This window comes from Myotis nattereri (assembly GCF_964212035.1).
Source record: "Myotis nattereri genome assembly, chromosome: 3".
In the NCBI taxonomy this organism is placed as follows: domain Eukaryota; kingdom Metazoa; phylum Chordata; class Mammalia; order Chiroptera; family Vespertilionidae; genus Myotis; species Myotis nattereri.
In genome coordinates, this window is record NC_138077.1 from 105,932,790 (window position 1) to 106,076,968 (window position 144,179).

The 144,179-nt window shown below is 40.8% G+C and overlaps 2 protein-coding genes across 7 annotated transcripts in view; one reads left to right on the forward strand and one right to left on the reverse strand.

Moving 5' to 3' along the window:
* Positions 1 to 4,514: 4,514 nt before the first annotated feature.
* LOC308516482 (ceruloplasmin) lies at positions 4,515 to 92,080 on the forward strand. 2 transcript variants are annotated; one of them, XM_081087447.1, is made up of 19 exons: positions 4,515 to 4,954; positions 19,870 to 20,117; positions 22,314 to 22,526; positions 26,146 to 26,319; positions 27,905 to 28,159; positions 29,637 to 29,808; positions 33,576 to 33,715; positions 41,003 to 41,155; positions 42,877 to 43,091; positions 61,987 to 62,137; positions 63,976 to 64,188; positions 75,790 to 75,997; positions 77,302 to 77,444; positions 78,913 to 79,041; positions 83,078 to 83,184; positions 84,897 to 85,113; positions 85,490 to 85,629; positions 86,196 to 86,358; positions 91,608 to 92,080. In XM_081087447.1, the coding sequence occupies exons 1-19, from the start codon at positions 4,809 to 4,811 to the stop codon at positions 91,631 to 91,633; spliced, it is 3,213 nt and encodes a 1,070-aa protein (XP_080943573.1). In that variant the 5' UTR covers positions 4,515 to 4,808; the 3' UTR covers positions 91,634 to 92,080. The 2 variants fall into 2 exon arrangements, with proteins under 2 accessions (XP_080943573.1, XP_080943572.1); XM_081087446.1 differs by lacking the exon at positions 91,608 to 92,080 and having other exon boundaries at positions 86,196 to 86,622.
* A 967-nt stretch (positions 92,081 to 93,047) lies between these two features.
* HPS3 (HPS3 biogenesis of lysosomal organelles complex 2 subunit 1) overlaps positions 93,048 to 144,179 on the reverse strand; it is a 75,394-nt gene continuing 24,262 nt past the window's right edge. Inside the window, exons 2-18 of one of the 5 annotated variants that reach the window (XM_081087452.1) lie at positions 143,322 to 143,819; positions 142,616 to 142,787; positions 142,428 to 142,513; positions 140,712 to 140,904; positions 136,652 to 136,733; positions 133,274 to 133,428; positions 114,358 to 114,466; positions 112,388 to 112,569; positions 111,124 to 111,304; positions 109,331 to 109,564; positions 107,963 to 108,148; positions 107,446 to 107,634; positions 106,430 to 106,537; positions 101,943 to 102,149; positions 101,219 to 101,309; positions 94,575 to 94,614; positions 93,048 to 93,271 (exon numbers count right to left, since the gene is read on the reverse strand). In XM_081087452.1, coding sequence (XP_080943578.1) covers positions 93,109 to 93,271; positions 94,575 to 94,614; positions 101,219 to 101,309; positions 101,943 to 102,149; positions 106,430 to 106,537; positions 107,446 to 107,634; positions 107,963 to 108,148; positions 109,331 to 109,564; positions 111,124 to 111,304; positions 112,388 to 112,569; positions 114,358 to 114,466; positions 133,274 to 133,428; positions 136,652 to 136,733; positions 140,712 to 140,904; positions 142,428 to 142,513; positions 142,616 to 142,787; positions 143,322 to 143,819 — 2,876 coding nt within the window. In that variant the 3' untranslated portion in view covers positions 93,048 to 93,108. Of the gene's footprint in view, positions 93,272 to 94,574; positions 94,615 to 101,218; positions 101,314 to 101,942; positions 102,150 to 106,429; positions 106,538 to 107,445; positions 107,635 to 107,962; positions 108,149 to 109,330; positions 109,565 to 111,123; positions 111,305 to 112,387; positions 112,570 to 114,357; positions 114,467 to 133,273; positions 133,429 to 136,651; positions 136,734 to 140,711; positions 140,905 to 142,427; positions 142,514 to 142,615; positions 142,788 to 143,321; positions 143,820 to 144,179 lie in introns of all 5 variants that reach the window. The other 4 variants (XR_013995747.1, XR_013995748.1, XM_081087450.1 and 1 more) reach the window with 4 other exon arrangements.

A 144,179-nucleotide genomic window follows, 5' to 3' on the forward strand; every position in this document is an offset into this window, starting at 1 on the left:
ATGTATCTCCAGAAGAGGACTTTTAAAAATTAATATACTAATAATTCTATTAGCTATGTGACAAGCACTATGCTAAGTGCCTGGGATTCAATACAAAACAAGGCATAATCATTGGCCCTAAGGAGACCCAGACTAATTGAGGAGACAGTCACATAAACAGATAATACTGATATAAAATTATCAGTCATGTTTTTTATTTTTAATATTTTATGATGCTTTGGCGGGCCTTGCTATCTAGGGAGAGACTGCCCCTCCCAGACTAGTTAATTTCTAGAGATAGTTAACCATGTGTAGGTAAACCAGGCTTTCATATGCCAATCAACCAATCAAAAGTCCATACCCCCTGCCCTGGCTGAGTGGCTCGGTTGGTTGGAGCTTCATCCAGTACAACAAAAGTCTGCGGGTTTGATTCTGGTCAGGGCATATACCTAGGTTGCAGGTTCAGTCCTCAGCTGGGGTGCATACAGGAGGCAGCTGACTGACGTTTCTCTTTCACATCAATGTTTCTCTCTTCCTTCCTCTCTCTCTCAAATCAATGAAAACATATCATCGGGTGAGGATTTTTTTTAAAAAAGTCCATATCCCCAACTGCCTCCTTTATCTAACTCTCACACACCAAGCTACTATTTCCCCTACCCTAATCAACCAAAGCCAAATACCAGACAACTAGAGACAGTTCCTGTGCCCCCAAACCTGCTGGAATTATTATTATTATTATTATGTTGTTGTTGTTGTTGTTAATCCTCACCCAAGGATATTTTTTCCATTGATTTTTAGAGAGAGCGAAGGGAGGAGAAGGAAGAGAGGGGAAGAGACAGAGAGGGGGGGAAAGAGAGAGAGAGAGAGAGAGAGAGAGAGAGAGAGAGAGAGAGGGAGGGAGGGAGAGAGAGAGAGAAAGATGTGAGGAGACACATTGATTGCTTACCTCCCATACACGCCCTAACCAGGGCCAGAATTGAACCTGTGACCCTTTGGTGCATGGGCCAATGCTCTAACTATTGGGTAACACTGGCCAGAGCTGGAATTACTAAAACTAGCCAATCCTAACCGTGTTTACTCTTCCCTGCCTAGCCTTTCTTGCAGAAACCCCAATAAAATTTGTGGCCTTTGCATCCCACTGACATCTACTTCTGCCTCCTAAAAAAAAATCTGGTGCTTCCTCATGTGGCCCTGCATGACATGTGTGCCTCTTCTTTCTAGGAAAACTGCAAGTGACAACAATAGCTTTGGCCTCTTCATGTCATCACTCAGTCACCTTTTATAAATTAAGGCCTGGCACAAATCAAAGTGCTAAGTGCTATGCAGAGTGGACTACCCCAGAATAGTGGTATAGAAGCAAGAGGTGATGAGGTTAGGGATGACAAGGGAGGAAAGTCACACACTGAAGTTCTATGCAATCAAGCTTCAGGTATAAGTTAGTCTTTAATCTTTTGTAAAGATAATTCTAGTATTGTACTTCTTTTCCATTGTTAATACATCATATGCTTTGATTTCCACTTCATTCAAGATTGTGAGAGAACAAAATTGAAGAAGTAATTGGAATCCATATTCCATTTTTTAAAAATCCCCTTTCCCATAGAACTATAGATGTCAACACTAGCAGGCTGTCTTTGACTGAGTTAGAGTTTGAGCTTCCTCTCTTCCCCTGCTTGTGACCTCTCTGCATGCCAGGAAATGATGAGTAAGGCCTTGACCCATTCATGGGCAACCAAAGGGGTGGAGATAATGATGACATTATCTGTGTCATCATTCTCTAAGTAATCATGAACTGGACAGTCGCATTGTGCAAGGTCAATTCAGTGGATTCATTATCAAAGTTCTATACATGACCACACTCACCCGTAATTACAGTTACACAATTTTCTGTGAAAAAGGTAGCAATGTGGTGATCTGACTGGCCCTGGACAAAATGACCTGCTATTTCATACTAGTGTCTCCCTCTCACAAAGGGAAAGACAGTCCTTGCTAGTTTGTTCTTAATAATTCTGATGTTGTGGGGGAGGAATAATGGAGGTAATTTGCATCTTGCCCAACAGAAATAAAGCTGATATTCTGTAAGGACGACTGCTTCTTTGATTTTAACCATTATCAACCCCAGAATCTTGATTGCTAAATGCAGATAAATCTCGCCTATACCAGGAATCTTTAAGATGACAAGAAAAAAAATTGTGGACAATGATTAAAACATGTGCTATGTAACCCAGGTTACTAAACTGTTAACTTAAGCATATAGTAATTATTTATAACAAACCTGGGGCTCTGAGGTAAAGACCTGACAGACAGCTAAGAGGCTGGCTGTTGGTCTAATCTAGATTCCTCTCCTCTATTATTTCTTGCAATGCTATGAGTCCCTGAGCTGCTCCTGGTGGCTCCTGCCTTCTATGCTGGTTGTGAGCATTGTTTTGAACACAGAATTCTCAACAGCAACATCGTTCAAAGTTCACCTTTAGGTGCTAACTCTGGACTCACCATAAAGAGGTTTGTAATGTTAAAGGTGGCCTTTCCTTTAGGGCAGTGGTTGGCAAACTGCAGCTCGAGAGCCACATGCAGCTCTTTGGCCCCTTGAGTGTGGCCACGATGTTTCAATCACACTGTACGTGCGCGCCCGCATGTGGTATTTTGTGGAAGAGCCACACTCAAGGGGTAGCAGTTTGCCGACCACTGCTTTAGGGAAACTGACCTTTAGGCCACTTCACAATGGACATTCACTTGCTTACACCACATTCCACTTGCTAAGACCATTATCTCTCCCCTCCAGAGTTTCCCAGAATCCACACCTGCACAGAGAATTCTCCACCCAGAAAAAGCCCACCTACAGTCCTTTAAAAACCTCTGACTCCCCATCTTTGGGTGCAGGAGCCATTTTGGGACTCAGCCCATCTGGGTTTCCAGATGACCTAATAAATTCCTAATTCTTTACCCTTTTGGCTTCATGCATTCCTCCTTCAGAGACCCTAACAGTGAGGGAGTTGCACATGTACATCCTGAAGCCCTCTGGCACAATCTGAGCAGTCGTTAGGGCAGAATCTGATGGAAGGAGTGACTGCAGGGATTGTAGCTGTGCACTGATCACCATCCTTTCTACCCACAGTGTTGAGCTGGAGCATAGAGAATGTGAAAGGAGGTGCCCAGAAATCTGCTGGCTCAAATAAGTGGTTCCGTGCCAATTTGAAACAAGTACCCCCTTCCTCTGGACTGCTGGAAGATGCCTTGTCTGTGTGGACCAATTTTTAATTTTATTTTATTTTCGAATTCTTATTGATTTATTGAGGTGACATTGGTTAATAAAATTACATAGATTTCAAGTGTACAATTCTATATTTTTAAGAACAGCATCTTGCAAGGCACAGAGCTTGACCAGTGAAGTTTGGGCAAGATGTTGGCCCCACTCAGGTCCTTTCAGTGGGCAGGACATTCTGGGTGGTACTGTGACTCAGTTTTCTGTATCAGAACAATTAGTTAACATGATTACTAGCTGGTGAACAGAAATCCCCACTATGTACCTTAACAAGGCTCATTTCAATGGATTTACAAAAGGCCTCTGAGATTTTACAGATGAGGAAACTGAGGCTCTGATAAGTATCTTGCCCGAGGTCAAGTGGTTCCCATCAGATTTTTATCTTCATCCTGCTGTTTTCATTATTCTTCCCTGATTTACTTTTCTCCATAACCCTTGCCGCTAATTCTCGGTCTTTCACTCTTTATTTGTATTCTATCCATCTCTGTCAAGTGCAATGTAAGTTGAGAAGGGTAGAGGTTCACTGTTTTGTCCCCAGTGCTTAGCAATGGCCTGCACAGCAATGCTAATTGAATGAATTGTTTGAACACCAGGGTACTTTCTCTTATCCCAATCTCTTTACACAACTTTTGGCAAATACTCCCACTGCTGTATTCTAGAGGCAAAGGTTATATCAGCACAAAATGTGCACTGTTATGTTCAGGATTCTCTTCAGCTAAGAAAAAAAACCTACCTTATGTTTTTAGACAAATATGTCATGACAAAAGACAGGATATTTTTTTTAAAAGTATTTACCCCAAAATTCATGTCCATGTCAAAAACAGAAATCCCACATTAGTAAACTGGGCACTTTCTACTATTTACTAAGACCAACCTTCACTTTTGAAGACAGGTTGATTTATGTCTGATTTCTTTGATGATCAAACAGAATTATCAAGCCCATTATGCTCTGACACTGATTGTTGACAGCAATCCAGAGTAATCTGTAAACTTTCTATGTAGATATGTCCAGGGCCTACAAAATAGACAAATCCTTCAAAATAATTTTTTTAGTTTTGGCTACTTAAATTTGGCATGATAAAGATCATATTTCATATCATAAAGTTGCAAGTTCATATCATTAAGCATTGTTAGGCTTTTCAAAAGTAAAGAGCACATGTTTTGATCCACTTTGCATACTTTTCATCCTGGTTGATGAAAAGTGCAGAGTGTTCAGGGCATTGTACTGTGGTGCCTTGTGGAGGAACAAAAGTAGCATTTAGAGGTGATCTCTGCCCTCCTGGAATTTACACAGTGAGTGGAAGAGGCACAGACTTACGCACACTCTAGTCCCCCAGCAATAGCTGTTGACTTTTTATGTGTAATCAGAGAAGCTTGGCAATGGAAAACAATTTTTTTCTGGGTTTACGAGAACTGAACGAAAGTGGAAAATGTTATTTGCTTTAACGAAACACTTTACTCTTACGCAACATTAAATTGTGTCAATCAAGCAAATGAAGGGAGAAGCCTTACTTATAAAAGTGACTGCTCCTGATTTCACTTCACTACTTCGGGCTCCAAGAGAGAAAAAATGAAGACTTTGTTGCTGGGTATTTTTCTTTTTTTACATAGTACCACAGCCGGGGCAAAAGAAAAGCATTATTACATTGGAATTATTGAAACAACTTGGAATTATGCCTCTGACAATGGGGAAAAGAAACTTATTTCCGTTGACACGTAAGTCACTATTTTTATTGCTAATTATCCATTTAAAAATGAAGCCAATAAGATGAAATATTTATTTAATTTGTTATATACAGAAACTGAAAAATGTGGACTTAAAACCCAAGACACTTAATAAATGTCCTTGAAATTCTAGGGGTTGTTTGTTTGTTTTGTTTGTTTTGAGAGTCTGCCCTACTCACACCCCTTGGTCCTGGGAGCTGCAGGCTTCTTAGAACCGCCACAGGTTGTTATTGCATCTCCCATCAGGACTCAGTCCTCTTGTTTGTTTATGCAGACACTCGTGAATTTAAATAATGACTGTACAATGTTATGTTTATTATACACCATTTATTGATTATCAGTGGTAAGGATAAAATTTTTCATGCTTTAAAAACATCATTTATAGAAATAAAATACAAGTTTAACAAATACGACTGTGCCTAATATTTGTTGGATGACTGGACAGTTAACTGATCTCTCTCAGCTTTAGCATCCTAATCTGTAAGATGGAGAAAACAAGAAAACCTAAAAAGGTTGTTTGAAGAGTGGGTGCTTATAAAGTTCTCAATACTATAGTGCTTGGTACATGATACAGGTGCAAAAATATTGATTATGATATTTTTGCACATGTATCATGTGAAAAACTCTTATGTACTTAACTGTGTTTATGTTTCAGTTGAAAGCCCTCTTATTTCCAGCAATAGTTACCATACACAAAAACAAGAGTATAGTTCTCCTTGAAGTTTGTGTAATGGAAGTTTACTTGTGCTAAGGTCCTTGCTTTTTTTTTTTTTTTAATCCTCACCCAAGGATATGTTTTCTATTGATTCTAGAGAAAGAGGAAGGGAGAGAGAGAGAGAGAGAGAGAGAGAGAGAGAGAGAGAGAGAGAGAGAGAGAAATATCAATGTGAGAGAGAAGCATTGATCGGTTGCCTCCTGGGAATTGAACCTGAAACCTGGGTATGTTCCCTGACTGGAAATTGAACCCAAGACCCTTCAGTGCTCAAGAGGATGCTCTAGGCAACCAACTGAGCCTCACCAGCCAGGACTAAGGTCCTCACTTTTAATAATGCTAATAAACATTTGCCACCAAATTGAAATATTGCATTGAAAGGCAATGTTCAATACATTTTAAAAGGTATTTTAATGGTAATAAAGCACATGCTATTTCAATGATCATCAGATTGAGCTAGGATTGTATCTTTAAAAAATGCGATTTTGGCTCAGTGGATAGAGCGTCGGCCCTTGGACTGAAAGATCAGGGTTCAATTCCGGTCAAGGGCACATCCCTTGGTTGCAGGCTCAATCCCTGCAGGAGGCAACCAATGTGTCTCTCTCACATTGATGTTTCTCTCTCTCTCTGTCTTTCCCCACTCCCTTCCACTCTCTAGAAATCAATGGAAAAATATCATTGGGTGAGGATTAACAACAAAAGCTAACCAAGTATGTCAAATTTCATAATTGTTCCCTGTTGATGGGCATATACTATTCTTATTAATTTTATGTATGTTTGAAATTTTTCACAGTAAAAAATAAATGCACAGATGATACTATTAATTGTTATAATTAATTTAGTAATATACAGTAAGGATAGTTTCTGGCCTAAAAATAACTCATCCTATATAATAAAAGCCTAAGATGCAAATCAACTGAAAGGCAGAATGAGGGTGGAAAGACCATCACTATTATGTGCATTGACCACCAGGAGGCAGACGCTCAATGCACTAGCTGCCCCCAGCCTGCAGGCCCCAGCCCAGCCAAGGCGGGTGCCAGTGGGGGGGTGGGGGGGATCACCCCACCAGTTGCCCCACTGATCAGCCTTCATTGCCAACCAGGCCTAGGTGCCCTACCCATGTATGAATTTCATGTATCAGGCCTCTAGTTGTAAATAAAACTAAAACATCTTGCAATTATTTTTTTAAACCTGGTTTTGAGGTAGTTTCTCTTCTTAAGAGTATGACATATTTTCAAGGTTTCACCAAAACCATTGTTTTATATGGATTCAGTATTATTTCCCCTGATTAAATATAATGTAAATCATATGCATTTGGGGGGGAAACCAGGCACATAAAAAAATCAAATACATTTGTAAAAAAGGTACTTTCCTGCTCCATATTCCCAACCACCATCCTTTTCCCATTATCTATAATAATAAAAGGCCAAAAGCATGACGATAGGAACCACCGATGACCAGTCGCCCACTGGGCCAAGCCCTCCCCTCCCCCCGCTGGCAGTACAGCGGCGCCCGCGCCAGGCGGAGGCAGGAGAGTGCCTCCCGCACCCCACCGGCTTCTCAGACCCTGGCGTCCAGGCCATGGATGCCAGCGCTTTGTTAACGGCCACAACTCTGCAGGCCCGTTTTGCACGCCTCACCTACACGGCCGGGGCCAGTTTCTTCGCCTACTCTCGACCCCCGCTGCCCGCCGCTCAGACACCCAGACGCTCCTCCCGCCCCCGAGGGTCCAGCAGCCTCTGCAGCGCCTGAGCCCGTTACCCGCCCCTGGGAGGGAGGGTGGGGCCAGGGACCCACTGCCCCTCCCCCGCAATGTCCCACCCAGCGGTGGGGGCGGGGCAGCGTCCCTCCTCTCCAGGCCCCCAGCGCAAAGTCTGGGGGCGTCCCGGCCCCAATACCCTCCGAAACCCTGGGAAGAAGTGCTGCCCGCCTGGCCCGGACCGCGCCTCAGACTCCCCGCCCTCAGGAGCCCGCACCGCACCCGGCCTCGCCAGCGGCTGCCGCTCCCCTCAGCCACACGGCCGCCGGCCCAGGAGGAGGGGAGGGGAGGAGGGAAGCTGCTGCTGCGAGTCCGCTAGGTTCAGCCGGCGGGTCCAAAAGCTCTCCCTCCCCGTGTGCCTCCCGGCCCCGCCTCTGCCAAGGGGCCTCCGCCCCTGACGCACGGGCAGGGTTGCCACCCTCTAGGGAAGGTCTGCGCCCAGCTGACTGCCGAGGCCTCAGGCGGGAGACGCCCGCGGTCTCCATGACAAAGAGGTCATGGAGGGTCAAGACACCACCTCTGGTTGAAGCAGGTGCTGTGGGAGCGAAGGGACCAAAGAAATGGTTATGTCCAACAGCCATCTAACTCCACACGTGCTGTGCGCATTAGTCATTGTTCAAGCCGAATTTAGTACTGGTGTGCCCCATTTTAAGCAGACCCCCCAAATAGACTTACCACGTTGATAATTCACTTTACTACAGAAAGAATGCACAAACATTCTTGAAATAAGCAAAATACTTTGCACCTCATAGTACAAAACGTTTAAATATCACTTAAAATAATCTCAATGAGTAAAGGGAGTTGATATTAGCAAAATATAATATACCCAATTCAAAATGTCATTCAGAAATGCATCTACTATGTAAAATCAAAGTATGGGATCTAGGGTTTGGAAAAGGCAACTTGACTCACCTCTACCTGCTCATCCCTCCAGCCTTATGCTCTGCACAAAAGTCTCAATAAAGAGGTGGAGCAGAAGGAAAAGTAATGCCTCATGGCACTGAAATTTATCAGTTTCTTCAACAATATTTGTAAAAGTTGTATTAACTTTGTGCCTGTACTATAGAAACACAATACAGCTCTGTCCCTATGTTCAATCAAAGGGCTTAAGGCTCTGTGAGTTCCCGGTAAGGTAAACCCGTAAACAGTGAAAGAAGGAGCAGGTTCCAATACAATTCTTACTATAAAAATTACTGAGTAAAAAACTGTCCTCACTCTCCCTCTAGATCTAGAACAAGAATTAAAAGGAGCAAATAAATATAATGAATGAATCCGAGCTCCTTTGGGGACCCCAACCCTTAGTGACTAACACAGGTTTTGTGAGGCCTAAAGTTTACTGAACCTGAAGGACTAATTTTAGGCAGGGGTGGATTTCCTATATAATAAAAGACAAAAAGGGTAATTGACCGTACCTTCGCTATGCTTCCCATTGGCTAATGAGGTGATATGCAAATTAACTACCAACAAAGATGGCGGCCGGCAGCCACACAGCTGAAGCGAACAGGAGGCTTGCTTGCTCCAGTGATGGAGGAAGCCAAGGTTCCCTGCCTGCCGCGGCCCAGTTCTGAGCTCCGAAAGCAAAAAAGTTTCAATTATAGAAGCTAAACAAACCCCCGATACCTGCTTTCAGCAGACCATGGCCTCAGAGCTGGAGTGAGCAACAACCAGCTCTCAACTCCAGTGATGGCAACAAAGTTTCAATTATATAAGGTAAATAAATCCCAGAATTAAAAAGAAAAAAAGGAGAGGCTGGGAGCTTTAGTCGCCAGCCAGCCTGAAAACGCCTCTCAGCCCCTCACCCAGACTGGCCAGGAACCCCAATGGGGACCCCCACCCTGAAGGGGGTGTGACCAGCTGAAAACAGCCCTCGGCCCCTCATCCAGGCTGGCCAGGCACCCAAGCGGGACCCACACCCTGATCCGGGACACCCTTCAGGGCAAACCAGCCAGCCCCACCCATGCACGAGGCCTCTAGCCTATATAGTAAAAGGGTAATATGCAAACTGACGCTAACAGCAGAAAGACTGGGAATGACTGGTCACTATGACACACACTGACCACCAGGGGGCAGACGCTCAATGCAGGAGCTGCCCCCTGGTGGTCAGTGCGTTCCCACATGAGGGAGCTCTGCTCAGCCACAAGCCAGGCTGATGGCTGCCAGTACAGCGGTGGTGGTAGGAGCCTCTCCTGCCTCCTCAGCAGCGCTAAGGATGTCCGACTGCAGCTTAGGCCTGCTCCCCGCTGGCAAGTGGACATCCCCTGAGGGCTGCTGGGCTGCCAGAGGGATGTCTGACTGCCATCTTAGGCCCAATCCCCCAGGGAGCAGGCCTAAGCCAGCAGGTGGTCATCCCCTAAGGGGTCTCAGGTTCTCAGACTGCAAGAGGGCACAGGCCAGGCTGAGGGATCCCCTCCCCCTCGTGTGCACAAATTTTTGTGCACCAGGCCTGTAGTTTTTAATAAGGTTCAAAAATGACTTTATTTAGAATAAGAAAATAAATTATAAATAACTGTAGGCTTGTGGTATCTGTCCCTTTCTCTTTTAAATCATTTCAGGCAGGTTATCCAAAATGCTGCCGGTTGCAACTTGCTTGCTGTCTCCCCCAGAACAAATCCAGCCCTCACAGGGGCTCTGAAGCTTCCTTAGCTTTACCATAAAAATAAAAAATAAAAAAAATAAACATTTCAACAACACTACTTTCTGGACAAAATCCTTTCTTTTTAAATTTTTTAATTTTTTTTTTGTTTGTTTGTTTTTTTAAATATATTTTATTGATTTTTTACAGAGAGAGAGGGAGAGAGACAGAGAGTTAGAAACATCGATGAGAGAGAAACATCGATCAGCTGCCTCCTGCACATCTCCCACTGGGGATGTGCCCGCAACCCAGGTACATGCCCTTGACCGGAATCGAACCTGGGACCCTTCAGTCCGCAGGCCGACGCTCTATCCACTGAGCCAAACCGGTTTCGGCAAATTTTTTAATTTTATCAAAGTAGTAAGTACATAGTTCATAATGTATCTTTTTTTTTTTCCTAATAGGTGTGTAGCATAGTGGTATATCATTGTTGTTTTTATTCTATTGTTGATACTATTATAGATGTCTCCCATTTCTGCCCCTTTGCCCTCCTCCACCCAGCCCCCCCCCCCACCTCTGGCTATCACCACACTTTTGTCTATGTCCAACCCCCTCCCCTCTGACCTCTGTCAGTCCCTCCCAAACCTATATAATAAAAGGCTAATATGCAAATCAACCAAATGGTGGAATAACCAGTTACTATGACGCACACTGACCACTAGGGGGCAGACGCTCAATGCAGGAGCTGCCCACTTGTGGTCAGTGTGCTCCCACAGAAAGAGTGCCATTCAGCCAGAAGCCCTGAGCTGGGCTCACAGCTGGTGAGCACAGCAGTGGTGGTGGGAGCCTCTCCTGCCTCCGCAGCAGTGCTAAGGATGTCTGACTGCCGGCTTAGGCCCGCTCCCCAGTGCTCCCAAACTGCGAGAGGGCACAGGCCAGGCTGAGGGACCCCCACAAGTGCACAAATTTTGTGCACCAGTCCTCTAGTTCATGATTAAAAATCAACCAGTTTTATTGGGCATAAACTAAGCTCAAGACATTTCCCCAAGCATGCTTCAATAAAGAAGTCTCTAATTCCAGAGTTAGAGAATAGAAGAGACACAGAATTTGAATGTTTTCATGGGGATGAGGGTTAGTGGGCAAATAATTTCTTTGTTTTTATCCTGCCTGTGCTGGGAAGTTATGCAACATTAGTTTGATAATCTCCTGTGGCTTCAACACAGCCTAGGGTCATGCAAACTTTAGATGGCACTGTTTACTCTGCCTGCAGTTTTTTTTTTAAAGAGATCTGAATAGTAAATCTTGACTAGAGCTTTAGCAAATTTGCTCATATTATGCTAAACTCTTTGTATGAATGAGCTTAGCTAGCAACTTTTTGCTTTCTTCTTCATCTCTGATGACCAGCATATCCAGCTGACTTGGTTAAGGGTGCTATACAAAAGGTACCCGACGGGGTAGCTTATGAACAACAGAAATGTATTTCTCACAATTTTGGAGTCTGGGAAGTCCAAGATCAAGGCATCAGCGTGGTCATGTTCTAGTGAGAGGTCTCTTCCTGGGTCATAGCCTTTTCACTGTGTTCTCACATGGTGAAAGAGGCTCAGAATCTCTCTGGAGCTTCTTTTATAGGGTACTAAGAGGCCCGGTGCATGAAAATTCATGCACTGGAGTGGGGGTCCCTCAGCCCGGCCTGCCCTCTCTCACAGTCTGGGAGCCCTTAGGGGCAGGAGGTGACCCCCCATCACACCTCTGCTGCTGCCACTGCCAGCAGCGCAAGCCTCGGGCTGGCCTTGAGCAGCTGGGGGGTTGAGGGGACTGGAGGTCTCTGGAAGCAGGCATGCAGAGCGGCTGTGTGCCTGCCACCTTGAGGGCAGGGCAGTCAATTAGCATATTCCCTCCTTATTGGCTGTGGGTGCCACCATCTTTTCGACAGCATGAGGGTTGATTAGCATATTCCCTCTTTATTAGATAGGATTATCCATTCATGAGGGCTCCATTCTTATGACCTAACCACTTCCCAAAGGTGCCACTCCTGATACCATCATGTTAAAGGATAAGATTTCAACATCTGAATTTTGAGAAGGACATAAATATTCAGACCATAAAACCAACCCAGTCAGCAAAGGGTGGTGGGATATCACCAGATATAATTGGTGTGTGAAGACTAGAAAGGAGTGGAGATAAATAGGCTGAGAAACAAGGTTGAAAGAATGCAAGATGGGTGTCAGGCAAAGAATGAAGTTTGAGTTGATGTTGACCTTGAAGATTTGGGACAATGAAGAGGAAATGTGATGAAAGCAAATCTATCTGCTACATTTACTGCTTGGTCAGTAGTACCTAGAACAAAGGAGACACTAAATAAATATTTGTGAATAAATAAAAGTAAAAGAATAAAAGATATATAGGAAGCTAGAAGAAATTATAGGCTGTGTTGTAAAAATTTTCACTTGCTCCTAATGTGGACTGTTGCACACTATGGAATAAAACAAACTATAGAATGAAATATAAAAAGTCAGTTATAGGGTTAGTGAAACTGAAAATATAAGCAGATATTAAAATAACGAAATATATGGATTTTTAAAAAATATATTTTATTGATATTTGACAGAGAGAAAGGGAGAGGGATAGAGAGTTAGAAACATCGATGAGAGAGAAACATCAATCAGCTGCCTCCTGCACACTCCCCTACTAGGGATGTGCCTGCAACCAAGGTACATGCCCTTGACCAGAATCGAACCTGGGACCCTTCAGTCCGCAGGCCGACGCTCTATCCACTGAGTCAAACCGGTTAGGGCTGGATTTTTTTACTAGGAAAATGGTTTACCTCTCTTGTATTAATACCAATAATATTTATTTCTAATGGAATGAGATGGAAAGTAATTTTTTATATTTAGTACTGTCATTTCATAAGGTGAGTGACTTACCTGTCACTTTAACAAATTAATAAATGAAGATTCTATAAAATACATTTTTCTGCTCCTAAATTATTTATATTTTACAAAACAATACACATACAAAACAATTAGTAAGCATAACAGTGTGTGCTGGGCCTATGAAAAGGATTAATTAAATATTTGTTGTGTTTATTGTCTATATAATGCCAACAAATAATAATACTCCTGTTATCTCCAGGTTATCTTTTTTCCTGGTGATATATAGAAAGCTAGAAGTAAGTGAAAAATTCTTTAGCACAAGAACAGCCATTGCAAAACCCTTTTCCCTGGACATTGCAGGCTCTCGCTCAGGCTTGGCATCTCTTTCTTAACATACAATTCTTACAAACTCTGTTACTTAGTTTTCCAGCCTAGCGTAGGTTTGAGAAATAAACCAGAAATAGCATAGCGATGCCCGGCCGGCTTGGCTCAGTGGTTGAGTGTTGACCAATGAACCAGGAGGTCAGGGTTTGAATCCTGGTCAGGGCACATGCCAGGGTTGCCAGCTTGATCCCCAGCCGATCAATGATTCTCATCATTGATGTTTCCATCTCTCCCTCTCCCTTCCTCTCTGAAACCAATAAAATAAAAAAATTTTTTAAAAAAAGAAATAGCATAGTGAAGATATCATGATAAGCAGAACCAAAGACCAAGAAGAAATAGCAACTCAAATTCTGGCCAAAGAAATAGAGAATGAACTGAAAACATTTCATATTGTGGTATAATAATAAGTAGTATAGTTATGATGTTGAGTGACCAGAATACCAAAAGTAGTCAATAAATGTTAATATTTACTATTATTATCAGAAAAAAAATTGAATTTTTTTCAGTATCTACTGTTTAAGCAAACTGAAGGAATTCACTTTACCCCTTCAAAAATGATCTTAAATTTTTATATGATCAAAGAGATACAATTATTAGCTAAAATAATCTGGAAAAGTCAGTTATAGGCTGTGTTGTAAAAATGTAATTCATACTCCCAGGTTAATAAAAAAAATAGCAAGCAATAGCTAGTGAGATACAAACACTTCATACAGGATGTCCTGTGTGAAGGAGCTAATTGAGCAGCTATAACATTTACATTTCAAGCTCTGAGATTTATCATCACAGTTGCTATTTTCATGTTGTGCTAATGAAGCCAGGCTAGTTAGGACCTATCATCCGCTTGCGTGTGCTATGTACACCCAGGTTCAGTCTTTGCCTATCAGTTAATTAATTTTTAACTGTTTTCCTTGGGATTCCTATGTGTAATAGGCAGAAGTTCTTAAATGGCCCCTCAGTCTCCACAAAATCATGAAAGATCATTCCATTCAATGGCACAGCTGACTTTAAATAGGGAGATGATCTGAGTGGCCTAATCTAAAGCAGAGAGCTCCCAGGGGGAAGAAGAGGAAGTCAGAGAGAGTCAAAGAAGTCTGAGGATTCAAAAAACTGAAGGGTCACCTGAGGAGGAATACAGTCGCCTTAAGGACCTGAGAGAGGTGCTCAGCTGACAGCCAGCAAGGAAACAAGGATTTCAATCCTACAAACATAAGGAACTGAATTCTGCCAACAACAAGGATGAGCCTGGGAGTGGGTTTTTCCCACTGGCCAGATAAGCACTCAGCCCAGCCAGTGCCTTGTATAACCTGAGCAGAGAATCCAGCATGCCATACCAGACATCAGCCCTAAGAACTATAACTAATAAATGAATGTTGCTTTAAGCTGCTATGTGATAATTTGTTAGCACCAATGGAAAACTCATATACTTTGTCTCAATTAATGAAGCCAAGAATCCAGAAACTTTTCACACATATTACCTACATTTCAGTAGTCCTATATCATAAAAGGCTAATATGCAAATAGACCAAAGGGTGGAACAACCAAACAACCAAACAACTGGTCGCTATGACATGTGCTGACCACCAGGGGGCATGTGTGGAATTTGGCGGACATTGGCCATGGCAGGATGATGGAGCAGGTGAGTGGGGGCTCCAGACCAAGGCAGGGTGCTGGTAGCTGTCATCAGAGCGAGATTCTGGTGGTTACTGAAAATTCTTTGCTCCTGCACGCTGCTGTCTCACCGGGCTCTTACACCTGCTGCCAGTGCCAGCCCCACTCACACCCGCAGCTGGCACCCACTGCCAGTGCCCAGTGCTGGTCCCAATCACTCAGTGCCATCAGCAGGTGCAAGTGGCAGCTGCCAGCCTGATCTCCCCTCAGGGCTTCTCCACCTCCCCCTGCTCACACCCTCTTGCTGGCGCTGGCCCCAATTGCTCTGCACCATCAGCAGGTGCAAGTGGGGCCAGCACTGTCAGCACATGGGAGCAGTGGCAGTGGGAGCAGGGCTGCAGGCAGACAGGGGACCAGGGCCAGCATAGGAGGGGTCGGGTGGGGGCATGGAGGATGGGCCAGGACCCACCTCTGTGCCTACTGCAGCCTCTCGGCCCACAGTTCCTTTTAAGGTGCATGAATTCGTGCACTGGGCCCCTAGTAATGTATAAACAGAAACCGAGACCACTTGAGTATATCATGAATTTATGATCTTCCTAAGGAAGTATAAAATTTATTGAATGCCCCTACCATTAAAAACTCCCTTCTGGCTCTGACCCTACCAGAAATTAGAGAATTATTGAAACTGCGGGATGAAAAAGGAAGGATATGAATACTGAGAGAGGGACATCACTATTCTAATGAATAGAAGAGAACAGGTTACAATTGTCAACAGGAAGAACTACAATTAATGTGAATTATTTTTTTGGTTCAAAGAACAACTATAATAAATTCTCTTGATGGAGCATCTGACTGGCAAACTTCCTGCAAGCTTCCAGTCCACAAGCTGTGCTGTTGTAATTAAATAGACATTCCCTAATGACACTTTGATGTTCATGCAGAGACAGTACATAAGCAAATACACCTCCCCCAAAGTATCACATGGTTTAGAACATTTCTCAGTTTGGTTGACTTAATTTTGTCCCACCACACAAGATGAGATTTGAGACATATTTTACATATTGCTATGTGTGTAAAAGAAGTCCAAATTTAAAAACCTTGAATATATTATAACTTCAGAATAACTATTTGAAAAGTAATGTTCACCCCTCCCTACATCCCCCCAAAATCATTGTATACAAAAAAAATCCCAAAACTTAGGCAATGAGCCTCCTATTTTTCAGGAAATGATTAATATAGGAGAATTTCAATGCAATAAAAGCATTTTATCAAAGCCCACGCTATTGAAACAGGATGTAATTAAGTACTTTAGAGTTACCTTCAGAAAATATAAACACACACGGATTTAAATAAAGTCTTAAGAATTCGAGAGCTATGTTTAAACTTTGGCCTTGTGTAAGATGTGTATGAACAGGGCATAGTAGGACACAGATTAGAATACATCTATGTATTATCAGGACTGAACTCCTAGCAATAGGAGAAAATTTATCCTGGGGTTTGGATGGACCCTGTGAACCGTAGTGGTCCAGGTCCTCTGATGGGACCAGAGAGGACTTGCATCTCTGTTCTGTGAGCTTTGCAACTGCAACTGTGCACCTGAATGAACTGTACTCTCGCTGGGCTCCTGTCAGCAGCATGGGCTGGATAAACCTGCTTTTATCTCAGTGGTCTTCAGTGCTTCCAAATTTTGCTAAAACATCTATTTATTAAGACCATCCCTTTGTTAGCAATGCTGCATTTTGGGGGAAATCCACACCCCTGTACTACTGTTTTCCCATGCACTTTGATGTCCTTGAAGTTTTTTTGAGCCTTGCTGAATTGTGTTGTGTTTTTTTTCTGTTTTGTTCTAACAAAATGGAAACACACAAACAACTTGAAAATGTAATCAAATGGGAGAAATGAAGGCATAAACATGGATTTGCCACCCCCTACTGGATACTAAAGATGCCACTTCTTTATTTTTCTAACACTCTGCTTGACCCTCTTCTCACCAAGATGGGGGAAGGAGACCCCATCTCATTCATTTTTAAGCGAACAACTTGAGAATCCTGGGTTTTATATAATCCAGGAAAATTGGGGTGTTTGGTATATGGTAACAATTACAATATGCTCATTGTTGAAGCCGCGGGTCAACACAGAACAAGATGGCTCTGCTATTAACACTTGCTCCTGCTGCCTGAACTTAGCCACACTACCACTGCCAAGCAGCCATGCTCCCTGGCTCCAGCCTTAATCTGCTGCCCCCATGCACCACACCAGCAGAGGCCTGGCCACTACCCAATATGGTCTGGAAACAGACCATCATCATAATAATGTCATGTTTCTCTTGGGTGTGATTGTGTAAAGTGTGAATGTGATGGGATTACTGGGTGGACACATAATGAGAGGCAATGAGAGTTGGGACATCCTTCCCAGTGTCTGATTTCTTTCCAGCCAAATAGTCAGAATAAGAAAAATAAGTAGTGTGTACCTTTCTGTCTCACGATCTTAAAGAATTCCACTGCCACCTTTCTGTCTCATGATCTTAAGGAATTCCACTGCCGCTGCAACTGGGCAGCTAAGAGCTTTACCTTCACTGCAAGCCTCCCCCACTCAACTCAAGCTACTAAAAATGAGCCCAGAGCAGCATCAGAATACATGGAGTGGGGGTAGGGGGTCTTGGTAAATGCAGATGCCTGAGCCCCACCCAGATGCACAGAATCAGAATCAGAATCAATGGGCTTGGGGCTCAGGAACTTGCATTTTTATCAAGTCCCACCATAGATTCCTATACACATTAAACTTAAGAAAATTCAGGCTAGAGCCCTAGATTTTTAAAAGCTAGGTCTTTAAACTCTGCAGCAATGAAAGTACAGAGCTCCCAGACAAGCTGTGTTCTTGTCTTGAAGAAGGGAAGGAAAAATCTCTCTCACTCTTTCTGATGAGCTCACAGCTGAAAAAACAAGAGGATGTTTATCCTCACTCAGATTATTTGGACCTCACAGGGTTGAGTGGAAAATGGTTAGGCATCAAAGGTCCCTGAGAGAAAAGTATTCAATATACACACACACACCCCACAAACACCCCACAAACACAAACCCCAGATCATCAGCCTGAGTGTGAGCAGTTTTTATTCTCCTGGAGGAGACTTAGGTTGCTTGGTTGTGGATGGACTTGCCAAAGTCCAGTTTGAAGTGGGTCCTCCCAAATCATGAGATTGCAGTGCCCACAGCTCCCACCGAGCTATCAGTTCCAAAGTTTGAATACCAAACTCACTTTCTTTCTTTTCCTCTCTTGTGTTTTTGTTGTTGTTGCTGCTGCTATTGTTGCTTGTTTTGTTTTGTTTTTCTTGACTACTATTTACTTTGCTTATATTTTTAGGAAAGTTTTAAGCAACTGTTAATCAGCTACTAATCAGAATACAAACATTCAATGTTCAAGAATTCTCGGTAGCAAGGGATTAAAAAAACACACAAGGGTAGTTTTTTATTCTTTTAATTAAATTTATTGGGTTGACATTGGTTAACATGATCATGCAGGTTTTAGGTGTGGGTTTTTATGTTACAAGTTCTGTATATTGCAGTGTGTGTCCACCACCCAAGTCAAATTTCCCATCACCATATATTAGGACCCTCTTCTCCCCTACCCCACACTGCTGTTCATGTCCAGAGTTTTAATTTTATATCCCACATATGAGTGAAATCATATGGTTCTTAGCTTTTTCTGACTGACTTATTTCACTTAAGCATAATGTTCTCATGGTCCATCCATGTTGTTGCAAATAGCAGTATTTCATCTTTTCTTATGGCTGAGTAGTATTCCATTGTGTATATTTGGCATATTCTTTATCCAGTACTCTATCGCAAGACACTTTTGTTGTTTCCATGTTTTGGCCATGGTGAATAATGCTGCAATGAACATAGGGGTGCATATAACTTTGCGAATACGTGTTTTTGAGTTTTTTGGGTATATACCCAGGAGTGGATTGCTGGGTCATATGCTAGTTCTATTCTTAATTTTTTGAGGAATCACCAGACTGCTTTCCATAGTGGTTATACCAGTCTACATTCCCATTTCTCCACAACCTCAACACTTGTTATTACTTGTCTTGTTGATAATGTCCACCCTTACAGGTGGGAGGTGGTATCTCATTATAGTTTTGTTTTGCATTTCCATAATTGCTAGTGACATTGACCATCTATTGGCTGTTCGTAAGACTTCTTGGAAGAGGTGTCTGTTCAGGTCCTCTGCCCAATTATTTTATTGGGTTGTTTCTTTGGGGTTGAGTTTTATGAGTCCTTTATATATTTTGGAGATTAAACCTTTGTTAGAGCCACTGTTTGCAAATATCATCTCCCATCTAGTTGGCTGCCTCTTTGTTTTGTTGTCAGGTGGGGTTGTTGTTGTTGTTTTGTTTGTTTTTGTTATTTTTGCTGTGCAGGTTTTTAGTTTGATATAGTCCTATTCATTTATTTTTGCCAAAGGTAATTTAAAAACCTAAACACATTGAGCACATCATTCCAAACTTGATTAAGTGCTGCTAAAAGAAATAAAAAAATGATAGAATTAATTTATCATTAATTTTACTTTATTTAGGAAACAATATACATATATACAAATATCCAAATTGATTGCTCATACATTCAAATTTTTCCAGTAGGTGAAAGGCATACCATAAGTGAGAAATGTCTTAACTACTTTATCTTAATATTTCACTTTAATTTACATTCTATTCCATAATACCTCTGTGTTTTAGTATAAAAATCTTGCAGGAAACACTGGTACACTGCATCATATTTTTACGGCACCTTTACAGGTTGTTCTTGGCCACATACCTGGGACACTTCACATAATGAAAGTAACAAGGCTAAGTGCCAGCTCTCCTCTTCATTTTCTGGAGGCACCCCTCCAACAATAGGCAGACATTTAATGTGAAAAGTCAGTAATGCCTCTTAATTATAATGTTACTCCCAGAAAGTATGGCTTCTGATAGAGTGAGTGTCTTCTTTCCCTTTGCAGGGAACATTCAAACATCTATCTTCAGAATGGCACGGATAGAATTGGAAGCGTATACAAGAAGGCCCTTTATCTGCAGTACACAGATGGAACCTTTACGACAGCGATAGAAAAACCTGCATGGCTGGGATTTTTAGGCCCTATTATCAAAGCAGAAACTGGAGATACTGTTTATGTACACTTAAAAAACTTTGCCTCTAGGCCCTACACTTTTCATTCGCATGGGATAATTTACTATAAAGAACATGAGGGTAAGTTCAGCTCATACTCTATCTGGAATTTCATCTCACTTTTCTGTAGGAACACTTTTTAATTTCTAAGACTATGAACTCTACTTTTAGATAAGACCTGTAACTATGTTACTTTGCTCCAAACTATTTTATTGACTATTTTGGCTCATCATAATAATGTCATGTTTCTCTTAGGTGTGATTGTGTAAAGTGTGAATGTGATGGGATTACTGGGTGGACACATAGTGAGAGGCAGTCAGAGTTGGGACATCCCTCCTAGTGTCCAATTTCTTTCCAGCCAAATAGTCAGAATAAGAAAAATAAGTAGTGTGCATGAAGGTCTAGAAAAGGCAAAAGTCCAGAAGGAAGAAACAGGACTCAAGACAGGGAATGTCTTATCTTTGAAGACAGTAAACCCACTGTGGCCATTGTCACTTCCCACCCTAACTTTGGATAAACTGTGGCAGCTAAAGCAGCATGGGTACTCTCACAGGTCAGCCAAATAGTGCACTTGGATGCATGGCCCCAGAGTCACATCTGAGACACAATTAACCAAAAGGTCCTTTAAATATAGGACTTGCAAGCCTTAGGTTTGGTGACTGCCATCTCATCCTTAGTACTTGATGATGATAATGATGATGAAAAAAGCAAGGGCTTCAAAACTGATAGACCAAGGTTCGAGGGCAACCTTGTCTTTTACTGGCTTTGTGCAAGTTGTTTAAATTCTTTGTGCTTCAGTTTCCTCATGTATAAAATAGGGGCAATGATTAGTACATAGTGATAACTGGAACGGTGAGCTGAGAGTTTTCCTCAGGGTCATGTCTCACAACGCCAAAGAATGAGCTCCATGGACCAATAGATTTAAGCAAAAGTGTGGAAAATTTATTACAAGCAGATTCAGCCTCCCCACATGGGGAGGAGGGCCCAATAATGGGCTTCCCATGAGGCCTTGTAGTCCAGGGGTATATATTTGCTACAAGCCTGCTCTATGTCTACCTGTGTCACAACCTGATTGATTTCCTTGTTGTTCTTGCCCAGCAATGGACCTGAACTTTCCCTATTTCTATGTGTCAGTACACCTTAGCGCAGGCCCTCCCTTGGTTTCCCATGCCTCCCACTCTGTGTCCAAAAACATTCTATTATTTCAGCATGGTTGGTTTCTGTGATTAGGCTTGCTCAAACTGCCGTGTCTACCCCTGCCTATGTTCTACCTGCCTTTGTTTCCCACTGGACCCCTGCCCTGTTTCCCTGCATTTCAAGCTAATGTCTCTCAATAGTAATATCTCAATAAATATCATCTATGATCATAAGCAAAAATGCTGAGGCCATTATACAGTTCATTGAAATTATAAGAATCAAGTCAGAAAATTAAGATAAAATTAGATTTTTTAATTAATAGTATTTTTCTTAGTCTTGTTTTAGAAGGTGAATGTTTTAACCACATATTTTTGTTTCTTTTTCTGAACCCAACAATTATATTCATAGCATAGAAGCTGAATACTATCATTTCTTTTTTACAGTTTTATTCATCATTTTTAAGGTATTATAATTGTATTGTGGCTATGTTAAAAAAAAGAGTTCTTATGTTTTAGAGACACATACTTGAGTATTTATTAATGAAATGATATGATGTCCAGGACTTGCTTTAAAATAAATAGATGGTGATGGACATAAGAGTGGGTGGGATATAGATGAAACAAGACTGGCTTTGAGTTCATCATTGTTAAAGCTGGGTTGATGGGTGCATGGAGGTTCATCATATTATTCTCTCAACGTGCATGTGTTCAGAAATTTACAAAATTTAAAGTAAAACCCTTTTGTAAATCCCATGGTTACTTCACAGGCAAAAATCTGGTATCGTATAAAAAGTTCCAAATTATAAGAGAGCATAGCTATTTTGTTCATACTTCCCTACCATGACTCTAGAACAAGAGTGGTTCTTTAAATTATAAACTGTCACTATGCTCCTGACATATCCATTACAGCTCTCTGAAGACTCAGTCAAGTATGAAAAATGGTAAAATTTTCTGTGAAGCTTCAAGACACTCGAGACTCTCATTCCTCTATGATCAAATAGGACATCACTGCATCCCCAAGAGGACATACTAGTATGCAAGATGTTGAATAAATATTTGTTGAATAAATTTGTAAATATCTATTCTCTCATTCAAGTTCAAACACATTCAAGTTGCAATTTCATTGCATGTTGCTTCCTAGGAGCCATCTACCCTGATAACACCACAGATTTCCACAAAGCAGATGACAAAGTGCACCCCGGTGAGCAGTACACATACAGGCTTCATGCTACCCAAGAACAAAGTCCTGCTGAAGAAGACGGCAATTGTGTAACCAGAATCTATCACTCCCACATTGATGCCCCAAGAGATATTGCCTCAGGACTCATTGGACCTTTAATACTCTGCAAAAAAGGTACACTGTCTCACTTTTACTCAGAATGTATAACCCCAAAACAAGTGATAGGGAGGTGGTTTGTTTTTTAAGTAAAAGTCAAGTTGTGACTGAATAGGTAAAGTAGAGAGGCAGTAAATCTAGAAAAGGAGGGAAGAGCAGGGCAGGAGAAGGATAAGAAGTGGTAAATGGAATGGGCATTCAAATATATTGCTAAGCTACAGAAAGTTGCTCTCCTTGGGAACACGTTTGGTATATCTAATTTCATAATGGTGTTGAAGACATATGTGACTTCACCCAATGTGATTCCCTTAGTGGCTCTCCACGGTGATAGATCTGTGATTATCTGTTTTGTGTTGGTAAATCCTATATAATAAAAGAGAAACATGTAAATTGGCCAGCCCTTCACTACACTCACCAGCCAATCAGGGTGAATATGCAAATTAACCCAAGAAAGATGGTGGGTTAATTTGCATACACAGGCACTGGGCGGAGAGGAGAAGCGGGAGAGCCAGCAGCTTGGGGGGACATGGCTCCCTCGGTCACTCCCTTGGGAGGCCGTGGCTCCCTCGGTCGCTCCCAGAGCAGGGAGCACCAGGAATTCTGGGAATAGTAGTTCTGATGGCAGCCTTAGGACTGGAAGTGGAATCCCAGAGTGTAGGGAGCACCAGGAATGCTGGGAATTGTAGTTCTGGTGGCAGATGGATCTCCTAGACCAGGGGTGGGCAAACTTTTTGACTCGAGGGCCAGAATGGGTTCTTAAACTGGACCGGAGGGCCGGAACAAAAGCATGGATGGAGTGTTTGTGTGAACTAATATAAATTCAAAGTAAACATCATTACATAAAAGGGTATGGTCTTTTTTTTTTTTTTTTAGTTTTATTCATTTCAAATGGGCCGGATCCGGCTCGCGGGCCATAGTTTGCCCATGGCCCGCGGGCCTGATCCGGCCTGTTTGAAATGAATAAAACTAAAAAAAAAAAAAAAAGACCATACCCTTTTATGTAATGATGTTTACTTTGAATTTATATTAGTTCACACAAACACTCCATCCATGCTTTTGTTCCGGCCCTCCGGTCCAGTTTAAGAACCCATTCTGGCCCTCGAGTCAAAAAGTTTGCCCACCCCTGCTCTAGAGCAAAGTGAGCCTGGAGCAAGTTACTGTTGCAGTGGGGGATGGAAGGAAAGCAAAGATGAGAAACATAAGTAAAATCAGAGTGTCTAGGAAAAATTAAAGGGAAGATATCCTAAAACTTCCAAGAAATCTCCACCAATGAAGCAAAAAAAAAAAAAAAAAAATGCCTCTATTATTCAGTAAGCAACAAACCAAACTGGGTTGGGGGTCTCAGACAATTTGTTCATATGATTGCAAAGACAGACAGAAACTCCCGGATTGGAAAGGGCTCCCAGGAGGGCTCCCAGATTGGAGAGGGTGCAGGTTGGGCTGAAGGACCAACCCCACTCCCTCAACCTCCATGCATGAGTCTTCGTGCACCGGGCCACTAGTATAATATAATAGTCTCTATTTCTATCTTTTTTTACATTTTTTAAATTTATTTCAGAAAGGAAGGGAGAGGGAGAGAGAAATAGAAACATCAATGATGAGAGGGAATCATTTATTGGCAGCCTCCTGCACGCCCCACACTGGGGATCAAGCCCACAACCTGGGCTTGTGCCCTGACTGGGAATCGAACCATGACCTCCTGATTCATAGGTTGAAATTCAACCACTGAGCCATGCCGGCTGGGCATAGTATCTATTTATAATATCATGAAAAAGACAACATAAATCAACAGCTTGAAATATAATTCTTACTTGAACAATCATTAGTTACCTTTAAAGACTTGTCTCAGCTTGTGGCTATATGAACCACATATCTATTATGAAAATACTAGAGGCCCTGTGCACAAAAATTTGTGCACTCAGGGCGGGTCCCTCAGACCGGCCTGTGCCCTCTCGTAGTCTGGGACCCCTCGGGGGATGTCCACCTGCTGGCTTAGGCCCGCTACCCAGGGGATTGGGCCTAAGCTGCAGTCGGACATCCTTAGCACTGCTGAGGAGGTGGGAGAGGCTCCCACCACCACCACTGTACTGGCAGCCATCAGCCTGGCTTGTGGCTGAGCAGAGCTCCCCCTGTGGGAGAACACTGACCACCAGAAGGCAGCTCCTGCATTGACCACTGGCCCCTGGTGGTCAGTGTGTGTCATAGTGACCAGTCATTCCCAGTTGTTCTGCTGTTAGGGTCAATTTGCATATTACCTTTTATTATATAGGATAGAGGCCTGGTGCATGGGTGGGGGCTGGCTGGTTTGCCCTGAAGGGTGTCCCTCATCAGGGTGGAGGTCCCCACTGGGGTGCCTGGCCCGCCTGGGTGAGGGGCTGATGGCTGTTTTCAGCTGGTCACACCCCCTTCAGGGTGTGGGTCCCCACTGGGGTGCCTGGCCAGCCTGGGTGAGGGGCTGATGGGTGTTTGCAGACTGGTCAAGCCCCCCCGCAGTGGGGACCCTCACCCCATGGATGTTTGGCCAGCCTGGGTGAGGGACTGATGGCTGTTTTCAGGCTGGCCACACTCCCTTTCAGGTGGGGGGTCCCCACTGGGGTGCCTGGCCAGTCTGCGTGAGGGGCTGAGGGACCTTTTCAGGCTGGCCAAGCCGCCCCGGCGACGGAAGCTCCCAGCCTCTCCTTTTTTTCTTTCTTTTTTTTCTTCTGGGATTTATTTACCTTCTATAATTGAAACTTTGTAGCCTTGAGAGGAGCTCAGAGCCGGCCAGGGCAGGCAGGAGGGAAGCTTGGCTTCCTCCATTGCCAGGGGCAACACACGTCTCCTGCTCACTCCAGCTCCGTGGCCATGGCTGGCTGAAAGCAGATATCTGGGGTTTATTTACCTTCTATAATTGAAATTTTGTTTCTGTGAGTGGGGCTCAGGGTCACCACAGCAGGCGGGAAGCTTGGCTTCCTCCATCATTGGGGCAACCAAGCCTCCTGCTTGCTCCAGCTCCATGGCTGCCAGCTGCCATCTTGGTTGGGTTAATTTGCATATAGTTGCTCTGATTAGCTGGTGGGAGTGGCTTAAGGCATAGCAAAGGTATGGTCAATTTGCATGTTTGTCTTTTATAAGTGTAGATATATACAACTTTGAATTGACATTAGCCAAAGAGCATTTAATAGTTATGTGGTTAATGAACATCCAGATATATGAGTGCCTGCCAAGCCCAGAACACTAAATATTAAACTTCCTAAGTGTTTCCAATTATGTAAAACAGGAGTGACTAGTCCAGATTTGTGGATTAGTAGGAAAATAGATTATTTTAAAAATGTTAAACTATAAATTACATGTTAAAATACATTGCTAAAGCCCAGCCAGCATGGGTCAATGGTTGAGCATTAACCTATGAACCAGGAGGTTGAGTTCAATTCCCCACATGCCTATGTAGTGGCTCCATGCCCCGTGAGGGGCATGTGGGAGGCGGCCCAATCAATAATTCTCTCTCATCATTGATGTTTCTATCTCTCTCTCCTTCTCCCTTCTTCTCTGAAATCAATAAATATATATATATCTATTTAAAAAGAGTAAAATTTAAGAGCTTTAAAAACTACATGCTAAAGATTAAGTTATACTAAAATAGCAACTTTTACTTCAGATTCTCTGGATAAAGAAAAAGAAAAAAATATTGACCAAGAATTTGTAGTGATGTTTTCTGTGGTGGATGAAAATTTCAGCTGGTACCTAGATGACAACATTAAAACCTACTGCTCCAAACCAGAGAAAGTTGACAAAGACAACGAAGACTTCCAGGAGAGTAACAGAATGTATTGTAAGATTACCAAAGACATGTTAACTTTATCATATTGCTGTTGACCCATTAATTCTGCTATCTTTATTCCCTCATATGAATAAGTAGTTTCTAACCTGTGGTTCTGATAACAAAACATATTGGACACGCAACTTCATATTCAGCTAAACAAGTCAATTCACAACTATTGGACAGATAAAGCCAGATTCACCAAATTATTCCCAAACTGCTAGGGAAAAAACATCATCAATTATGGATTAATGCATATGAATGTCATATTTCTATATTTATTTATCTTCCAAACTCTAAAAATTATTTTAGGCAGCCTTAAATTATTAAACTAAATGCTTAAAATTATCCTTATATTGTAAAGCATTGAACTATACTTAGGAAAATAGTTCTAAAAAGTATTTCTTCTACATTTACATTGTCCCTCCTCACTTTGCATCATTTTTTCTATATTTCAGTTCATTTTATTTCTTCTAGAAATGTTTTCTTTACTGCCTAGGCTTCTCTTTAATTCTCAGAAACCAAATTATGAGCTCAGAAAGATTTTCTGTCATTCAATTAGAATTTACATAAGAAATCAAATCCCTTAACACCAACTAGACCAATAAGTTTTAAATTTTGTTTGCTTGTGTTTTGTTTCTTCAAAATAAACTTTACTAAGAAACTGAAAACACAAAAATAATTGTACTACCAAAACAGAAAACTTACTAAGAAAGTACAGATTTTGTTTCCAACATTTGCTTATTCTGGCTGGAAGATCCTCTTTCTGTATTTTAATCCTGCCTCTGTTATGTGTCAACACAAACAAATGTTAGAAAAAAATACTCAAAATTCTAGTCTGGAGAGGTCTGGAGAGGTACCTCAGTTGCAGCAGGTGCGTTCACGGTGTTTCCCAGTACCAATTTCCATTAATCTCTAGGACCACCCACTATGAACAGTGACCCTAAGTTTCTTCAAAGGGCCTCAGGCCATTCTGCTTCTAAACTTTTAGGTCTTTGTGACTCTGGTCACTGCTCCCTAACTTCCTTCCTCTGTATTTCTTTTTTTCTTCTCCACATCTCTTCTCATCTTGTCTGTTTCCTTTGGAATCAGAAACCAAAAGCTGATCAAACAAATTGCTTATTATAAAAGCAACTTATATGTATTGTAGAAAATTGTATCTGATAGTCAAAAAGAAATCATCCATACTACCACCAATAACACAATTAATGATCAATTACTAAATAACCATCAGTCTTTTTTTCTATTCACTGTCTGTGTGTATGTTTCACATATATGCACACATTTGTATTTAGAAAGAAGCACACATATATACCAAGGTGTATAGTCTATGACAAAAAAAGCAAATGGGTTTCACCTTCAGTGTTGGGTTCATCTGCTAATACTGTGTCAACAAGAATCCTGAGGCTGAATTCAGGTCCAAATTAAAGAGTGTTGTGATCAATTAGTAATGTCTGATGTGGGTATGAGAGAGAGAGGAATAGCAGCATATGTTCCAGGTCTTCTCTATTCCAAATTGATTTACTTCTGTAGAGGTAACTATCACTATCCCAGCGACCAGTGTCTATTAGTCTCAATCGCTACTCTTGACTTACAGCTGTGAATGGACATGCTTTTGGAAGTCTCCCAGGACTCTCCATGTGTGCAGAGGACAGAGTGAAATGGTATCTTTTTGGTATGGGTAATGAAGTTGATGTGCACGCAGCTTTCTTCCACGGCCAAACATTGACTAACAAGAACTACCGTGTTGATACAATCAATCTTTTTCCTGCCACCCTTGTTGATGCTTTTATGGTGGCCCAGAACCCTGGAGAATGGATGCTTAGCTGTCAAAATTTAAACCATCTGAAAGGTAGGATATCTTTACCTGAAATAAGCTGTCAGCTAAAAAAAGGAGTCATGTCTCAGTTACAGTACTTAAAATGAGGTAATCATTAGGAATCAGAAACCAAAAGCTGAATATCCTTGCAATGATAGGAACTTTGAACTGGTAACTTAATTTTATTCCTATGATGGTATACAACATCCTATATAATAAAAGCCTAATATGCTAAGTGTCCGGTCACCTGGTCATCCATTCAACCAATCAAAACATAATATGCTAATGATATGCTAAGGCTGCTCAACCACTCACTATGATGTGCACTAACCACCAGGGGGCAGATGCTCCGACTGGTAGGTTAGATTGCTGCTGGGGTCCAGCTGATCGGGACTGAGCGAGACTGGCTGGAGATGCCCTGGAGCCCTCCTGCAGTCCCTCCCCGGCTGGCCAACCTCCTGCGTCCCTCCCCGGCCCTGATCATGCACCAGTGGGGTCCCTTGACCTGGCCTGCACCCTCTTGCAATCCGGGACCCCCTCAGGGGATGTCAGAGAACCAGTTCCAGCCCAATCCCACAGGCCAGACCGAGGAACCCCACTGATGCATGAATTCGTGCACCAGGCCTCTAGTAATGTAATAAGAAAGACTGAAAGACTGGAACATTTATGAAATAATGAAATCTGAAAATATATTAATTTTGGAAAAGAACAATTGGCCCTGAAAATATAGTACTGTCCTAAAAGTATAATACTGTATATAGTTCCTCAGCTTTGAAAAATACACAATATTGTAAACACCATAATATTTCTATATTGTGCTGAAAATTAGCCTGTTTGTTTTTTACTTGGTTCTATAAAATATAGACAATTTTGTTTTTTATTTGAATCCAGCTACTTCTTGGTTTAACTTGATAAATTCCTTCCCCATCTTTTCATATGATGTGATAAAACATTCTTAGTTTTTGAAAAATATTAATTTGAAATATTCGTTTCCTGAAGAAAATTAGGTTTAATGTGGATCTTTGAGTATGTTACTTTGACCTTCAAATATAATCTCACCTATCAAATGTGATCTTGGCAGCAGAAGGGCTAGTGTAACAGGTATACAACCATTTGGTGTGAGAGAACAATAATTATAGATGTTCATTCTATTATACCTCCTCTACCTCACCCTACCTCTTAAAATATGGCAGAGGCTCTCTTCTTCAAGTATCTATTAATGTGTCTTTTTTATCATTAAAAGACCTCCTATGTGAAAGCCCACAGAAACTAGCACCATATTTTTGAAAACACTACTGATTAATATCTATTCTCTATATAGTATAATCTAAATAATGGTCTTAATTTTCCATCAGTAATAACTTATTTATAACTGTGCTATAGTTTATAATATTGTTTCTAGCTATCTATTTCTTCAGTTTCCACCTATCGCTTCACCAGCAGTGTTTACAAGGCAGCAGAGAGAGAAACATTGGATCCATTAACACATCTTTTCCTGTGTGGTTTTCAGCTGGTTTGCAGGCCTTTTTCCAAGTACAAGACTGTAACAAGCCTTCATCAGAGGGCAGTATCCATGGGAAGCATGTTAAACACTACTACATTGCTGCTGAGGAAGTCATCTGGAACTATGCACCATCTGGCATAGACACCTTCACCAAAGAAAACTTAACAACACCTGGAAGGTAATTCAGAAAAAAAAAAAAAAAAGACTAATATTTTAAAACTAGAGGCCTGGTGCACAAAATAGTGCATGGATAGGGTCCCTAGGCCTAGCTAGCAATCAGGGCTGATCGGGGTCTACTGGCTGCCAACTGGGGCCTTTCTTCCAGCTGCTGGCCAGGGCCTTCCTTCATTCCATGCCGCCCCCTGGTGGTCAGCACACATCATAAGGAGTGATCGAACTCCCAGTCTCCCGATCAAACTCCTGAGGGGACAATTTGCATATTAGGTTTTTATATATATAGATATGCCTCCCTCTGAAAAATATCATAAGCCTGGCCAGCATGGCTCAGTGGTTGAGCATTGACCTATGAACCAGGACATCATGATTTGATTCCAGGTCAGAGACATGCCCAGGTTTGGGCTTAATCCCCAGTGTGGGGTATGCAGAAGGCAGCCAATCAATGATGCTCTCTTATCATTGGTGTTTCTATCTCTTTCTCCCTCTCCCTTCCTCTATGATTAAAAAATCATAAAATGTTCATTCAACAGTTAAAATATTGACTGGTACCTGAAATTAAGTAACTAGACCGCTCAATATGTATTAGGGTATTTGGGATGAGTCCAAGTTTGAGAACTATGACTTTTGAGTCTTTCGAGTCCATGAAAAAAAGATGTGTTTAAAAGTTATCAAATTCTTAACAAAATACTAAAAAACACTCAATATCATTAGACAGATCAATTCATTTGTTTTCTATTTCTGAAAACATAGCATTGTGCAATCCAGCAGTATTAAATACATTCACAGGTTACACAATCATCAACACTACCCATTTCCAGAAATTTCTCATTATTCCAAAAAGAAACTCTATACCCATTAAATAATAATTCTCTAACACTAATATATTCTATTCCACTTTTTGTCTTTATGAATTGGCCTATTTTGGGCACCCTCATACAAGTGAAATCATACAATATTTGTCCCTTTTGGTCTCGCTTATTTCACTTAGCATAATGTTTACAAGGTTCATCCATTTTTAGTCTGTATCAGAATTTCATTCCTCTTTAAGGCTGAATAATCTTCCATTGTACACATACCACATTTTATTTATTCATATATGTTGATGAACAATTGGGTTGTTTGTTGTGCCTTTTGGCTATTGTGAATAATGCTGCCATGAACATTATAATACAAGTATCTGTTTAGGTTCCTGCTTTCAATTCTTTTGGATATACACCTGAAAGTGAAATTGCTGAGTCATATGGTAATTCTATTTTTAATGTTTTTAGGAACTGCCATACATTTTTGCACAGCAGTTGCAACATTGTATATTTCCACCAGCAACATACAAGGGTTCCAATTTCTCCACATCCTTGCCAACACTTATTTTCTGTGTTTTGTTTCGTTGTAATTAGCTATCCTAATGGGTGCAAAGTGGTAGCTCATGGTGGTTTTGATTTGCATTTCTCTTATGATTAGTGATATTGAACATCTTTTCATAAACTTGTAGGCCATATGAGGAAAAGTCTATTCAAGTTCTTGTTCATTTTTTTAATTGGATTGTTTTGTTGTTGAGTAATAGGAGTTCTTCATTTATTTTGGGTAGTAAGCCATTATCAGATATATGCTTTGCAAATATTTCCTCCCATTCTGTAGGTTTTCTTGTCACTCTCTGCAGTATGTCCTTTGATGCATGCAAGCTATTCTATGTGCATATCTGATGACTTACACAGCCTCCAAGTCATTCTTCTAGTCCCAGTTTTCCTTTCCTACTGTCTATTACGAACTTTCAAAAATATCAATGAGATATGCTACCTCCATGCTTCAAGTCTCTGCTCAAACACCACCTCTTCAGAGATGCTTTGTTTGCCATTCAAATACTTAGAAAGGTTAAGTAATTTACTCAACAACACACAAGTCAATAGCTGTGACTCCTGAAGCAGGAATTTAAGACCCAGGCTGCGCTGATATTTAGAGACACTGACTCTCAAAACTGCATCTCTAACCCAGAGGCTTTTATACATTTCAAATTTGCATTTCAAAGTGCTTAATGGTCACCCCACTTGGATGAGGCTTCTCCAAATCAATATGTCCAAACCTGAACCCATGATCTACTCCACAAATCTGAGTTGCCACTTCTCCGTGGATAGGATCACCATCCATCCATCAAGCTTCAAACCTGAACCCCATCCTGGACTCCCTCCCTCCATCACTAATCCCTCCTTCTTTCATCATGTACTGTCTCATACCCTAAATATCTCTAAAAGCTGTCTATTTCTCTCCCTCCTCTTTGACCAGACCCTGAATTCATCACTGCCCCTCACTGAGGTTTTGAATCTGCCTCCTGACAGGTCTCCCTACTGCAGTCTAATGCAGTCCAACACATTCTCCAGGCAGCAGCCCAAGGGATCCTGCTGAAACATGAATTCTAAATGCTTAAATCATTCAAACCTTTCCCACTGGGATGGAGTACTGAAACCTTAATTAGTCCTTCCTGTCCATCCCTCATTCTCTGCTCCTTTGCCCTGCCCAGGATGCTCTGCTGCTGCCAAATTGTGGGGAGCATGCCATGCTCCATCTCTCCTCCGAGCCTTCCTACTGGCTATTTCCTATTTGTAAATGCCTGCCCCATACTCCCTACTATATACACTTCATCTTTTTAATTCTACTTCTCTTCTAGATAGATTTAAAACATCACTTCCTTTGGGAAGCCTTCTGGGCTCTTTCCACCACTTTCCCTAACTCTAGGAGAAATGCTCCACAATACCCCATGCTAAGTCATGTTATTATACTGATTGGTTCCTAGTTCTATCTTCCCTGCAGATGTCAGGCGCACAGAGAGACAGGTCCAGCTTGCTTATGGTATGTCATCAGCACATCGCAGTTCCTGGCAAGTGGCAGGTGTTTAATATATTTGTCAAATGAAAAAAGAGATGAATGGGGTTTTTTGTGTGAAGTCAAATTGCTGGGGCTTACCAGCAGACCCTGAGCAACAAATGAATGATTACTCTGACACACGTTTCTGTGAAAGAGAGGGCTAAGGGACTGCCTGGCTAGAGAAACCAAACAGCCTCATTTGCCTGCCTCTTCAGGCTTTTATTGTAACAGCAGTTTGAACTAAAATTAACTCTTAGATACAATCAGTAGGGTAAGCATTCTTGGGAAGACACAGGCATCAGCAGAACCCTTTAAACATAAAGATTAAGCATAAAGATTCCAGTAAACACCCGAGGGTCCAGATATACACAGACTTGTTTGGAAAAGTCAAGGAACAATTAGGGGTGGTTGCCTTCAGACTTTACAACAAAGTCTCTTGTACTTCCACTCAAATGTCTTGCTAAGATTAAATTTCTTCATTTGTAAAATGGGAAGAATATTACAAACTTTATTGCATTCCCATTTGAGTTTCAGATAATAAATAAAGCTGCATCTGGCTGGTGTTCATATGCAATAAGCAGTAGCTACTGTATTTTTAAAGATTTCAAAATTTGTTTAAAATTTCAATTTTTGATAATTTATTAACCATTGGCAATTGACATAGGCCCTCTTGAAATTTTTTTACTTCACTTGAAAAAGTGAAACTTCTTTTCTATGATTCTCCATTCCTATCTGATCATCCTTTCAGGAAGTGGCCTAGTCTTGTCTGCTCTGTTTCAGTATTTAGTAACTCATGGGTAATAATTATCTCTAAGCACTGGTCATAATTTTTCTCTTCAATTAGTATCCTGGGTGAATACCTGTTCTCTATTCTGCTTTCAACTCCAGCGTTAAATGGTTTTCTTTTGGCAGTGCTTCAGAGGTATTTTTTGAACATGGTCCTGCAAGAATTGGAGGCTCTTATAAAAAGCTGGTTTATCGTGAGTACACAGATGCCTCCTTCACAAATAGAAAGGAGAGAAGCCCTGAAGAGGAGCATCTTGGCATCCTGGGTGAGTCATGCAGAACATAAGCAACCATTCTGCTCTTGCCCTGGACTACACTAACCTCAGAAAGAAGGAAAAAAAAAACTAGGGATGTGGAAGAGCAATCATCAGTAAAATGCACCAGCTATTTTTTTTTCCAAATATGTTACCAATAGTAAATCTTTATCATTAAAAACCATTCTGGCTCCAAATGATGATATTTTTTTTTCTTCAAAGAGGTAGGGGGAATTGTGTGTTTAGGTCACATTGTTTAAATAGATATATTCCCTTAGAAATAAACTCCCAGCTACTAATGAGTCAGGCTAGGTTTGTCTTGGAGCCTTCTGTAGGCTGCCCTGAGGCGAAGCGCAAAGACTGGTTCTTGCTCAGTCACTGGGGTAGAATAGTAGAATGCGTGGATTCAGACTGTCCTCACTCTTCAGCTGTTAGGCAAATGACATTTGAGAGTGCTCAATGTTCTATGCCTGTTCCCTTTCCATAATATAGGAACAACAATAATAATAGTCCTTAGCTCATAAAGTTGTTGTAAGGATTAAATAACTTAATTCACATAAACACTCAGGAAAGCACATAAGCAGCTCTAAATAAATGGTGTTTGATTTTTTAAAAAATTTTTTTTATTGCTTAAAGTATTACAAAGAGTATTACATATGTCTCCTTTTTATTTCCCCCGCCCTTGACAATCCCCTGGCCTCCCCTACCCCCCAGTGTCTTATGTCCATTGGTTATGCTTAAATGCATGCATACGAGTCCTTTGGTTGATCTCTTACCCACCCCCCGCCTGCCCTCCCACCCTCCCTGGCCTTTCTGCTGTAGTTTGACAGTCTGTTCGAGGCAGCTCTGCCTCTGTATCTATTTTTGTTCATAAGTTTATAATGGTCTTTATTATCCAGAAATGAGTGAGATCATGTGGTAATTTTCATTCATTGACTGGCTTATTTCACTTAGCATAATGCTCTCCAGTTCCATCCATGCTGTTGCAAATGATAAGAGTTCCTTCTTTTTTATAGCAGCATAGTATTCCATCGTGTAGATGTACCACAGTTTTCTAATCCATTCATCTACAGATGGGAATTTAGGCTGTTTCCAGATCTTAGCTATGGTGAATTGTGCTGCTATGAACATAGGGGTGCATATATCCTTTCTGATTGGTGTTTCTGGTTTCCTGGGATATATTCCTAGAAGTGGGTTCACAGGGTCAAATGGGAGTTCCAGTTTTAATTTTTAAGGAAACTCCATACTGTCTTCCATAGTGGCTGTACCAGTCTGCATTCCCACCAGCAGTGCACGAGGGTTCCTTTTTCTCCACATCCTCTCCAGCACTTGTCATTTGTTGATTTGTTGATGATAGCCAGTCTGACAGGTGTGAGATGATACCTCATTGTTGTTTTGATTTGCATCTCTCGAATGATTAGTGACTTTGAGCATGTTTTCATATGTCTCTTGGCTTTCTGAATGTCCTCTTTTGAAAGGTGTCTATTTAGATCCTTTGCCCATTTTTTGATTGGATTGTTTATCTTCCTTTTGTTAAGTTGTATGAGTTCCCTATAAATTTTGGAGATTAGGCCCTTATCAGATATGACATTGGCAAATATGTTTTCCCACGCAGTGGGTTTTCTTGTTGTTTTGTTGATGGTTTCTTTTGCTGTGCAGAAGCTTTTTATTTTGATGTAGTCCCATTTGTTCATTTTCTCTTTAGTTTCCAATGCCCTAGGAGCTGTATCGGTGAAGAAATTGCTTCGGCATATGTCTGAGATTTTGTTGCCTTTGGATTCTTCTAGTATTTGTATGGTTTCCCGTCGTATATTTAAGTCCTTTATCCATTTTGAGTTTATTTTTGTGTATGGTGTAAGTTTGTGGTCTAGTTTCATTTTCTTGCATATATCTGTCCAATTTTCCCAAAACCATTTATTGAAGAGACTGTCTTGACTCCATTGTATGTTCTTGCCTCCTTTGTCAAATATTAATAGAGCGTATTGGTTGGGGCTGATTTCTGGGCTCTCTATTCTATTCCATTGATCTATATGTCTGTTCTTGTGCCAGTACCAGGCAGTTTTGAGAACAGTGGCTTTGTAATACAGCTTCATATCTCGTATTGAGATCCCACCTACTTTGTTCTTTCTCAGGATCGCTGCAGCTATTCAGGGTCGTTTTTTATTCCAGATGAATTTTTGGAGAGTACGTTCTAGGTCTGTGAAATATGCCATTGGTATTTTAATGGGAAGTGCGTTGAATTTATAGATTGCTTTGGGCAGTATGGACATTTTAATGATGTTGATTCTACCAATCCACATACATGGTATGTTCTTCCATCTCTTTATGTCTTCCTCTATCTCTTTTTTGAACGTCCTGTAGTTTTCTGAGAAGAGGTCTTTTACCTCTTTAGTTAAGTTTATTCCTAGGTAGCTTAATTTTTTTGGTGCGATGGTAAATGGGATTGCTTTTTTAGTCTCTCTTTCTGCACATTCACTATTGGTGTATAGAAATGCCATAGATTTCTTGGCATTAATTTTGTATCCTGCTACATTGCCGAATTCTTTTATTAAGTCTAATAGTTTATTGATGGAGTCTTTAGGGTTTTTTAAGTATAATATCATGTCATCTGCAAATAAGGACAGTTTTACTACTTCTTTTCCAATTTGGATGCCTTTATTTCTTCTTCTTGTCTAATTGCAATGGCTAATACTTCCAGTACTATGTCGAACAGGAGTGGTGAGAGTGGGCATCCCTGTCTTGTTCCTGTTCTTAGGGGAAATGGTGTTAGTTTTTGTCCATTGAGTAAGATGTTGGCTGTGGGTTTGTCATATATGGCTTTTATTATGTTGAGGTATGATCCTTCCATTCCCACCTTGCTGAGAGTTTTTATCAAAAATGGGTGTTGAATTTTGTCAAATGCTTTTTCTGCATCACTTGATATGACTATGTGGTTTTTTTCTTTCAATTTGTTTATGTGATGTATCATGTTTATTGATTTGTGGATATTGTACCATCCTTGCATCCCTGGGATAAATCCTACTTGGTCATGGTGTGTGATCTTTCTGATGTACTGCTGGATCCAATTTGCTAAGATTTTGTTGAGGATTTTGGCATCTATGTTCATGAGGGATATTGGCCTGTAATTCTCTTTCATTGTGTTGTCTTTACCTGGTTTTGGTATTAGGGTGATGCTGGCTTCATAGAATGAGCTTGGAAGTGTTTCTTCCTCTTGGATTTTTTGTAGTAGTCTGAGGAGGATAGGTTTTAGTTCTTCCTTGAATGTTTGGTAAAACTCCCCTGTGAAGCCGTCTGGTCCTGGGCTTTTGTTTGCTGGAAGCTTTGGATGACTGCTTCAATTTCTTCCATAGTTATTGGCCTATTGAGATTTTGAGACTCTTCCTGATCAAGTTTTGGAATGTTGTATTTTTCTAGGAATATGTTCATTTCCTCCAAGTTGTCTAGTTTGTTGGAGTAGAGTTGTCCATAGTATTTTTTAACAATCATTTGTATTTCTGTGGGATCTGTTGTTATTTCGCCTCTATCATTTCTGATTTTGTTGATTTGGGTCCTTTCTCTTTGCTTCTTGGTGAGCCTGGCTAGAGGTTTGTCAATCTTGTTTATCCTTTCAAAGAACCAGCTCTTTGTTTCAGTGATTTTCTGTATTGTTTTTTTGGTCTCTATGTCATTTATTTCTGCTCTAATCTTTATTATCTCCTTCCTTCTGCTCACTCTGGGCTTTTCTTGTTGCTCTCTTTCTAATTCTTTGAGCTGTATATTTAGATGATTTACTACCATTTTTTCTTGTTTGTTGAGATAGGCCTGTAGAGCTATAAACTTCCCTCTCAGGACTGCTTTCATCGCGTCCCAAAGGTTTTCGATTGTTGTGTTTTCATTGTCATTAGTTTCCTGGATGTTTTTAATTTCTTCTTTGATCTCATTGGTAACCCAATCAATATTTAATAACGTGCTATTCAGCTTCCAAGTGTTTGAGTATTTTGAGTTGTTTATTGTTGTAGTTTATTTCTAATATTATGGCCTTGTGGTCTGAGAAGATGCGTGGTATGATTTCAATCTTCTTGAATCTGGGGAGACTTTGTTTGTGACCCAATATGTGGTCTATTTTTGAAGATGTCCCATGAGCATTTGAGAAGAACCTATATTTTGTGGCTTTGGGGTGAAGTGTTCTGACGATGTCAATTAAGTCCATCTGATCTAGTGAGTCATTTAGGATTGTTGTTTCTTTGCTGAGTTTTTGTCTAGCGGATTTATCCAGTGATGTCAGTGGTGTATTAAAGTCCCCTACTATGATTGTATTGTTGTTGATCTGATATCTTCCAGGAGTTTTCTTATGTATGTGGGTGCTCCTGCATTAGGTGCATATATGATTATCAGGATTATATCCTCTTGTTGTATTGATCCCTTTAGTATTATGAAGTGGCCTTTCTTATCTCTTGTTATGGCCTTCACTTTGAGGTCTATTTTGTCTGATATAACTATTGTTACCCCAGCTTTTTTTTTCATTTCCATTTGCCTGAAAGATATTTTTCCATCCCTTCACTTTCAGTCTGTGTGAGTCCCTTCTAATGAGGTGGGTCTCTTGTAAACAGCAAATATATGGGTCATGTTTTTTTATCCATTCAGCCACTTGATGTCTTTTGATTGGGCCATTTAGTCCATTTACGTTTAAAGTTATTATTGAAAGGTACTTGTTTGTAGCCATTTCTGGTTTTTTTGTGTGGCTGTTTTCTTTCTGGGCTTTTAGTTCTTCTTTTTACACCAGTCCCTTTAGCATTTCTTGCATTGCTGGCTTGGTGGTGATAAACTCCCTTAGCCTTTTTATGTCTGTGAAGCTTCTTATTTCCCCTTCAATTTTGAATGATAGCCTTGCTGGATAGAGTATTCTTGGATTCAGTCCTTTGCTTTGCATCACTTTGTAAATTTCTGTCCATTCTTTTCTGGCCTGATGTGTTTCTGTTGAGAAATCATTTGATAATCTGATGGGGGATCCTTTGTAGGTAACTCTCTGTTTCTCTCTTGCAGCCTTTAAGATTCTGTCTTTGTCTTGTACATTTGCCATCGTTATTATGACGTGTCTTGGTGTGGGTCTTTTGGGGTTCATCTTGCCTGGGACTCTCTGTACTTGTGTAACTTTTTTCTTCCCCATATCTGGGAAGTTTTCTGACATTATTTCTTGAAATAGATTTTCTAATCCTTGCTGCTCTTCTTGTCCTTCTTGCAGCCCTATTATGCGTATGTTACTTCGTTTCATGTTGTCCCGAAGCTCCCTTAGGCTCTCCTTCTGCTTTTTAATTTTTTTCTCCAGTTGCTGTTCAGATTGAGCTTGTTTCTCTGCCTTATCTTCTAATTCACTAATTCGATCCTCTGCTTCTTCTAGTCTGCTGTTGAAACTTTCCATGGTGTTTTTGATTGTAGCTATATCACTTTTCATTTCTTCCTGATTCTTGCATAGGTTGTTGATTTTCTCATCCATCCGGTGAATGAATTGTACAACCATTGTTCTGAATTCTTTTTCTGTCATGTTGCATGCTTCAACTTCATTAATGTCCTTTCTTGGTGACTCCTCATTGTCTTTCCTCTGGGTGTTGTTTCGTCTCTTCATTCTGATTATCTCCCGATGGTTCAAACGTCGAGTTGCGTGGGCCTGGGCCGTGTGCAGTGGGAGCCTCCTACCACCCTAGTGTCACTGAAGAGCTCTGACACTAAGATGTGTGGTTCTTGTGGGTTGGTGGGAACCAGTCTCACTCAGAGTCAGTGTTGTCAGCGCTCAATATGGCCTCGTACGCGCCCTTAGAATCAGGGACCCTGCCTGCACCATGCTGAAACAGAGACCCCCCTGAAGCGTGTTGAAAACCAGAGCCCCCTAGCGTGCGCCTGGAGTCAGAGTTCCCCAGAATCCAGTATCAGAGTCTCTGTTGCTTCACGCGACCTTGCCTTGAGAATCAGGGTCCCTGTGTTCCCTTGCACCAGGAATTGGAGTCACTGGCTCTTAGTATGAATGCACAGGAAATCAGGATCTCAGGCGCAGGTGAAAAGAAACACAGTCAAGTCACTGGTGCTTGTTGCTGCCACCTGCCCAGAGAATCGGGGTCCCTGGGCCTGTGATACGTGGGGCAAATTCCTGGTATTCACGAGATTGCTCCCAGCCCAGGGCTCAGAAGCCAGCAGTGTGCCTAGGCTCGGTTCCTGGGGTTCGCGCGTTTGCTTCCAGCCCAGGGCTCAGAAGCTGGCAGTGCGCGTAGGATCAGTTCCAAGGTGCTCGCGCACTTCCAGGCTAAAGTTCCTGGAGCGCTGAGGCCCCGGCAAGGTGTGGGTCTATCAGTTAGTTACTCTGGCGCTGCCCGCAAGCCTGCGGGAAGGGGGGATGGGCTCTGTTACTCACGGATCTGCCGCGGGGATTTCTGAACTTTTGGTGGTCTGTAGCTGTGGTCACAGGTCTCTGTCCCCGGTGGCTGCAGGGTCCTGGTATGCGTCTGCGATCAGACTGGGTGGTGCTGAGGCCAGGATCCTAGTCTCAAGCAGCTCTGTTTCCCAAGATGGCGTGGTCGTTGTGCCTGTGCTGGCCGCCCAGGAGTGTCCGCGCAGGGAGCGGGACTCCGCCGCCTAAGACTGCCAGGTTTAGCAGCCCCTTAGAAGACCTGCAGAATCTAACTGTCCCTAGCTCATACACACACACCACACGCGTCCACACACTCCTCTATCACTTCCTTGCGCTCTCACACTCTCTCCCGCCCTACCTTCCTGCTAGTCGCCATTTTGGAAGCCCCCATAACCTATTATTCCAATAAATGGTGTTTTAAATATCGCATAGAATATTTGTGTATTGTACATCTATGGTTTATTCTGTATTTGGTGATAAAATGAATTTTGGTGATGAAAAATTCACAGCAGTGTTAGTCTTCACATCCAAGATGATTGACTTTACCAGTTTGGGTGCTCAAGGTTTATAGCACTCCCCTGACTCTTAATAATAACACACATTTAGCCAACAGACTAGGCAAATAAAGCCTAGACACTCTGCATAGGTTTTTGTAGATGCATAAAGCTTGTGAACTGACTTGGATAAAAATAATAACAAATTTCAGGAACCTGAAACTGAATCAAAACACCCTGCTCATCTCTTTCTAGTCTTACCATATCAAATTGATAATGGTCTTTTAAAAACAAAGCTTTCTATTTGCTGCAGATAAGCATGTTTCTCACAGTGATTCTTGTCAGAGGACAAGCCAAAGAAAATAATTATCTTATATATTCTGTATGGTACATACCAAAGGATAATAATTCTCTCTTTGTCCCTAGGTCCTGTCATTTGGGCAGAGGTTGGAGACACCATCAGAGTCACCTTCCATAACAAAGGAGCATACCCACTCAGTATTGAGCCAATTGGGATGAGAGTCAATAAGAACAATGAGGGCACGTATTACGCCTCCCATTACAACCCCCAGAATGGAAGTGAGTACAGCACTCTCTAACAATTGACCCCACTTAACAACCCACTCACCTCTGGAAAACTGTCCCATCAAAACTGAAAACAGGACTTCTGAGATAATTGCCCAGATATCACCAGGAAGCAAGTACACCTCTGCTCCCACCAATTCCAGTTGGGTGATGGGACTTTGTCCATCCCTAACTGGACAATTATTGACAATGCTGACAGTAAGTTATTTGGGTGATATCAATTATACATTTCTGGAATACTGTTTGGGTGATTTTTTAAAAGTTTTTGCAATTATAATATTAGATGATCATTTTAGAATATTTAAAGAATCTAAATAGGTATAGTCCAAAATATCTCCATAGTTCTATAGACAACCACTAATACATTTTTATATAATTCCTCTACGCTTTCATCTGTGTATGTATAAGAAATATTTTAAACATGGTTGAGTTTGTAGTATATAAATATACTTATCACCATAATTTTATAACCAGAATTTGTTCTTAGCATTATAAGTATTTTACAAATGTATTTTAATAATACAAAATATTCCATGATATGGATGTATTTAGGTATTTTTATATGTCAAGCCTGACCAATAAAGACTAGAGGCTTTGCCACCACCTTCAGTGTGAGAGCAGGCAAGTTATTCTGTCTTTCTGGCCTAGGTTTCCTGAAGTGTAAAATTGGGAGGTTGTGAACAGGATCACCAACAAACTCTCTTTCAGTTATAAAATTATTTTTAGTTCAGTTCTGTTCAATAGAAAAGTCATTGATTGCCCCCTATTTCCAAGTGTTGTTCTAGCTGATAGAAATATAGAATTAATGCTTGCCTTTAAGAAGGTTCTGATTGGGTGGGCGTGGAGGAATATACACAATGTAACATGAAAGGTGCCAGAGACTTTCTTAAGGAGCTGTGAGGGCACAAAGAGGGGCACTTAGTCTGTTCAAGCTGCTGTAACTAAATACCACAGAATGGGTGACTTATAAAGAAGAGAAATTTATTTCTCACAATTCTGGAGGTTGGAAGTCCAAGATCAGAGCATAGTTAGGTGAGAGCCCTCTTCTGGGCCTCAGACTTCTTACTGTGTCCTCACCTAGTGAAAGGGCTAAGGAGCTCTGTGGAGCCTTTTTTATAATGGCATTAATCCACTTCAGGAGGGTTCCACTCTCATGACCCACTCACCTCCCAAAGGCCTCACCATCACATTGGACATTAGGGTTCCAGAATGTGAATTGGGGGTGAGGGTGGGGGTGGGAGTGGGGGGTTATAAACATTCTGATGGTAGCAGGCACCCATCTCAGACAGGTTTAGAGGAAGCTTCTTGGAGGAAATCACCTCATTGGGGACCTGACACAGGAGCACAAGTAGGATTTCATTCAAGTAGGATTCCATTCAACTTCATAAGGAGCTCAGAAGCAGATTATCCTAGAGTCCCAGTGGTCTGCAAACTCATTAGTCAACAGAGCCAAATATCAACAGTACAATGATTGAAATTTCCTCTGAGAGCCAGATTTTTTAAACTTAAACTATATAGGTAGGTACATTGTAATGAACTTAATTAGGGTACTCCTAAGGCTTAGGAAGAGCCACACTCAAGGGGCCAAAGACCCGCATGTGGCTTGCGAGCTGCAGTTTGCCGACCATGGTCCTAGACTAAACCCAGTCTACTTTCTGGCTCAAATCACCACATTAGAAAGTACACTTAACCTCCCAATGTGACCTTTCTTACAGGTGTGCCTCCTCCTTCAGCCTCCCATGTGGCATCTAAACAAACTTTCACCTATGAATGGACTGTCCCTGAAGAAGTGGGACCCACTTACAAAGACCCCGTCTGTCTAGCTAAGATGTATTATTCTGCTGTAGATCCCACCAAAGATATATTCACTGGGCTTATTGGGCCAATGAAAATATGCAGGAAAGGAAGTTTACATGCAAATGGGAGACAGGTAAGTCCAATCAGGGAAAATGAAAATGATTTCCAAATCCCTTTGAGTTATCATTATTACAAGAAAAATTCTGAGTTTTCTAAACATAATGAAGATTCTACACATGTTTGTCATAAATTTTTTCAGGCTTATAAGATCTGTAATTATGCAGAGATTCTCTGACTAAAATGAGTGCTACAAGATGAATTGTAAACAAAATTTTCCTTGGAATCTAAGGTTTTTTATGATACAATTAGATTTACACACACACATAAAAAGCAACCGATTAATGGTAATAATAGGTCATTTAACATTCACTGAGGAAAATATTGTTTAAAATATTTTTTAGAACTGAGAAAATGACACTGACCTAGAAATAGGAACACTTAACCCCATCATTGTTTTTTTTTAATCTAAAATAAATATTTTAATATGAACCTTTAAAAGAGAAGAATGTCTTTAAAAATGACTTCACTAGAATTATCACATCTTAAAATCATCATAATAATTCCTTTATATCATCAAATTTCTAATCAATGTTTACATTTCCTAATTGCCTTTTAAATTGTTTCAAGTTTGCTTAAATACCTAAATAATTCACACATTATGATCAGTTTCTCAAGATTTTTTTCCATAGTTTTTTTTGCAAGTCATTTATTCTATAGAAGTTTCCCATGTCTAGATTTTAGTAAATGCATTCCTATGCTGTCATTTAACATGTTTCTCTTTCAAGTTCCTGTAAGTCAGTGACTAGATATGCAAACTTGATCAGATTCAGGTCAGGTATTTTTGTGTGTTAATTTTTTTAGCAATACTACTTCATATGTAGTACTGGGTACTCTATCGGGATAGATACTACATAATTTTCTCTCCATGTTATCAATCACCAATAACCATGTTATTGGCCACTGATAACCATTTCTTAAACTAATCAGGTATTACACACTAGCAATATTCTGATCCCATCATTCCTTGTTTGCTTATTAGTTAGTATCTAATCTAATAAAAGACAAACATGAAAATTGACTGTACCTTCGCTACACCTTAAGTAACACCCACCAGCCAATCAGAGTGACTATATGCAAATTAACCCAATCAAGATGGCGGCCGGCAGCCACAGAGCTGAAGCGAGCAGGAGGCTTGGTTGCTCCAGTGATGGAGGAAGCCAAGCTTACCAGCAGGCTCTGAGCTCCACTGAAGGCAACAGAGTTTCAATTATAGAAGGTAAATAAATCCCAGAATTAAAAAAAAAAGAAAAAAAAAGAGAGGCTGGGAGCTTCTGTCTTTGGGGGGGTTGGCCAGCCTGAAAACAGCCCTCAGCCCCTTACCCAGACTGGCCAGACACCCCGGTGGGGACCCCCAAACCCTGAAGGGGGTGTGATCAGCTGCAAACAGCCATCAGCCCCTCACCCAGGCTGGCCAGGCACCCCAGTGGGGACCCATACCCTAAACGGGGTGTGACCAGCCTGCAAACACCCATCAGCCCCTCACCCAGCCTGGCCAGGCACCCCAGCGGGACCCACATCCTGATCCAGGACACCCTTCAGGGCAAACCTGCCGGCCCCCACCCATGCACCAGGCCTCTATCCTATAGAATAAAAGGGATATATGCAAATTGACCCTAATAGCAGAAAGACTGGGAATGACTGGTCACTATGACACACACTGACCACGAGGGGGAAGATTCTCAATGCAGGAGCTGCCCCCTGGTGGTGAGTGTGCTCCCACAGGGGGAGCTCTGCTCAGCCACAAGCCAGGCTGACAGCTGCCAGTACAGCGGTGGTGGTAGGAGCCTCTCCTGCCTACTCAGCAGTGCTAAGGATGTCTGACTGCAGCTTAGGCCTGCTCCCCGCTGGCAAGTGGGCATCCCCCGAGGGCTCCCGGGCTGCCAGAGTGATGTCTTACTGCCAGCTTAGGCCCAATTCCCCAGGGAACGGGCCTAAACCAGCAGGTGATCATACCCCCAAGGGGTCCCAGACTGTGAGAGGGCACAGGCTGGGCTGAGGGACCCCCCCGAGTGCACAAATTTTTGTGCACTGGGCCTCTAGTACTTCTATAAACAGAAACTTCCCCTAATGGACTATTTGCTTACTCTGAGGTACATTATATAAGGAAGCAATGACAAATGCTTAATTTTTTCCCTTTAGTTACAAGTTTTGTTTTCACCTTAGTAATTTTCCTCTAGCATACTTCAAAAGTTCTTAACAGTTACTTTTTAAGTTCTATTGTGAACTTGTAGATTTAAGCATTTTTGCTGTGCTTCAATGCATTGCCATTATGCTTATAGATGCTACATACATCCTACATACTCCACTGGAGGGAATTGTTCAGGTAGACTGCCTCATTTTTACATGTAATTGGTAGTCTTTGAAGCTTCTTTCCTAGCAGAAAAAGCTATTTTAGGTTTATTACACATTTTTGAACCTGGAATTGGCCATTTCTCCAAAGAGCCCTGGTTCTTCTGAGTAAGAAATTATTTTACAACCAGAATCTGGGTCCTGGGACTGTGGGGAGGGCTTATGGCTGCTAGGTTAATCATTATTATTATTATAATACTAGAGGCCCGGTGCACAAATATTTGTGCACTTGGGGGGGTCCCTCAGCCCAGCCTATGCCCTCTCGCAGTCTGGGACCCGTTGGGGGATATCTACCTGCTGGCTTAGGCCTGCTACCTGGGGTATCAGGCCTAAGCTGGCAGTCAGACATCACTCTGGCAGCCCAGGAACCCTCAGGGGATGTCCACTTGCCAGCAGGGAGCAGACGTAAGCTGCAGTCGGACATCCTTAGCACTGCTGAGGAGGCGGAATGGTCTCCCGCCACCATCACTGTGCTGGCAGCTGTCAGCCTGGCTTGTGGCTGAGCAGAGCTCCCCCTGTGGGAGCACACTCACCACCAGGGGGCTGTTCCTGCATTGAGAATCTGCCCCCTGGTGGTCAGTGTGTGTCATAGTGACCAGTCAGTGGTTCTGCTGTTAGGGTCAATTTGCATATTAACCTTTTATTCTATAGGATAGAGGCCTGGTGCACGGGTGGGGACCGGCTGGTTTGCACTGAAGGGTGTCCCGGATCAGGGTGTGGGTCCCGCTGGGGTGCCTGGCCAGGCTGGGTGAGGGGCTGAGGGCTGTTTTCAGGCTGGTCACACCCCGTTTAGGGTGTGGGTCCCCACTGGGGTGCCTGGCCAGCCTGGGTGAGGGGCTGATGCCTGTTTGAAAGCTGGCCAAGCCCCCCAACGGAGACCCTCACCCCATGGGGGTTAGGCCAGCTTGGGAGAGGAGCTGAGGGCTATTTTCAGGCTGGCCACAGCCCCTTCAGGGTGGGGGGTCCCGCTGGGATGCCTGGCCATCCTGGGTGAGGGGCTGATGGCCATTTTCAGACTGGCCATGCCAGTGGGCTGGAAGCAGGTATCTGGGATTTATTTATCTTCTATTATTGAAACTTTGTAACCTTGAGCAGAGCTCAGGGCCAGCAGGGCAGGTGGGAAGCTTGGCTTCCTCCATCACCAGGGGCAACCTAAGCCTCCTGCTTGCTCCAGCTCCATGGCCACCGCAATCTTAGTTAGGTTAATTTGCATATTTGCTCCTGATTGGCTGGGGATGTGGCTTGATGGTGTAGCGGAGGTACGGTCAATTTGCATATTTCTCTTTTATTAGATTGGATTTTGTTGTTAATCCTCACTTGAGGCTATTTTCCACTGATTTTTGGAAGAGTGGAAGAGAGAGGGAAAGACAGAGACAAACATCGATGTGAGAGAAACACATTGATTGGTTGCCTCTGACCAGGGCCAGAGCCCAAGGAGCCTGCAACCAAGGTACATGCCCTTGACTGGGATCAAACCCAGGACCCTTTGGTCTGCAGGCCGGTGCTCTATCCACTGAGCTAAACCAGCTATGTCTTTTCAGTGGGCAGAACTGGAAAAAAAAATTTAAGATGAAATTCATCATGAGTGTATATATAGTACACTTTCTATTCAATTTAGATCTGTGGCTTCTTTTTTTAAAACTTAACCTCATTGATCTCCCTTCAACCGCACTGAAAAATTTTAGTTCTCAATGATACCAATATAAATATGCACTCAATTCATCCCCCAAAGTACACACAACTGGCTTAAAATCACAATTACAACACTGTAGCCAATAATGTAATTACTGAAAACTTTTAAAGATTTGTTTGTAGCCTTTTTTTGTCCTCAGAGTGGATCCCACTAGGGATGTTCAGTTAAATTACAAATTTAAAGTCATTTGGAATACTTCTTCTCTATAATTTTGTCACCCACAGGATACACAGGTTTATTTATTTAACTTTACTTCTTTTTTAAGGAATTGCTTTTAAAACTGTAATGTTATTTTATAATTATGTGATGTATTTACCTGGTTTCAATACCAAATCTATAAAAAGAAGTATATTCAGAGAAGTCTAGCTTTTATCCTTTCTTTTCACTCACTATTCCCTCAATTTTAAGTAACTTATTTTTATTTTATAGTTTAATCTTTTATTTATTTTTTATTGACTTTTTTCAGAGCAGTTAAAAATTTATAGAAAATTGAGGATACAGTACAGTGATTTCCAGTATACCCCATGCCCCACCCATGAACAGCATGCCCCAATATCAGCATCCCCCAACAGGATGGTACATTAGTTACAATTGGTGAACCTACATTGATACAGCATTACCATACAAAGTCCATAGTTTACATTATGTTTTACTCTTCTGTCAACATTCTATGGGTCTGGACAAATGTATAATGACATGTATCTATCATCATCATATCATACAGTGTATTTTCACTGCCCTAAAAATACACTCTGCTCTACCTATTTATCTCTATGGAGGCAGTAAAAGACCATAGTTTACTGTCTCCATGGTTTTGCCTTTTCCAGAACATCATATAGCTGGAATCATACAGTATGTCCTTTCTAGATTGCCTTTGTTCTCTGAGTATTATGCATTTAAGTTACCTCCAACTCTTTCCTTGGCTTTCTAATTCATTTCTTTTTATTACTGAACTAGAGGTCCGGTGCACAAATTCATGCACAGGTGGAGTCCATCTGGACCACCCCAATAGGGGCCCAACAGGCTGGGGGAGTGGGAGGAGGGCCTGTGGGTGGATGGCCAGCTGAACCTACCCCTGATCAAGGTTGGGAGCAATCATGGGCTGAATCAACTGGGGCGGGGGGGGAAGGGGGGTTGCAAATTGAAGCCTGGACCAGCCTGGTTGGCTGCTGCAGTGTGTGTCACAGCTGCCAGTTGTTCTGGTCGCTGGGCTTTTATATATATATACTAGAGGCCCGGTGCACAAAAATTTGTGCACTCGGGAGGGAGGGGGTTCCCTCAGCCCGGCCTGTGCCCTCTCGCAGTCTGGGACCCCTCAGGAGATAACAACCTGCTGGCTTAGGCCTGCTCCCGGGTGGCAGAGGGCAGGCCCAATCCCTAGGTGCAGCCCCTGGTCGGGCTCATAGCAGGCTGATTGGGGAGTTGGGGCGCCGCTCCCTGTCATGCACAGAGCAGGGCGGATTGGGAGGTTGTGATGCCACCCTCAGTCACGCTCAGGGTAGGGCCGATTGGGGGGTTGGGGCACTGCCCCCTGTCATACTCAAGGCAGGATCGATGGGGAGGTTGCGGCACCACCCCCTGTCACGCACAGAGCAGGGCCAATCAGGGGTTTGGGGCTCCCCCCTGTCACTCACAGAGCAGGGTCCATCAGGGGGGTTGGGGCTCCATACCCTGTCATGCACAGAGCAGGGTCGATCAAGGGATTGGGGAGCTCCCCCCTGTCACGCACAGAGCAGGGCCCATCAGGGGGTTGAGGAGCTCCGCCCTGTCACTCACAGAGTAGGGCGGATAGGGGAGTTGAGGCACCGTCCCCTGTCACACACAGAGCAGGGCCGATCAGGGGGTTGGGGCGCCGCACCCTGTCACACTCAGGGCAGGGCCGATAAGGAGGTTATGGTTCTACCCCGTCACACACAGAGCAGGGCCCGTGGGGGTGGGGGGGTTGGGGCGCCGCACCCTATCACACACAGAGCAGGGCCGATCAGGGGGTTGGGGCTCCGCACCATGTCACACACAGAGCCGCAGGGCGATCAGGGAGTTGGGGAGCTCCCCCCTATCAGGCACAGAGCAGGGCTGATCAGGGGGTTGGGGCGCCTTCCCCTGTCACGAACAGAGCAGGGCGGATAGGGAGGTTGTGGCCCCGGGCCCTGTCACACACAGAGCCACAGGGCAATCAGGCGGTTTGGTCGCTGCTCCCTGTCATGCTGATCCCGGTGCCGGGAGGCCTCGCAGCTCCGCTCATCCCGGTGCTGGGAGGCATATTACCCTTTTACTATATAGGATAGAGGCCTGGTGCATGGGTGGGGGCCGGCTTGTTTGCCCTGAAGGGTGTCCAGGGGTCCCCACTGGGGTGCCTGGCCAGCCTGGGTGAGGGGATGATGGCTGTTTTGCAGCTGGTCACACACCCTTCAGGGTGGGGGTCCCCACTGGGGTGCCTGGCCAGTCTGGGTGAGGGGCTGAGGGCTGTTTTCAGGCTGGCGGGTGACTGAAGCTCCCAACCGCTGCTCTTTTTCTTTTTGTTTTTATTCTGGGCTAGCTTTAGCTCTGAGGCTTGGCTCCAGCTCTTAGGCCTCGGCTGCTGAAAGCAGGTATCTGGTTTGTTTGGGTTCTATAATCGAAACACTGTTTCAACTCCAGCTCTGAGATCCCGGCTGGCTGAAAGCAGGTTTCTGGGGTTTTGTTTAGCTTCTATATTTGTAACAATGTTTCAAACTGCAAGCTCAGAGGCCGGTAAGGCAGGCGGGGAATGTTGGAGTCCTCCATCACTGAAGCAAGCAAGCCTCATGTTCCCTTCAAGCTGCCTGGCTTCCGGCTGCCATCCAGGCTGGCAGTTAATTTGCATATCTTGCTGATTAGCCAATGGGAAGGGTAGCGGAGGTATGGCTAATTACCATGTTTCTCTTTTATTAGATAGGATAGATAATATGCCATTGTCTGGATGTTTCACAGTTTATTTATACATTCACCTCCTAAAAAACATTTTGGTTACTTCCAAGTCTTAGCAATAATGCATAAAGCTGCTATAAACATCCATGTGCAGGTTTTTGTGTGGATATAATATGTCAACTCCTTTGGGTAAATACCAAGGAGCCCAATTACTGGATTGTATGGTAAGAGTATGTTTAGTTTTGTAAGAGACCACCAAACTGTCTTCCACCAGCAATGAATGAGAGTTCCTATTGCTCCACTTCCTTGTCAGCATTTGATGTTTTCAGTATTTTAGGTTTTAGCCATTCTAATAGGTGTGTAGTGGTATCTTATTATTGTTTTAATTTGCATTTCCTTAATGACATATGATGTAGAGCCTCTTTTCATATGCTTATTTGCTATCTGTATATCTTCTTTGATGAGGTGTCTGTTAAGGGTTTTTGCCCATTTGTTAATTGGGTTGTTTATGTTTTTAATGTTTAGTTTTAAGAGTTGTTTTAATGTTTTTAAACAACAGACCTTTGTCAGATGTGTCTTTTGCAAATATTTTCTTCCATTCTGTGGCTTATCTTCTTACTCTCTTAATATCATATTCACAGAGCATAAAATTTAACTCTAATGATGTCCAGCTTATCAATTCTTTCTTTCATGGATTGTACCTTTGATATTTTATCTAAAAAGTTATCACTCTATCCAAAGTCCTCTAGATTTCCAATGTTACCTTCTAGTGTTCTAGTGATTTTATGACTTTGCCTTTACATTTAGGTCTGTGATCCATTTTGAATGAAATTTTTAAAGAAGGTAGGGTCTGTGTCTAGGTTGTTTTTTGCATGTGGATATCTAGTTGTTCCAGCACCATTTGTTGAAAAGTCTATCTTTGTTCCATTGTATTGCCTATGCTTGTTTGTCAGAGATTGATTGACTAAATTTATGTGGATCTATTTTTTTGTTCCCTGTTCTTTCCATTGATCTATTAATCTGTTATTTTGCCAGTACAATAATACCTTGATTACTGTAGCATTATAGTAAGTTTTGAAGTTGGAAAGTGTCAGTCCTCCAATTTTGTTCTTCAATATTTCATTGGCTATTTTGAATCTTTTGCTCTCCACCTAAACTTTATAATCATTTTTTTATGTCCACAAATAATTTGCTGAGATTTAAATTGGAATTGCATTGAATCTATAGATCTGTGCCTTGGGGGGGGGGGGGCGGGGCAAGTCTGACAACAGTATTGAGTCTTCCTATCCATGAGTATGGAATGTATTTATTTAGTTCTTTAATTTCACTCACCAAAGTTTTATAGTTTTCCTCATATAGATCTTGTACATATTTTGATAGATTTACACTAAAGTACTTCATTTTGGGGGATACTAATGTAAATTGTATTATTTTTAACTTCAAATCCACTTTTTCGTTGCTGGTATATAGGAGAGTGATTTGATTTACTTTTGTATATTATCCTGCAACCTAGCTATAATTGTTTATTAGTTACAGGAGTTTCTTTGTCAATTCTTTTGGGATTTTCTACGTAGATGATCATGTCATCTGTGAACAAAAACAGGGTATTTTTTGTTTTCTTTTTCTTTTTTTCCTTTTTTTAAATTAAATTTTATTGTTCAGATAATTACAGTTGTTCCTCTTTTTTACCCCCATAGCTCCCCTCCACCCGGTTCCCACCCCACCCTCTGTCCTTACCCCCCCCCCCCACTGTCCTCATCCATAGGTGTACGATTTTTGTCCAGTCACTTCCCACACTCCCCACACCCCTCCCCCCCCCCAGAATAGTCAGTCCACTCCCTTTCTATGCCCCTGATTCTATTATATTCACCAGTTTATTCTGTTCATCAGATTATTTATTCACTTGATTTTTAGATTCACTTGTTGATAGATGTGTATTTGTTGTTCATAATTTGTATCTTTACCATCTTCTTCTTCTTCCTCTTCTTAAAGGATACCTTTCAGCATTTCATATAATACTGGTTTGGTGGTGATGAACTCCTTTAGCTTTTCCTTATCTGTGAAACTCTTTATCTGACCTTCAATTCTGAATGATACCTTTGCTGGGTAATGATACCACAGCTTGGGTGGGACGGGGTCTCAGGGGTTCAACAGGGTGGAACAAGCAGCTATGGCTGCTCCTCAGTCCTATCCTAAGAGGCCCCACTTCTCAGTGTCCCAGTAATCGCTGCAAGTACCTCTGAGAGAAAGCCTCCCTCAAGTTCCAACCAATGGCAGACCAATTTCTCCCGTATGAGTCTGGGTCCGCAGAGACTTGCCTGGAACTGGAGTTCAGAGCAGTCGGGAGCTTGAGACTCCCTCCCGATTAAAAAAGACAACCGCGTCCTCAGTTGCCAGCCCTTTCAGCGTGCGCTGAGTCCTCGGCGGCCAGCCCTTTCCATGAGCACCCCGTTCTCAGCTGCCAGCCCTTTCCACGTGCGCTTCCGTACCTCTGCACTTTACTTCCGCACTTCCTCTGAGTCTCAGTGTGCTTTCCTCTTTCCTTCTAGTTCTAGAATTTCCACTCAGCCAGCCTTCCTGTGGTTCTGGAGGATGTCTGTTTTGTCTTTTAGTTGTATTTTTAAGTTCTCTTTTTCTTTTTATTTATGTACTTTTTTTTAGAGAGAGAAGAAGGGAGAGGAATAAAGAAATAGAAACATCATCAATTGGCTACCTCCTGTATGCCCCCCACTGGGGATTGAGCCTGCAACCTGGGCATGTGCCCTGACCAAGAATCAAACTGGTGACCTTTTGGTTCATGGGTCAATGTTCAACCACTGAGTCACTAGCTGGGCAACAAAGACAGCTTTATTTCTTTCTTCCCAATCAGTATACCTTTTTTTTTTTTTCTTGTCTCATTACATTAGCTAAGACTTCCAGTACAACATTAAAAGTAATGGTAAGAGGAGACATCCTTCCCTGGTACCTGATTTTAGTGGGAAAACTTTTAGTTTCACACCATAAAGTCTGATGTTAGGAGTAGTTTTTTTTGTGTGTAAATATTTTTTAAGTTAAGGAATTTCTCTTTGCTCTTAGTTTACTGAGAGTTTTTAGTCATAAATGGGTGTTGGATTTTGTTAAATTCTTTTTTCCTGCATCTATTTACATGATCATGTGATTTTTCTTCTTTAGATTATTGATTTGATGGTTCACATTAACTGATTTTAGAATGTTGCACCAGAATTGCATACCTGGGATAAATCCCACTTGATCATGAAATCTATAATAATAAAAGCATAGTATACTAATTAGACTGGCAGCCAAACGACCTTCCTGAAGACCTTCCAGATGAAGCTGGGGCTGCAAGGGCCAAGCCCCTTGCATTAATTTCCTGCATGCAAGAATTGTTATATTTCTAATATTGTTATATTTACTAGAGGCCCAGTGCCCCAAAATTTGTGCACTCGGGGGGTCCCTCAGCCCGGCCTGTGCCCTCTCGCAGTTTGGGACCCTTTGGGGGATGACCACCTGCTGGCTTAGGACCGCTCCCTGGGGTATCAGGCCTAAGCTGGCAGTCAGACATCACTCTGGCAGCCCAGCAGCCCTCAGGGGATATCCACTTGTCAGCGGGGAGCAGGCTTAAGCTGCAGTCGGACATCCTTACTGCTGTTGAGGAGGCAGGAGAGGCTGCCACCACCACCGCTGTACTGGCAGCCGTCAACCTGGCTTGTGGCTGAGCAGAGCTCCCCCTGTGGGAGCACACTGACCACCAGGGGGCAGCTCCTGCTTTGAGCATCTGCCCCATGGTGATCAGGGTGTGTCATAGTGACCAGTCATTCCCAGACCTTCTGCTGTTAGGGTCAATTTGCATATTACCCTTTTATTCTATAGGATAGAGGCCTGGTGCATGGGTGGGGGCTGGCAGGTTTGCCCTGAAGGGTGTCCTGGATCAGGGTGTGGGTCCCGTTGGGGTGCCTGGCCAGGCTGGGTGAGGGGCTGAGGGCTGATTGCAGACTGGCCACATCCCCTTCAGGGAGGGGGTCCAGCCTGGATGAGTGTCTGATGGCTGTTTGCAGGCTGGCCACAGACCCTTCAGGGTGGGGGTCCCCGCTGGGGTTCCTGGCCAGCCTGGGTGAGGGGCAGATGGCTGTTTGCAGTCTGGCCAAGCCCCCCAGTGGGGACCCTCACCCCATTAGGGTGTGGCTGATGGCTGTTTGCAGGTTGGCCACAGCCCCTTCAGGGTGGGGGTCCCCGCTGGGGTGCCTGGCCAGCTTGGGTGAGGAGCTGATGGCTGTTTGCAGGCTGGACACACCCCTTCAGGGTAGGGGTCCTCCCTGGGGTGCCTGGCCAGCCTGAGTGAGGGGCTGAGGGCCATTTTCAGGCTGGCCACATCCCCTTCAGGATGGAGGGGTCCTGCTGGGTGCCTGGACAGTCTGGGTGAGGGGCTGATGGCTGTTTGCAGGCTGGCCACGGCCCCCAGCCACCAAAGCTCCCAGAGGAGGCTTGCTGGAAGCAGGTATCTGGGATTTATTTAGCTTTTATAATTGAAACTTTGTTGCCTTGAGCGGAGGCCATAGCTGACCAGGGCAGGCGGGAAGCTTGGCTTCCTGCATCGCTGGGGCAACCAAGCCTCCTGCTTGCTGCAGCTCCGTGGTTGCTGGCCGCATCTTGGTTGGGTTAATTTGCATATAGTCACTCTGATTGGCTGGTGGGATTTCCTTGAGGTGTAGTAGGGGTGCGGTCAATTTGCATGTTTCTCTTTTATTATATTAGACTAGAGGCCTGGTGCACAAAAATTTGTGCACTCAGGGGGAGGGGCGGTCCCTCAGCCTGGCCTGTGTCCTCTCGCAGTATGGGACACCTCAGGGGATGACCACCTGCTGGCTTAGGCCCGCTCCCCGGGGGATTGGGCCTAAGATGGCAATCAGACATCCCTCTGGCAGCCCAGCAGCCCTCGGGGGATGCCCACTTGCCAGCGGGGAACAGGCTTAAGCTGTAGTCGGACATCCTTAGTGCTGCTGAGGAGGCAGGAGAGGCTGCCACCACCACTGCTGTACTGGCAGCTGTCAGCCTGGCTTGTGGCTGAGCAGAGTTCCTCCCATGTGAGAGCACCCTGACCACCAGAGGGCAGCTCCTGCATTGAGCTTCTCCCCCCTGGTGGTCAGTGTGTGTCATAGTGACCAGTCATTCCCAGTCTTTCTGCTGTTAGGTTCAGTTTGCATATAACCCTTTTACTATATAGGCTAGAGGCCTGGTGCATGGGTGGGGGCCGGCAGGTTTGCCCTGAAGGGTGTCCCGGATCAGGGTGGGGGGTCCTGCTTGGGTGCCTGGCCAGCCTGGATGAGGGGATGATGGCTGTTTGCAGCTGGTCACACCCCCTTCAGGGTGGGGGTCCCCACTGGGGTGCCTGGCCAGTCTGGGTAAGGAGATGATGGCTGTTTGCAGCTGGTCACACCCACTTCAGGGTGGGGGTCCCCACTAGGGTGCCTGGCCAGTCTGGGTGAGGGGCTGAGGGCTGTTTTCAGGCTGGCGGGTGACTGAAGCTCCCAACCTCTCCTTTTTTTCTTTTTTTTTTAAATTCTGGGATTTATTTACCTTCTATGACTTTCACTGGAGCTGAGAGCCTGCTTTAGCTCTGAGGCTCGGCTCCTACTCTGAGACCTTGGCTGCTGAAAGCAGTTATCTGGGTTTGTTTGGGTTCTATAATTGTAACACTGTTGCAGTCCTGCTCACTCAGCTCTGACGGCTGAAAGCAGGTTTCTGGGGTTTGTTTAGCTTCTATAATTGTAACATAGTTGCTTAGAGTGCAAGCTCAGAGGCCGGCAGTGGCAGGCGGGGAACCTTGGCTTCCTCCATCACTAAAGCAAGCAAGCCTCCTGTTCGCTTCAGCTGCCTGGCTGCCGGCCGCCATCTTAGTTGGCAGTTAATTTGCATATCTCGTTGATTAGCCAATGGGAAGGGTAGCAAAGGTATGGTTAATTACCATGTTTCTCTATTATTAGATAGGATACATTGTTGAATTTGATTTGCTAATATTTTGGGGCGCATTTTACATCTATATTCCTTAGAGATATATTGGTCTGTAGTTTTCTTGTAATGTCTTTGTCTCATTATGGTATTAGAACAATTCTGTCCTTTTAGAATGAGAAAACAAGCATTTCCTCTGTTTCTATCCTCTGAAGAAGATTGTATAGAATGTGCATAATTTCTTCCTTAAATTGTATAGCATGTGCATAATTTCTGCCTTAAATGTTTGATAGAATTCACCAATGAACCCAGCTGTGCCTGGTGCTTTCTGTTTTGAACAGTTCTTTAGGAGATATGAGTCTATTCAGATTGTCTGTTCTTGTGTGATCTTGGCTAACTGTCTTTTACAGAATTTATCCATTTTATCTAAGTTCCCAATTTTATAGGCATATAATTTTTATAGTATTCCTTTATTATCCTTTTAATGTTCATAGGATCAGTAGTGATGTCCCAGGTTTCATTTCTAATATTAGTAATTTGTGTTCTCTCTCTTTTTCACTTAGTCTGCTTTGAGGCTTATTGATTTTATCAATATTTTCAAAGAATCACCTTTTAGTTTCATTGATTTTTTTGTATTGAGTTCCTGTTTTCAATGTCATTGAATACTTCTCTAATTCTTATTCTTTTATTTTTTAAATAAACAAATATGTATGTGTATGTGTATCCATATCCTTGCTTTTTTTTCACTTTACAATATAATCCATAATTCCCTCCCATCTGTAATATATGGAGATATTCCACATTCATTTTTTACAGTAGCTATTGCTCCATAGTATAGAAATGCTACAGTTTATATAGCCAATCTACTATTAGATAGGGGGTTGGGTTGTTTCCAGTCTATCCTTCTATAAATACAATACAATGGGTAGCCTTATTCATACATCTCTTTGTATTTTTGCCAGCATACCTTTGGGATAAATTCCTAAAAGTGATATTACTTGGACAAAAGATAAGTACATATAAAATTTTACTAGATTTTGCCAAATTTCCTGCCATAAGAATTGTGCTATATTGTATCCTTACCAGGTATATTGTGAGATGATCTGTTTTTCCAAAAATTTGGAAATTTTTACTAATCTAATAAGACATAAACAGTATCTCTATAATTTTAATGTTTGTTGTTGTTATTGTTACTAGTATTTGAGCATCTTTTCAAATGGTTAAGAACTATTTTCACTTCTTTTATTTGACTGTTTATATCTATAGCTCATCTTTTTACATGTTTATTTTTCTTCACTGATTTGGAAACTATTAATACATTAGGGGTAGAAACCCTTTGTCTGAGATATTAATTGTAAATATTGTTTTCTTAGTTATTTTTCTTTTGTTTATGTTATTTGCCATGTAAAATTTTTATTTCTATCATCTTTTCCTGTCTCATTTATAGAGTTTGTCATAGTTAAGAAAGTTTTTCCATTTCCCAGGTTTTAAAGGAATTCACCCATACTGCCTTCAAGTGCTTGTATGGTTTTATTTTTCACATTTAAATCTCTGTTCCATTTAGAATTTATCCAGGTGTATGGTTGAGAAATGGATCAAATGTATCTCTTTCTATATGACTATCCAGACATCTCAACACCATTTATTAACTTTTCCTCATTGATTTGAAAGCTGCCTTTATCAGATACCAAAAATTTCATAATACACAGCCCTAACCGGTTTGGCTCAGTGGCTAGAGCATCAGCCTGCAGTCTCAAGGATCCCAGGTTTGATTCTGGTCAAGGGCATGTACCTTGGTTGTGGGCACATCCCCAGTGGGGAGTGTGCAGGAGGCAGCTGATCGATGTTTCTCTCTCATCGATGTTTCTAACTCTCTATCCCTCTCCCTTCCTCTCTGTAAAAAATCAATAAAATATATTTTTTAAACATTTTTCATATACAATTCAGCCTTTTTCTTGATTTTCTATTCTAATTCATTCATCTCTATATATCCATGCACCAATATCATACTATTTTAATTATAGCATCTATATAATATATATAATGACTAGTAGCCATACTTCATTGCACTTCTTTTTCACCACTTTAACAGCTCTTTTTGCTAACTTATTCTTTCTAATAAACCTTATAAAACCTTACCTGGCTCCAAGGGGAAAAAAGCCTAACAGTGTTTGGTTGGGATTGTCTAAATATACAAATTAAATTATGAAAAACAGACATCATTTCTTTTTATTATTGATCTTAGAGATAGAGAGAAAGGGAGAGGGAGGGAGTGAGGGAGGAGAGAGAGAGAGAGAGAGAGAGAGAGAGAGAGAGAGAGAGAGAGAGAGAGAAACATCAATGTGAAAGAGAAACATTGATCCATTGCCTCCTGTATTCGCCCTGACCAAGGATGGAACCCACAACCTGGTTATGTGCCCTGACAGGGAATGAAACTCACACCCTTCAGTGTATGAGATGATGGGTGCTCCAACCAACTGAACCGCACTGGCCAGGGCAGAACAGACATCATTATAAATTTGAGTCACTCTACAGAAGAACATGTTTTTCCATTTATTCAAGCCTACTTTTGTGTTTTTCAGGAGTATTTTATAGTTTCTTTTATATAGGCTTTAGATAATTTTTGTTAAGTTTATATCTGTATTTTTTTATTTGGCAATTATAAATTAAAAATTTTAAAACATGTAACTGAAAGAAAAATGGTTTTCTACCTCTGGATCCCATTCTTTGATCTTGTGCTTACCTTGGGAAGGAATAAAAGGAGACTAGTATTTATTGAACTCTTTCCAGGCACTTTCACACATACCACTTCATTTAGCCTTCCCAACCCAAGAGGCTAAATATTGTTATCCCCACTTTTTCGAGAGGAGGAACTGGTGAGTTGAGATTTAAAATGTGAGTTTTATCCTCTGCATGTTTCATCATCTTCATTTTGCAAATGAAGGAGTCACTACACAGGAAGGTCTACAGGAGGCAGTAAAAGTTTTCATCCTGGCTCTTTCACTTACCAGCCATGTGGCTTCAGATTGGGTACAATATTTGAATAATGTAAAATAGTGCCTTGTTTAGTGTCTGATCTTAATGAAGATAACTATTATTTTACCACTATGATATTGGCTATTAGTTGGTATTTTAAATTTTTATTTCTGGCTTACTGAAAACGTTTTTCTATTTAAAATCACTTGAGCGTTAGCCTGCGGACCAAAGGGTCCCAGGTTTGATTCCCGGTCAAGGGCATGTACCTTGGTTGCAGGCTCCTCCTGGCCCAGACCCTGGTCCGGGGCATGCAGGAGGCAACCAATCAATGTGTTTCTCTCACATTGATATTTCTATCTGTCTTTCCCTCTCTCTTTCACTCTCTCTCTAAAAATCAATGGAAAAAATATCCTCAGGTGAGGATTAAAAAAAAAAAAAGTAAAAAAAACATCACTTGAGCCGCTCAGAAAACGTCCTGTGTTAGGCACAGAATTCATTGCTAAATAAGACAGACAGGTCAGTTTCCTGTTCTAATTGGGTTTATATTGTAACGTGTGGTGTAGCAGAGAAGTGGGCGGGATGCGTGTGAAGTGGGTGGGAAAGAGAGAAGATAAGCAAACACACAAAAAATGGAAATAGATAACTTCAGAAAGTGACAAGAGTTTTAAAAAACAAAATAGGGTAATATCATAGTAAATAGAATTTCTAGTTTAGATAAAGTGGAGGTAATATTCGGGGTAAGATTTAAATTTCATGGAGCAGCCTTGCAAAGATCTGGGGGGAAAACAAAGGGCTTTTGCCAGGGTGTCAAATTTTATAAGAATTTATTTTTAGATTTTCTTGAAATTATTTTTTAAATTAATAAAATAAAAAAGATATATTAAACATTTTTTTTTCTCCTTTACCTTATAAGTGTAACAACTACATTAAGGATTTCCTAATGTTGAACTATCCTTGCACTTCTGCAAAAAGACATTGCTTAATTATGGTGTGTTTTTTCCCCCAATATATCTGTGTTGAATTTGATAGTGTTTGTTTATTTATTTATTTATTTATTTTTAATCATTACTGTTGTAAGTATTATAGATGTCCCCTTTTATCCCCACTGACCTCTTCTAGCCCACACCCACCCCCCACTCCAGGCCTTCACTACACTATTGTCTGTGTCCATGGGTTATGCATATATGACAGTGTTTTATTTAGAATTTCTCATCTAGGCTATAAGTGATACCAGTTTAAATTTTGTGTGCATTTTCAGGCATTATATCATGGTTATCTTCATTAAATAAATTGAGAAGATTCTTATGTTTTTAATATTGTGGAAGAGTTTAAATAGATAGGAACCCATCTGCTACTTAGAAATTTTTGACTTTGTAACTTTTAAGAAGTAGTTATGTTATTTATGTTTTAATCACTGTTTTTATTTCACCCATGGGTATTGGTATATTCTGGTACCTCCTTCTAAGTCACCTGATCACATTTATTGTACACAGTGGTCTTTATTTATCTTTCATACATGTGATTATATTCTGTTCTCATTTCCCATGTGGAATATTTGGAATCTCAATTTTTTTTTGTTAGACTCGCCAGAGGTTTGTGTATTTTATTGGTCTTTACAAAGACTACATTTTCAGGTATAGCTATTTTAATGTTCTAATTTATTAATTTCTATGTTGTCTTATTAAATTTTCTTTTTATAATTTTATGTTTCTAAAATATTTAGATATTTATTTTTATTTGGTTTTGTTAAAATAAAAAGTACTTCAGACTCTCAGTTTATATGTTTAGTTATATTCCATACATTATAACTCATGGTGTTCTCATGGACGTTATTTACTACATATGTAATAATTCACTTTTATTTCCTCTTTGATCTAAGAGTTATTTGGATTAAATATGATCTTTCTAAGTTTTTTAGTTTTTTGTCCTTTTATTAGTAATTTTTAGTTATGTTTCATTAAAATCAGAAAATGTGACCTGTAAACTTCCACTTAATTTTTCTCTGCAGATTAGAATATAAAGTGATTGTAGTGGTCCCCTGTTGGAAACCTTACACATCTGAAAATCTTTTTGTTGTTCTTTGCCTGATACAGAATTTTCGTAACATAATCTTTTCCCCAACAAAAACACAAATACTACTCCAACTTCCTCTGACATTTATTGTAGTAGGGAAGTCCAATGATTTCCACTATTATTTATTATCATTATGTCTCTCCTTTTATAACTTGTCTTTAAAATCATTGCTATGTGTATATTTTTCATCTTTTCTTCTGATTTATGTGAGCTTTTTTAAGATCATCTCCACTATTGATTTTCTGTAGGATCTAGCCTCAGATCTCTGCTTTAGTTGAATTTTTAAAATTTGATAATTATGTTTTTGATCTGAAAACAATCTCAGGAGAAAGACATGCAATCATCTCTGAATTTTCTCTCTTGCGAGGCAGTAACTTGTACTTAGAGGCTCATATGCTTTGATTACTTAGATTGACTGCCTTCTTCTGAACTACTGAATCATTTCATAGACCAGATAGCATTTCTGCTTCCTTATTTTTCACCAGGGATGGGGGAACAGGAGTAAGAGTGCTTGTTCAGATGCCTTGAGGTTATGAAAATTCCTGTTCCAATTTATCTAGCAGGCTATTTTTCTTAAGATGATGTTTCCCTCTAACTGCTTCCTCCTACTCTGCCTTACAGGATTCTTCATTTTCATGAATGCAGATGGCACTTTCCCTGATTTCTAGCACAGGCACATGTCCCCTTACCCCATTTGAACAATTGTTTTTGGTGGGTTCAATGAGTATCTGCAGAGCTGGCAGGAAGATAAGGAGAAGAGAGTCAGAACTTTTAGGTACAGCGAAAGGCTTAGGTTATTATGTTGAACCAAAATTCCACTACACAGATACTAAGAAAAACTCTAGTGGTCAACTGGATGAGTCTGTGAGTGCATTTACAAAGAGGAATGGAAACTTCTGTTCTTCAAAAATAATGTTGTGTACATGGGAGTCTTTCTGCTTTACTTCTTCTGCCTTCACCTTATTGTTCTTGTTGTTATTTACAGAAAGATGTAGACAAGGAGTTCTATTTGTTCCCTATAGTGTTTGATGAGAATGAGAGTTTGCTCTTGGATGATAATATAAAAATGTTTACAACTGCATCTGATCAGGTGGATAAAGACGATGCAGAATTTCAGGAATCTAATAAGATGCACTGTAAGTACTGCCTCATCCACCAGTGCTTCAAGTTATTTCAGTGTTGCACATGGAATGCTTTTAATTATACCAAAATTCCAACAGCTTTGCCTATTGTTCAATTTTCAATAAACAAATATAGTGAGGGTAATATCACTGATTATTTAATGTATTGTTCAGTTACTCCTCATCTCACTTAATTCAGGATAAAACATACAAAATATGTCAATTAGATGCATGTTGCTTAGTATGTGATCAGCATCATGCAGGGTTTCTTAGAAATGCAAATTCTTAGACCCCAACCCTGACCTACTGAATCATAAATTCTGGGTGTGGGGACAGCAATCTATGCTTAACACACCCTCCAGGTGATTCTGATCTATGTTCAAGTTTTGAGAACTGCTGATTAGATGCTTTTCTCATCTGTGGCTTAAGAATGGCAGGCTCACCGTATTATTTAATATGAAGAAAGATATGGTCTCTGCTCTTAATAAACTTCAATAATTCTCACCCTTGACTACACATTAGAATCAACTGGGAGCTTTTAAAAACTATTAAAGCTATTTTTTAAATGCTCAGGACAACCTCCAGAGCATCGGTTCTCAACCTATGGGTCACGAGCCCTTTGGGGGTCGAACAACCCTTTCACAGGGGTCGCCTAAGAACATCGGGAAACACATATATAATTACATATTGTTTTTGTGATTAATCACTATTCTTTAATTATGTTCAATTTGTAACAATGAAAATACATCCTGCATACCAGATATTTACATTATGATTCATAACAGTAGCAAAATTACAGTTATGAAGTAGTATCGAAAATAATTTTATGGTTGGGGGTCACCACAACATGAGGAACTGTATTAAAGGATCGCGGCATTAGGAAGGTTGAGAACCACTGCTCCAGAGGTTTTTATTTAATTGAAATCTGGCATCAGATTTATTTTTAGCTCCCAGTGTAATTCTAAAATGCAGTTAGGGTTCAGAAATAGTGAGCTAATTGTTTTTTAAAAAATAAACAAAAACAAAAACCCACCACACCACTAATGGACAACATGTGAAAATGATTGTAGCAAGAAGAAAAAAATGTAAAGTTGTTTTATAGATTTTTTTAAAAAATTGGATTGATACTAGTTACATAACTCACAATCTTTAAAATAATACTTTTGATTTAGCATTTTTGCATTCTGGAGGAGCCAAAGATATTATCTATCAAAAACAGCAGTGAGAGAAAACTTCCTGCAAATACTCTGCCCTATTTTTTTTTAATATATTTTATTGATTTTTCACAGAGAGGAAGGGAGAGAGATAGTTAGAAACATCGATGAGAGAGAAACATCGATCAGCTGCCTCCTGCACATCTCCCACTGGGGATATGCCCACAACCCAGGCACATGCCCTTGACCGAAATCGAACCTGGGATCCCTCAATCCACAGGCCGACACTCTATCCACTGAGCCAAACCGGTTTCGGCATACTCTGCCCTATTAATTCAAGAGAAATCACAGAATTTTCCATCTAGAACAACAAACCCATTCCCAGTCTACAGTGCCCAGGAAGAGGTGGTATTTCTCATATACTTAGGTGTTCACAATATGACCCTTGAGAGAACTGAAAAGTGGCTAGCTTGGAAGAACAGTAAGATTCCCAGGGCACAGAACTCTGAGAACACTGCATTTAGCTCTGCTCCTTTCTGCTCTCGAGGGAACATCAAGAAATTGCAAAGCCACTGCTGACACAGAAAGGAGTAGAGAGGCCAGAATGGGTCTTTTAAAAATTAAATAAAGTTAGCTCTGGAAAGTCTAGGAGGTTATGAGGTAAACCACTTTCAAAATGTTGTTTTTCACCTTTTACAGCCATGAATGGATTTATGTATGGGAATCAGCCTGGTCTCAATATGAGCAAAGGAGATTTGGTCACATGGTACTTATTCAGTGCTGGAAATGAAGCCGATGTACACGGGATTTACTTCTCAGGAAACACGTATCTGTCAAGAGAAGAAAGGAGGGACACAGCAAACCTCTTCCCTCAAACAAGTCTCACACTCACCATGCAGCCTGATACTGAAGGTGTATTTCTTTAAAGTCAAGACAAGTCTCTATTGGATCAATTCCTGAGGTTTTGATTTATAATTATGTGGTGGGTGATAAACTCATCCCTTCCCCAAGCTTCCCAAGTACCATTCCTTCCCTTGGAAGAGCAAGACTAGGCAACTCCCTGGTATATGCCAAACAGGTCCACTTCCTGTTTGTGGGTAGGAGGGAAGTGAGTGACAAAAGAATAGACTGGGATGTCTCCCATTTCCACAAAGCAGAATCCTTAACACATTCTACTTTTTTACTATGGTTCTTTTAAAGATAGCTGGTGTAACCAAACTCAGGTTTAGCTTTTTAATGCAACAAAAGCCAAACTTGTGAGAAAGGTGCTGGTGAAAAAGAAAGCACTATATTTATTTAAGTATTGGCCCCTTGAGAAGATGGGGACTTTTTTTAATTTCTTTATTGATTAAGTTATTACATATGTGTCCAGTACCCCCTATCCCGCCGACTCATGCCCTCACCCCCCTGTTGTCTGTGTCCATTGGTTAGGCCTATATGCTTGCATGTAAGCCCTTTGGTTGATCTCTCCCCCTTACGCCCACCCTCCCCTACCTTCCTTCTGAGGTTTGATCTGATCGGTGCTTCTCTGTCCCTGGATCTGTTTTTGTTCATCAGTTTATGTTGTTCATTACATTCCACAAATGAGTGAGATCATGTGATATTTATCTTTCTCTGACTGGCTTATTTCACTTAGCATAATGCTCTCCAGTTCCATCCATGCTGTTGCAAATGGTAAGAATTCCTTCTTTTTTACCGCAGCATAGTATTCCATTGTGTAGATGTACCACAGTTTTTTAATCCACTCATCTACTGATGGGCACTTAGGCTGTTTCCAAATCTTAGCTATGGTGAGTTGTGCCACTATGAACATAGGGGTGCATATATCCTTCCTAACTGGTGTTTCTAGTTTCTTGGGATATATTCCTTGAAGTGGGATCACTGGGTCAAATGGGAGTTCCATTTTTAGTTTTTTGAGGAAACTCCATACTGTTCTCCACAGTGGCTGCACCCGTCTGCATTCCCACCAGCAGTGCATGAGGGTTCCTTTTTCTCCACATGCTTGCTAGCACTTGTCCTTTATTGATTTGTTGATGATAGCCATTCTGACAGGTGTGAGATGGTATTGCATTGTCGTTTTAATTTGCATCTCTCAGATGATTAGTGACTTTGAGCATGTTTTCATATGTCTTTTGGCCTTTCTTCTGTCTTCTTTCAAAAAGTGCCTATTTAGGTCTGTTGCACATTTTTTGATTGGATTGTTTATCTTCCTTTTGTTAAGTTGTATGAGTTCCCTATAAATGTTGGAGATTAAAGCCTTATGAGTGTAACATTTGCAAATATGTTCTCCCATGCAGTGGGCTTTCTTGTTGTTTTGTTGATGGTTTCTTTTGCTATACAAAAGCTTTTTATTTTGATGTAGTCCCATTTGTTTATTTTCTCTTTCGTTTCCATTGCCCTAGGAGCAGTATCAGTGAAGAAATTCCTTCAGCATATGTCTGAGATTTTGCTGCCTGTGGATTCCTCTAGTATTTTTATGGTTTCCCATCTTATGTTTAAGTCCTTTATCCATTTTGAGTTTATTTTTGTGTATGGTGTAAGTTGGTGGTCTAGTTTCATTTATTTTTGCACGTATCTGTCCAATTTTCCTACACCATTTATTGAAGAGACTATCTTGACTCCATTGTATGTTCTTGCCTCCTTTGTCAAATATTAATTGAGCATATTGGTTCGAGCCAATTTCTGGGCTCTCTATTCTAATCCGTTGATCTATATGTCTGTTCTTTTGCCAGTACCAGGCAGTTTTGAGAACAGTGGCTTTGTAATACAGCTTGATATCTGGTGTTGAGATCCCACCTACTTTGTTCTTCTTTCTCAAGGAGATGGGGACTTTTGTCCCAAAGCCTATCTTAACAACTCTGGTCAAGCTAACAAATTCTATAGGGCTGAAAGAGGGAGGAGAAAACTGTGGACATGTATGATGTGTAGGATGTAAAGGACGTCTTCCCATAGGCTTTGATATGGATCTTTATGGTGACCATTCTTGAGTTGGCTATCTGGTCTTTTTGTCTGCTGAGTTCCTATGACTGAGTGGTTGGCATCAGCTGGGTCTTGAGACCAGGCTGCTTCCTAAGTTTGCATAGGAATGGAAAATCCTGAACTATAAAGTATATTTTAAAACTTTTAACATGTAAGCACTAGTTTCAAGAGAAAAATCAGGTCACAGTAGTAAATTGGGTTTAACACTTACTCAGATTAATATGGGTTGCTTTATATAGATTTTTTTAATGTTTTTCTTGTTCATTCTTATTTTTTAATTAAATCTTTATTGTTGAAAGGATTACAAATGTCCCTTTTTTCCCCGCTTGAAACATTCTAGCCTGCCCTGACACCCTACCCCAGGACTTCACCACCCTATTATCTGTGTCCATAGGTTATGCATATATGCAAGTTCTTAGGTTGCCCTCCTCCTACCTACCACCCTCTCCCACCTTCCCTCTGAGATTCCACAGTCTGTTCTATACTTCCATGTCTCTAGACCTATTTTTTTCATCAGTTTATTGTTTTCATTAGATTCCACACATGAGTGAGATCATATGATACTTATCTTTCTCTGACTTGCTTATTTCGCTTAGCATAATACTCTCCAGGTCCATCCATGCTGTCTTAAAGGGTAAGAGATCCTTCTTTTTTACTGTTGCATAGTATTCCATTGTGTAAATGTACCACAGCTTTTTTATCCACTCATCTACTGATGGGCACTTGGGCTGTTCTTGTGCCAGTACCAGATGTTAGCTATTGTAAATTGTGCTGCTATGAACATTGGGGTAAATACATTCTTTCTGATAGGTGTTTCAGGTCTCTCAGGATATATTCTTAGAATTGGGATCACTGGGTCAAATGGCATTCCATATTTTTTGAGAGAACTGCATACTGTTTTCCCACCAGCAGTGTACTAGTGTTCCCTTTTCTCCACATCCTCACCAGCACTTGTCACTTGTTGATTGGTTGATGGTAGTTTTCTGTCAGGTATGAGCTGATACCTCATTGTCATTATATTTTGCATCTCTCTGATGGTCAGTGGCTTTGAGCATTTTTCATATGTCTCTTGGCCATCTGTATGTCTGCTTTGGAGAAGTGTCTATTTAGGTTCTTTTCTTATTTTTTAATTGGATTGTTTGTCTTTCTTTTGTTAACTTGTATGAGTTCCTTTTATATTTTGAATATCAGCTGTATCTTTGCCAAATATGTCCTCCTACTGAATGGGCTCCCTTTTAATTTTGTTGATGGTTTCTTTCTATTTTGATGTACTTCCATTAGTTTATTGTCTCCTTGGTTTCCTTTGCCCTAGGAAATGTATCTATAAACATGTTACTAAAAGAGATGTCTGCCGAAACCGGTTTGGCTCAGTGGATAGAGCGTCGGCTTGCGGACTGAAAGGTCCCAGGTTCGATTCCGGTCAAGGGCATGTACCTGGGTTGCGGGCATATCCCCAGTAGGAGATGTGCAGGAGGCAGCTGATCGATGTTTCTCTCTCATCGATGTTTCTAACTCTCTATCTCTCTCCCTTCCTCTCTGTAAAAAGTCAATAAAAAATATATTAAAAAAAAAAAAGAGATGTCTGAGATTTTGCTGCCTTTGGTTTTTTCTAGGATTTTTATGCTTCCATGGCTTACATTTAAGTCTTTTATCCATTTTGAGTTTATTCTTGTGTATGATGTAAGTTAGTGGTCTAATTTCTTTTTCTTTTTTTGCATGTGTCTGTCCAATTTTCCCAATACCATTTATTGAAGACTTTCTTGACTCCATTGTATATTCTTGCCTTCTTTGTCAAATATAAATTGAGTGTAATGGCTTGGGTCAATTTCTGGGGTCTTTGTTCTGTATCATTGTTCTATATCCCTGTTCATGTGCCAGTACCAGGCTGTTTTGAGTACAGTGGCTTTGTAGTAAAACTTAATATCTGGTATTGTGATCCATCCAAATTTGTTCTTCTTTCTCAAGATTGCTGAGGCTATTTGGGATCTTCTTTTTTTCCATATAAATTTTTGGAGTATTCTAGATCTGTGAAATATGCTGTTGGTATTTTAATGGGGATTGCATTGAATCTGTAGATTGCTTTGGGTAGGATGGACATTTTAATGATGTTAATTCTACCTATTCATGAACATGGTATATTCTTCCACTTGATTATATCTCTATCTCTTTTTTCAATGTCCAGTAGTTGAGTACAAGTCTTTTACTTCCCTGGTTAAGTTTATTCCTAAATATCTTAATGTTTTTGTTGCAATGATAAAGGGCATTGTTTATTTAGTTTCTGAGAATTCATTATTGGTGTATAAAAATGCCATTGATTTCTGGGTGTTAATTTTGTAACTTGCTACATTGCAAAATTCATTTATTAGATCTAGTAGCTTTTGGGTGGAGTCTTTAGGGTCTTCTATGTACAATATCATGCCATCCTTGAATAATGACAGTTTTACTTCCTCCTTTCCAATTTGGATGCCTTTTATCTTCTTCTTGTCTGATCACTGTGGGGCTAGGACTTCCAGTACTATGTTGAATAAGAGTGGTGAGAGTGAGCATCCCTGTCTTTTTTCTGTTCTTAGGGGAAATAGTTTTAATTTTTGCCCATTGAGTAAGATGTTGACTGTAGGTTTGTCATATATGGCCTTTATTCTGTTGAGATATGATCCCTGTACTTCCACTTTGCTGAGCGTTTTTATCAAAACTGGGTGTTGGATTTTGTTGAATGCTTTTCTGCATCTATTGATATGATCATGTGATTTTTGTCTTTCAATTTTTTTCTGTAATGTATCACGTTTATTGATTTGAGAATATTGTACCAGCCTTGCATCCCTGGAATAAATCCCAGTTGGTCATGGTGTATGACTTTTTTAAATTGTTGCTGGATCTGCTTTTCTAATATGTTGTTGAGGATTTTAGCATCTATGTTCATCGAGGATATTGGCCTATAATTTTCTTTCTTTATAGTGTCTTTATCTAGATTTAGAATTAGGATAAAGTTAGCCTCATAAAAAGAGCTTGAAAGTGTTCCTTTCTCCTACACTTTTTTCAAATAGTTTAAGGAGCAGAGATGTTATTTCTTCTTTTAAAAGTTTGGTAAAACTCTCACTGCCCTGTGAAGCCATCTGGGAGTTTTTTTTATTATGGCTTTTATTTCATCAGTTGTTATTGGCCTATTCAGGTTTTCTGATTCTTCCTGATTTAGTTTTGGGAGATTGTATTTTTCTAGGAATTTGTCCATTTCCTTCACATTGTCCAGCTTATTGGCATATAGTTGTTCATAGTATTTTCTTACAATCCTTTGTATTTCTGCGGTGTCAGTTGTTACTCCTCCACCTTAATTTCTGATTGTTTTTTTTTTTTTTGGGGGGGGGGGGGTCATCTCTCTTTGCTTCTTTATTTTAAATTAAATCTTTATTGTCCAGATTATTACAGTTGTCCTCTTTTTCCCTGCATAGCTACCCTCCACCTGGTTCCCACTCCACCCTCTACCCTTACCCCACCACCCACTGTCCTCATCCATAGGTGTACGATTTTTGAGAATAGTCAGTCCACTCCCTTTCTATGCCCCTGATTCTATTATAATCAGCAGTTTATTCTGTTCATCAGATTATTTATTCACTTGATTTTTAGATTCACTTGTTGATAGATGTGTATTTGTTGTTCATAATTTGTATCTTTACCTTTTTCTTCTTCTTCCTCTTCTTAAAGGATACCTTTCAGCACTTCATATAATACTGGTTTGGTGGTGATGAACTCCTTTAGCTTTTTCTTATCTGTGAAGCTCTTTATCTGACCTTCAATTCTGAATGATACCTTTGCTGGGTAAAGTAATCTTGGTTGTAGGTTCTTGCTATTCATCACTTTGAATATTTCTTGCCACTCCCTCTGGCCTGCATAGTTTCTGTTGAGAAATCAGCTGACAGTCATATGGGTACTCCCTTGTAGGTAACTGTTTTTCTCTTGCTGCTTTTAGGATTCTCTCTTTGTCTTTTGCTCTTGGCATTTTTTTTTATATTTTATTGATTTTTTACAGAGAGGAAGGGTGAGGGATAGAGAGCTAGAAACATCGATGAGAGAGAAACATTGATCAGCTGCCTCCTGCACACTCCCTACTGGGGATGTGCCCGCAACCAAGGTACATGCCCTTGACCGGAATCGAACCCGGGACCCCTCAGTCCGCAGGACGACGCTCTATCCACTGAGCCAAACCGGTTTGGCTGCTCTTGGCATTTTAATTATGATGTGTCTTGGTGTGGTCCTCTTTGGATTCCTTTTGTTTGGGGTTCTGTGTGCTTCCTGGACTTATAAGTCTATTTCTTTCACCACATAGGGGAAGTTTTCTGTCATTATTTCTTCAAATAGGTTTTCAGTATCTTGCTCTCGCTCTTCTTCTGGCACCCCCATAATTCGGATGTTGGTATGCTTAAAGTTGTCCCAGAGGCTCCTTACACTATCTTCATATTTTTGGATTCTTTTTGCTTTTCTGGTTGGGGGTTTTTAGCTTCTTCGTATTTCAAATCTTTGACTTGATTCTTGCGATCCTCTAGTCTGCTGTTGGAATTCTGCATAATATCCTTTATTTCAGTCAGTGTATGCTTAATTTCTAGTTGGTCCTTTTTCATAACCTCGAGGGTCTCACTAAATTTATCAGTGGTTTTTAGAAAATTCTTGAAAAACATTAACAGTGTGGTTTTGAACTCTATATCCTGTAGTTTGCTTTCCTCCATTTCTGTCATTTGTGACCTGTTTCTTTGTCTCCACATTTTTTATGCTTCCCTGTGTTGATAGAGTAGCTTTCTGTGCTAGGTGTCCTATAGGGCCCAGTGGCTCAGCCTCCCAAATTACCTGAGGTGGACACTCTTGGTGCACCCCTTTGTGGGCTTTGTGCACAGTCTTGTTGTAGTTAAGCCTTAATTGTTGTAGGTATCACTGGGAGAAATTGACCTCCAGGCCAATTGGCTATGAGAATTAGCTGTCTGTAGTGGGAGAACTTCTGTGCTGGAGACACCCTTCTGGGGCAAGAATTGCTTCAATGGGTCTTGGTGCTCACTGAGTCTGCCCACTGAGTGTGTCCCTTATGGACCTGAGGAGTTGTAATCTGGATGGTCCCACTCTGACCACTGGGTACACCAGCTCTTGGATCTCTAAGGAGGTGCTAATTTAGCCTCTGACTGAGGCTACCCAGCAGGAGCTATGGAGAGATCTGCAGATTCCTCTTCTTTTTGGGGGGTTTGGAGGTGCCCAGATGAGGCCCAGCTGTGAAGCAATGGAAGCTGCTGTGGGGCCTTGGGCCTTCTTTTCGATGTTCTGGGTCTCTCTGACCCAGCTGCAGTTTGTTAGGTAATTTTCAGATTGCAAAGGGACAGGCCTTTCATATGCAAAAGCCTCTGCGCACAGCTTGGGTGCGGCGGGGTCTCAGGGAGTCAACAGGGTGGAGCAAACAGCTATGGCTGATCCTCAGTCCTACCCTAAAAGGCCCAGCGTCTCAGTGTCCCTTGGTAATTGCTGCAAGCACCTCTGAGAGAAAGCCGCCCTCGAGTTCCGACCAATGCCAGATAGTCCAGTTTCTCCCCGTATGAGTCTGGGTCCCCATAGACTCACCCGGAACTGGAGTTCAGAGCAGTCAGGAGCTTGAGACTCCCTCCTGTTTGAAAAAGACAACCATGTCCTCAGCTGCCAAGCCCTTTCCACGTGAGCCTCAGTACTTCCTCTAAGTCTCAGTGTGCTTTTCTCTTTCCTTCTAGTTGTAGAATTTTCACTCAGTCAGCCTTCCTGCGGTTCTGGATGATGTCTGTTTTGTCTTTTAGTTGTATTTTTGAAGTGGTTTTGCGAGGCAGCTATTTCCGGTATTTACCTATGCCGCCATCTTGGTTTCTCCATCTCTTTGCTTCTTGATGAATCTGGCTAACAGTTCATCAATCTTGTTTTTTTTTGTTGTTTTTTTTTTTCAAAGAACCAGTTCTTGGTTTCATTGATATTTTGTATTGTTTGTGGGTGTGGTTTTTTTTTTAATCTCTATGTCATTTATTTCTGCTCTAATCTTTATTTCCTTCCTTCTACTTACTCTGAGATTTTCTTGTTGTTCTCTAATTCTTTCAGTTGTAAGGTTAAATAGTTTATTATTAATTTTTCTTGTTTTTTGAGGTAGGCCTGTAGTGCTATGAACTTCCCTCTAAGGAATATATTTGCTGTGTCCCAGAGATTTTGGATTGTTATGTGTTCAGTTTCATTTGTTTCCAGGAAGTTTTTTTATTTCTTTCTGATCTCATTAGTAACTCATTCATTGTTTAATAACATGCAAGAAAAGTTAGCCTCCATGTGTTTGAATGTTTTGGGGTGTTTTTACTGTAGTTGATTTCTAGTTTCATTCCATTATGATCTAAGTAGATACTTGATATGATTTAAGTCTCCTTGAACTTGTAGAGACTTGTTTTATGTCCTAACATGAGATCTATCTCATGTGCACTTGAGAAGGATGTATATTCTGCTGCTTTGGAGTGAAATGTTCTACAAATGTCAATTAAATCCATCTGATCCACTGTGTCATTTAGAGTCACTGTTTCTTTGTTAGTTTTTAATCTGGAAGCTCTATCCAGTGAAATCAGCAGAGTGTTAACATCCCTCACTATGACTGTATTGCTGTCGATCTCTCCCATAATGTCTTCTAGAAGTTGTGGGTTTGTTTTTGTTTGTTTTTTTACATATTTAGGTGTTCCTATACTGGGTGCATATATATTTACCAGCGTTATATACTCTTGTTGAATCAATGCCTTTATTATTATATAGTGACCTTTGTTGTCTCTTGTGATGGCCTTCATTTTGAAGTCTATTTTGTCAGATATGAGTATTACTACCCCAGGTTTTTTATATTTCCATTTGCATAGAAAATTTTTCCCACCCCTTCACTCTCATCCTGTATGAGTCTTTTGTTCTGAAGTGGGTCTCTTGTAGACAGCATAGAATTGGGTCACGGTTTTGTATCCATTCAGCTACTCTATATCTTTTGATTGGATCATTTAATACATTTACATTAGGGTTATTATTGATAGGTACTTATTTCTTGCCATTTTAATTCTGTATGCCTAGTATGTTTCTCTCTGGTATATTTCTTCTTCTCATTAGCATTTCTACAGTGCCTTTTTGATGGTGGTAAACTCCTTTAGCCATCTTTTTGTCTGGGAACCTCTTTATTTCACCATCTATTTTAAATGATAGCCTTGCTGGATATAGTAATCTTGGTTTCAGATCCTTTCTTTTCATTGCCTTGAATACTTCATGCCATTCTTTTCTGGCCTGTAGAGTTTCTGATGAGAAATCAGCTGACAGCCTTATCCGAGCTCCTTTGTAAGTAACAAATTGATTTTCTCTTGCTGCCTTTAAAATTCTTTGTCTTTAATTTTTGGCATTTTAATTATGATGTGTCTGGGTGAGAACTTATTTGGGTTCTTCCTGCTTGGTACCCTCTATGCCTCCTGGACTTGCGTGAATGTTTCCTTCACTTGGTTAGGGAAGTTTTCTCCCATTATTTCTTCAAACATGTTCCCTATCTCCTGCTTGCTTTCTTCTCCTCTGGCACTCCTATAATGTGAATATTGTTACATTTCATGGTGTCTCACAGCTCCCTTAAGCTGTCCTCCTATTTTTTAATTGTTTTTTTTTCTTATTTTTGGTCCTTTACTTTTTGGTTCTTTTCTTTGTTTGTTTTTTTCTTTTTGATTGAGTGATTTTTTCCTATCTGTCTTCTAATTCACTGATCCAATTCTTGGCTTCTGCTAATCTGCTGTGTATTCCTTACAATGTGTTATTAGTGCTATGTCATTCTTTATCTCTTTCTGGTATTTTTTCATAGTTACTAAATCTTTTCTCATGCTGTTGAGCTTCTTTGCCATTATTATGCTGAACTCCATATCAGATAAATTTCTTATCTCCATTTTGTTTACCTCTTCTTGAGAATTCTCTTGTTCTTTTATTTGAGGTGTTTGTTTTTTGTCTCCCCATTTTACTACCTATTTGGGTTTGTGTCATGTATTGGTTGATCTGCTATGATTCCCAATCTCTAGTGCAGACACTGTTTCTGAGTGACCCTTAGTATCCTGTTTGGGCTATCAAAAATCTATAGCTTATGGCTCCCTCTGCTGGGGCTGGATACCTTTGGAAATAACCAAGATGTGCACCAGGGTCTGCTTTTCCTAGCCCCAGGCACAGAAGGAAATCAGGCAAACACTCAAAGCCTCCAGAGATCTGACTCTGCCTTCAGTCCAATTTACAGTTTGATTAGCCTCAGGCTATGAACCACAGTTCTTCCAATAGGAGTAACTGCCTTCTCTTCAGGCAAAAACCACCTGGATAGCAAAGGTCCTCCCACAGTGTGATGGAATGACTCAGCACAAGAAAGCAGGGTGGTTGCCCTTTGAGCTCCAATCCCAGAGCCCCCAACTGTGTACTCTCCTCACATAGTTCCAGTCTTCTCTGCCCTCCCTCTGCCAGAGCCCAAGGTGCGTGTCTGCACACAATTTTTTTTTTTTTTGGCCCTTTAAGAGAGTGCCTGCATTTCCCGCCATCTCTCACTGGTGGACAGTAACCCTACTGCTTTTCACAGCCAGACATTCAGTGGGCACTTTTATCAGTTTTGATTCTCAGGGTTTTCATGCCCAGCTTCAGGTTTAGAACCCAGGGTTCTCAGTAGGAACCCCCAACAGTTGAGATATCTCTCCAGGCCTTCAGCTGCTGTCTGTGGGAGCTCGGCCAGCCTTTTTGTGCCTCCGCAGTTCCTACTAGTCTCTATGGGGTCTCCACTTTCCATCCTTGGTTATCATGGTTCTCTCCAGCTAGTCTTCAATTGATTTTTCAGGGTGGTTTTTCGGTATTTTAGTTGTACTTCCAGTTTATTCCTGGGAGACTGTCAGTGTAGCTTCCACTTACTCTGCCACCTTTTTAAATCTCCTTTGTTGGTTCTTATTTTAGTTCTATTCTATGGTTAGCCAGAGTAGTATAAATTTTTTATTCCCTGTTACACTGCCAAATCAGACTAGACACTAGAAGACTCACTAAAGGCTCTTTACCTAAACTTCTCATCATTTTTCTATAGCCTAGATGTAGTGTTCATTTGTTAATTCTTTGCAATTAAATAACTTATACTAGAACCATAGCCATGCAAATTCAGAGACTCCCACAGGTCTTGCTCTGAATGAGTAAAACAAACCAAAAAAAAAAATGAAAAAATGATAACTTGTTTCAGGCTTTTTGTTGTTGTTGTTCCTTATGTGCCACTAAAAGGTAAGACAGATCCAGGGCAACCTTTCCTTCATTCATTACACAAGTTCAGATACAGAGAAAATAGCAAATGCAAATGCCTTGAGGCAGGCAAACCCTTGACATGTGGCTTGGGTGGCATGAGTAGTAGGCCACATGATCAGAGGTGTGGGAAGCCAGCTGATGTAACCCAGGCCACAGTAAGGACTTTGGTATTGATTCTGAGTAAAGTGAGGAACCACGGAAGGTAATGAGCAAAGGAGTGACATGCTTTCTCATTTACCTTTCAAGGGACTTTCGATGTTGAGTGCCTCACAACTGATCACTACACCGGTGGCATGAAGCAAAAATATACTGTGAGCCAACGCAGGCAGCTGTCTGAGAATCCAAACCTATACCTGGGAGAGCGGACCTACTTCATTGCCGCGGTGGAGGTGGAATGGGATTACTCTCCAAGCAGGGAGTGGGAAAAGGAGCTGCATCGTTTACAAGAGCAAAGGTAATTCTCTAGGCAGATTCCCAATTTTTTAGTTTCTCTTTCAAGAAGGCAGAATTATGTTAAATTGCAGTAAAATAAAGTTGTGTTAAATAAGAATAACAACAAAATGCTTCCAAGGCATCCTTCTCATTCAGTTTCAGTTTTCTCACAGGCAATTTTCCATTTGTAGTTATTCATGTTTCTTTTCTATTGGACTGTCTTCTTACATTCATGTGCCCTTATCTTGTCACTGATTTTCAAACTTACACCACAATTAATGTCTCAGTTCAGAGCTAAAGTATTATTTTCTCTATCAACTATTTGCTATTTATGTTATATTTTCTCCAAAGATTTTGTTACTAGTCTATTAATCAGTTATTTCACATTTTTAAAGCTATGACTAGTATGTATGAAAGAAAACTTTAAATTGAGGGCAATATTACAGATATGGTCTCTGCCCTCCAAGAAGTTACAGGAAAATACGGTTCAAAACCACCAATAACAAGTAAATCATGGCTCCCTCTGCTGGGGCTGGGTACCTTTTGAAAGAAATTATGGGACTGAAAAAAATAAGTTCAATTTGAATAGATGTTAGCTAAGGGTGGTGGTTGGAGCTGCAGAACCATTCCATTTAGAGCAGCTTCAACCACACTGTGGTTATTCCTTTTGTTCTGTCCCCTCTATTATCTCCCACATAATGCACCAGCCCTTTGTGGTATGACTGGACAGATGGGAGTGGGCATGTATTCAGATCTGGTTCATAACATGTATCTGGACAGTGGTTACCTGGGCAGTTTGACTGCGATGGTGATTATGATTTGTGATGTAAAGGAGTAAAAGGTTATTTCAGTGTTTGGGGTAAAACAGTCAAAAGGTCACAGGAGCCATTAGGAGTCAATAAAAACTTTAGGTAAAGGAAATATCTAGAAAAACATGGCTACTTCAGTTCCTATAGACTAGAAACATTGTAGTATCCAGGGAACATGTCAGTGGTGAAATCTGGACCCATACAGCTTTAGACCAATAAATAAACCTTGGATATGGCCTCCTCTAATACCTCATTTCAGAGGAGAAGAAACCAAGACTCCAATGAGAAATGACTAGCTGGGGGTCATTTTAGTGGTGGAATCCAGGCTCCACTCTGCCTAGGTGCACTTCCTACCACCCATGTCTATTTTTAAAGTCTTGCGGGAATGGGAGAGTGGTATTGAAAACTAGCACAATTACGTAAGTAAAAAATGTATGTTTGTTCAAAACTTAAAACTCAACTTCCACTTTCACTAAAACAAATACTAACTTAGTTGTGTGTGTGTGTTTTTTTTAAGTGTTTCAAATAATGCATTTTTAGATAAGGAAGAATTTTACATAGGCTCAAAATACAAGAAAGTTGTGTATCGGCAATACACTGATGGCACATTCCAAGTTCCAGTGGAGAGAAAAGCTGAAGAAGAACACCTGGGCATTCTAGGTACTCTAACAGCTACAGTTCACCAGGTGTGGGCAAGTGATGTGCTGCCGCATGTGGCGATGGTCCATGTCTAGGAGTTTCATTTTCTTGGTTCATGTATCAGTTATTTAAATAAAAATAGGAGAGTTCCAGTTGCTATATGAGAGGCTGCCAAATTAGTGAATCTCTTAATAAAGCCAATTAGATCTTTAAAAAATAAAATGTCACTCAATAAAAATGAGAAGCCTATAAATATGGCATAATAAAATACTGTGTCAAAAGTATTATCCCATATACTATTATCCCATATACTATTATCCCATATATTATCCCATATACTAATGAAATTGTATATATTTGGTGTTTATTAAACTGATGCTTATAGTTTGGGTGAAATTCCTAGAACTTACTTTCTAATGAAATTCTTAATCAAATTCTCCATTATTCTCCCATCCCTCAAAAAAAAAAAAAATCATAGCTATTTACTTTTAAAATTAAGATGTAAATGATTAACTCCAAAGGGGAGAAATTTATATATAGATAAGGAGATAGGGAAAGAAAAACGTGTTACTGTGCACACAGCAGGGGGAAAAGATTTCTTCAATTTTTTAGGAATCATTTTAAGACACAATGTTTAAGAACTTGACTAACACTGGTCTTGGGAATTTCCTTGAAAATCGTCAAGTAAAAGGGACACCACTCCCAACCCCACTGTGTTTCCACACTAATAGAGCTCTCTGGGGCTTGGTTATCCTCAGCCTCAGAGAAAGATACCCCAGGGAGAATGCAGTGTTGCTGGTTCACAGAAATTCTCCCAGACAGAAAACAAGCTACGATTGGCTGGAGAGGAGAGAAGGCGGGGTAGCCCCACCCATCCTTTCAAATGCAGGACTGCCTGCAGTTATTAATTCACGCCCAGGAAATTCTGGAAGTCCAAATGCTGAGATCAGGACTCCAGGCCAGGGATGAGTCACAGTGATTCACCAGGATTAGGCCATTAAACTGCAGGGGGCTTTCAGGCCCAAACCTCCCCAGGCCTGGAGATAAAATAAGAGATTGCAGCCATACTAGTGTTTTTATCCTGAATCCTTTGGAATGAGGTATAATCCAATAGTAATACAGCACGGAGCCACAGGAGGTAAAACAGACTAGGGCAGTGATGGCGAACCTATGACACGGGTGTCAGAGGTGACACGTGAACTCATTTTTTTGGTTGATTTTTCTTTGTTAAATGGCATTTAAATATATAAAATAAATATCAAAAATATAAGTGTTTTACTATGGTTGCAAATATCAAAAAATTTCTATATGTGACACGGCACCAGAGTTAGGTTAGGGTTTTTCAAAATGCTGACATGCCGAGCTCAAAAGGGTCGCCATCACTGGACTAGGGCCTTAATGCTAAATTATCCAATCTGTGTTTTTATTTCTGAGTTAGAACTTCTGATCTGACAGCATATAAGCCACTCTTCCTCTTCACTCTTGCCAGGTCCACAACTTCATGCAGATGTTGGAGACAAAGTGACTATTATCTTTAAAAACATGGCTACAAGGCCCTACTCAATACATGCCCATGGGGTGAAAACGGAGAGTGCTACTGTTACTCCAACCTTCCCAGGTACTCATGGGGTGGGAGATTGCTACTGTTACTGCACCTTCCCAGGTACTCATGGGGTGGGAGATTGCTACTGTTACTCCACCTTCCTAGGTACGCATGGGGTGGAGGTGTGCGATAGATTTTACAGCTTCTCCACTAATTACCTGTCAGGAAGATATTCCTTCCAAATGATTGTTGCTTGAGAAAGTGAAGGAGGTGGTCAAGAGGGGACACAGGGAAATGTGTCTGCATGTGTGTGTATGATTGCATTCACCTACTAAAAAAAATGCACAGCACTGAGGAAGAAATCTGATGGTGTTGGGCATCCATAGACACTCAGGTTTGAGCCAGAAGAGATGGTCTCTCTCCACGCAGCTAGAACACACCCCAGACAACACTGATCACCTTGAACATGGCTGAATGTTCTCCTGCCTGTGTCTGAGGATAGGATCCTAAGGACAGAGGCTGCCACTTGAAATTTTAAATCTCTGGTATCTAACCCACTATCTGAAATGTTTAAGAACTCAATAAATGTTTAACAGAGTAAAATTTAAAATAACTTAAATTCAGGGGTGTATTTTCTTTCATAGGAACTGTATTTTTCATCTATTAGTTGTGAAGTTGGCTCTTAGGGAAGAGCCATTTCTCAGTAATTTAGCAGTTCCCAAATACAGGGTGGGGCAGAAGTAGGTTTACAGATGTTCATATGGAAAATAACACCATAATTAATAAATCATAATATAAGAATCAACTCTGTTTTGTATACTTGCAACTGTATATCAAGTGAGAAACAATAAATTACTATATATGGGAGTAGAAATGAAAAGCCCTGCCCTCATGATCCTCACAGTCTTCCTAGGAGATAAACAATATATAAAAATGTTAACGCAGATGAGCCCTGGCCCTGGCAGATGGTTTGGCTCAATGGATAGAGTTGTTGGCCTGTGGGTTGAAGGGTCCCGGGTTTGATTCCAGTCAAGGGCACATACCTCAGTAGCAAGCTTGATCCAGGTCCTGGTTGGGGTGTGCAGAATGCAACCAATCGCTGTGTCTCCCTCACATCGATGTTTCTCTCTCTGTCTCTCCCTCTCCCTTCCACTCTCTCTCTCTTAAAAAAAAATAATAAAAATTTTAAAATCAATGGAAAAATGTCCTTGGGTGAGGATTAACCAAAATAATAATAATAAAATTAAGGCAGATGAGAGAGAATAAGTAACAATGGCACTATTTTAGGTAGGGTGATCAGAAGGGCTTCTCTGAGGAGTTGCCACTGGTGAAGACATTTAAGTTATGAGAAATAACAATCCACTTAGTTGGGAAGAGTTGTGTGAGAAGAGCATTCTAGGTCCCAAGATGGGAAGGGACTTGGTATGTCTGAGGAACAGTGAGGAGATCAGAGGCCAGCAGAGCAAAAGGGAGAGATGGAAGAGGTGAGATGCTAAGGGACCTAAGAGGTCATAGTCAGGACCTTAGATTTTATCCTAAAAACCCTACAAGGGTTTGAACTGGAGAATGATGATCCTATGAACACTTTTAAAAGGACTGTCTGGCTAGTGTGTAGCAGTGACTGTAGGGGACAAGGGAAGAAGCAAGGATTGGTTAGAACAGTGGTTCTCAACCTTCCTAATGCTGCAATGTTGTGGTGACCCCCAACCATAAAATTATTTTCGTTGCTACTTCATAACTGTAATTTTGCTACTGTTTTGAATCATAATGTAAATATCTGATATGCAGGATGTATTTTCATTGTTACAAATTGAACATAATTAAAGCATAGTGATTAATCACAAAAATATGTAATTATGTGTATTTTCCGATGGTCTTAGGCGACCCCTGTGAAAGGGTCGTTCGACCCCCAAAGGGTCACGACCCACAAGTTGAGAACCGCTGGGTTAGAGGGTTTTAGTGATAATCTGGGTAAGTAAATGAGTCTTGGACCAGCTTAGAAATGGCGGAAATGGTAAGCTGTCACATTCTGGTTTTATTTTAAAGCTGGTGTTAAAAGGACCTGCTGAAAGGCTGGGCATTATAGAAGGTTAGGGAAGGAGGAGGAGTCCAGTCAGTGCCAAGGTTGGGCATTGGGCACCTGGTGACAGCAGATTGTGGTGGAAATAGAGAAGGAAATGCCATTATTCAGCTCATGAAAATAAGAGTATAGATGAAGGGACAATATATTCTGGAGGTAAATCTATGCTTTATTCTCAGTAAAATAGTCTTCTTATGAAAAGGGTGAGGACATAGAGACAGAAAAGATGGAGGGCTTAAGGAAAAAGAAACTAGCTTATCACATCCCTTGAGACCATCCGTCATGTCTTGCTTGATTCCCTAATAAAGGTTTGTTAGACTCTGGCCAATTAAAGTCTGACAGAATGAATAAGTAATAGTGAGGTCTACTACATACATGGAGTTTACAGTGCCCTTCATGGCTGAAAGTCAAGGTCCTGTGAGCAGCTGTACAGGAAAGCTGACTGGGAGCAGAGATCGGCTGGAGAATACAGCACAAATGGACCAGGGTAGAAGCCTTCACAAGACAGGGGAGTGGAGCAACTGGCCATCTTTAGAGTGTCAAGGTACAGGGTACGGTCCTGTGTGTGACAGAGTTGTGACCACACAGTGTATAGTATGACAGACAGAATGGGACAAACTAGAGAGGTCAGTGACCTATGAGATCAAGGTCTGATGGCTCTTCCCCAGGTATCGTGAAATCACTGAGGATAACTACAAAAGGAGAAAAGGAAGACCATGGTGAAGCGAGGGAGTCACATGGTGTGGTCCAGACACACAGACACAGGAGACTGGGGCAGGTGCTAGCTTGGTGGGGATGAGGGCAGTGTAGTAGAGAAACACACTTCAAGCTAAGAAGAGATCTGTTGCAATGTTTCCTCAAGTTGGGATATTGGAATTGCCACTTTTACCAAACAACATCAAATTTGATGTCCTTTGAGCACAGAGAGGCCAAAGTCCAAGGCAACAGTTATCCCAGAAAAAAATAGATCTATTCATTAGGCAGGCAGCCAGACAGGGAGACAGGAGGGAAGACTCAGTCTCTCTCAGACAAGGGCTTAGAGCAAATTTTAAATGAAGTTAGAAAGGAGCTATACATATTAATTCTAATTAAAGGGCTCTTGGATCTAAGTTATCTAGGGTAAGGATGGGAAGGGTGAGAGAAAGTATAAAGAAAATCCAAGTTGGCAGGGTCTGACTGGGTGAGATCTAGGCACCCTTGCTTCTGCAAACCGTCCGCAAGGACCTGGTGTGTGGCTAGGGGCAGATTTTGGTTCTGGCTACCTGTAGGGCTCAGTGGAGTTCATTTGGCTTTCTGTACCCACTCCAGCCTCTGAGCTCAGTCTGGCCTGGCTTGTCTGGTGGTGTCCGGGCACTGTGCGGAGGCTTGCCGTTATCTCCTGAAAACCAAAACAACTAGGAGGGGAAAACCTATGAGGGTCTGGTTCAATGTTTGGGCCCTATTTCACCCTCTTCTGGCTATTGTGATACTGCATGCATGCCAAGTCCAGTTAATTCATAACTGACAAAGAAGATAGAAATGTGTATCTTAGTTTATCCTAAAACTGAATTTCTGAAAACAATTTTGAGTACCACTACTTTTTAAATCTAATTTCCTTCACATTTCCGGTTTCTGGGTCACTGGTTCTTAAGACTAAGCCTGTATATACATTCAGTGGGGCCTTGACTTATGAGTGTCCCAACTAACAAGTTTTTCGAGATACGAGCAGGCTCTCGGCCGATTTTTTGCCTTGAGTTGCGAGCTAAAATTCGGGTTACGAGCCAGCTTCAGATACCCCACCGCCAGTTGGCGCAGCGAATGTCACAGTGAACGCCACAACATCAGCCCAGCATCATGTGTCTCACTCGTTCACTTTATGATTTGACATACAAGTAATTTGAGTTACGAGCTCCGTCACGGAACGAATTAAACTCGTAAGTCAAGGCCTCACTGTACATATGTACATATGTGTGTGTATGTGTGTGTGTGTGTGTATATATATATGTATATATACTGAATATAACTGGATGCATCAATACTTGATTAATTTAGGTGAAACTCACACTTACATATGGAAAATCCCAGAAAGATCTGGAGCTGGAAGTGAGGATTCTGCTTGTATTCCATGGGCCTACTATTCAACTGTAGATCAAGTTAAGGTAAACTTACATCATCTGTGTTCTGTGAAAAGTCCCAAAACAGACACAGAGCTGAAGGAAGATGAGGTTAGTTTCTGTAGGCCAGTTCTACAGTAAATTCCCAGGGGAGTAAGTGGCTCTGCAACTCACTTCGGTTTCTTTTTGTTTGTGTTTACACATACATCTATGACTGCTGATTCTGAGTAACACAGATTTAAATATTAATCAATACAGTTTTTATTTCCCATTCATATCAGAATACATAAACACAAAACACTGATGTCTGTGATTTCAGAGCTCTATTATTACATGGTTTAAAATGCTGACCTCACCAATGACAGCACAACTAATACTGCTTTTTGACTAAATATTCCAAAGCCAACAAAACACTCAACAATGACAAATCAGAACAGGTCCCCAAATTATTTTGTAGAATTAAATCTCTAGTCCTAATCTTTCTCCTGAGTTCCAGATTTGTCTATACACCTGTCGACTGATCATCTCCATCAGCATGTCCCATAGGCTCTGGAAACTCAGCAACTTTAAAGTGGAAATTGAGATCTTCCTCCACCTTCTCCTGTATTTCCTGTTATACTAGATAGCATCGAAGCACCCAATCTATTCAGTTGTTCAAGCTAGAACCCTGGATATAAAGTATCGAATGCATCCTCTTAGCTCCACCAAGGAATTCACATACATAGGCCTCAGCCCATTCCTTTTCTCCATCTCCATAGATCAGGTCCTTGTAATTTGCTTCCACAATGCAATGGCTTCCTAGTCTCCAGTATCTCCCCCCTCCAAGCCTTCCTTCACTCCACCATCAGGATGACTGGGCTAAAATGCAAATACGCTGCCATTCCATGTTCAATGTTTCAGTGGCCACCTATGTCCCACAAGACAAAATCTAAAATTCCTGAACATGATACAACACAAAGGTCCTTCAGGAACTAATCTACCACTACTAATGTCCAGCCAAACCGGACTTTCCATAGGCTTAAGTCAACTGAGGTCTTCCTCTTCTGTGTTCATTAGCACTGTACATACCTCCAACACAGCAAGGGGTTCCTTCTTCTGCTCCTCTATTTCCCTGGCTAGACTGAATGCCTACAGGGCAAGGCTTTATATGATTCATCTCTGGATTTCAGTGACTGGCATAGTGCTTGGCTTATGGAATAGGCAAACCAACACTGTTCATTTGGGGTTCTTTTAAATTGCTGCTCATTAGCTGAGTCAATATTTGGCCTCTGCACCCACACCACCTACCTGTAACTCACCATTGTTCCAATTTAACAGCTTCAAGTAGAAAGTTGCTGACTTGACTGTACCACATTGGGTAAAGTTTACTACCTAAATCAGTCCTTCCAAAATTCCTCAGGTCATGGGCAATAGGTTCCGCTCCAGTTCTCTGATATCCTGACCTAGCTCTGGCTGCTGTTTCTCAGTGATTAGAGTGCCAGCCCCGTGCACTGAAGGCTCTCGGGTTTGATTCCCAAAGGCATGTAGCTGGGTTGCAGGTTCCTTCCCCAGCTCCAGTGAGTCATGTGCAGGAGGCAACCAATCGATGTGTCTCCTCAAATTGATGTTTCTTTTTCTCTTTCTCCTCCTCCCTTCCTCACTTCCTCCTTTCCACTTCCTCTAAAAATCAATGGAAAAAATATCCTCAGGTGAGGATTAACAAACCAACAAATCCTGACCTATATCACAAGGATGACTGAAGTTTTTGCTCTTTTCAGGATCTCTATAGTGGATTAATTGGCCCACTGATTGTTTGTCGGAGACATTACCTGAAAGTATTCAATCCTATAAAGAAACTGGAATTTTCACTTCTGTTTTTAGTTTTTGATGAGAATGAATCTTGGTACTTAGATGACAACATCAAAACATACTCTGATCACCCTGAGAAAGTAAACAAAGACAATGATGAATTCATAGAAAGCAATAAAATGCATGGTATGATACATTATTCTAAAACCCTTTCCTTTCAAATACAATTATTTTGGAGACTATTCATTTTGAAATGAACCTCATCTGTCTCACTTGAGGTAGAATCCTGTTCAAAGCAAAATCATCTATTTACTTCTCTCCTCATTCCAAAGTCTCATTCCCTTTTAAATAAACTCAAATCAGGCTTAAGGCTTTTGATACTAAGTGACTAGATAGCAGTGTGACATTATTGACCTGAAAGTACTCATTTCCCTCATCTGTCATGAAATAACTTCTAGTACCTCAGAAAAGATCCCACTAATTGACCTCACAATCATATTTTCTATGATTTCTTGGTTTAAAATATCCTGGAAGGTAACATAAAAATCATGTGCTTCCCCAGCTATTAATGGGAGAATGTTTGGGAACCTGCAAGGCCTCACAATGCGTGCGGGAGATGAAGTCAACTGGTACCTGATGGGAATGGGCAATGAGATAGACTTGCACTCCGTGCATTTCCATGGCCACAGCTTCCAATACAAGGTAAGAGCCAGCCATGGTCATTATTCTTGCTCAATTTGACAATGTTTTAATACAAATGAAGAAAATATTTCCTCAGAGATACTCATGGAAAATTGAAAGTTTCAAGAGATAACTATTTTCTAAGAGTGTGGCACACGGCAGTTTCAATTGCCATTACCAGTCTTTGTTATATCTGGGACTCCTCCTGGGATTTACAGTTTTTGCTGGACTTTCATGGAGTTCTGCTCATATATTCCTGGGTAGGGCATTTGAATAGAAGTGTTAACAGAGAGGGTAGGAATTTTCCCTTGTGTAACACAAGGGCTCCAATAAAAAGCAAAACATTGTTAAAGTGTAAGAGGTAACAGACCTCTTTTCGCCACACTTACCTGAAGGCCATAGTGCCAAGGCTTTAGCAGAAATCCAAGGACCACATATCCCACTGTTTGTATTAGACACAGAAATATACAGGGGCTTTTTTTTTTTAAACAAATCCTTTTGTCTAATATCTCTGAGCTGGCCAATGAAACATTTGAATTCTCACATATAATAAACTTCATATAAATGTTGTCATTTTTCTAATTAAGCACAGGGGCGTTTATAGTTCTGATGTCTTCGACATTTTCCCTGGGACATACCAAACCCTAGAAATGGTCCCAAGAACACCTGGAATCTGGTTACTCCACTGCCATGTGACTGACCACATCCATGCCGGAATGGAAACTACTTACACCGTTCTACCAAATAAAGGTGAATATCACGTTAGTGATCCCAGAAGTCATATACCCACAAATATAATTAAGATGCAATACTTTGCCAAAATACGTCCCCCAATAGGAAGCTTTTGTGAATTTGCTGTTCTTTCTTTCTTTCTCCTCTACCTTTGAACAGGATTTTTTTTTTTTTAACTGCTAAATGGTATAACTGCTTTTCTGAAAACAGTCGGTTCTGAAAACAGCACCACTACTCCTTAAGCCAGTCCAAATGACACCAATTAGATGCAGTGTAATTATAATGGATATAAGTGAGCAGTCATATCATCTATAAAGACACTGATCATGGATCATACATTTAATTTCTTTCTTAAAACTAACTTTTTTTCTAGGTGTTACCTGGTATACAAACATCCCTCCCCCCACTCCCCCAAAATTCCCCAATTATCAATATAATTTGAATTATGCAATCAGGCAGAACAGTGTCTTTTTTGATTCTGGAGGGCGGAGTTTGTTTGGTCTTTTTTTAAAAAATATCTTTTTAATATATTTTTATTGATTTCAGATAAGGAGAAAGAGATAGAAACATCAATGATGAGAGAGAATCATTGGTTGGTTGCCTCCTGCACACTATCTACTGGGGATCTAGCCAGAAATCCAGGCACGGGCCCTGACTTGGAATTGAACCATGACCTCCTGGTTCATAGGTCGATGCTCAACCACTGAACCACACTGCCCAGGTGTGGGAGGGTGTTCTTGATTATTGTTTATGACAGACTGTCTTAGTCCATTTGGCTGCTATAACAAAATACAAAACTGGGTAGCTTACAAAGAACAAATTTATTTTCGTAGTTCTGAAGGCTATTAGTCAGGATGTCAGCATGATCAGGCGAGGGTCCTTTTTCGGGTTTCAGACTTCTTGCTATATCCTCACGTGGCAGAAAGGTCAAACTAGCTCTCTGGAGTCTACAAATCCCATTCATGAGGGTCCCGCTCTCATTATCTAATCAATTCCCAAAGACCTACCTCCTAACACCATCATCTTGGGCATTAGGTTTTCAATATATAACAATTTTGGGTTGTAGGGGCGGTGGGGGTGACAGAAACATGCAGATCACAGCAAAGATCCTAGGAGAAAACAGAATATAAATTCCCCACTCCTCCACTCCAGCAGGAACACTCCCTCCCCCATAGATGCTCAAGCATCCACTCACAGGAAAACAAACAGCTCTTGTGGATAAACACTAACACACTGTGTTATATGAAAAGTAAAATTCCTGCTTTGTGGCTGTGGGCTCTGCTCTTTCCTGGGTCTTCTGAGTTCAGAATTGGCAAAGGCAAATCCTACAGGGGGAAATTATGTAGAGAAAACAACTCCTTGTGTTTCCTAAATACAGGCATAAAGGGAACATATAAATGGAAGAAAATATAGAAGCAAATATATTTCAAATATTAAAAATCACTGAAAGACCAACCATCAATGCAAATGAAAAGTTTTAATTTCTCCTGGGTCTTACATAAACACCTTGCACTATGAAAAACTGCTTCCATGCAAAATTTTGATCACAAAGAGCATACTGAGCACTGGAATACCCAAGACTCACACAGACAAACAAACCACCAGGCTTCATGCCAGCAACTGATGAGCAGGGTGAAGGATAAAAGAGAAAAAGAAAACTTTAGACTCTAAAGAACATTAGCGCCGAAACCGGTTTGGCTCAGTGGATAGAGCGTCGGCCTGCGGACTGAAGGGTCCCGGGTTCGATTCTGGTCAGGGGCATGTGCCTGGGTTGCGGGCATATCCCCAGTGGGAGATGTGCAGGAGGCAGCTGATCGATGTTTCTCTCTCATCGATGTTTCTGACTCTCTGTCTCTCTCCCTTCCTCTCTGTGAAAAATCAATAAAATATATTTAAAAAAAAAAAAAAAAAGAACATTAGCATACATGCTTACCATACAAAAGGATGGTTCTTATTTAGAAAAATAACCAAGAGTAAGAGAACAGTTAGGTAGGAAATCCATGCATGCAAATGGCTGGCACATAGAGGATGCTGCTACATGCAACCCCACACAGACAAGGAGAAGGTTCCCCTGCATAATGAGTCTGGAGGAGAAGAGGGAGCCGACTGCTTGCTTGGTTAAGAAAGGGGAGATTGTCTTAAAAAGCCATAGAGATGCCCTAGCTGGTTTGGCTCCATGAATAGAGCATCGGCCTGTGGACTGAAGGGTCCCGGGTTCAATTCCGGTCAGGGGCAAATTTGATCCCCAGTAGGGGGTGTGCAGGAGGCAGCTGGTCAATGAATGTTTCTATCATTGATGTTTCTCTCTCTCTCCCACTTTCTCTCTGAAATCAATCAATAAATATATATATATATATATATATATATATATATATATATATATATATATATATTTTAAAAAGCCATAGAGAAGCCCTGGCTGGTGTGCCTCAGTTGGTTGGGCATCATCCTGTGCACCAAAAGTTTGCTGGCTTGATTCCCAGCCAGGGCACATGTCTGGGGTTGTGGGCTTGATCCTCAGTGGAGGGCATGCAAAAGGCGGACGATTGATGTTCCATTCTCACATCAATGTTTCTCTCTTCATTTCCTCTCTCTATAAAACTCAATAGAAATAAACAAAGTAGGGAAGCATAGAGAAAATTGTAGAACAAATGAAAAATGTGAAGGAAAAACACATGTTGGAAAAAAATTAAAGAGAAATTTGGCACTTACAAAGAGAAAAATATTGTATGGGACTGAAAGAAGCAGTAATGAATAAAAAAAGACAGTTTAAACTATATACAGAAAAGTGGGGAGCCACATTATCAGTCTGAATTATCTTTAAATAGAAGTCTGATAAAGCTGTGGGTAAGTCTACATTAATTCTGAATCTCAGATAAGTTTTTTCCTACCATAACACACAGAGAACACTGGAGGTTAGCTTGAAATCTTTCAGTATTATGTGCTAGGAGAAACACAATTTCCTCCTCACCCCCCAAAAAATTTAGAAAATAATTATGGATGTCCTGTCATACTTAACGTAATGCTTCATTTCCCCTACCAGAGGAAGCATAATAAAGACCTCCTATGACAAATATAAAAAGGGGTACTTTTTTTTTTTAATATATTTTATTGATTTTTTACAGAGAGGAAGGGTGAGGGATAGAGAGCTAGAAACATCGATGAGAGAGAAACATCAATCAGCTGCCTCCTGCACATCTCCCACTGGGGATATGCCCGCAACCAAGGTACATGCCCCTGACCGGAATCGAACCCGGGACCCTTCAGTCCGCAGGCCGACGCTCTATCCACTGAGCCAAACCGGTTTCGGCAAGGGGTACTGTTTTTATACTGTGACATTTTGGAGTAGCCCCTAGAGAAAAAAGTTTGCTTAGATTTAAGTTCCTTATAGGCCGAGGCTATACAATCTGTATTTCTCCTAAGCAACCAAATCCAGTGTAATACTCTGCTTGGTAAATATCTAACCCCATATTAACCTAATGAAAAGAAATTTTAAAAACTCATTTGGACATAATGTCAGATTTACAGAAAAACTGCAAGAGCAGTACAAAAAAACAAACAAAAAATCCCATACACCCTTCACCCAGTTATCCAGATGTTACTATTTTCCACAAAATGTTGCTCTTTTGCACAGTCACATCTGCTCTTTTATTCTCTGTCCGAGCTCCCTGTCTCTCCCCATATCTACATTATATTTACATTATAAATATACTAGAGGCCCGGTGCAAGAAATTCATGCATGGGTACGGTCCCTAGGCCTGGCCAGTGATCAGGGCTGATCTGTGGGGCGCCCGGGGGGCGGGGTGATCGGGAGGGCCCCTGATGGCACCTGCCTTGGCTGGCCTGGGGCCTGCAGGCTGGGGGCAGCTCCTGCGTTGAGCATCTGCCCCCTGGTGGTCAGTGCGCATCATAGCAACCAGTCTTTCCATGGTTTGGTCAATTTGCATATTAGGCTTTTATTATATAGGATACACTTATGTTCCTCAAAACAAGGATATTCTCACACATAAACACAGCACATCTATCAAAATCAGAAGCTTAAAAGTGATCCCAAACTACTGACCCTATTCCAATTTCCCCAACTGTTTTAATCATATTCTTCCTAGAAAATGAAAACCCTGCTCATGTGTCGCATCCCAGCTAGCACATCCTCAGTCACCCTCAGTCTGAAACAGGTCCCTCAGTCTTTCTCTTTTGCAACTGGGACATTTTTAAAGAATGCAAGCCCATCCCTTTGTAGCATGTCCTTCATTTTGGATTTGCCTAATGTTTCCTCACAATTAGATTCAGATTAGGCATTTCTTTGCCAGACTCTCACAGAAGTGATACTGTTTCTCTCAATACACATGTCAAGAGGCAGAAGATGTTGATTTGTTCCGTTACTGGGTTATGTTTGAGTGTTTAATTAAGGTAGTATCAGCCAGGTTTCTCCACTGTAAAAGTTACTATTTTCCCTTTATAATTAACTAGAGGCCCGGTGCATGAAAATTCATGCACTGGAGGGGGGTCCTTCAGCCCAGCCAGCCCCCTCTCACAGTCTGGGAGCCCTCAGGGGCGGGAGGCAACCTGGTGATCAGGAGAAGGCGACACCCCATCACACCTCTGGTGCTGCCACTCCCAGCAGCACAAGCCTCGGCCGGCCCTGATTACCTGTGCCTCAGGCAGCCCTGGGCAGCTGGGCAGCTAACACCTGAGGCTTGCCTGCGCCTTGGGCCAGCCCTGGGTGGCTGGGTGGCTGAGGGGACTGGGGGACTCTCAAGGCAGGTGCGCGAAGCAGCCGGGGCCTTGCCTCGCGCCTGCCGCCTCGGCAGGGCTGAGGGGACTGGGCACTACCATCTTGTGGCTGTAGGCACCACCATCTTTGAGGACGGGGCAGTCAGTTAGCATATTCACTCCTTATTGGCTGTGGGTGCTGCCATCTTTGAGGGCAGGGCAGTCAATTAGCATATTCCCTCTTTATTGGCTGTGGGCACCGCCATCTTTGCAACGGCATGAGGGTCAATTAGCATATTCCCTTTTTATTAGATAAGGATCTTGGGGGAGGAGAAGAGGGAGGGAAGTAATTTTTTTTTAAACAAAGCAGTACTGGAATGAAAGACGTGTTTTTAAACATAGAGCAAGCAGAAAAATATAAATGAATCTAGAATAATTAAAACAAAATAACTAATATTAAAAAAATTAGAATATACTTAAAGTACCATGTACATTTTTTAATCATATGATATATACTATTTTTAATAATGGTCTTAAAATTTCTTTTTCTATAGAGACAAAGTTTGGCCGAAAGAAATAAATTGGTGTTAAGTGAAAAGAAAAAACAACCACCACCAATTCATTATAATGTATTGAAAGTGTTGAATAGAATGTTTACTTAAGAATATCTATAAACATTAAAGGAAGACTGAAAACATACACTTCTGTGCATTTGCGGGGAAACTGTGTTACACTGTTTCACACGAAAAGCTCAACTGACTATTACACATGGCTGACTCTAACACACTAGGTATTTTAATTGATTAATATAGGCCATTTGTGTCACCATCACTGGGGCTATATAAAGCTGTATTTAAAAAAAAAAAAAATCAATGACCAGATATTGTCCTTGGATAGACCTCAAAGGATTACTTTTAAGATTCATTAATATGTTTCCAATCTTTGGATTCCCCATCAATCCCTGTAATGTGCTGCTGACATCATTCCTAAGGAATCAGTAGACATAGGGGTACAGGGAAGTATAATTAAAAATAAAATATAAAGTAATAAACAAATAATAAAATAAAAATTAAAAGTAAAAGTTAAAGGAGTATTTAAAATAAAATAGAAAGATGAACTCTTGAAGAAATGGTCAAAAGGATAGTTAAAGGAGTATTTAAAATAAAATAGAAAGATGAACTCTTGAAGAAATGGTCAAAAGGATATGAATCTGAAACTGAAAAAAGGCAGAGTTAAGAACTGTATAGATTAAATCCTCAGAAAACTTTCAAAATATGGTTGAGGCAGATGCCTGGTGAGTAGCACTATGCCCAGCCTTAACCAAAGTCAAAGCACACTATCAATGAGCTGAACCTGGACTCAAAATTGTTTGAGATGAGTTAAAAAAGATGACACAGTTGTGAATACCATTATATGTTCCTTTATTTTCACATACACTCTAGCTAAAAGAGCAAGAGTACACATCAACAAAAAATGGAAAGGAGGTTTTGGCTAAAAAGCATGTATTCAGCATATCATGGTAACAGCTAGTCAAGAAAGTTACTTTGGAAAATTCTACTTCATGTGATTCAGAAAGAAAGGTAGCAGTGGGTTTTAAAAGTAACAAAATAATAAAGATTGAAATCTTTTACTGTGGGAAAATATTAACATCTTTCTCAAAGAAAATTGTTTTTAAAAGGGACCAATAGAAAAACTGGAAAAATCAAGGAGACTGAATTTTGGACCTCATGGAGTGACATTTTTCACACATACTTGCAAAATGATTCTTTGTAGTCCTGGGATGAGAAAGATTGTCATATCTCTGACAACAGTAAATTGATGTTCCTTGAAATAAAAGTCAATCTCTACTTTTAAAAATATATGGTTTCTTTGAGGAAATTCTTATACCTTGTAGTTTTTAGATTCTAGATGGAATCTAAATGGATTCAGACAATAAATTATGAAATACCATGGTAAGGTAAGCAACATGAAAGCATTTGCAATATATGCACATATTCAATATGAAAATCCTTTATTTATATTTTTACTTGGCATTCAATTTTTTTAAATTCAGTCTCACATGCTATTATGCTGATTTCCAAATGATATCTTCAAGTCAATGATTTCTTTTGACTGCAATAAAGAAGATATGGCAAGAAAAATGCTGCAGTGCCATCTTCTGGAAGGACATTCAAGAAGTCCTTTAGTTCTAGTTCCACAGCAACAACTGACAGTGTTTCTGTTTGCAGGAAAAAATATCAGAGTTAGAACAAAATGGCTTTATCCAATTCTCTTATCACTCAACAAACCAGAATTTAGTTCAGGTAAAAAAATATTATAATTATGAAATAAAAAATCATATCTTATGGTTTAACAACTTCTTATTTACTCTTTCGAGAATCCTTTGAAGTTTATTATTATATATTAGCCCCATGCAATTTGGATTTACTATTTCATTTGATTCAGAGAAATTATTACAATATTTTCCAATAGATTTCTTTTATCTTCTGAAAAAAAATACAATCATTAGAATACTGTTTTAAAAGCTAATTTATAAACATTATTTTGCTCGGACAAGAAATACTATTAATTGTTGGGTAACATTTTCCTAAATTAGTTGAAATTTTCCTAAACTGCTGAAATTTTCATGTTATTAATAAGCATAAACTGTTTTAATGACCATTTATCTTTTTTTTCCAAACTGAAAAGTAATAAGCTTTTTGTTAACATTATAAATATTAAGAATTTAGCAAACATTTTTGTAAAGATAACTATGAAATTTTATGATTCTATTGCTTATGAATGAATACATGCTGCCTTCTGCTGGAAAGAGAAGACACCTAAGAACAATGTTCCCCAATAAATATACTTCAGTGCTACTTCCTGTGTGATCTTCGCATGTCCACTACTTACTCTATTTGCCAAGTGACTGAAGTAAATCTAGTCATGTGTGTGTGCATCCATCCAAAGTTATCTGTCCAATATTCAGCAACCTAATCGCCCTTTACATAAAGGACTGACAAGTGCTTGCTGCTAAAAGTTAATGAGTGTAGCAGCAGTGATGTATGGAAAAGATCCCTAGCTCTGGAATCAGACAGACTTGGGCAGGGATCAGACTCTTCTACCTACTCTCTGGGTGACTTTAAGAAAGTCACTTAACCTCCTGAGTACTAATTTCCTTATCTATAATGTAATGGTACCATTTGCTAGCTTCTAGAGGCCTTTGAGAATTCAGATACAGTGATTCACATCTGATATATAATAGAACCTTAATAATAACTACTAACTAGTTTGTAAAACCTACATGAAAAACATGAATTACCAATGCTTTCCTACCAAACCAGTTTATTTAGCCTAACTGTGGTACCTATAAGAAGTATACTACACAAAAAAATACTGAGTTGGGGGCCAGTGCACAGTGATTATAAAGCCAACAAAACAAAAAAGTCTTGCCACTTCCCAATTCTCTGCTGCCAACTAGTGAGAGGCTAACAGATTATAACTTCAAGAACAAAGTCAAGATCTTAAATCCTTAAGAGTACCTTAAATCCTCTAGCATGCTGAGAAAATATTCATCAAATGCTAAAAAAAACAACCAGTTATTTCTGCCTGGTGGGATTTTAAATGACTTTTTAAACGTTATTTTTAGAATTTACTATAGTATGAAAATTTATAACAATAAACACAGTTCATTATCAGAAAAACAATTTCTTTGAAACAAACAAGCCAGCTACTAACCCGAGGTTCAATGGCTCTGCATTAATGCAAAGGTTCTCTCTCAACCATTATTATTTTGCCCCCCATGCAACATCTGGTAATGTTTGTAGAAATTTTTATTTGCTGTAACTGGGACAGTGCTATTGGTATTTAGTGGGTAGAGACCAGGGATGCTGCTCAACATCCTAAAATGTACAGGAGACACCTACACACACACACACACACCCCCCCCACACACACACATTATTCAGTCCAAAATGTCAATAGTACCAACGTTGGTAAAGACTGCATTAGAGATATGAAATCCAAGCTCCTAAGCATATACTAGTATAAGCACCTGACCTCCATCTCCAACATTACCATCTTGCAATTTTGCCTAACATTTACTCTAGAGTTACCCCTGAACTTCTCATTAGTCCCAGGATATTAAAAACTTGGCTTGCTTCAGGTCACTCAGTAAGTAGCAGACCTGGAACTCAGCTCCAATTCTCCAGGTTCTGATCCCGGTCACTTTTCAATGTAATACAGCTGCCCACAGAGTAAAATCTTTCTCTAGAACCTTTGATATCCAGGTGGTTTTTGCTTGAAGGGAAGGCAGTTGCCCCACCCTGTTGAAAGTTCTCTTGCCCCACCCAGTAGTTGATGGTCTGAGTCTAAGCAAAACTGCGTGTAAATTGGACTGCAGACAGAGGTGGACCTCTGGAGGCTTTGAGTCTCTGATCTCCTTCTGGCCCTGAGCTAGGAAAAGCAAACCCTGGTGCACATCTTGGTACTTTCCAAAGGCAACCAGCCCCAGCAGAGGGAGCCATAAGAGGTAGATTGGTGATAGCTCCAAACACGGTACTCAGGCCTAGTCAGAAACAGCACCTGACATTGTCCTGCACTAGAGACTGGGTCATAGCAAATCTACCTAATACATAGACACAAACCCAGTCAGACAAAATGGTAAGACAAAAAAACAATCCCGAAATAAAAGAACAAGAGAATTCTCCAGAAGAAGAGGTAAACAAAATGGAGATAAGAAATCTGATGTGGAGTTCAGCATAATGATGGCAAAGAAGCTCTACAGCATGAGAAAAGATATAGTAACTATGAAAAAAGACCAGTCACAAATAAAGAATGACATAGCACTAATAAAGAACACACTGGAAAGAATACACAGCAGATTAAGGGAAGCTAAGAACTGGATCAGTGAATTAGAAGAAAGGGCAGAAAAATATCACTCAATCAGAGAGCCAAAAAGAAATAACAATTAAAAAACAGGAGGACAGCTTAAAGGAGCTATGGGACAACATGAATCAAAACAATCCTATCTAATAAAAAGGAAATATGCTAACTGACCTTCACAACGTCGCAACGATGGCGGGGCCCACAGCCAATAAGGAGGGAATATGCGAATTGACTGCCACGCCCTCAAAGATGATGGCACCCACAGCCAATAAGGGGGGAATATGCGAATTGACTGCCACGCCCTCAAAGATGATGGCACCCACAGCCAATAAGGAGGGAATATGCAAATTGACTGCCACGCCCTCAAAGATGATGGCACCCACAGCCAATAAGGAGGGAATATGCAAATTGACTGCCCTACCTTCACAGATAGCAGCGCCCACAGCCAATAAGGAGGGAATATGCTAATTGACTACCCCACCCTCAAAGATGGCGGCGCCCACAACCAATAAGGAGGGAGTATGCTAATTGACTGCCACGCCCTCAAAGATGGTGGTGCCCACAGCCACAGGATGGCCAGAAGGGGAGGGCAGTTAGGGGTGACCCAGCCAGCAGGGGAGGGCTGTTAGGGGCGACCAGGCCTGCAGGGGAGGGCAGTTAAGGGTTACCGGGCCAGCAGGAGAGGGCAGTTGGGGACAACTGGGCTGGCAGGGAAGGGCAGTTGGGGGTGATCAGGCTGGCAGGGGAGTGGTTAGGGGGTGATCAGGCTGGCAGACAGAAGCTGTTAGGGGCAAATCAGGCAGGCAGGTAAGCGAGCAGTTGGAAGCCAGCAGTCCCAGATTGTGAGAGGGATGTCCCAGATTGGAGAGGGTGCAGGCTGGACTGAGGGACACCACCCCCAAGTGCATGAATTTCATGCACCAGGCCTCTAGTATTCACAGAATAGGAGTGCCAGAAGGAGAAGAAAGTGCCATTATTTGAAGAAATAATGGCAGAAAACTTCCCTAACCAAGTGAAGGAAACAGTCACACAAGTCCAGGAGGCACAGAGAGTATCAAGCAAGAAGAACCCAAACAAGCTCATGCCCAGACACATAATAATTAAAATGCCAAAAATTAAAGACAAAGAATCTTAAAGGCAGCAAGAGAAAAGCAATTTGTTACTTACAAAGGAGCTCCCATAAGGCTGTCAGATGATTTCTCATCAGAAACTCTACAGGCCAGAGGGAATGGCATGAAGTATTCAAGGTAATAAAAAGAAAGGACCTGAAACCAAGAGTACTATATCCAGCAAACCTATCATTCAAAATAAATGGTGAAATAAAGAGGTTCTCAGACAAAAAGATGGCTAAAGGAGTTTATCACCACCAAACCAGCATTGCAAGAAATGCTAAGGGGTCTGCGGTTATGAGTAGAAGAAATATAGAGAGAAACATAGGCATAAAGAATTAAAATGGCAATAAATAAGTACCTATCCTACATAATAGAGGTAATATGCAAATTGACTCTCATGCCCTCACGTCATCACAAGATGGCCACCACCATGTCATCACAAGATGGCCGCCCCCACACTGTCACAAGGTGGCTGTCCTGTCATCACAAGATGGCTGCCACAAGATGGCCACCCCCATGTCATCACAAGATGGCCGTCCCCACAAGATGGCCACCACAAGATAACCGTCCCCACATCGTCACAAGATGGCCGACCCCACATTGTCACAAGATGGCCGGCAGGGGAGGGCAGTTGGGGGTGACCAGGCCTGCAGGGGAGGGCAGTTGGGGGCCATCAGGCCACAGGGGAGGGCAGTTAGGGGGGACCAGGCCTGCAGGGGAGGGCAGATGGGGGTGATCAGGCCAGCAGGGGAGCAGTTAGATATCAATCAGGCTGGCAGGCAGAAGCAGTTAGGGGGCGATCAGGCTGGCAAGCAGGCGAGTGGTTAGGAGCCAGCAGTCTTGGATTATGAGTCAGACATCCCCCAAGGGGTCCCAGATTGAAGAGGATGCAGGCTGGACTGAGAGACATCCCCCTCCAGTGCACAAATTTGATGCACCGGGCCTCTAGTCAATAATAACCTTAAACATAAATGGATTAAATGTGTCAATCAAAAGACATAGGGTAGCTGAATGGATACATAATCATGACCCAACTAAATGCTGTCTACAAGAGACCCACTTAAAACAAAAGACTCACACAGGATGAGAAATTTTTTTCCATGCAAATGGAAACATAAAAAACTGGGGTAGTAATACTCATATCTGACAAAATAGACTTCAAAATGAAGGCCATCACAAGACACAACAAAGGTCGCTACATAATACTAAAAGGGATTGATTTAACAACAGAGTATAACCCAGGCAAACATATATGCACCCAATATAGGGGCACCTAAATATATTAAAAACAAAACAAAACAAAAACTTATAAAGGACTTTAATGGAGAGATTGACAGCAAAAACAGTCATAGTAGGGGGACTTTAAATCGCTGCTGACTTCACCGGATAGATCTTCTAGACCAGTGGTCGGCAAACTCATTAGTCAACAGAGCCAAATATCAACAGTACAATGATTGAAATTTCTTTTGAGAGCCAAATTTTTTAAACTTAAACTATAAAAGTAGGTACATTGTTATTAACTTAATTAGGGTACTCCTAAGGCTTAGGAAGAGCCACATTCAAGGGGCCAAAGAGCCGCATGTGGCTCGCGAGCCGCAGTTTGCCAACCACAGTTCTAGAGAAAAATTAGCAAGGAAACAGTGACTCTAAATAACACACTGGATCAGATGGATTTAACTGACATTTGTAGAACATTTCACCCCAAAGCTGCACAATATACATTCTTCTCATGTGCACATGGATCATTCACAAAGATAGACCACATGTTAGGACATAAAACAAGTCTCTACAAGTTCAAGAAGATTGAAATTATATCAAGCATCTTTTCAGATCACAATGAAATGAAATTAGAAATCAACTACAGTAAAAAACATTTGAACACATGGAGGCTAAATAATATGTTATTAACCAATGAATGGGTTACCAATGAGATCAAAAAAGAAATTTTAAAATTCCTGGAAATAAATGAAAGTAAACACACAACAACCCAAATCTCTGGGACACAGCTAAAGCAGTCCTGAAAGGCACTACAGGCCTACCTAAAAAAAATAAGCATGGAGGGAACTGGAGAGTATTATGCTAAGTGAAATAAGTGAGTCAGAGAAAGACAAGTATCACACGATCTCACTCATATATGGAATCTAATGAACAAAATAAACTGATGAACAAAATAGATCCAGAGACCTAGAAGCATGGGACAGACTGCAGAATCTTAGAGGGAGGGGGTGGTGGTGGGAAGAGATCAACCAATGAACTTTTACCCATATATGCATAATCCATGGAAACAGACAATAGAGTAGTGAAGGCCTGAGGTGGGAGATGGGGGCGGGCTAGAAGAGGCCAATAGGAGAAAAAGGGGGTTATATGTAATACTTTCAATAATAAAGATTTAATTTTTTAAAATGGAACTGCCTTATAATCCAATGAATCCACTTCTGGGAATATATCTGAAGAAACCTTAAACACTAAATGGAAAGAATATATGCACATGCACCCCTGTGTAACAGCCAAGATTCTGAAGCAGCACAAGTGTCCATCAGTAGATGAGTGGATAAAAATGCTGTGGTACAACTACACAATGGAATACTAGGAGGCTACAAAAATGAAGGAAATCTTACCCTTGGCAACAGCATCGATGGACCTGGAGAACATTATGCTAAGTGAAATAAGTTAATTACTGAAAGACATATACCATATAAGTGAAATCTAACAGACAAAATAAACTAACAAACAGAAGAGAAACATACTCATAGAGAGCAAACTGCTATCAGAGGGGTGACAGGTTTTAGGTAGGGAGAAAAAGGTGAAGGGATTAAGTAAAAAACAAACAAAACCTAAAAACCTTATAGACACCGACAATAGTATGGTGATTTCCAAAAGGGAAAGGGAGTGGGGGTAAGTAGAAGAGGTTGAGAGGTTGTATGGGGGTGACAGAAGGAGACTTGACTTGGGGTGGTGAACACAATAATATACAGATGATGTATTATAGAATTGTATACCTGAAACCTATATAATTTTATTAACCAATGTCACCCCAATAAATTTAATTAAAGAAAAATACACATTTAAAAAGGGTAAAGAGTCTTTTGAGTAAGGTAATATGTGTCTGAGGTGTGAAGATGTGGGCTCTGGAAAGTGATCCACTAACACAGTGGTTCTCAACCTTGGCTGCACATTAGAATCACCTGGGAATCTTTTTAAAATCCTGATTTCTGGGCCTCATCCTCTGGAAATTCTGTTTCTTTGTTATGGGGTGGGGCCACAACATTAGTAACAAAGAAACAGAATTTCCAGAGGATGAGGCCCAGAAATCAGGATTTTAAAAAGATTCCCATGTGATTCTAATGTGCAGCCAAGGTTGAGAACCACTGCACTAACACAAATGATCAGTTCAAAATTCTGTGATAAATATGATGCAGGTGGGTCAGGCAATCAAACACCTGACACTTCCATCTTCTGAAAACCAAAGAACAATCAGGGAGATGGGCAGCACAAAACGTTAAGAGTATAGTCACCTCCTCCCAATCATGAAGGGAGATTTTCAGAAAAACTCCTTCCAATAAGCACTGATTCTGCCTAACACTTTAAAGACAATGAGCTCTGCTAGAAAACACAACTCCAACACTGGAATCACTGTAGCCACACCCTATGTCATCAGGCCAACAATTAAAGTGGTGATATTAACACAAGAGTAAGAACTTGATAACCATGTATCTATCAAGATTTACAAAGCATTATTTTGAAATTTAAAAAATAACTACCAATGCTATAAGATACTGCATAATTTAGAGACACACCACTTTAAAATCCTTGAGAACCTTGTAATTCCTCAATACTTGCTTATAATTATGATTAATAATAACCATCTTAATTTCCTTCATGAAATAAATTAAGCACTAATAAAAATGTAATTGTATTAATGAAAATTCCAATTTTTGAAATTCTGATGTTGTTACTTTCTGGTGCTATGATAACTTATGTTTGAAAAGATTAACTGAAAGGGTGAGCTCTGTAGCTAGAAGAGATGAATGCATGTCAAATACAATGGGGGAGTTTGAACGCTGAAAGCCAGCTCCAGCCGATTAGAACCTCTTCCCCTCACTAGAGAAAGCAGGGCTTCAACAAATTATGGAAACTAAAGCTAACATGCAATTAAATGTATAATCAAGCAAAAATGATCATTTTACCTTTTAATGATGACAGGTAAAGTTGATATTTCTCTCCGCCACATTTTATTCTCTGACAAAGTTCAGGCAGCAGTTTTTTCCACCACAAAGTCTATCTTAGGAAAAAAATGAATAAGTTTTAAGTTTGCTGCATTTTACATTAAGATTTCCAAAAAGAATGAGAAGATGGTGCAGGAAAGTACTGGACCAAAATGCATCATTTTGGTTAAGGTGGCAACTTTGTTATAACAGAAGTTGTAGCAGCAGCCAGTCTTCTGGTTTAAACTATAACATGGAAGTCAGATTTGTAGCGTGAAAATCTAATAGTACACTGTGCATAAGTACATAGCCACTTTCACGAAGAAACATAGACATGTCCTGGATTATGTCTGAGGTGGCAAGAAGGAAGGAAGGAATAAAATAAAAAGGACTAAAGTCTAGATCTCTAATTTCTAAACTAAAGACCATGTAGCCCAAAAAATATTTTCCCATTATCATTAAGTTTCCCAAATCTTCAGAAATAGCCTACTTCATCTTCAAATTAGTGATTTTTAATGAAGATAACATACCATCACCATACATTTTAATAGCCCCTAACAGTACTCAAAACACATAGCATGTTAATATATCTGCTCATTTGACCTGCACAGTCCTGTGAAGCTGGACTGGCATTAATCTGTCCCTATTTTGCAGATGATTAAATCTGATTATCACTGATCTAGAAAATGAAATCTGAAAAGCATACCCGATTCTCTTCTTTCAGTTCATGATTAGCATATGGAACAACCGCCTCTGGGCACCTCTCTAGCAGTGTGTCTATGCACTGCTCATACTCTTTCAGACGCGTCCGGCACAGAACCTGGACACTGAGACCAGCAACAGTGTCTTCTGAGAGAGGCTCCAAGAACGGAACAATGGAAGCTATGTCAAATGAAGGACCACATATAAGAGACTATGAACAGAAAAGTGAAAGGTTATGGAATGAGGCACCCCAAAATCTAGAGCACAACATATGAGAGTAAAATTTTTTTTAAGAAAAAGAAGAATGCAATTTTAGAGCACACATATATGATACTCATTAAGTTTAAGTGAAGTATTAAATAATATTTAACCACCTCTAGTTTGAAGAATAACAATCTATTTGATAGAAAACAATCATTTAAAAAAATAACATGATTTTACTTATTTTGCAAGGACTGCATTTTAAAACTAATGGGACTGCTTTAGGGACTCCATCCTAAGGAGATAATCAACATCATGGTAAAAGATTTATATCCAATGATGTTTACCACAAGAATATTTATAATACTGAAAAAGTAGGAGGAACCTAAATGTTACACAAAAAGGGGTAAGTAAATTATGGTACATCTGTATGATGGTATTATATAGCCACCAAAATTGTTTTTGAAGGCCATTTAATGACAAAATACTCATGATAAAATGAGAGTAAAAACATCTTAATACAAAATTATATTCAGAGCACAATCAGTTTCATAAAATCTTCACAGGTACATAAACATATAGAAATGCCTTTGGGAGAGCATAGAATTTGAGACAGCGATCAGCTCAATGAATGGGAGGACAAAGCCTACTTGTGTCTTTTTCCTATATTTTCCAAAGTTTCTATAATAAGCATGCACTACACATATAACCAAAATAAAATTTAACATTTAATAAAACTAATGCAACTGTTAAGAACCTAATAATTTGTATCAACACCATTTGCCACAAGCTGAATAAAGAGCAGGTACTATTTCAGTATTCAGAACTGTAACCAATATTTAACTTTTAAGCAAACTACAAATACAGTTGACCCTTAGTATGTGGATTTGAACTGCATGGGTCCACGTATATGCAGATTTTTTCAAGTTACCTACACAGTTCAAACCCATCATTAAAGAGTCAACTGGCAGTGCTGAGGGCCAACTCAAGTTACATATGAATTTTCCGTTGTGTGGTCAGCTGGTGCTCCCAACACCCATGATGCTCAAGGGCCAACTGTCCTACTGTTTTGTTTTATTTAACTGTAATATTTTTTATTCTACCACCTTTCTTCTGGATAAAGATGAGAAGATCATATACTGATTTTCTTCTTCCTGTATCCTTTTTGCTACAGCTTCTCAGGCTCACAGGAGGATATAGAATGTGAACTATCTATTTATATAGTCAGTGTGCTTATTTTATTCCAATCTCTACCAAGGAATGGCTAGGAGAATAAGGTTGATCCCTTTCCTTCCTGCAAGTTTAATAATCACCTTCATCTGAATAATTTCCTGGTAGTAAGATAGCAAACACAAAATAAGGTGATAACTTGCCACTCATAGATCTCCCAACATAAAAGATTATTTCTATATCGGAAGGAGCAAGGCATGGTTAAAATGCAATTAGTCAAAGCTTGGTACAAGATGATTACTCATGAACTTTTCCTTAATTTTATCCATATCATCAAGAAGTTTAAAAGTCACAGAAACTGGAGACAGAACTTAGAGACAGAACCTAGTGAGGGAACATGGCAAAAGATCCTGGACAGAAACTGGCCACAGAACCTAGAGATAGAACCTAGCGAGAGAACCTGGCTGAAGAACCCGGCCACAGAACCTGGTCACAGAACCTGGCTACTGAACCTGGCTGGAGAACCTGGACAGAACCTGGCTGGAGAACCTAGCGAGGGAACATGGCTACAGAACCTGGAGAACTTGGAGAACCTAGTGAGAGAACTGAACCAGAACTTCGCTGGAGATCCAGGCCAGAACTTGGCTGGAGATCCTGGCTAGAGATCCTGGCTAGGCTGCTGATCAACTGAACGCTGTCTCCGTGTCATTCCCTCTTCACCGACTCCATCCACACCTTTGGGGACCCCTGGACCTGCTGGGGTTGGACCCCAGCATCTGGCAAGAGATCCTGACTAGAACCTTGTGACTGAACCTGGCTGGAGAACCTACAGAACCTGGCAATAGAACCAGGCAAGAGAACCCAACCATGCTGATCAACTGAACGCTGCCTCCGAGTCTTTCCCTCTTCGCCGACTCCGTCCACACCTTTGGGGACCCCTGGACCTGCTGGGGTTGGACCCCAGCACTATGCTGGTATAGCTCATGAAGTGCCTGACTTTTATCCTTTGTCCAGTTCAGAACGAACAGAAGATTTAGTTGACGTTGACTATTCAAGAAAATAACACAAGGAAAACTAGAATGGTTGAAAGAAGCACCAAGAATAGTAAAGTTTAAGAATTTAAAAAAAAAAAGTTTAAAAGTAAAATACACCAGACAACACATATATTACTGAATTAAAAAATGGTCCAAAGGTTACTACTGCCCTTTAAAATACTCTCAGTGCTGTCTGCTTCTTAGCAGATTGCTCCATTATTCTTTCAAAATAGGAAGTGGACTCTCCACCCCAGCACAGGTACCATTTACTCCCTTCTCTGATTTAGATCCCTTGCCCTCAGCCGGCTCTGCAGGACTGGAATCCAGACTTCTGGGGCTCCTCTACCTACTCAATCAACTGCTGCTCTAAAGGTGAGATGTTCAGCAAGGAAGTGGGAGAGGGGCCCATGACAATTTTGGCAAAGGGCAGGGCATTTACTACGTACTGTGTCATTTCAGACAGCAGCTTTTTGACATGTAGGTGATTTCTATATTGTTTTTATTTTATTTTTGCAAAAATGTACTGTCACAGTGACTGAGGATAAGAGACACATTAAATTTGTGTAGTGGTGGTAGGTGGGGGTGGAGGGAGTCATACAATTTTGAGAAACCTCTCTGGGTGATCCTGATCCTCCCCATTCCTCTAGGTGAGAACCACATAAAATCTTCTTGTTTCTTGAGAGTTATTTTGTTCGTAATAACTAAGACTAATTGACCCACAGATAATCTAGAAAGAGATATAATTAGGAAAGTGACTTAGAGATGTTTAGGCTAACTACATTTCTATCCTTTAACAGCAAAGACTCCTTTTTAAACCTCTATATTATACTTTTTCAAGCAGTGATTACAAATATGCTTTATCAGGTGAGATTTAATAGCATTTGTTACAATTATGATGTTAAATAGGTGATTAGTGCACATGTTCCGGGAGAGCAAGGCCCTGCCTGCCTGGTCCCATGCTGTACAAATTTACAGTGTATGTTCAAGGAATATCTATGGAATGAACAAGCCTGAGGCTCAGTAGCCTCTACATCATAAAGGTACTAAAAATGAGAACCAAGAAGACTCTTCTCTGGTGATTTTTTAAGAATGTAAGTAACTCCATTTCTGGAGACAACACAGAGGCTATCCAAGCAATATTGCCTGCTGAGCTTCCCTCCCAACCTCCATCCCCAATTTTGGTTTCCATAAGCAATAACCACACTTATACCTGTTCCCAGGGAAAATGAGGGGTTGCAAACTCAAAAAACTAAGGAAGCCAAAAGGCAGCTGGGTGTAAGGAAACTGGATACCACAGGCTCAGTGTCTAGACCAAAAAAACTAGCAGCAAAACAGCCAGCCATTGGATGGCTCCAACCCGCAGTTCTTAGGCAATGAGGGCCCAGGGTTACTAGGTCTGCTGAATTTTTCAAGAGAAATGTGAAACTCAGAATTCTTAATTTTTATATGTTAGTAGATACTCTGGGTGACCAAACAAAACAGATTTGTGGGCTCTATTTGATCCTTGGACCATTGAACTACATTAAACAAAATCATATCCACATCTAGCCCAGACTGGTCCAAGCCAAATGTAGACTTTATTTCTCATTCTGGTCAAGACACTGTCACAGTCAGAATTCCTGCAGGATGATCTACACTCTCTGATCATACTTCTTCCTTTTTCTTTTTTTAATCCTTTCAGGAGCCAGAAAAATTGGCTACTTTGAACTATTTCCTACAAAACAGACAGTAGTGGCTGGATTGGGCTATAGGCCTAAAATGTATGAGTGAAGACTGAAAAAACATAAATCATACCAATAAAACTCTGCTAAACATTTGCCACATATGCATTTCACAAAGTGTTTTCAAGCACAAGCTAGAAAGAGCCAAGACAGTCATGTGACTTGGGTGCTCACTCATTTATGGTAACGAAAGCAGCCTTCCTGTGAGCAGTTTCAGGCAGAGGCAGGAGAGCATCTGAGCATGCCTGTGGATTTTCCCCTCAAAATTATACATTCTAGATTAACACATCTGAAGTCTTACCAAATTTAAAGCCTACATTAAATTGTAATATGTATCCTCATTAAAAAGAGGCATTTTCATTTACCTGTAATTTGGAGAGATCTTCTGTATAATTTTTGTCAGCTAAGGAATCAGATGTTATTAAGACATTAACCCATGGATAGATTAAGCCATAATGGCTACAGGCGTTTATCTAAAATGTAAAAGAAATTAATATAAACATAATACAACAAAACAGATGTTCTTCATCCATGCTATATAGAACAAGCAATCACTAGTCCTCAGTCATGTTGCAGAGTTAAGTATACACCTTCCTGGGAATGAGATGGGAAGTCATTTAGAATCTATCCCCTGGGGAAAGTTTCAGTCTTCCTGCTTCTCACTGAACAAATCTGCACTGAATATTTCTTAATACTTTAAATTTTAAAATATTCCAAGGAGGCCCTTTCTAGCAAAAAAAGCAATAGTGCTTTTAAGCTAATTATACTTAAAAAAAGTTAATAATATTGGAAATAATTTTTTATTTCTACTACTTTCCTTGGGAGACAAAATTTCTCTGTAAGTTCTCAAGATGACTCCCCTAAAAGCCCTATTATTCAAAAAGTTGGTGTCTTTTCCAGTTAGCTGTGGCATTCATGAGAGGCAGAGAAGCTGGTAGGGGAAAGGAGCAGGATGGGTAAAAGCAGTGGTGAGGGCTGCCATGAGGGCTACAGAACAGCTCTTATGTGTGCGGCTGACAGGACATAATGGGATCCTTTTCCACAGTCCCTCACATGTAAGGGAGGTCAGCAGATGTCTTTTCTCCTGTTCTACATCATGGCCATCCTGGGAAGCACAGACATGTTCTGGGAAAGCCCTTTCCCTCATACTTTAGCTACTGAGGTACCACTGCAAGTCAGGAACACAGAGGCAGTACAGGCACTCTTTAGAATACAAAATTATTTAAAATGTGGGCAACTTCACTCATGGACAAGTTCGAAGTGTACTTTTAACTCCTGCTTAAAAAAGATATCTGGTGATAAAACTTAGGTTTAATTCAAAGCCATTCAAAATAAGAAGGTACATTATTGTAATGTGTAATGTATTATTCCATTATCTTACCAGATCCTTTGATGTTCGCAATGGTATGGTGTCAGGGGGCTGCTTCTTTGATAATCTCCAGATGTATTGTGATGTGAGCTTGAAAAAGAGTTCCTGCAGTAGCACATCTGGGAGACATGCTATCAGCTGAGCTTCCCAAAAGTCCACCAACAGCTGAGGAATCATATCTCCATCCTTACCACAGAGCACCTTGAACGTGTGAAACAAGCCCCCATATCACAGATAAATATAGTATTGATTGAGTTACAACTGGTCTGAACAGCATTCCATCATGTGGACCATGCATTTCATAATCTATTGTTAACACTAGTGCCATGGCACAGCACACTTAGACATTTTAACAGGAAACAAATTCAAGCTTGCATGGATGAAAATTTTCTACATATATTCTTTTATAAATTGGTTATGTCTAAGTTTGTTTTTTTTCAATAAACAAATAAAAACTCACTTCTCTTATTCTGCTCCCTGGCTGCTACCAATTTTATCTAGAACAATTAATATTTGGAAATTGACAAACCTTAAAGAAGGAATCTGATTCTTCAATCCCAATCTTGTTGTTCTTCTGCAACCCCAGGATTGAAGCCACAAGCAACCCAGGCTGGGTCTCTTTCAAGTGAACTGCAAGCTCAGTTGGAACCATCTGTCCCTTCTTCTGTTGAATCAATAGCCGAGGTTCAAGAATAAAGCCACATACTAATTTCATCTAAAGATAAAAAATAAATTTAGAAAAAAAATGTACATTGCATTCATCTTATAAATACATACTAGTGCATTCAAGATTCATGGTTAAGCTATTAATAATTTAATCTCAATTTTCTCTTTAACTATAAAGTTCTTACTTTAAGAACATCGGTTAACTATCTTCATAGAAGTTATTAATATTTAATTAAGCATCAAGATGCCCTATTTTTGGAGAAAGCTTTATATTTAAGTTTACTTGATTTAATAATAATATACCTTAAGTTTTTTCAAAATTATGGACAGAAAATTCATCTTCCTAGAATTCTACTCTTCAAAGCAAAGGACACCTCAGTGTTGGCTTGCTCTTCTCATTATGATAAAGCACTCCTGCTTTTCTTGTTTTAGAAACCAAAGTCATACTGTGGGTGTTTGCCTATAGTCAGGCAGTAAAACAACAGTGTAGGAGCACAGATCTGAAGATAGACTGCCTGCTTTAAATCCTAATTCTACACTCACCAGCATTGTCATCTTGAACAAGTTATTTAACCTTTCTTTGGCTTAGTTCCCTTATCTGTAGAATAAGTATAATAATAGCATCTACCTTATAGCATTGTTTCAAAAATTAGAGAACATATGCAAGGGAATAGGCCTGGGACATCGTTCAATTAATGTTGCCTCACAATTTCTTCCCTTAATAATTAACATTTTGCTCATGCTCCCAAATGACCTCTTTTTCAAGGGAAAGCTACCTTTTCTTTGCTATATAATTCAAATGCCCAATCCTCCATATAGTCCTTTGTGATTTTCCCAGGTGCAGGCTATTTCTGCAACCACTGGACTCCTAAGACTCACAGCTAATATCCCACCTGCTGTACTTGAATACACTTCACTCTACTGTATTTCAGTGGGCAAGGCATTCCCTCATGCTGACGGTTGGCTCGGAAAGAGCCCATATGTTTCCCATGCTCTAAACGTACCTAAGTTGAAAGGTCTTTGGATACCCACTGCTGCCATTTATAATTCTTTTTATTTGCCAGATCCAAAGCTCAAGCATTCCCTCTGGGTCACTTCCTTTATAATGTTAAATCTATTTTCCTTTATGACCTAGAAAAAATGAGCTAGACAGAAGCCAGAAGAAAGCTAAACACCTCAGGACTACCGGTCTTATTTCAGCCTGCTGTTAATACCAGGGATGGCACCATACCTCTGAATGGCTTTTCACTTCTTTTCTGTACATGTCAAGATCTCCCATTTTCAGAGCCATTGCTGCCTTGGTCAATGTCACTAAGATTGATGAAAACCCGGAAGTATCCAGTTTCCTTAGATAGCTCATGGCAGTTAGAGGGTTAATATTCTTCATAGAAGGACTACAGAGGATATGGGGCAGCTGCTTTGGCTCAGCCACATGAAACATCTGAACCACTTTTACTGCTAATTCCTTCAGTGAGTATGAATGAGAAATAAAAGGCCAGTCAGTCAACAGAAAGCAACAAAATCAGGGGGAAATAATGATACAAAGCTAAGATATAACATTTCAATTAAAATAAAATTATAGTATTATGTTTTGATTTAAAAAGACAGAGTTGATGATGATAATGTGGAAGAACTCAGATTACTTGAAGTAATTTCTTTGCTGAGTTAAAATGAAAAAGCAGTGAAAATATGTACCAAATTGTGGCCAGCACTTCTAACATTAACAAGCATTCAGAAGAAGAAAATATTAGATTATATTACACTCAAAAGTCCATTACAAGAAATTACAGCTTACTACAAAATATACTTAATGGGGTAATTTATTATAAATTTTCATTTCTCTCAAAATCTTAAAACATTTTGTATCACAGTATCTAACTTTGCAAAACTGTATTCATCTTTTTAAAAATACATGAGGGCCCTAGCTCCATGGTCGGCAAACTGCGGTTCGCGAGCCACATGTGGCTCTTTGGCCTCTTGAGTGTGGCTCTTCCTAAGCCTTAGGAGTACCCTAATTAAGTTAATAACAATGTACCTACCTATATAGTTTAAGTTTAAAAAATTTGGCTCTCAAAAGAAATTTCAATCGTTGTACTGTTGATATTTGGCTCTGTTGACTAATGAGTTTGCTGACCACTGCCCCTAGCTGGTATGGCTCAATTGGTTGGGCATTGTCCTGTACACTGGGGAGTCGCTGGTTTAATTCTACGTCAGGGTACAAGCCTGAGTTGGGGGTTCAATCCCTAGTCAAGGTGAATACCAGAGGCAACCAATCAATGTTTCTCTCTCACATCAATGTTCCTCTATCCCTAAAATCAATAAAAACCTATTTTTAAAAAGTAAAAATACACGAGGGGCGCCGAAACCGGTTTGGCTCAGTGGATAGAGTGTCGGCTTGCGGACTGAGGGGTCCCAGGTTCGATTCCGGTCAAGGGCATGTACCTGGGTTGCGGGCACATCCCCAGTAGGAGATGTGCAGGAGGCAGCTGATCGATGTTTCTCTCTCATCGATGTTTGTGACTCTCTATCTCTCTCCCTTCCTCTCTGTAAAAAATCAATAAAATATATTTAAAAAAAAATACACGAGGGGCTACAAATAATCCTTAATAATGTGTTAAGGTCACTATGCTAGGATATTTTAAGTGAAGCTTTGGACACTTGGAGAGTGGGATGACTAGGGTTGTAAAAGGGCTGCAGTTGAGAAGGAAGCAAAGCCCACATTTCTGTGTTATTCTTCTAAAGACAAGCAACTGTTACGTTGGGCAGGTCACTCAATCACAATAGATCACATTTCTCTGTCTATATAATGAGAAAGTATGATAAGATGATTGTAAGTTCCTTTCCAAGCTATAATTCTATAATTATTAATGAAGAAATGGACACATTAGTCACCATTTTAGGAAAAGAAACTATTACCAAGGAAAAATATTTGGAAATTGACTTCATAATGGTATTACATAAAATAAATTGCTGAAATAAAAACTTAAAAATATTAGATATAACTAAACAGAAAACCATATTCACTTCACTTAATTCTTCATCCAGGTTCTCATAAAGTGAATGACTAATGTAAAAGATTAACCCCCTCTCATATTTCTGTGATCCATCCTCGATTGCCCAGTCCACTCGAGCCAAAACTTCAGCCATAGACAAACCAGACATCTTATAGTAGGGCAAGGCGAGGTGGGAATACTGGGTGTCAAGCCTGAAGAAAAGGAAGCAAAGAAAGCTCAGATTTGTCATTTTTAAGCCAAGGTATCTAATACACTTCATAATAAAATAGATTATGCTTTCCAGATGACATAATTCTCAAAATACTTTTCTACTCTCATTAGTAGTTGGAATAAGCTCCTAAGTTTTATTCTGTAAAGCCCTTCTAATTAATGTAGTTATTTTTGCTTGACCATAAAAAAAATAGAAAAAAATTCATTAAGTGAATTTTATTTTCATAATGTGGCTATAAAATAATGGTGTTTATAGGTAGGAAAAGTCTGTTTTATTAATTTATAATCGGTCAAATAAGCCTTTGAAACAATCATATACAAAACAATTTATAAACATTCTCAGAAATAAAAATCATTATTCATACTAGTGTCCTTTTCTAGCATCATAGAAGCATTGACTACTAAGATTAAAAAACCACAGAACATCCAACTGGTATCTCTCCCTTAAAGCTAACAAGGAATAAACTAGTAATACTGCTTTCACTGTCAGGGATTTTACTGGTCATGCCCCACAATATCCCCATCTTGAGACATGAAAAGAAACTTCCAGTCGAAACCGGTTTGGCTCAGTGGATAGAGCGTCGGCCTGTGGACTGGAGGGTCCCAGGTTCGATTCCGGTCAAGGGCATGTACCTGGGTTGCGGGCACATCCCCGGTGGGAGGTGTGCAGGAGGCAGCTGATCGATGTTTCTCTCTCATCGATGTTTCTGACTCTCTATCTCTCTCCCTTCCTCTCTGTAAAAAATCAATAAATTAAAAAAAAAAAAAAAAGAAACTTCCAATTCATAAATTAAGTGGTGGGAGACTCATGAACTTGAGACTCACTACTCACCTAATAAACTAACTACCTGAAGGCAGGTAACATTCATCTTTGTATCTCTAAGCTTAGCACAATACCTGTCACATTGTATGTGCTCAACAAATGCTTGTGAAATAAATAAATGAGCCACCTCCCCTCATGCATACCCCCAATTATCAGGTAACTACCAGAGATGGAAAAGATAGCAAGTACACCCAAAGTTCAAGACAGTTTCTCTAACAAGTTTCCAAAAAGCATCATCAACCTGCTGTAACAGTCTCCAAGGTGCCCACAGCTTTCTTTAAATGCTTCTAAAAGTTCTGCTTTTTCTCCAGGTTCCAGCTGACTGGCATCCATCAGGGCAGCTCTCACTAACAGATGGGCCTCACTAAGAAGGTGGATGCAGCTCTGGGTTTTTGCAGTCTTGTAGGTATTACTGTAGTCTACCTAAAATGAAAAAAGCAAACAGCTAATGTTGCAGCAGAAAAAACCTTAAAAGTTTCCCAGTTCTTAAGAATATTTATATATTTTGTTAATAAAATTAATATTTGGACACATTAAGTCCTAAAAAGTAATTATCATTCTGGCAGGGACTAGGTACCCCCTCCCAATCTATGAGCCAGTTTTATACATACAATTGTAAATACTCCTTTGTTAAACAGCGCTCATTAGAAAAAGTACAAACAATACTGTAATACTAATAATACTGTTAACTTAGTAATAAAGCTAATGAACCTCTGGAATAGTTAACTCTTTTTTAAAGTTCTATGATTTAAATATTTCTCAAATTCAGACTGAGTATCCCTTCTGTTAGTTTCAACTGGTGAAATGAAATCATATTACATCTATTTCTGTAACTTGCAGAGGGCTGATAAAAATTTATCACGGGCTATCTGAACCAATCTGTATCTGTACAGATTCTAGTAAGCAAATCATCTAGATGAAGTCTCAGATTTTCAATTAAACAAAACTTAAAAACCAGACCAAAGCTGATACAATCATCAGCATTAAAATTCCTGTGACAAATCAGGCAAAACCTTGACCTGATGATCAAAATTAACATCACCAATAAGGGGCAGATGGATATCATCAAGGTCATACCCTGAGAAACACACTGAACACTACTGAATCACCTGTGCAATATTCTGGCCAGGAAGGATAAGCTAATCACGAAAAATTATAAAAGGTGGAAAAGGAAAAATACATTTTTCAAAAATGTTTATGTCATAAAAAAAAAAGGCTGTGAACATATTCCAGATTTTAAAGGGCTAAAGAGACATGACAAATACAATACCTGATGCCAGAGTGGATCCTGGATCGGAGTAGGGGAATGCTATTAGACCATTAGGGTAACTGACAAAAATGAAATATGAACCAGAGACTAAAGTATCGCGTCAGTGTTAAATGTACTGAAGCACATGACTGCCCTATTATACAAGCAAATATCCTGATTCTTAGGAAATATACACTGAAGTATTTCGCCTTAGACTATGATCTATGCAATTTATTTTCCAAAGGATCAGAAAACAACATGTGTGTTTGTGTGTGTAGAAAGTGCAAGAGTGGGGGGGGGGGGGGAGAAGGGGAGGGGAGTGAGAGAGAGAGAAGCAAGGGATATATACTCAGGGTAAATCTAAGTAGGGAATATACAGGTTTTATTTTGTACTATTCTTATTCTTGCAACTTTTCTGTAAGTTTGAAATTACATATTTCAAAATAAAGAGTTTAAAAAATGGCCAAGAATGAGTTGGCAGCTGTCACTTTTAGAAAAGGAATAAGAACGCCTAAAATAAAATAAAAAAGAATGCCCACTCTGGGGCCCTATTCACAGGGCAATGCTACAGGTGTTGCAGTGCCCAGGGAAAACCTGCTGATATTTCAAAGAAGAATGAGACAGGGATCAATGATCTAAGATTTCTTTCAGCTCCATTTCTTTCATGGTTCTCTTTGCTAGGATTCAAAGTAAAGGTCAAAGGCTATTTATATTTAGATTGGTTAATCAATCCTCATAGGATGATGGTATGAATAATGGAGTCTTATTTTCATGAGGGGAATTTCTACTAGTTCCTCAAATGTCAGGAGTTGGAAAAATAAGAAGATGGAGAAAGATGTACACTGCACTGTCAGACAAAGCTGGTGGGTGTGGCATTCTGAATGTTAAGACAGAATCCATTTTTGGTCATCAATTCCACTCTATATTTCTACAAATAAGAATGAGAAGTTTGAAAGGAGTACCATTTCTTTGTACAGTTGCACTGGTGAGATTGTATTCACAATATACAAATTCCACCCAGCCTCGGCTACAGGAGGTATTTTGAGCTTTACACTGGTATCTTTTCTAGAACTAAAAGCAAAACAAAGGACAAGAACTGTAAGATAAGACATATTTAATAAATGGCAATTTTAAATGGTAAATATTTGATACCTAAATATAACTATAAAATAATTTTCATTTAGTATTTTCTTCAGTGTTAACTATACAATCAATTTTTATAGAGTACTAGAGACCTGGTGCACAAATTCATGCACCAGTGGGGCCTCTCAGCCTGGCCTGAGCCCTCTCACAATCTGGGAACCCTTGGGGGATGTTGGAGAGCCGGTTTCGGCTTGATCCCCACAGGCAAGGCCAAAGGACCCCACCGGTACATGAATCCATGCACGGGGCCTCTACTATGCATATAAGACCTTTGGTTAATCTCTTTCCACTCTTTCCCCTTCCCTCTGAAATTCATCAGTCTGTTCCACTTTTCCACGCCTGTGGTTTCCGCTCCTGCATTGACCGCCTGTCCCCTGGTGGTCGGTGCATGTCATAGTGACTGGTCGACCAGTCGACTGTCTGCCCTCTGGTGGTCAGTGCACGTCACAGCAAGCAGTTGAGCATCCTTAGCATATCATTAGCATATTATTCTTTCATTGGTTGAACAGCCGACCAGATGACCAGTCACTTAGCATATTAGGCTTTTATTATATAGGACTGTCTGTTCACAATGCTACACAGGCCTACAACATTTAATATTCTACAACTCATGAACTGATAAACCAATCGCTTCCACTTCGTTCCACAAGTATTCTTAAATAGGCAATAAGCTCAAAGAACAGGAAAGAGCCCTCAAAAGGAAGGGTGACTTGGCTGTGAAAGTCCCTGTGCCCAGGATCTCTCCTGCAAGTGGCCTTCACAAGCCCAGCATGCCCTGCATCACAAATCTATGAAGCTCCAACAGAGCAACAAACAGCTGCCAGGAAAGTGCAGAAGACACATATAACTGCAAGTCTGCTTAAAGCACTAGCCTGTCTCTTGCTTTCACTATGTGATTCACTTTCCTGTGGTTTACAAACTTTTTGAAACATAGACCTTTGATTAAATGAATTTTCAAATAAATTAGAACTTCAAAAAATCACTTAAAATATATAATACCTTTGAGATCCAAAATGGCGGCCAACAGGATGGCAGTGAGCAAGATAGTATGAGTGAGAGAGCGAAAGGAGAGTGCGTGGGCGTGTGGGGAGTGTGTGTATCTATGAGTGAGGGACAGTTATATTCCACAGGACTGTCAGGGACTGGCAGACCAAGCTCCCCTGGCTGGGTAGCCTCTACTACCACTGAAATATCTCCCAAGGAGGCCGGCTCTACAACAGAGACTGTGCCAAATTGAAGTGGACAGCGGCTGTGATTGGAAGCCCAGCCTTACCTTCACCCGGGGAGACCTCAGATACCACCCAGGACCCTACAGCCACAATGCCCAGGGACCAGCTGCCTCGGCTGTGAACCCATGAACACCGAGACTCCAGCCTCCCTGGCTGCGGGCGCCTAAAAAGTTTGTCCATGGTGAGACAAGGCAGCAGCTGAATAAGTGGACATGCCCTGCACCTTCTCACAGAGCAGATAGAAGAAACAGCTGAATCAAATAACATCCACCCAGAATTGGCAAATTAAACACAGCTAGTGAGAAAATCTGTGGACAGAAAGGTCAGAGATCGCCTATAGAGAGGTAGGATTGGGGATCTGGGCTAGAGGAAGAAACGCAAGCAGCAAGGACCAGAGTCTCAGAGGGAGACTGTGCTGCATCAAATCTGTGGCCTGTAGGGTCAGTGTACCCCTCGAATGTGAAAGGGGGTCCACAGGGCTGCTGGCAGAGGGAGACTCTAGATCTAAGCCCACAGCCATGGGAGACTGTGCCAAGAAAGGCAGCCTGAAGTTCTATACTGGCCGTGCAGTGCCAGGGGGAGAAAGATGCGGGGCAGCACAGTTGCTTTGTCTTTTTGACTTCCTTGCTTTTCCTTGCTAAGCCCAGTACATAGGATCTTCCAATTAAAAACACTCACTGAGGATGCAGGGGAAGGTGGTTTTTGCAGAAACTGGGGATCAGAATAAGGAGAGATGGGATGGATGGATGGATGGATGGAAGGATGGATGGGTGGATGGGTGGGTGGATGAATGGGTGGATGGATGGATGGATGGATGGATGGATGGATGGATGGATGAATGGGTGGGTGGGTGGATGGATGGATGGATGGATGGATGGATGGATGGATGGATGGGTGGATGGGTGGGTGGGTGGATGGGTGGATGGATGGATGGGTGGATGGGTGGGTGGATGGATGGATGGATGGATGGATGGATGGATGGATGGGTGGATGGATGGATGGATGGATGGGTGGGTGGGTGGGTGGATGAATGGGTGGGTGGATGGATGGATGGATGGATGGATGGATGGATGGATGAATGGGTGGGTGGATGGATGGATGGATGGATGGATGGGTGGATGGATGGATGGGTGGATGGGTGGGTGGATTGGTTGCTGGATGAATGGGTGGATGGATGGATGGATGGATGGATGGGTGGGTGGATTGGTGGGTGGATGAATGGGTGGGTGGATGGATGGATGGATGGATGGATGGATGGATGGATGGATGGGTGGATGGATGGGTGGGTGGATGGATGAATGGATGGATGGATGGATGGGTGGGTGGATGGGTGGGTGGATGAATGGGTGGGTGGATAGATGGATGGATGGATGGATGGATGGATGGATGGATGGGTGGATGGGTGGATGGATGGATGGATGGATGGATGGATGGATGGATGGATGGATGGGTGGATGGGTGGATGGGTGGGTGGGTGGATGTATGGGTGGATGGGTGGATGGGTGGGTGGATGGATGGGTGGATGGGTGGATGGATGGGTGGGTGGATGGATGAATGGATGGATGGATGGATGGATGGATGGGTGGGTGGATGGGTGGGTGGATGAATGGGTGGGTGGATAGATGGATGGATGGATGGATGGATGGATGGGTGGATGGGTGGATGGATGGATGGATGGATGGATGGATGGATGGGTGGATGGGTGGATGGGTGGGTGGGTGGATGTATGGGTGGATGGGTGGATGGGTGGGTGGATGGATGGGTGGATGGGTGGATGGATGGATGGGTGGATGAGTGGATGGGTGGATGGATGGGTGGATGGGTGGGTGGATGGGTGGATGGGTGGGTGGATGGATGGATGGATGGGTGGATGGGTGGATGGGTGGATGGGTGGATGGGTGGGTGGATGGATGGGTGGATGGGTGGGTGGATGGGTGGATGGGTGGGTGGATGGATGGATGGATGGATGGGTGGATGGGTGAATGGGTGGGTGGGTGGGTGGATGGATGGATGGAGAAGAAAAAAAAATTTAAAAAAAACAACAAAAAAAAACAAGGAGAGATGAGCAGGAAACCAGCTCTGGGACAGTCCATCACTCCAACCCAGTCTTGAGTGCGGCAGGGAAAGGAAGAGTAAACTCTGGTTGAGGGGCCATTTGGTCCCAAAACTAATACAGAAACACCACCGGGGCTATGTTAGAAATAGACGCTTGTGTAAATACAGCTGAAAGCAGGCAGGAAAACAAAGTGGGCAGACTGATCCTGCCTGCTTGAAACCAAGTTTGTAGCAACTGACACAGAGGAGCAGTGATCACTGGGTACTTCAACACTGCGCTGACTACCTGACAGGAAACAGAGACATGGCATGCAGAACAATAGAGAGGGGTCTTAAACCAACCCCTATGGGTTATTGAAGCTACGCTGAAGCGAACAACACTTCACTAGTTCACTATTTTTTACCTTTTACTTAAGAAACTAAAAACTTTTTTTTCACTTTATTATTATTATTTTTATTATTTTTTACCATTTTTTAATTTTTTCTGGATTAGTGTTCTACATTCTATTTTTATTTTTTAATCATTATTTTACTGTTTTTCCTTTATGCCAACACTTTTTTCCTCATTTTTCCCTTTTTCATCCTGTTTCTTTTCTCTTGTTCCTGCTTTAGTTTTTCTCTATCCTTTCTTTTTAATCCCTGTTGAAAATTGATCTTCTTTATCTGCTTTACTGATTCATTACTATTACAGTAGTCTGTGTTGGCCTACTCACATATCTACTTTCCTCTCCCCTGCTCCAAGTCCATGCACACTTCTCTTTTTCTTCACTAGCCAATTTTCTTTCTTTCTTCCTTTCTTTCTTTCTTTCTCTCTTTCTTTCTTTCTTGTTGTTGTTTGTTTGTTAGTTTGGGTTTTTTTGTTTTTGTTTTTTTACTTTATGTTTTGTTTTTCCACTCCTCCCTTGTTCTCTTCTTCTACTAATAGCTTAATTAGTTTTTTTTTTGTTTTTTTTTTTTAATATATTTTATTGAGCTTTCACAGAGAGGAAGGGAGAGAGATAGACAGTTAGAAACATCGATGAGAGAGAAACATCGACCAGCTGCCTCCTGCACACTCCCCACCGGGGATGCGCCCGCAACCAAGGTACATGCCCTTGACCGGAATCGAACCTGGGACCTTTCAGTCTGCAGGCCGACGCTCTATCCACTGAGCCAAACCGGTTTCGGCAAGCTTAATTAGTTTTAATCACCAACTCAGTCCTATCTGCTCTCTATTCTTTTTCCAAATATAGATGAATACATAGATAAAGGGGAAAATTTTTTATATAAATTTTCTTTTATATATACATATCTTAATATATTTTTTTCAATTATTATTTTTTCCAATTATTATTTTCTACTTTTTTTTTTTAGTATTTTGTTTTTTACTTTTCTTCTTATACAATCACTCTTTTTCTACCTCCTCTATACTGAATCAGGGCCATTTTCCCATTCATTCAATTCCTTGACCTTACCTTCTGAAAATAAGATCTGCCTCTTCAGATTCAGCTTCCCTCCTGCTTTCCTGGGTGTCTCTTGTTTGTATTTTTTGGACTAGCTGTTGGTTTTTTGGAGTTTTCTCCCCATATACATATATTTTTTACCCCTTCTTTTATCTGCGTTTTCTTTTCTCTCTTACCTTTTTTCTTTTTCTCAATATCATTTCTGGGCTCTATTCTCTCCCCTAATTCTCTTTTCTTTGGTGGTCAATGGTATTGTGAATACATTCGTGTCTTCTGCCCTATGTGTTGTGTCTTGCCAAGTTGTATTTTGGGCTTTTAAGCCAACATGGTAGAGAGTGAGCCACATAACCAGACAGCCTGAGAGGAGAGAAAATGGGGAGACAAAGAAACAGCCCCCATATAAAAGAAAAGGAGAATCACCGGAAAAGAAAGTAAACGAAATGGAAGCAAGCAATTTGTAAGAGAAAGCGTTCAGAGCAATGGTCATAAGGACATTGAAAAGGATGGAAGACAAATTCAACAACATGTGTAAGAACCAAGAGGAAGTGAATAAGAACCAAGAAGAAATGAAGAAAGACATAGCTGAAATAAAGAACACAATAGAAAGCATCAACATTAGACTTAGAAGAAGCTGAGAACTGCATCAGTGAGCTAGAAGACAAGGTAGGAAAAAATACCCAAGCAGAGCAGCAACTGGGGGGGGGGAGGGGGAGAACAGGAGGAGAACTTAAAGGAGCTTTGGGACAACATGATGAAACAACATCCTCATAATAGGGGTGTCAAAAGGAGAGGAAACTGTGCAAGGAATAGAAAACCTGTTTGAAGAAATAATGACAGAAAACTTCCCTGATATTGGGAAGAATAAAAACTCACAAAAGTCCAAGAAGCTCACAGAGTTCCAAACAAGATGACCCCAAAAGACCAACACCAAGACACATTATAATTAAATTGGCAAACATCAATGACAAAGTAAGAATCTTAAAGGCTGCCAGAGAGAGACAGAAAGTTACCTACAAGAGATCTCCCATCAGACTATCAACTGATTTCTCAACAGAAACACATCAGGCCAGAAGGGAATGGAATGAAATATACAAAGTCATGCAAAGGAAGGGTCTGAATCCAAGATTGCTATACCCAGCAAGGCTATCATTCAAAATTGAAGGTGAAATCAGGAGCTTCACAGACAAAAATGGACTAAGGAAGTTTATTACCACCAAACCAGCCATGCAAGAAATGCTAAAGGGTCTGCTATAAAAAGAAGAAATAGGAAGGGAAGAAGGAACACAGGCATAAAGAATAAAAATTGCAACAAACAAGTACCTATCAATAATAACTTTAATTGTAAATGGATTAAATGCTCCAATCAAAAGACATAGGGTAGCTGAATGGATAAGAAAACCTGACCCATATATCTGCTGCCTACAGGAAACCCACCTCAGAACAAAGGACTCACACAGTCTGATAGTGAAGAAATGGGAAAAAAATTTTCAGGCAAATGGAATTGAAAAAAAAAGTTGGGGTAGCAATACTTATATCTGACAAATGAGACCTAAAAGTACAGGCCATAACAAGAGATAAGGAAGGCCACTCATAATACTAAAGGGAACAATTCAATAAGAAGATATAACTCTGGTAAACATATATGCACGCAAAACAGGAACACCCAAATACATAAAAAACTTCTGGAAGATATCAAGGGAGAGATCAACAGCAATACAGTCATAGTAGGGGACTTTACTATGCCACTAACACCACTGGATAAAACCTCTAAACAAAAAATCAGCAAAGAAACATCAATCCTAAATGACTCACTAGACCAGATGGGATCATTGATATCTTCAGAACATTTCACCCCAAAACCACAGAATATACATTCTTCTCAAGCGCACAGAGGTCATTTTCAAAGACAGACCACATATTGGGACACAGGCAAAGTCTCTTCAAATTCAAGAAGATAGAAATCATATCAAGCATCTTCTCAGATCACAATGGCATAAAATTAGAAATCAACCACAACAAAAACCATGAAAAAAATCAAACACCTGGAGGCTAAATAGCATGGTATTAAACAATGACTGGGTTACCAAAGAGATCAAAGAAGATATAAAAAGCATCCCAGTAACAAACGACAGTGAAAACACACAATCCAAAATCTATGGGACACAGTGAAAGCAGTCTTGAGAGGGAAGTTCATAGCTCTACAGGCCTACCTCAAAAAAACAAGAGAAAATGGTAATAAATTATCTAACCCTAGAAAGAGAGCAATAAGAAAAGCCCAACGTAAGCAGAAGGAAGAAAATAATAAAGATCAGAGCAGAAATAAATGACATAGAGACCAAACAAAACAACACAAAAGACCAACAAAACCAAGAGCTGGTTCTTTGAAAGGATAAATTAGATTGATGAACCGTTAGCCAGGCTAACCAAAAAGCAAAGAGAGAGGACCCCGATAAACAAAATCAGAAATGAAAGAGGTGAAGTAACAACCGATCCCACAGAAATGCAAAGGATTATTTAAAAATATTTTGAACATCTCTACTCCAACAAACTAGACAATGTAGATGAAATGGACATATTCTTAGAAAAAGCTCCCAAAACTCAATCAGGACGAATCAAAAAACCTGAATAGGCCAATAACTACTGAAGAAATTGAAGCAGTAATAAAAAATCTTCCAGCAGGAGCTGGAGAGGAGGACAAAATGGCGGCAGAATAGACTGACGTGTCCCGAGCCTTGTCCCGGAGCAGATAGAATGAACAGCTGAATCGAGTAACATCTACCCCGAATTGGTGAAGAAGACACAGCTGGTGGGACAATTCGCAGCTGGGAAGGGCAGAGGACACCTGGAGAAAGGTAAAATCAAGGATCTGGGCTGGAGAGAACTGCTGGACTTCTGAGCCCAGGGGGTCAGAGGGAAACCACATGGCACCGAGCCGCGTCCCTTGAAACAGGCACAGCGTTTGACTGTGGAAAGGAGGTCCGCAGGACTGCTGGTGACAAGGGATTCTAGATCTGGGTCCACAGTCACGAAAGATTGAGCACAGAGCGGGCAGCCTAGAGGGCTGCCCAGACCCCGCAGTGCTGACAGGAGAGGGGCTCGCAGAGGTGCAGCTCTTTCCCCTCTCTGTGGCCTTTCCTTTTCTTTGCTGAACCTAGTTCATAGGAGCTTTCAGATACGAACACCCTCCTGTGGCTGAGTTGCAGGAGAAGGTACGAATTTGTGGAGTCTGGGGAGAGGCTGGCGCTGAGTCATACGTGGCACGGGACCTGGGGAGCATTTTCTCCTTAAGAGATAGCCCCTCCCTCCAGTCTCCAGGCAACCAATACAGCCACACTCAGAATACACCCTGAATGGTACAAAGGATTAAAAAAAAAATCTGCATAGTCCCTGAGAGTCCACAGGGACTGGCCTTAAAGAGAGGCCTTCAGTCCCAGCAACAGGAAACTGAGAAGCGACAGACAGTATTGAAGACTGGGATATTAAGCCAGCCAAAGGAACGACACTTCACTTTTTCATTTTTATTTATTTTTATTTTATTATTATTTTGTTATCTCTTTCTTCTTTTTTTCACTGGTTTATTTATTTATTTATTTATTTAATTAAATCTTTATTGTTCAGATTATTACATTTGTTCCTCTTTTTTCCCCCATAACTCCCCTCCTCCCAGTTCCTGCCCCACCCTCCGCCCTCACTCCCCACCCACTGTCCTCATCCATAGGTGCACGATTTTTGTCCAGTCTCTTCCCGCATCTCCCACACCCCTTTCCCCCCCAAGAATGGTCAGTCCATTCCCTTTCTATGTCCCTGATTCTATTATAATCACCAGTTCATTCTGTTCATCAGATTATTTATTCACTTGATTCTTAGATTCACTTGTTGATAGATGCATATTTATTGTTCATAATTTGTATCTTTACCTTTCTCTTCTTCTTCCTCTTCTTGAAGGATACCTTTCAGCATTTCATATAATACTGGTTTGGTGGTGATGAACTCCTTTAGCTTTTCCTTATCTGTGAAGCTCTTTATCTGACCTTCAATTCTGAATGATACCTTTGCTGGATAAAGTAATCTTGGTTGTAGGTTCTTGGTATTCATCACTTTGAATATTTCTTGCCACTCCCTTCTGGCCTGCAAAGTTTCTGTTGAGAAATCAGCTGACAGTCGTATGGGTATTCCCTTGTAGGTAACTGAGTTTCTTTCTCTTGCTGTTTTTAAGATTCTCTCTTTATCTTTTGCTCTTGGCATTTTAATGATGATGTGTCTTGGTGTGGTCCTCTTTGGATTCCTTTTGTTTGGGGTTCTCCGCGCTTCTTGGACCTGTAAGTCCATTTCTTTCACCAGGTGGGGGAAGTTTTCTGTCATTATTTCTTCAAATAGGTTTTCAATATCTTGCTCTCTCTCATCTTCTGGCACCCCTATAATTCTGATGTTGGTACGCTTGAAGCTGTCCCAGAGGCTCCTTACACTATCCTCGCATTTTTGGATTCTTTTTTCATTCCGCCCCTCCGGTTGGGTGTTTTTTGCTTCCTCACATTTCAAATCATTGACTTGATTCTTGCGCTCCTCTGGTCTGCTGTCGGGAGTCTGTATAATATTCGTTATTTCAGTCCATGTATGCTTAATTTCTAGGTGGTTCCCCAATATAACATCGAGGGTCTCATTAGTTTTCTTGTAGATCTCATTAAGTTTATCGGCGGCTTCTAAACAGTTCTTGAGAGACCTTAAAAGTGTGGTTCTGAACTCTATATCTTCCATTGACAATTTTGTCCTGTTTCTTCGTCTCCGCATTTTGTTATGCTTCCTTGGTGCACCCCCTAGTGGTCTTTGTGCGCAATCTTATAGTTAAACCTTGATTGTTGTAGCTAATACCAGGGAGGGTTTGACCTCCAGGCGAAGTGGCTATGAGAATCAGCTGTGTCTGCAGTGAGAGAACTTCTGTCCTCTAGGGAGGTGCTAATCTGGCGTTTGCCTGAGGCTATCCGGCAAATGCCTCTGTGCAGGGCTTGGGCAGGGCGGGTTGCACAGGATCAACAGGGTGGGCCGGAGAGAGTAGTTATGGCCACTCTCAGTCCCGTCCCCAGGGGCTCTGCCTCTCTGAGTCCCAGAACCCGCTGCAAACCTCGGAGAGAAAGCTGCACTCGCTCTGACCGAAGCCAGACAGTCCCGCTTCTCCCGTTTGAGTCTGGGTCCCTAAAGACTCGCCCGTATCTGGAGCTCAGAGTCTGCAACTCCCTCCCGATTGAAAACGCCAACCGCGCCCTCCGTCGCCAGCCCGCTCCGCGCACTCAGCACCTCAGAATTTGACTTCAGCACTGCGCCTCCTCTGAGTGTCCGTATGCATTTCTCTTTCCTCCTAGTTGTAGGACTTCCACTCAGCCAGCGTTCCTGTGGTTCTGGGTGATGTCCGTTCGGTTTTTTAGTTTCACTTTTGAAGTAGTTGTTCAAGGCAGCAAACTCCGGCGTTAACCTATGCCGCCATCTTGGTTCTCCAGGAGACACGTCTTTCATTGGTTTATTTATTTTCTATTTCTTTTCACATTATTTTCCATCATTCTAATTTATTTTATTTGTTATTTTTATACCATTTTTAACACATTGTATGCGGGAAACGTATTTATACCTTTTACGTATTTATACGTTCTACCAGTGTAGTAGAGCGCGAGACACGTATTAATACATTTTTTATAAACTAGCGGTAGAATGCGGGTAACGTATAAATACGTAAACTAAAGTTATCGTAATTTTACTGAACATTGCCATTTGCACAAAAAATTAGCAAAAATGGCCCGTGCCACCTGTTAGCGCGCGATAAAAACTACCCGCAAACAATGTGTTAATCAATTTTTTTGTAAATTTATTATTATTATTTTCTTCTCTTTCTCTTTCTTCTTATCCACTCATCCCCTTCCTACTTCCTCTATACTGAACTGAGGTCCTCCCCATATTCATCTAATTCTTAACCTTATGTTCTGTATATAATCTCAGTCTCTACAGATTTTACCCCACCCTCTTTGCTGGGTGTCCAGTGTTTGAGTTTTTTTTGGTTTATCTGTTTGTTCTGTGGTGTTTTCTCACCATATGTATATATTCTTTTTCTTCATTTTTCTTTACTTTCTTATCTTTTTTCTCTCTTCGATACCATCTGTGCTCTTTTCTCTCTCCTAATTCTCTTTTCACAGGTGGTCACTTATATTGGGGTTATCGGTGTCATGAGTACATTCGTGTTTTGTTCCCTTTGTGTTGTGTCTTGTCGAGGTGAATTTTATCCTGTCCAGCCAATGTGCTAGCGAGCGAGCCACATAACCAGACACCTGGAGAGGAAACTCCATCCACAAATGCGTCAATAACACCCCAGACCCAACTACAGAGGCAGGAAGAAGGTGGCAGTGAGGGAAAGAGTGACTGAGGGAGCAAAAGAGGAGTGCGTGATCGTATGAGGGGTGTGTGTGTGTGTGTGTGAGGCACAGTTAGATCTCGCAGGACCTTTGGGGACAGGCTAACCGGGATCGCCTACTGAGGCAGCCTCTGCTACCATTGCAAACAGTACTGGGAGGCAGGCTCTTCCTCAGAAGCCTTGCCTTTTTGAAGGGGAGAGCTGCTGTAACTGGGAGTCCAGCCTCACCCCCACCCAGGGTGCCCTCAGATAACACCTGGGACTCTACAGCACCCCTGCCAGGGACCTGCTACCTCGGATGTGGTCCCATGGTCACCGAGTCTCCAGCCAACCCAGGCACAGGCTCCTATGAGTTCCAAAGTGCGCTCCCCTCAGACTGACCCAATGCTTTAGCCTAGGGCACAGTGACCACATGAGCAGCAGACATGTGAGCAGCCCACCCCATGGCGAAAAGCAGCAGCCTCACATGACCTACCCCTGTTCAAGGAGCAGCAACTGTGTGAGTGGCCTGCTCTCCCATCCAAGAAGCAGCAACCACACGAGCAGCCCGCCCCCGCCCTAAAAGCAGAAGCCGCACAAGCAACCTGCCCACGTCTGAGGAGCAGCAGCCTCGCGCAGCCCACCCCTATCCGAGGAATAGCAGCTATGCGCAGTCTGCACCCTGCACCTGTCCGAGGAACAGCAGCCACATGAGCAGCCTGCCCCTATCCGAGGAGCAGCAGCTGTGTGAGCAGTCTGCCCTAGTCCAAGGAGCAGCAGCTCCACGAGCAGCCTGCCCTGATTCGAGGAGCAGAAGCCACCTGAGCAGCCCACCCCAGTCCAAGGAGCAGCAGCCACACAAGCAGACTGCCCACGTCCAAGGAGCAGCAGCTGGGTGAGCGGCCCAGCCCTGTCCAAGGAGCAGCAGCCACACGTGCAGCTCACTCCCGTCCGAGGAGCAGAAGCCGCGCAAGTAGCCCATACCCCATCAAAGGAGCAGCAGCCACGCGAGCAGCCCGCCCCTGTACGAGGAGCAGCAGCCCTGAGAGCAACCTGCCCCTGTCCAAGGAGCAGCAGCCTCACGAGCAGACTCCCCCGTCTGAGAAGCAGCAGCCATGCGCAGCCCTCCCCCATCCAAGGAGCAGCAGCCTCGTGAGCAGCCCACCCATGTCCGAGGAATAGCAGATGTGCGAGCAGCCTCTCCCCAACAGCCAGAAGAGCCACCACTGCTGCAAACAGCACCCACCAGGGAAGGCGCTGACAACTGAGGAGCAGCCGCTGCTGCGACTGCCTGAGGAACAACCACAGCACGAGGAACCACTGCCACCCAAGGAGCAGCCCCTGCACAACTCAACATATAGCTCTATTGGTGATAACAAAAATGGGTAGACAAAGAAACCCCCAAAGGAAAGAAAAGGAGGAATCACCAGAAAAGCAGCTAAGGGTCATACAGTTCATAAACCGGATGGATGAAAAAATCAGCAACTTATGTAAGAATCAAGTAGAAATTAAGAGTGATATAGCTGCAATAAAAAACACCATGGAAAGTATCAACAGTAGACTAGGAGAAGCAGAGGACCGAATTAGCAAATTAGAAGACAGGGAAGCAAAACCACACAAACTGAACTGCAATTAGAGAAAAAACATTAAAAGACAGGAGGAGAGCCTAAGGGAGCTATGGGACAACATGACATGAAGCAACATTAGAATCATAGGGGTGCCAGAACAATAGGAGGAGGAACAAGGGTTAGAAAACCTATTTGAAGAAATAATGTCAGAAAACTTCCCTGATGTGGGGAAGAAAAAAGCCAACACTAGCACAGAGAGTCCCAAACAAGACGAACCCGAAAAGATCCACACCAAGACACATCATAATTACCATGGCAAATGTTCAGGACAAAGAGAGAATCTTAAAGGCTGCAAAAGAGAGACAGAAAGTTATGTACAAGGGATCTCCCATTAGATTATCAAATGATTTCTTAACAGAAATACGTCAGGCCAGAAAGGAATGGAAGAAATTTTCAAAAAGATGCAAATAAAGGCACTGAATCCAAGAATACTCTATCCAGCAAGGCTATCAATCAAAATTGAAGGAGAAATAAGGAGCTTCATAGACAAAAAAAAGGCTAAGGCAGTTTATCACTACCAAGCCAGCAATGCAAGAAATGCTAAAGGGACAGATGTAAAAAGAAGAAATAAAAAGGTAAGAAGGAACACAGGCACAAAAAATAAAAATGGCTACAAATAAGTACCTGTCAATAACTTTAAACGTAAACGGACTAAATGCTCCAATCAAAAGACATCGAGTGGCTGCATGGATAAAAAAACATGACCCATATATATGCTGTCTATAAGAGACCCACCTCAGAAAAAGGGACTCACACAGACTGAAAGTGAAGGGATGAAAAAATATCTTTCAGGCCAATGGAAATGAAAAAAAAAAAAGTTGGGGTAGCAATACTTATATCTGACAAAATAGACCTCAAAGTGAAGGCCATAACAAGAGTTAAGGACAGCCACTTCATAATACTAAAGGGATCGATGCAACAAGAGGATATAATCCTGATAAACATATATGCACCCAATGCAGGAGCATCCAAATACATAAAAAAAAAACTCCTGGAAGATATCAAGGGAGAGATCAACAACAATACAATCACAATAGGGGACTTTAATACACCACTAACATTACTGGATAAATCCTCTAGACAAAAACTCAGCAAAGAAACAGCAATCCTAAATGACTCACTAGATCAGATAGACTTAATTGACATCTTTAGAACATTTCACGCCAAAGCCATGGAATATACATTCTTCTCAAGTGCACATGGGACATTTTCAAAAATAGCCCACACATTGGGTCACAAGCAAAGTCTCTTCAAATTCAAGAAGATTGAATTCATATCAAGCAAAAAGAAAGGACCCAAATAAACAAAATCAGAAATGAAAGAGGTGAAATAACAACAGACCCCACAGAAATACAAAGGATTGTTAAAAAATACTATGAACAACTCTATTCCAACAAACTAGACAACCTGGAGGAAATGGACATATTCCTAGAAAAATACAACCTTTCAAAACTCAATCAGGAAGAATCTAAAAATATCAAGGACGATAACTATGGAAGAAATAGAAGCAGTCATCAAAAAGCATCCAGCAAACAAAAGCCTGGGGCCAGGTGGCTTCACAGGGGAGTTTTACCAAACATTCAAGGAAGAACTAAATCCTATCCTCCTCAGACTATTCCAAAAAATTCAAGAGGAAGGAACACTTCCAAGCTCATTCTATGAAGCCAGCATCAACCTAACACCAAAACCAGATAAAGACAGCACAATGAAAGAGAATTACAGGCCAATATCCCTCATGAACAGAGATGCCAAAATCCTCAACAAATCTTAGCAAATCGGATCCAGCAGTACATCAGAAAGATCATGCACCATGACCAAGTAGGATTTATCCCAGGGATGCAAGGATGGTACAATATCCGCAAATCAATAAACGTGATACATCACATAAACAAACTGAGAGATAAAAATCACATAGTCAGCCAAAACCAGTTTGGCTCAGAAGATAGAGCATCGGCCTGTGGACTGAAAGGTCCCAGGTTCGATTCCGGTCAAAGGCATGTACCTGGGTTGCAGGCACATCCCCAGTGGGGGGTGTTGCAGGTGGCAGCTGATCGATGTTTCTCTCTCATCGATGTTTCTAACTCTCTATCGCTCTCCCTTTCTCTATGTAAAAAATCAATTAAATGTATTTAAAAAAAAATCACATAGTCATATCAATTGATGCAGAAAAAGCATGTGACAAAATCCAACACCCTTTGTTGATAAAAACTCTCAGCAAGGTGGGAATAGAAGGATCATACCTCAATATAATAAAAGCCATATATGACAGACCTACAGCCAACATCATACTCAATGGGTAAAACTTAAACCATTTCCCCTAAGAACAGGAACAAGACAGGGATGCCCACTCCCACCACTCCTGTTCGACATAGTACTGTAAGTACTAGCCATTACGATTAGACAAGAAGAAATAAAAGGCATCCAAATTGGAAATGAAGAAGTAAAACTGTCCTTATTCGCAGATGACATGATACTGTACATAGAAAACCCTAAAGACTACATCAAAAAATTATTAGACTTAATAAATGAATTCGGCAATGTAGCAGGATATAAAATTAATGCCAAGAAATCTATGGCATTTCAATACATCAACAGTAAACTGACAGAAAGAGAGACTAAAAAAGCAATCCCATTTACCAACACACCAAATAATTAAGATACCTAGGAATAAACTTAACTAAGGAGGAAAAAGACCTCTACTCAGAAAACTACAGGACACTGAAAAAAGACATAGAGGAAGACATAAACAGATAGAAAAACATACCGTGTTCATGGACTGGTAGAATCAACATCATTAAAATGTCCATACTACCCAAAGCAATCTATACATTCAATGCACTCCCGATTAAAATACCAACGGCATATTTCACAGACCTAGAACAAACTTTCCCAAAATTCGTCTGGAATAAAAAAAGACCCGGAATACCTGCAGCGATCCTGAGAAAGAAGATCAAAGTAGGTGGGATCTCAATACCATATATCAAGCTGTATTACAAAGCCACTGTTCTCAAAACTGCCTGGTACTGGCACAAGAACAGACATAGATCAACAGAATAGAATAGAGAACCCAGAAATTGACCCAAACCACTATGCTCAATTAATATTTGACAAAGGAGGCAAGAACATACAATGGTGTCAAGACAGTCTCTTCAATAAATGGTGTTGGGAAAATTGGACAGATACATGCAAAAAAATGAAACTAGACCATCAACTTACACCATACACAATAATAAACTCAAAATGGATAAAGGACTTAAACATAAGACAGGAAACCATAAAAATACCAAAGGAATCACAGGCAGCAAAATCTCAGACAGATGTCGAAGCAATTTCTTCACTGATACCCCTCCCAGGGCAATGGAAACTAAAGAGAAAATAAAGAAATGGGACTACACCAAAATAAAAAGCTTTTGCATAGTAAAAGACCATCAACAAAACAACAAGAAAGCCCACTGCATGGGAGAACATATCTGCCAATGTTATCACCAATAAGGGTTTAATCTCCAACATTTACAGGGAACTCATACAACTTAACAAAAGGAAGATAAACAACCCAATCAAAAAATGGGCAACAGACCTAAATAGATACTTTCCTTTGTTTTTTATTTTTTGTTGTTGATACTTTTCGAAAGAAGACATAAGGTAGGTCAAGAGACATATGAAAACATGCTCAAAGTCACTAATCATCTGAGAGATGCAAATTAAAACGACAATGCAATAACATCTCACACCTGTCAGAATGGCTATCAACAAATCAACAAAGGACAAGTGTGGTGAGGATGTGGAGAAAAAAGAACCCTCGTGCATTGTTGGTGGGAATGCAGACTGGTGCAGCCACTGTGGAGAACAGTATAGAGTTTCCTCAAAAAACTAAAAATGGAACTCCCATTTGACCCAGTGATCCCACTTCTAGGAATATATCCCAAGAAACTAGAAACACCAAACAGAAAAGATATATGCACCCCTATGTTCATAGCAGCACAATTCACCATAGCTAAGATTTGCAAACAGCCTAAGTGCCATCAGTAGATGAATGGATTAGAAAACTGTGGCACATCTACATAATGGAATACTATGCTGAGGTAAAGAAGGAACTTTTACCATTTGCAACAGCATGGATGGAACTGGAGAGCATTATGTTAACTGAAATTATGTTTGTTAGAGAAAGATAAATATCACATAATCTCACTCATATGTGGGATATAATGATCAACAGAAACTGATGAACAAAAATAGATCCAGAGACAAACGGCAGGGGAGGAGGAAGGGGAACTAGAGATCAACCAAAGGAATATATAATACTTTACAAATGTCAAATGTGCAAGATTACAAGTTGTTTTTTCTCTCAGAAGCTTTTACGCTTAGACCACTCTGAACTCTCTAAATGATCACTTAACCAAGTCAACCTGTTTATTCCTTTTGGTGGAACAAGTACAGGCACAAGCAATTTAAAAATCATCAAAAACTTATGTTAAAAATAAAAACCAATTTTAGATTTGAAACTCATTATGTTTCTTATCTCTCCAAAAATTTCTTACCTGATTAAGTTTTCCCTACCACTAAGTTCACAGTATAGAAGACATCAAATAGAAGTGTAACTATTCTGTTTTAAACAGTGAAAACAGAACACAGAAGCGTCAACCAAAGATTAGTGCTATCAAATTGCAATTCTATTTTAAGGTAGATCAGTACATGTCTATATATTATGAATGTGATTTAAGGTAAGAAATATATTGTTAATTTCTCTTGAATTGAAATAACAGAAAATAATCCTATATAATAAAAGAGTAATATGCAAATTGACCCTAATGGTGGAACGACTGGGAATAACCGGTGGCTATGATGCACACTGACCACCAGGGGGCAGACGCTCAATGTAGAAGCTGCCCTCTGGTGGTCAGTGCGCTCCCACAGGGGGAGCTCCGCTCAGCCAGAAGTTGGGCTGACGCCTGCGAGCGCAGCGGTGGTGGCGGGAGCCTCACCCACCTCCTCTGCGGCACTAAGGATGTCCAACTAACAGCTTAGGCCGGCCTAAGCTGGCAGGTGGACATCCCCCGAGGGGTCCCGGACTGCAAAAGGGCACAGGCCAGGCTGAGGGACTCCCCCGAGTACACGAATTTTCGTGCACTGGGCCTCTAGTCTTTGGATAAAAATGCAGCACTGAAAGGTCAAAAAAGAAAAATATGTATTAAGAAACATCATTTAGGCTAGCATTAGAGGCCTTGTCTTTCTCTTTAACTACACAGAAAAACATGTCCTTTAACATTTTATCTAAAATACCAGACATTTATTGAAACTATTTTATAGTTCATTTTCTTTTAAAAGTTCTGAGGTCAATTATAAAGGATATTATGGACATCATTAAAACCTATTTTCTCTCTCTAGAAAAAGAACAGCCGAAACCGGTTTGGCTCAGTAGATAAGAGTGTCAGCCTGCGGACTGAAAGGTCCCAAGTTCGATTCTGGTCAAGGGCATGTACCTGGGTTGCGGGCACATCCCCAGTAGGAGATGTGCAGGAGGCAGCTGATCGATGTTTCTCTCTCATCGATGTTTCTAACTCTCTATCTCTCTCCCTTCCTCTCTGTAAAAAATCAATAAAATATATTTTAAAAAAAAAAAAAAAGAACACCATAGAAAAGTCATCTGGTCATTCAGAGTTTTGATTTACAAAACATAGAGTAGCCCTAGCTGGTTTGGCTCAGTGGATAGAGCATCAGCCTGTGGACTGAAGGGTCCCAGGTTAGATTCTGGTCAAGAGCACATGCCTGGGTTGCAGGCTTGATCCCCAATAGGAGGTGTGCAGAAGACAGCCAATCAATGATTCTCTCTCATCATTGATGTTTTCATCTCTCTCTCCCTCTCCCTTCCTTTCTGAAATCAATAAAAATATGTTTTTAAAAATTAAAAAATAAAATTAAAAAACATAGAGTAAAACACAGACAAAATACACCCATAACAATTCAGTGCAGAAACTTTGGCAGGACTCTCTTGGGAGGGGGATGCTCACAGAAGCCTCCTTGGTGCCTCTCTTCTCTCTGGAATGGCCTCAGGGTCTGCCTTGGTCAGAAGTATGATGTGGTTTTTAAAGTGACAGATGGCTTTCAAGCCTATGAAAAGCTGTATTCTTAAAGCACAGACATCCATACTGACAGGTGGGCAAGCCTAGTAAAGGAAAAAATCACAAATTTAACCAAGGAAAAAACATACATGAACTTTAATCTTCAAAAATCCATCTATTTAGTTGATAAAGTCTCTTCTGTTCTACTCCCTTAAAAAAAAACTCCTTAAATTCCTATTCTTATCAGAGCAAGGAGGTTATTCTATCTAAACTTATATAACCAACTATCTACTTCATATGTGCCTGTCAAAGAGCTACCCTTTCTGAATGAATTCAGAGAGTGGGTGTGCCCGAGGCCCTCACAGCAGTAGGGACTCCCCATGACTCTGGAAGTGCAGCCACCCAGGGAAATCCCACTAATAGCATGCTGGCTTGGGAGTATGCCCAAACAGAGCTCCTAGGCAAAATGAGATACTACAAAAAGGCATTCCACTGCACAGAGAGTAAATAAAATGGTTTCTTAGTAGGTGGGTGTATAGGATGAAAATGCTTGTATATTCAGATGGCCCCTGACTCTTAGGTCCTTAAGTGGGAACACTGCCTAGAATGCCTGACAGGTTGGGTGTGTCAGGTAAACTGGAGGAAATCTGGATTGGGAGCCAGGCGCCTGTCCCTATAAGGGAACATTAATTCAACTAGAATGGATGAGAAAGATAACGGAAGAACTCTTTCAGGGAGCTCACAAAACATTCATGTTATAGCAAGGTTCATCCATGTTAAGGCTGCCAGACCCATGCCTCCTCCTGCATTCACACTGTTTGATTCTGAGGTCATCTTCCTTGTCCATTTGTACAACATGCTTGGGGAAACACCTCCGTCTATGTTTTCATCCCTAAGAATAGTAAGGTGGCCCTGGCTAGTGGCCGAAGAGCTGGAATCTGAGAGGAATGGGGAAAAAAGATATGTGCCCTTTGGGCCAAACTATGAGACTGTGAAATCTTTCTCAGACCTCGAAGCTACCAAAGCCTGAGTCGGCAAGTGGGCTAAATGCGTGCTCACTCAGGTGGCATCTGGGATTTCAGAATGGTGGGGGTGCAGGGAAGGGGGAGCCATGAGGTGTGTACGCTCATGAGGACGGGTCTCAAGTGCAGCTGCCCCAACCAGCTACCGGTCTCTCTTCTTTTCTCCCTTTCTCTCTTGGGTTCCTTCTCTCTGGTTTTATGGGACTGAGAAGACCTGAAGTTATTATTTATTTTCTTTATTTTCCCTTCTTTTTCTTAAGAGTTTTATTGACATATAATTCACATACTATATAATTCACCCATTTAAAGCATACAACTGAGTGGGTTTTAGTATAATAGTGTTTAGCAAACAGATATGTGCAACCAACACCACAGTCAATTTTAGAACATTTTCATCATCTCAAAAAGAAACTATGTACCGTTTTGCTATTGTCCCCCTCTCTCATCCATCCCAATCCTAAGCAACAACTAATCTACTCTTTGTCTCTATTGGTATGCCTATTCTGGACTTTTATATAAATGAAATCATGTAATTATGTGTGTGGTCTTTGGTAACTGGTTTCTTTCAGGATTCCTCCATGTTATAGTGCTGAAAGGGTCATCTATGTTATAGCAAGGTTCATCCATGTTATGGCACTTCCATGTGTCAGTTTCCATGTGTTTACCCATATGTCAGTGTGCTTCATTTCTTTTTATGACCAAGTAATATTCCGTTATATGGATATATCACATTTTGTTTACCTGTGCATCAGCTGATAAACATTTGGGTTGCTTCCACCTTTTAGTTATTATGAATAATGTTGCTATAGACATTTGTATATAATGTGTGGGCATTTTGTGTAGATGTATTTTTTTCATCTCTCTTGGGCATATACCTAGAAGTTGAATCACTGGGTAACAGGGTAACTCAATGTTTAACTGTTTGAGGAAATATCAGACTTATTCCAAGATGGCCACACCATGTTATATTCCCTCAAGCAATGTATGAGGGTTCCAATTTCTTAGCGTCCTCACCAACATTTGTTATTACCTGACATTTTTATTGTAGATTTGATCCTACCTTAATCTATTATATACCCCTCACTCTACCATCACTACCTATGTAAGCCTATGTCTTTCTGAGTTTTTTCCTTTTTCCTTAAAGGCATGGTGTGGGGAGAAGAAAGGGGCAAAGAATCTGTCAGCTTTCAATTTTTACTAGGAAAATAACCTTTATTTTAAAAATAATCTATTTAAAAGCCCATGTGTATATCTTAACCACAGACAGAAAGACAAGGAAAAGATGTGATTCTGGCATCCCAAGAGGCTTAAGGTAGGCAGCAAGCCTGGTCAGCAACAAAAAAGCTACAGGTTGGGCCACAACAAAAAAAGAGTTACTGAGAACTCAAATCACAACAGTGATAACAGGAGAGTGCCTCAGACACATTAGCACTTCACAGTGCTGGCTTCTTAACATAACAATCGTTACTGAGCACTTAGTTTTCCAAGAAAAGGTGTTCCAGATGCCTTTTATGATAGACATAAACTAATCTGTAAACTACAGGCCATTATGCTTTTGGGGTTTCCTGCAGCCTATATCTTCACAACAAACATCCATTCAAGCAGCTTATACGTCAGAGGTGATATACCATACGATGAATATCATAAAAATGATCAGTATATTTTTGAGAACAGAAATTCAACATCAGAAAACATAGAATTTCATCATAGATGACCTATGTTTATTTTGTAGTCAAGAGCTTTGCACAGACTAAGCATACTAAAAATGAGGTTATTGATCTAATATATCTATTAACTCCTAGATTTAGTCTACAGAAATACAAAAGATTGTTGAAGGCTTGTAAAATAACAAAAGAATTATAGGCATATCTGATAACAATATAAAGAAATTATTTTAATGTACTTTATTCAATTTTGTATTCTTGAATATACTAATTTCTAAACTGATGTGTTAATAGCTACATATAATTGCCACCAATATTTCTGTTAAAAAATAAAATTGTAGTATACTATAGTTGTGAAGTACTCTTCCTGAAGTTACACTATACATATTCTTTACCAAACTTTCAAAACTATGTACTAGACCTAAATTCTGAGTGAAATGTTTTCAAAATAATCTTAAATATTGTCAACTAAACCATGAATCAAAAATTGCTTACTATTTTACATTCAAAGGTTTTAATTCAATAAACAAGATCTTAAGACCTTTACTGTTCACCTTGCTTACAACCAAGAGCACATTTGCAAGTGTGAATTCGTTCCTTTTTTATCTAAGATTGCACTGTCATAATAATGCAGTTCTAACCTTCAGGGTGGAGTCCACGTATGGGTCCTCCTCACGAGCTGCTGCCGCACTGCACCGCACTGTGAAACACTGCAGGTTGTTACTGAGGAAGAGGAAAAAGGCCACTGAGCAAAATGAAGGCCAAAAATGTGTCCATAGCTGGGAGTATTTTGGAGGTGAACAGAACTATGGCCAAGGGGGAAGAAGACACAAGCATCTGTAAAATGCTGATGAGGTAGACTGCTTATCAAGCAGAGTCCTCAAAATCCCTATAGAGTATTTTTTAAAACATAACTGGTCCTCACCTTACTCCTATTGAATCATAATTTCTAGGGGCTGAATCCAGACACGTGTGTCTCCACAGAATTCTACATTTGGCTCTGTTGTGCACCCCTAGTCAAGAACCAGGGATCTAGGTCAAATAGCCTCACTAGGACCAGTCCAAGGTACAGAGAATTCAGTATCAAAGCCAAGATTAGAAGCCAAATTCTTGACTATTATCTCTATTCCACTCATCTCAGGATGAAATTGAGCTTGGATTATGCTGGACAACACGCTTAGATGATGCAAACACAAATCTAGTGGTAGAACAGAAAATCAGAGGCTGTCTGATAGAATCTTCAAGTATTATCAATCCAGCAGCTGTTTTAAAGATTAGGGCATGGGAGGTTCATGACTGGTCCAAGCCCTCCCTGTAGAATAGAGCAAAATTAGATCCCAGGTCTCCTCACTCCTCACACGCCTCTATCTCTTTCCACAACCCCAGGCTGCTTCTGTGGAAACAACATAGGGACCCATACAGTAAGTGCACAATAGATGCCTGGTGACTGACTGGTGGATAACTCAGCACTGCAATATTGACATTAAAAACAGTTAACTTAGAAATTGCTACAAAACCTATCTTGTAGTGAATTCACAGGAATGATTTTTAAAAAACAAATTAAAAAGTGGGAGAAGTGAAAATGAACTCTGATCTGGCCGGCATGGCTCAGTGTTTGAGCATCGACCTATGAACCTGGAGGTCACAGTTCAATTCCCAGTGAGGGTGCATGCCCGGGTTTGCAGGCTTGATCCCCAGTGTGGGGCATGCAGGAGACAGCTGATCAATCTCATCATTGATATTTCTGCCTCTCCCTTCCTCTGAAATCAATAAAAATATATTTTAAAAAAAGAAAATGAACTCTGTTAAAATAAAAAGGCAAAAGACTAAAGCAAATCTAACAATAATCTTGAAAGACTCTGCACAAGGTAGGGAAGGGGCATCAGTCAGGGCTCTCTCCATCTGTTTGTTGGGGCTCCACTTCAGCCTCAGCCCACTGCCATTTCTGTCTATTTCCACAAAGTTCTAGGACATGACCTCTAAAATCATGACAACAGCACTACCACTTAGAAATTTGGAGTAGAGAGCATTCTCAGGAATTAAAATGATTGGTAGGTACTTTGAGACAGTGAGGAACAAAACAGCACCTACAGTGGGGCCAGAATGACCAAAGGTCGAATAAAAGTAGTGGATTACTGTTAGGGTCTAGAGGTAAAAAGACTGGCTCCTCTGACTCCCCTCCACTTCAGCTGCTGGCTACTGTTGAAGCACAAAGGAGTACCGTAAAAAATTAAAGTGAACTGAAACGTGCTGCCTGGAAAGATGTGCAGGACATGCTGCTAATCATGCTGATCAGTGGATATATGATCCACTTCTGTGAAAAACAAATCATAGTAGTAGTATTTTTTTTTAAGTCAGAGGAACATGTTGATGTGGTTGACTCTGAGAAGTAGGGCTCATTTATGCATTGCTGTAAGGGTAACATTTTACATGATTTTATATTCTTAGATAAAATCTTATTTTCTATTGCTTTTTTCTTAGGGTATATAAACATACTGGTCTGCAAAAACACATGACTTACACTTAAAGTGGGGGGGGGGGGGCGGAGTTTAGAGGGTCCACTCAGTAAATTCTCTGTCCTGTAACATCTGTGCAATGAGATGGAGGAAAGATGGATACTCTCTGCATCAATATTTTGGGATACAAATTGATATTTTATTCCTTCTTTCTCCCTCTATTTTTTCCTTGGTTTCTGAGATGCTATAGTTTCCTAGGTTTCTCCACATCCTTGAAGATTCTGCTCTGACCACATCACTTTCTTTGGTCAAAACCTTAAAAAATCCTTAGTTTAATTTTCAAAGCCCTGAGTTACTTCACTACACAACACTTTGGAAATTGAAAAGACTAACTAGCTCCACAATGTTCACTTAAGAAACACACAATAGCATTTCTCCTTACACCAGACAGTGGGGGAAGAGGGGAGCACCCACACTAGGAGTGGGCATCAAATCCCCAGGTGGATCTTGTGCTGTTTGAAATATATTCTAGCACCTGCTGGAGATTCTGATACCACCACTCAGTTGAAAAAAAAAAAAGAAAGAAAGAAAAAATCACTATCCTTTTAAAAAAATAATTTAATTTACAATAAATTATTGGTTGCTCCTGCAAAACTATAAAACATACCCTTTGTTTATAGTCTTCCCTCCATAATGCCCTTCTCCTCCAATATCCATCTGTCAAATTCTAACTAGCTCTCAGGCTGCACTTCAAACACAAAAAACTTTCCCATACGACTTAGCCAAAGTAATTTCTCTCCTCCCAGTGCCTACCACTTTCATGAAGTCTTAAGACATTTTTCACAAATCTCCTAGTGTTTGTGCCCTGTTTATGTACCTCTGGCCCCCTCTATTTTGTTGCTTTAGAAAGCAGATGGTGTACCTTATTCACAGTTGCTCGGCCAGAAGGCCCAAATGTACGTGCCTTGCACATAATCTAAGCTCAAAAAAAAAAAAAAAAAAAACAGGAAATAAAACCAAAAGCATCACTTACAGTTGAAATAAAAAGAAATGAGGTCAAAGTCCTGCTCAGGACCCCAGTTTAGATGCCAGCAAACCAGAATAAGGCAACTCAAAAGACACCTGCCAACAATTAGCAACATGACCTTGACCAATCTCAACCTCTGGACTACTTCCCCATCTGCACCAATGCAAGATACAATCAGATAGTGTTTCTGGCCCCTTCATAGTTCTAAATCATTATGGAATAATTCAACTCATACAGAAAAGATATAGTAGCACTGAAAAAAAATTAGGAAAAGAAATCTAGAGATGCCCTGACTGGCCCCACTGACTTTTCATTAGAATTCCTTATAAAAATCTTCCTCATGGCCCTAACGGGTTTGTCTTAGTGGATAGAGCATGGACCTGTGGACTGAAAGGTCCCGGGTTTGATTCTAGTCAAGGGCATGTACCTTGGTTGTGGGCACATCCCCAGGAGGAGGTGTGCAGAAGGCAGCTGATTGATGTTTCTCTCTCATCGATGTTTCTAACTCTCTATCCCTCTCCCTTCCTCTCTGTAAAAAAATAATAAAATATATTTTTTTTAAAATCTTCCTCATGAAGAACTGTGGGGAGCTGATACAGGGTTAAGCCTCGGACTGACCTGTTGGTAAAGTCACAAATAATTCCCAGCTTAGAGGGCACAGTCCTCTTAGCATAATTAGGCTTGACCTTATGAGGCTCTCTAGATCTTATCTGGGAGCTAATGGGCTGAGGGAAGTGCAGGAAGTGGCCAAACAAGTGAAACTCACAAGAATTGTGTAACTATGGAAACCACTACCTTGTTTACCTCTCACTATAAAATAAAGGCTCAGTTTGCCTCAGGATCTTTTCTCTGTGGCCTCAGCCAGGCACAGGAAGATCCACGGAGACTAGAGAGAGCTAGAGAGCTCTGAATGCTGTCTCTGTGTAAAACATTCTTCGCCGACTCCATCCACACCTTTGGGAACCCCTGGACCACTGGGGCTGGACCCCAGCAAAGAACCCCCTTCTTTCTTACAAAGATCCTCATCCAGTCTCAGAAAATTAAAAAAGACAAAACCAGAACATTTGCACTAAAAGGGCAGGTATGGGCCATCAAAAGGCAGATATATACATTAATTTTCAGAGCTATATATTGGTTCACTCGATTCTCATTTAGATTCTCATTCATCAAGAATTTACAGAAAAATAAGTGACTCAAAGGCCAGCAACTGTAACATACCTTGTGATGACATGCAAAAATTGTGGCGTGAGTACTGCCTGTTGAGACTTCTCGGGATATTGGTAAACTGACATTAATTCAACCGATTTGACCACCAGGTAGAGATAGCCCACATGAGGCAATGAGAAAAAACAAAAGAGACTCAGCAACTCCTTTTCCTGAGACAAATTTTTTCTCTCAGAAGTAAGAGAATCTGTATGAAAAAGAAAAAACAAACAATAAAACCAGAAAACAAAGGGAAGCAATATTTTTACTTTTTTAGGCCAAAAAGTCTATTAGTAGATAACCAAAGAGCTTTTTAGGGGAAGTTGCTCTTTATAGAAGAATGCCAGTAAGAAATTAAAAAGGAGTGATATAATTAGAGTATCACCATATTGTAACTCCTAATAAATGAACAGAGCTAGATAATAATCATTAATGGCTATTAATATTACAAAAAGAGACAACCAGATTCTGTGTACCTTTCAACAGAACTCAACACTACTTGTGTTACATAATAATAATAATAATAATTATTATTATTATTATGATGATGATCAAGACTAAGTCTAGACTAGCACTGTCAACAGAAATGTAATGTGAGCCGCATATGTAATTTAAAGTTTCCCAGAAACCACATTTACAAAAGTAAAAGGTGCCAGAGGAAAATCGGTGCCAGCAGCCAGGGGAAGGAAGGCCTCTTGCGTGAATCTTCGTGCAATGGGCTTTGACTAATAATCATCTATCTCCCCCATAAGACCATAAGCTCCATGAGTGTAAATACTTTGCCTACTTTTGCTTATTATTAATTCCCTAGTATTCAGCACCATACCCAGCATAGTAAGTATTCAATAAATGTTTACTAAAACAAATAAAAAATAAATGAAGGTAAAAAAACACATTTAATCAGAACAATATTTATACCTTTCTCTAGTCAGCATCTAAAGATATTAAACAGGTCAGGACTAAGTATAGAACCCAATGTTGATTCTCAATTTTGGCTGCCCATTACATTCCTGGGAAGCTTTTAAAAAATACTGGTACCCAGGTTCCATAATAGACAGATTATGTCAGAATTTCCAGCATATACTAGTAGAGTTTGGGCATTACTATTTTTCTTTTTTTCTTAAATTTCAGAGAGGAAGGGAGAGGGAGAGAGAGATAGAAACATCGATGAGAGAGAATCATTGATTGGCTGCCTCCTGCATGCCCCCCATTGGGGATCGAGCCCACAATCTGGGCAGGTTCCCTGACCAAGAATCGAACCCAGAATTGAACCATGACCTCCTGGTTCATAGGTTGACACTCAACCACTGAGCCACGCTGGTTAGGCTGGGCATCACTATTTTTAAAGGTACCCAAGTAAACCCAATGTGCAGCATGACTGAAAAACACTGCTCTTAATGAACTTCCTTCAGTCCATCCCCACCTTTCTCACAGCTATCACAGAAGTCTGCCAAATACCCAGCTGGAACCCAGTAAACATCAACTATAGCAGGGTTTTTTGGGTCTAGTGACCATTTTTTTAAAAGGGAAATGGCATTTGTCTGTCATGTCCTATCCATGGCTTTTCCTAGCAGACACAACTTCCCTTTCTAGTGCTCACAGAGATTTGCTAAGGAAATTGTCCAAAGCTACAGGAAGGCTCAGTAGAAGAACCTAAATAACCTATTACACACGTTATTATTCCTCCGAGCAGCCTTTCACCTCACTGCATTGTATCACGGTTATACTTACCTGTTTGGTAAATGGGTAGCAGCTGAAGTGAATGCAACTTAATGTCATCAGACAAGACATAGGACGAAATATCAGGAGCAAAACGTCTGTGAGTTTAAAAAGACAGACAGGGAGAGAGATCTAGTTTCCATGTACTTTAAACAGGTAAAAACATATTAAATGCTGGTGAATAAAAAACTTCCTAATACCTATAGAGCAGATGCTGAACACGGAAATATTTTATTTTTTCATCATCTAATCCCGTTGACTCCAGGGTAACAGATACTCCAGACTGTTCACTATTTTGACCAAGAAGTTCCATGGGCTTCTGGCAGATCACAAAATCCTCTGACTCAAGTTGCAAAGTTTCATTACTGGTGCCTTAAAAAATAATATTGAAGAAGAGTTCAACAAGTCTAAATGCTACTTGAATGAAATGACATTTCACAACATCTCCCACCAATTAAATAGACAAAGAATAATGTTACTTATTTATACATACACACACTTCATGTATTAACAAGGCACTATGGTTCTGAAGTCTTAGCAATTGTTCATTTATTTCTCATAATAACTGATCAAATACAACAGGATTCATTATAATCCCCATTTTATACATGAGGAAACTAAAACCCAGAAATGGTATTCCAAACCCAAGTTCATTCAACTAACAAATATAAGAACTGGGACTACAAACTTCTCATCGAACAGTTGCTCCATTATTTCTATTGACAAATATTACTGAAATGCATTGCATGCTACAGAATAAGATCACAAACCCAATCCCATGTTTTAGGAATAACTCAATCTATACACAATGTGGCTTGGCAATATATATATACCAGAGTGCTTCAGAGACTGCCAGAAGAGAGGTTTACGCTATACCTAGAACAAGAAAGCAAAGTCATCATTTACCTTCATCATTTGCCTGTGTCACTGGACTGTTGGGCTTATGTGGATGGTGATGAACACTCTCTCCATTTTTAGGGTTTGACTCCAGCTTTAGGATTAAGACTTCTAAGTCTGACATGACAGCCACATATCCAACACAGAAAGAAATCTCAACAGGACTTATATTATGTATGTGTATAATTAAAGAACGTTCAAAGTCCAATACTGGGAATTCTTCATTAATGATCTGATACTTCAGACTAAATAAGACTAACTTATTTGTGCAGCCAACAAGAAGGTCTCCTTTCACAGGACAACAGGAAATGCACAAGGGGGTCTCAGAAAGCGGCATTTCAACAATAGACATCTGGTCTCTGAAGGTTTCTCGAAAAGGTGCCTCCACATTATGTCCAACCATTCGGATGCACACTCGAGAATTTTCAGTCCTTTTACTTCTCCAGTTCACATAAGCACGTAGAAATGTAGCTTTGTTTTTCTCTTCAATTGCTACCAAATAGTCTCCTGAGAAGGAAATAAGATTATACTTAGAATTTATAATTAGAAACAACCACTTACCTTGCATCATGAAAAGGAACTGCTAATGAATTCCAATGTGAAGGGTTGAATTAAAGATTGACCAGAACAAAACCCAAAGAAACAATCATAGGTATATTTTTAACTAACATTAGGCACTTAGGTTCTGAAAAATAATCTCTCTCCATTTTAATGTCTTAAGATACCCATGAATTATGTAGCTTACATAGAAAGTTTACATTTTATTCCTTATATTAGCTCTAAGTGTTTACTGTAGCTCTTACTACAGCTCCAACAAAACTCCCCCGATATAAGACTTCAGTAGTATCGTGTGATGTTAAAATTAGG

Coding starts and splice junctions, on each gene's coding strand:
- LOC308516482 (XM_081087446.1), top strand. CDS start 4,809: ATGAAGACTTTGTTGCTGGGTATTTTTCTTTTTTTACATAGTACCACA. Junction 28,160..29,636: donor AAATTTAAACCATCTGAAAG/GTAGGATATCTT, acceptor TGTGGTTTTCAG/CTGGTTTGCAGGCCTTTTTC. Junction 85,630..86,195: donor GCCACAGCTTCCAATACAAG/GTAAGAGCCAGC, acceptor TTTCTAATTAAG/CACAGGGGCGTTTATAGTTC.